General features: G+C 45.2%; 5 protein-coding genes across 9 annotated transcripts; 2 read left to right on the top strand and 3 right to left on the bottom strand.

Moving 5' to 3' along the window:
* The first annotated feature begins 25,622 nt into the window (after positions 1–25,622).
* On the top strand, positions 25,623–46,155 carry STX4 (syntaxin 4). The gene is made up of 11 exons (XM_039330419.1): positions 25,623–26,027; positions 28,981–29,088; positions 35,025–35,124; positions 36,666–36,740; positions 36,906–36,976; positions 37,071–37,179; positions 41,695–41,771; positions 41,857–41,994; positions 42,468–42,578; positions 43,296–43,427; positions 44,879–46,155. Exons 1-10 carry the CDS (start codon positions 25,998–26,000, stop codon positions 43,374–43,376), a joined length of 900 nt encoding a protein of 299 aa, XP_039186353.1. The 5' UTR covers positions 25,623–25,997; the 3' UTR covers positions 43,377–43,427; positions 44,879–46,155.
* Positions 46,156–54,193: 8,038 nt separating this feature from the next.
* Positions 54,194–86,380, bottom strand: LOC120302270 (perforin-1-like). 2 transcript variants are annotated; one of them, XM_039330403.1, is made up of 4 exons: positions 86,347–86,380; positions 62,831–62,879; positions 60,042–60,603; positions 54,194–56,164 (listed from the first exon to the last, which is right to left on the bottom strand). In XM_039330403.1, the coding sequence occupies exons 3-4, from the start codon at positions 60,593–60,595 to the stop codon at positions 55,042–55,044; spliced, it is 1,677 nt and encodes a 558-aa protein (XP_039186337.1). In that variant the 5' UTR covers positions 60,596–60,603; positions 62,831–62,879; positions 86,347–86,380; the 3' UTR covers positions 54,194–55,041. The 2 variants fall into 2 exon arrangements, with proteins under 2 accessions (XP_039186337.1, XP_039186336.1); XM_039330402.1 differs by lacking the exon at positions 86,347–86,380 and adding an exon at positions 63,584–63,604.
* Positions 74,630–86,475, bottom strand: ZNF668 (zinc finger protein 668). 4 transcript variants are annotated; one of them, XM_039330399.1, is made up of 3 exons: positions 86,347–86,400; positions 78,564–78,647; positions 74,630–77,317 (listed from the first exon to the last, which is right to left on the bottom strand). In XM_039330399.1, the coding sequence occupies exons 2-3, from the start codon at positions 78,642–78,644 to the stop codon at positions 75,506–75,508; spliced, it is 1,893 nt and encodes a 630-aa protein (XP_039186333.1). In that variant the 5' UTR covers positions 78,645–78,647; positions 86,347–86,400; the 3' UTR covers positions 74,630–75,505. The 4 variants fall into 4 exon arrangements, with proteins under 4 accessions (XP_039186333.1, XP_039186335.1, XP_039186334.1 ...); XM_039330401.1 differs by lacking the exon at positions 78,564–78,647 and having other exon boundaries at positions 86,347–86,475; XM_039330400.1 differs by lacking the exons at positions 78,564–78,647; positions 86,347–86,400 and adding an exon at positions 86,181–86,318.
* A 2,176-nt stretch (positions 86,476–88,651) lies between these two features.
* On the top strand, positions 88,652–103,687 carry ZNF646 (zinc finger protein 646). Its single transcript, XM_039330352.1, has 2 exons — positions 88,652–89,232; positions 95,693–103,687. Exon 2 carries the CDS (start codon positions 95,819–95,821, stop codon positions 100,670–100,672), a length of 4,854 nt encoding a protein of 1,617 aa, XP_039186286.1. The 5' UTR covers positions 88,652–89,232; positions 95,693–95,818; the 3' UTR covers positions 100,673–103,687.
* Positions 103,688–105,568: 1,881 nt separating this feature from the next.
* Positions 105,569–134,445, bottom strand: PRSS53 (serine protease 53). Its single transcript, XM_039330353.1, has 10 exons — positions 134,378–134,445; positions 124,956–124,982; positions 124,109–124,277; positions 121,426–121,706; positions 119,210–119,376; positions 116,000–116,216; positions 114,184–114,316; positions 111,113–111,372; positions 109,574–109,737; positions 105,569–107,209 (listed from the first exon to the last, which is right to left on the bottom strand). Exons 1-10 carry the CDS (start codon positions 134,433–134,435, stop codon positions 106,985–106,987), a joined length of 1,701 nt encoding a protein of 566 aa, XP_039186287.1. The 5' UTR covers positions 134,436–134,445; the 3' UTR covers positions 105,569–106,984.
* Positions 134,446–142,832: the final 8,387 nt, after the last annotated feature.

Genomic DNA, 142,832 nt, shown 5'->3' with positions numbered 1-142,832 from the left:
ATTCAGAGAGTGGAAGAGGTTCAAAGAATAACGATGAGGTGGATCCGAAGATTAGACACGGGACAGATTGAAGGAAGTGGGTGTTTTTAGTCTTAAGATGAGTAAATTGAGAGTGGATGGCAGCAATCTTCCAAAATATTTCACAAAGGAAAAAACAAACATTTATTCTTCATCATTCCAGACTGCAGGCCATAGAATATTTTTTTTATCTTTAAAAGAAGTATATAGTCTGACTGAAAGCTAGGAAAAAAATTTAAAAAATCATAAGCCGAGGTGGCGCAGCAGTTAGAGTGCAGTACTGCAGGCCACTTTAGCTGACTGTGTTCAACAGGTCAGCGGTTCAAATCTCACCGGCTCAAGGTTGACTCAGCCTTCCATCCTTCCGAGGTAGGTAAAATGAGGACCCAGATTGTTGGGGGCAATGTAAATATATATATATACATTGCTTACTGGTGTACACCGCTTAGAGAGTGCTTGCACTTAAAGCGGTATATAAGTCTCATAAAATAAAATAAATAAATAAATAAATAATAACTAAAATCAATCTGAGAACAAGAAGCGGTTAGGCAAAAAGATGGATCCCTTCGCTTGATGCGTTTACATGAAAAGGCTTACCTCCTGCCTCTATGATATTATATGTGAAACTGAGCCAGCAAGACAATTAAAAAAAAAAAACAAAAGTTGATCAAAAAGAGCCCTGATCCCAAATCTGTTTAGAAGCAAACCTCACCACCAACAAACAGCCTTCATCAACTTGGTGCCTTCCTGATGTTTTGGAATTCAGTTCATAGGAACCTCAACTGGTAATCTTGGAAAATGAAATCCAGATTAGCCTGAGAGCGTCAGGTTAAGAAGGATGGGACCACAATCCGAAATGCTACAGTCCCATCATCCCCGACTCCCACCTCGCTCTCCTGCAGAGAGTCATAAGATGAAGGGTAAAGGCAGCGCTACACAGGTAGTCCTCGACTTACAACCGTTCATTTAGTGACCGTTTGAAGTTACAACGGCACTGAAAACAGTGACTTAATGACCACTTTTCACACTTACGACCGTTGCAGCATCCCCATGGACACGTGGATCAAAATTCAGATGCTTGGCAACCGACTCAACGTTTATGACATTTGCTGGATCCCGGAGTCACGTGATCCCCTTTTGTGACTTTCTGACAAGCCAAGTCCAATGGGGAAGCCAGATTCACTTAACAACCGTGTTACGAACTAATCAACTGCAGTGATTCACTTAACAGCTGTGGCAAGAAAGGTCGTAAAATGAGGCAAAGCTCACTTAACAAACATCTTGCTTACCAATAGAAATTTCGGATTCAATTGTAGTCGTAAGTTGAGGACTACCTGTACTTGGTAAGGAAGGGTAATGTGTGCTAATAAAAAAAAACTGGGAAAAAAAATCTCTTCCACAACCTGCTTGAAATCTAATTATTGGAAGGCTAGAAATATCCCCGCTGCTCTGTCTTAGAATAAACGGGAACAAACAGAGACATATTAACGTACATTCAGGTGGAGGTTTTATGTAGATTGTTATTTTACAAAACGTTTCCGGGAGTGCCAAATAATGATGTTTATTTATGCGGAGCATAAAGTTATATTGAGGCATCGTTTAAAAATGTTTTAATTTGTATTCAGCTTTGATTATTGCTTAATAAATCAGTTGGCAAATTCATTCACCATCATTCGCTTTTAGTGGACTGTCAAGAATTTGTGATCATCTGTTCATGATCAGGCTGACATAGGAAGAATGACTTGCTTGTAATATTCCCTGGCTCCTGATAGTCTGTGGGGTCCTTGGTGCTCTCTGAACTTGGTTGTTTTCTCGCGGACATTTCAGTACCCAACTGGGTAATATCATCAGTGCTAGTGAGAATATAAACAGGGAGCAAACTCCACACTGATTAGCACTGATGATATTACATAGTCAGGTAATGAAATGTCTGCAAGAAAACAACCAAGCTGAGACAGCAGCAGAAACCCCACAGTTCAACCCTGAGCTGCAAATATTCTATCAATCCTAAAAAATAAGTTAATTGAATAAACGTGGTCATAAAAAAAATCACTACATTGCTCAAACACATTTCCTTGCTTGTCTTGAGCTTTATGGACAGTGAAAGCATGTTCTCCATTTTCTCTACAGCTGGATCTCTACTGTGCATAGTTAAGAGGGCAGACCACAAGGGGGAAAGCATCAGAATGTTACTGGCATGCTTCCTTATGTTGCAAATATAAGTAGCCCTTGATTTACCACCACAGTTGGGACCAGGAATTCCATTGCTAAGCAAGGCAGCTGTTAAGTGAGTTTTGTGCCCCATGTTATAATCTTTTGTTTTGCCACACTTGTTCGTAAAATGTTCTATTTCAGTGAATTGTGCTGTTGTTAAGCAAATTCTGCTTTCACCACCAACTTTGCTTGTCAGAAGCTGGCTGGAAAGTCACAAATGGCCATCGTAGGATCATAGGATCCTGGGATGTTGCAACCATCCTAAATGTATGCTGGTTGCCAAATGTCCGAATTTTGAAGACATGGCCATGAAGATGCTGCAACAGTCATAAATGCAAAACTGGCCATAAGCCATTTTTTTCAGTGCCATTGTAACTCTGAACATCACTAAATGAATGGTTGTAACTTGAGGATCACCTGTAGTAAAATTCGCCCTGTTTTAAAACTAAAAAAAATCTTAAGATAACCTTTATTGTCATTTTTTTACTGTGGGCACAACGGCACACATCAAAAATGAGATTTAATTGCCCGCTCTCAAAGTGAAACACATACATGACACACACCTAAACATACTATGAACAACATACGTACAGACCCACATCCCTACATATACGTAGCAAATAAAAACAGACTGTGAAGAGGATGTGTAATGTCACAGATAATCTTACGGACCCTGCTCAAGCAACGCTTCTGTGCTATGTCCTGGATGGGAGGGAGGGAGCTGCCAATGATCTTTTCGGCCATTCTCACCACTCTCTGCACCGCCTTCCTGTCTGAAGCAGTGAGGCCTCCAAACCAGACTGTGATGCTGTATGACAGGATGCTCTCGATCGTCCCCCTGTAGAAAGTGGTCAGGACAGGGGAAGGAAGATGTGTGCGGAAGGATGTATTATGTCCAACTTTGTTTCTAGTATTAAAGAGGTTGTTTTCCTTTTGGATAAGAGATTGGATGTTGAGGGCTTTTTGACCCCCATCGTAGCAGTAGTACAAAATAAGGAGGCAGGATGCAGAACTAAAATAACTGCACCACACAATAGTAAAAAAAAAAAATACCATTTGTGTGGTGGGGAAATGTTCAAACGTCTTTGGTGGGAAAAGAACTTGGCATGTTTCCAGACTTCTGGCACAAATTCACTAAGTTAGCTCAGATCCTGTTATGGTGACCTTTTTTTCCTGCATATAAGAAAGTGAATTCTTAGCCAAAAGTGATCCAACGCATAAGAGCAAATTTGCATAAAGGAGATTTGCATAAATCAAGGGAAACCTGTAACTGATACTCATGTTCATTCTGCTTTTTAGTTCTTTATTAAAATTGGGTTGCTGGTTTCAGCTCCAGGGCTGTATCTTTTAAAGATTCTAAGACCGCAGCACGTCTGAGGCATGTCCAGGCCAAACGGTTTACTTAATGTGTTTCAGAATCCAGTTTGAGAATCACGTCAGAATTACAGGTAGTCCTCAACTTACAACAGTTCATTTAGTGACCATTCAAAGATACAACGGCACCCAAAAAAGTGACATGATCATTTTTCACACTTACAACCATTTCTGCACCCTGAGGGTCACGTCGTCAAAACTCGAATGTTTGGCAACTGACTCATACTTATGACGATTCCAGTGTCCCGGAGTCATATGATCCTCTTTTGCGACCTTCTTATAAGCCAAATCAATAAGGAAACCCGATTCACTGAACAACTGTGTTATTAACTTAACAACTGCAGTGATTCACTTAACAACTGTAGCAAGAAAGGTCGTAAAATGGGATAAAATTCACTTAACATATGTTTCCCTTAGCAACAGAAAGTTTGGGCTCAGTTGTGGTTGTAAGTTGAGGACTGCCTGTATTCTAAAAATCTGAAATTGCCCTCCTCCCTCCCAAATCCAGCTGTCCGCTCATAATGACCAACATCACTGAGCAGTCCAGTAATGTGCTTTGGGGACCCCTACTGAGCTTCCAACTTTTTGGCCCACTAGGAAAATTGGCCATAATTCTTTTCTTACTATTTCACATCATTAAAAACATCAGCACCTGCCTTTTTACCAAGTCCGTCCTTTGGTCCATGAAGCTTATTCTTCTCCAACACTGATTGGAAACAGATCTTCAGAATCTGGGGCTGAACTTATAACCATCTGCATGGGCGATGGGAGTAGAACAAAGGGATCTCTCTGGGTAATATTTTCAGTAACAAGGAGCGTCTTTGGTTAATGTTTCTAGTTTCTTTGCATAAGAATCAGATTCTTCATGTGGAAGGTGAAGTCATGATTTAGGCTGGCTGAGAGTGAGAATTGTACAGAAAGTTGAACTCGAGTAACTGCAAAACTCATTACAATGTGGGAAACCACACCCCTTGAATATTCAGTTAGTCTTTAAAAATATCGTGCTAAGAATATTATGGAATTATGTGAACTGTTACACGGAACATATAGAATTATTGGGCATGCTCGCTAGATGCTGGATGACTTGAGTTATGGTAACCAATGAAGAACACATTCAAAACTCAACATGTTAGAACTGTATATAAAGTGATTCCATCCTAAGGTTCTTTTCACCTTGTCCCTGTGAGAGACTTATCTTCCCACTTATGCATAAATAAAAAGACATTTATCTACATTTTAGGTTCCGGTGCTATTTTGGGCAAGGGACACATCAAGCTAAGAGCTTTATCTTAATTTATGGCTTACCTGTAAAACCTCATGGAATGATGGTCCTTTTTCTTCCTTATACAGGTGAACATCCTTCTTTTGACCTTGCCTTCTTTCTGATCCTGATTACTTGGATTTCTTCTCCTTTCTGCAGATTTCCAGTTCCGGATTCTTTCTAATAAGGGCCTGATATGGTTGCATGCAGAGCTGTAGTTTAAAAAAATTGGAATCTATAAATAAAGTAACATCCACAACAAAAACAAAGTTTTGCATATCCTCCAAGCTGGGAGGGCGAGCAGGGGTAACCACCTTGGGACACCTTTGCAAACAAATGCACAGAAGTCCTTCGCTCAGGATATTAGAGGCTCGTTCTCTATATGTGTTTCACTTAGAGATTTACGGTATAAACCAGTGGTTCTCAACCTGTGGGTCGGGACCCCATTTGGGGTCGAACGACCATTTCATGGGGGTCGCCAAACAACGCAGTCCGCCATTTTTTCCCCTTTTCCTTAGCTGTGCTACTCCCTTTTATTCTATTGGCTTTTGAAAGCCAATAGAATAGACTCTCTTGAATAGAGTCTAATTCTATTGGCTTTCAAAAGCCAATAGGAATTGTCCAGGCTGTCTCTGCCCTGCTGAGCCCGCCAAAAGTCCCATTCTGCAAACGGTGCTGCACCAGTTGAGTAGTCCTCGACTTACGACCGGTTGAGTAGTCCTCGACTTACGACCGGTTGAGTAGTCCTCGACTTACAACCAGTTGGGGGTCGCGGCATTAAAAAGGTTGAGAACCACTGGTATAAACAAACAGGCAAATATTTGGCACTTCGTCCATGGCTGGAGACAAAGGAAGGGGGGGAAACCTGTCTTTCTAAACTGTCCTACAAGGTAAGGCTAGAGCAAGGGTCTTCAAACTTGGCCTTTTTATGACTTGTGGACTTCAACTCCCAGAATTCCTCAGTCAGGCACACTGGCTGAGGAATTTTGGGAGTTGAAGTCCACAAGTCATAAAACGGCCAAGTTTGAAAACCCCTGGACTAGAGAATGAACTCCCTTAGGCTTAAGTGGGGAAAGGGCAGTTGAGCTCCTGGTACCTTCACCGACATGTTCTTTCTTGGCACCAATATGGAAGTAAATGGTTTATTGTGTTTTTACTATATATATGATTTAATATTTAGTATACATTGTCCCAAAGCCTTTGATTGTGTGGATCACAACAAATTGTTCTTAAAGAGATGGGAGTACCAGACCATCTCATTTGTCTCTTGAGAAACCTATATGCGGGTCAAGAAGCAACAATGAGAACTGGACACGGAATCACTGATTGGTTCAAAATTGGAAAAGGAGTCCGGCAAGGCTGTATACTGTCACCCTGCCTATTTAACTTATATGCAGAGCACATCATGAGAAAGGCAGGGCTAGATGAATCAAAAGTTGGAATTAAGATTGCTGGGAGAAATATCAACAACCTAAGATATGCAGATGATACCACTCTAATGGCCGAAAATGAAGAGGAACTAAAGAGCCTCTTGATGCGGGTGAAGAAGGAAAGTGCAAAAGTTGGCTTGAAACTCAACGTTAAGGAAACCAAAATCATGGCATCCGGCCCTCTCAATTCCTGGCAAATAGATGGGGAAGAAATGGAGGTAGTGACAGATTTTATTTTTCTCGGCTCAAAGATCACCTCAGATGGGGACTGCAGCCAAGAAATTAAAAGACGCTTGCTCCTGGGCAGGAAAGCTATGGCAAATCTAGACAGCATACTAAAAAGCAGAGACATCACCCTGCCAACACAAGTGCGTATAGTCCAGGCCATGGTTTTCCCAGTTGCAATGTATGGCTGTGAAAGTTGGACCATAAGAAAGGCTGAGCGCAAAAGAATTGAGGCCTTTGAACTATGGTGCTGGAGAAGACTCCTGCGAGTCCCTTGGACTGCAAGGCGTTCAAACCGGTCAGTCCTATAAGAGATCAACCCCGACTGCTCTTTAGAAGGCCAGATCCTGAAGTTGAAACTCAAATACTTTGGCCACCTAATGAGAAGGAAGGACTCACTGGAAAAGGGCCTAATGCTGTGAAAGATTGAGGGCAATAGAAGAAGGGGACGACAGAGAATGAGATGGCTGGATGGAGTCACTGAAGCAGTAGGTGTGAACTTAAATGGACTCCAGAAGATGGTAGAGGACAGGAAGACCTGGAGGAACGTTGTCCATAGGGTCGCGATGGGTCGGACACGACTTCGCAATTAACAACAACAACAAATACATTGTCCCATCAATGTTGTATTGATTTTGTCTGTTAAATTCACTGATTAAAACAATGCTTTCTAGTGGCATATTGTATTAATTCCGAATCTAGCCAATCCAGCCCTGGAATTTCTGAGTGGTCTCCTGTCCAGATTTGACTCTGCTTAACAAAAGAAAAATTACAGGTAGTCCTCCACTTATAACAATTTGTTTAGTGTCTGTTTGAAGTTACAATGGCACAGAAAAGAGTGACTTATGACTGTTTCTCACACTTAACCACCATTGCAGCATCCCCATGGTCATGTGATCAAAGTTCAAATGCTTGGCAACTGACTCATATTTATGATGGTTGTAGTGTCCCAGGGTCACATGATCGCTTTTTGCAAACTTCTGACAAGCTGTTGTGATTTGAGAGAAGTTTAAATATAACCAAATTTTCCAGCATGAGGCATAGCTTAACCTATATATTGTTGCTGTTGTTAGTTGTGAAGTCGTGTCCGACCCATCGCGACCCCATGGACAACATTCCTCCAGGTCTTCCTGTCCTCTACCATCTTCTGGAGTTCATTTAAGCTCATGCCTACTGCTTCAGTGACTCCATCCAGCCACCTCATTCTCTGTCGTCCCCTTCTTCTATTGCCCTCAATCTTTCCCAGCATTAGGCCCTTCTCCAGTGAGTCCTTCCTTCTCATTAGGTGGCCAAAGTATTTCAGTTTCAATTCAGGATCTGGCCTTCTAAAGAGCAGTCGGGGTTGATTTCTTCTAGGACTGACCGGTTTGAACGCCTTGCAGTCCAAGGGACTCGCAGGAGTCTTCTCCAGCACCATAGTTCAAAGGCCTCAATTCTTTTGCGCTCGGCCTTTCTTATGGTCCAACTTTCACAGCCGTACATTGCAACTGGGAAAACCATGGCCTGGACTATACGCACTTTTGTTGGCAGGGTGATGTCTCTGCTTTTTAGTATGCTGTCTAGATTTGCCATAGCTTTCCTCCCCAGGAGCAAGCGTCTTTTAATTTCTTGGTTGCAGTCCCCATCTGAGGTGATCTTGGAGCCCAGGAAGATAAAATCTGTCACTACCTCCATTTCTTCCCCATTTATTTGCCAGGAATTGAGAGAGCTGGATGCCATGATCTTGGTTTTCTTAATGTTGAGTTTCAAACCTATATATATGAGGGGTATAATGAGGCTCAGGTGGGTGACCTTCTCTATAGGCATACCAGTTTTCATGAATTGTTCCAAAGTTTCAGGATTTCCATTTCCTTGCTGGGATCATTGCAGGAAATAACAAAGAAAGAAAGAAAGAAAGAAAGAAAGAAAGAAAGAAAGAAAGAAAGAAAGAAAGAAAGAAAGAAAGAAAGAAAATCAATTATGCAGGTTAATTTATTAGAGCTTTTTTTCTGCTTTGCTGGGCTCCACTGGGTTCCACCCCAAGACAGAAATGTTGTGAAGATGGTTCTCTAGTCTAGCAGGAAAATTCAAGCCACCCTCTCTGTTTCTATAGGTGACCCTTCCCAGCTCTACTGACTCCTTAGCTGCCAGGTTCCAGGTGCTAATTCTCAAAATCTGAGCCTCAGGATTGCTGAAAACCTTCCAGCTGAGAGCCAAGATTTGCTGAAGGAGTTCTGAGAAATAAATGGGCTTTTGGAAGGGGAGGAATGAAGCTCATTGGACATCATAATAGTAACAACGCAATCCGAACACCAGCTCTTTATTGTTTTAACGGTATAGTCCTTGACGTACAATCACAATTAAACCCAATTTTTTTACTGTTAAGCAAAACAGCTGTTAAGTGAGTTTTGTCCCATTTTATGACCTTTGTCACCACAACTGAGTAAATCACTGCAGCTGTTAAGCGAATTATGCAACCCTTAAGTGAATCAATCGAGCTTCCCCAATTACGTTTGCTTGTCAGAAGCCAGTTGAGGTTACAGAGGGAGGTCACATGACCCCAAGATACTGCAACCTTCATAAATACATGCCAGTTGTCAAGAATCCAAATTTCGATCAAAAGACCCTCCGGGTGAGTTGCAATGAGTGTGAAAAACAGTCATAAATCACTTTTTTTCAATGCCATTGTAACTTCAAATGGTCACTAAACAAATTTATTTATTTATTTATTTAGTTGTGAGACTTATATACCGCTTTAAGTGCAAGCACTCTCTAAGCGGTGTACACCAGTAAGCAATGTATATATATATATATATTACATTGCCCCCAACAATCTGGATCCTCATTTTACCTACCCCAGAAGGATGGAAGGCTGAGTCAACCTTGAGCCGGTGAGATTTGAACCGCTGACCTGCTGAACACAGTCAGCTAAAGTGGCCTGCAGTACTGCACTCTAACTGCTGCACCACCTCGGCTGTAAGGCAGTGATGGCGAACCTTTTAGAGACCGAGTGCCCAAATTGCAACCCAAACCCCACTTTTGCATCATTGGGTGCCAGGTGGGTGTGGCCCATTGGGTGGGTGTGGCTGCGGTGGTAATGGTAGACTGGGTGGGACTAAAAAGTTCAATCAATCAATTCCAACTTTGCAAGATCTTCCCCTCCCCGCGAGAAGTTGAAATTGACTGATTGACTGAACCTTTTTTTTTTTTTGCACACAGCGGCAGAGGCCTAAAGGAAACGGCACGTGTGCCCACAGAGAGGGCTCTGAGTGCTGCCTCTGGCACCCGTGCCACAGGTTCGCCACCGCTGCTGTAAGGCAAGGACTACCTGTACACTAAGTAGTAGTAGTAGTAGTAGTAGTAGTAATAGTAGTAGTAATAATAATAATAATAAAGTTGGAAGGGACCTTGGAGGTCATCTAGTCCAACCCCCTGCTCAGGCAGGAAACCCTATACCATTTCAGACAAATGGCTGTCCAGTCTCTTCTTTAAAACTTCCAGTGTTGGAGCATTCACCGCTTCTGGGGGCAGGTTGTTCCACTGGTTAATTGTTCTAACTGTCAGGAAGTTTCTCCTTAGTTCTAGGTTGCTTCTCTCCTTGATTAGTTTCCATCCGTTGCTTCTTGTCCTGCCTTCAGGCACTTTGGAAAATAGCTTGATTCCCTCTTCTTTGTGGCAGCCCCTGAGATATTGGAAGACTGCTATCATGTCCCCCCTTGTCCTTCTCTTCGTTAAACTAGACATACCCAATTCCAGCAGCCTTTCCGTATATGCTTTAGCCTCCAGTCCCCCAATCATCTTTGTTCCTCTTCTCTGTACTCTTTCTAGAACCTCAACGTCTTTTTTACATCGTGGTGACCAAGTGGTGTTGAATTAGACTTTGCAGGCAGCAGGTGGTAGGCACAGCATTTTCAGTGACTTACACATTCAGTCATAAGAAGCCCCTACTCTAGAGAACATGGGGTTTCCATCTGGGGTTTTCTAGACCAGGGCTTTTCAACCAGTGGTACGGGTACCACCTGTGGTACATTGGCATTTGGCAGGTAGTACGCGACCATCCTAGAAAAGTGGTAGCGGGGGAGGGGAATAAGCTGAACCTGTTGCAGCACCACACAAGCCAGAGCGAGAGATGGCTGGAGCTGCAGGGCTGTCAGAGCTCAGCGGAAGCGACAGGATCAGTGCTGCTTTCCAGCTGATCGGCGCTTCCTCGGGATTGTCAGGGCTCAGTGGAAGCACCAGGATGAGCGCCACTCATATATACCACCAAGCTGGAGCTCTGCACTGATCCTGGTGCTTCTGCTGAGCCCTGAAGAAGCACCAATCAACTGGAATGTTGCAGCCTCTCCAGGGTCTTGTGATTTACACTCAGATGCTTGGCAATTGATTCATATTTATGACTGTCACAGTGTCCCAGGGTCATGTGAAGTGACCAAAACCTGCTGCAACCACCCAGCAGACGGGGGGAATAAAAACCAAACACCCCCCACCCCACCCCCACTGCCAATCCTCAACAGAAATGCTCACAACAATGAAAACCTCGGACAGGAGGAAGAGCGCCACTGGGTGGGCAGGCAGGTGTCTTGCTCAGCTGTGCCTTGGGGGGCATTTTTTTCAGTGCCATTGTAACTTCGAACAGTCACTAAGCGAACTGTTGCAAGTCGAGGACTACCTGTATTTTATCACTTTTTTCCTTTTTGGGGGTTGGTCATCAAGTTTTTGACACCTTGCTAGGCGACTGGTGGTACTTGGATGTTGCCATATCCTAAAACTGGTACAATGGGTGAAAAGGTTGAAAAGCCCTGGTCTAGACCAGGGAGAAGGGTGCCGAGAAGATGGGTCATGATTTATGCTTGTTTGTTTGCCAGGAGTCCCCCTATTGAGATATCTCAGTATCTCAGCCACACTGCTGCAAGAAATGTTTTAACACGTCTGGAATTGCCAGGAATCGTTTCCTGAAAATGAAGCAGCAGCAGCAGTTCTCAGGCCAGATGCCAAAAAATGCCTAGCTCATGCAGGGGGACTGCAGTCAAACACCCAGAAGAGGCTTCCTGTGTTTATATAACAGCAATTAGTTTTCAGCAGCAGGTTAGGAGATTCGCGGGAGAGTAAAGGTGAAGCGACAGACGTATCAATATGTCCACGAGCGAAATTAGGCGGAGGGATTATCACCAGGATAGGATTGGAAGGCCGGTGTCCTCAGCTGTACTCTGCACGATGCGGGATCTCCAAACGCGACGCCTGCTAGCTAGCTTACCACCTTTCGAATTAAGAAACATCAAGGTCCACCTGAAGTTCAAGCCTAAAATAATGTAACTACACGGTAGAGATGAGGAAAGGCTACCGTGCTCTCTTAAAGTCCCTCTGGGCAGCTTGACGCTCTCTCACACCGAGGAATGTGAATGCCAGTCACTTACAAGGGCCGCCTGGGGTTTCTGAATGAAGTGCCATCGAATTGGCTGGGATCACACATCGCGCTAAGTAACAATAGTGTGTTACTTTAATGTTTTGCAGGAACCCAGAACCCCGTGATTTATAAATTGTGGCTTAGAACTTAGCAGACAGCGGAAAGTCAGATAATTGTGACTTATTGTTAAAGAACATGGTTAAACAGCTGTGGTTTATCCCAGACATCTGGGATGTAACTGGAACGTTAAGACAAGGTTATCGGCCTTCTTACAAAATAGTTGCCTTGACAGGTGTTAACCCTTGCCCGGTGGATAAAATGGTAATGATATCCCCGCCCATAGCTCAGGATGTTCTCTAGGCTTACCTCTTTTCTGTGCAAATGGGACCACATTTTGGACTGCGTTCTGGAAAATAAAAACCAGGATTGTTCTCCCTTTTGTGCCTTCCCTTTATTATTATTTAATTAAAACGCTCTTGAACACAGGGAAGGCAGAGAAGGAGGAGGAGTGGGTGGCAGGGGAGGTGGGGACCACGGTTGATGTGTTCAACCGCTAGATTTCATTTCCCCACAAACCGCAGGTTGGAATACAACAGCACACACCACACTCAACAGTGTGGGAAACAGACAAGTTCAGTGTTATTAAATTCGATCTGAGAATGAGCGCAGTGACTTGGTTTTCGTAGACAGTGGAGAAGATTCAGGATGCATTTTGAATGTCTCAGCCCTAAGCATTAAGAGATGCAGGCTGATCCTTATTCTCACACACAGTGTTGCTGTCGAGAGTTCGCTAGCATACCTGCAATTTTACTTAGATGCCAGCTTCCCTGTATTGTAAGGGTCTGAGTTTCTAAGACAACAACCTTAGTCCACCACCACAAGGAAGTTATTCCTGTTGTGCTATAATCTCCGCTCACCTGCCTGGTGAGGCACAGTGCTGCTGCTTCCCTTCCAGCCCCCTCCCTCTCCCATCTTGGCTGTAGGTCTCCATTCATCCCTGCTCCCATCAGCAGCTTCCCAGCCTCCTGAGTCACTGGCTGCGCTGTTGACACAGACAGCAGGCAAGCCGCCAAGCAGCCAGCGAAGGGACTGGCCTGACGCAGCCAAACTTCCTCCAGCCCTCCTAGCAACCGAGCTTGAAAACCTTCACCTGTGAAGCAGCCAGATAAATAAATTAGTAACAGGGATCCAAACCTGGATGTTAATTCTTCCCCCCCCCTCTCTCTCCCCCCCTCCCCCAGCCCTTCATTTTAATAAAAGGATCTCGGCTCCAGTGCTTAAGAGGTAGTACTTTCCAAATTTCTGCATGTATTTGCTTGTGATATGAGGGAGGTGGGAGGGAGGGAGGGAGAAAGAGAGAAAAAGAAAGTAAATCCCTATTTACTATATATAAACAGAATATAAAGAGGCAGGACAGCACCTAAATTGCTTCAGATTGCCAAGAGGAATGCTTATAAACTGACCACAGACATATGCAGCCAGCCTCCAGATCTTGCCAATCCCACCTGGAGCTCTCAGTTGCAGCCAACTGTTTTGAGCCTTTGCCTAGATAGAATCAGACTGCTTGGTATTGGCATGTATTATATCTATATCTATATCTATATCTATATCTATATCTATATCTATCTATCTATCTATCTATCTATCTATCTATCTATCTATCTATCTATCTATCTATCTATCTATCTAGAATGCTGTATGTTACACCTTGTTGCCCAAATATGGGAGAGAGAAATCTTTTGCCTTGTATCAGCTCAAACTAGAGCCATCCACAGGCAGCAGTCACAACTGTGACATCATATACATTTCTAAAATTTGGATTGCTAGCAAAGAATTAAGGGAGAACTGGAATAGCTATTTCGAACTCTTTAGCTCTTTTCAACCAGATATACCCTTCTGAGATTCGAACCTGGACTGTCTGCATGTTAGGCAGCCCAGGTTCGAATCTCAGAAGGGTATGTCTGGTTGAAAAGAGCTAAAGAGTTCGAAATAGCTATTCCAGTTCTCCCTTAATTCTTTGCTAGCAATCCAAATTTTATACACACACACACACACACACACACACACACACACACACACACACACATATATATATATATATATATATATATATATATATACCACCAAGCAAACCTGCCTTTGGATCTCACTCTGCAGGGAGATAATTAATTAATGGGATGTTATATTTGGGGTGCCAGGCTGATAAAGAGTTGCCTAGCTGTTAAAAATAGGTTTAAAAGGCTCTGAATTATTACTGTGGCTCGCCATGCAGTTTGGTTGCTTTGAAATTTTAAAAAAATGAATAAGACTCCGATCTGAGATTCGGCTATACTGCCCAGAAAGGCATTTTTTTCCCCCAGAGGAGCACGATCAAAATCTACTAATCAAATAAATAAAAATAGTCTTTGTGAGAATGTTAGAAGATACCTGCCGAAATCGAATCTAGTTCACAACCCTGCTTCCCAAAAGCCTGAATATAAATTGTCACTGCCTTCCAGCAACTAGTCATCAATGGCGTGCTAGGTCTGAAGACAGCATTACAGCGATAATAGCATGTCATCTAGCATGCTTCCATTTGTTTTCTCAAGGCCTTCTTGTTGTTGTTAGTTGCGAAGTTGTGTCCGACCCATCGCGTCCCCATGGACAACGTTCCTCCAGGCCTTCCTGTCCTCTACCATCTTCTGGAGTCCCTTTAAGCTCACGCCTACTGTTCAGTGACTCCATCCAGTCATCTCATTCTCTGTCGTCCCCTTCTTCTATTGCCCTCAATCTTTCCCAGCATCAGGCTCTTCTCCAGTGAGTCCTTCCTTCTCATTAGGTGGCCAAAGTATTTGAGTTTCAACTTCAGGATCTGGCCTTCTAAAGAGCAGTCAAGGTTGATCTCCTCTAGACTGACCGGTTTGATCGCCTTGCAGTCCAGGGGACTCACAGGAGTCTTCTCCAGCACCATAGTTCAAAGGCCTCAGTTCTTTGGTGCTCAGCCTTTCTTATGGTCCAGCTTTCACAGCCATACATTGCAACTGGGAAAACCACGGCCTTGACTATATGTACTTTTGTTGGCAGGGTGACGTCTCTGCTTTTTAGTATGCTGTCTAGATTCTCAAGGCCTTAATTATTAGTCTAGGTTAATGACATAACTTTGCTAACAAACCAAGATGGTTGGTTACACACTATAAATTAGAATGCCATCATCATCTTGACCAATCAAGAGAGTTAACCCCAGGGGTCTTCAAACCTGGCCCTTTTATGACTTGTGGACTTCAACTCCCAGAATTCCTCAGCCAGGTATGCATGCCTGGCTGAGGAATTCTGGGAGTTGAAGTCCACAAATCATAAAAGGGCCAAGTTTGAAGACCCCTGGCTAACCCAGTGACCCGTTATGATAGTGCTGGCAGAACTCAGTTGCAAAACTAGAAACATTTACTAATACAATCCAGCTTATTATGAGCAAGCTTCTCCCAATACATCTTGTTTTCTGTTTTATCAGTATACCGGTAGTCCTTGACTTACGACCACAACTGAGCCCAAGATTTCTCTTGCTAAGTGAGACAGTTACGTGAGTTTTGCCACATTTTATGACTTTTCTTGCCACAGTTATTAAGGGAATCACTGCACCTGTTAAGTTAGTGACGTGGTTGTTAAGTGAATCTGGCTTCCCCATTGATTTTTGCTCGTCAGAAGTTCCCAAAAGGGGATCACATGACTCCAGGACACTGCAACCGTCATAAATATGAATCAGTGGCCAAGCATCTGAATTTTGATCACATGACCATGGGAATGCTGCAACTGTTGTAAGTGTGAAAATGGTCATAAGTCCCTTTTTTCAGTGATGTTGTAATTTCAACTGGCCACTAAATAAATCATTGTAAGCCCAGAATTACCTGTTTTCTGGACAAACAACAGCAACCTGCAATTGTCCTCTGTCTCCTAAAGTTACCCCTCAATGCCATTCACCAAATATCTACAAATGTTAGTATTTGCAACAAGAAAGAAGAAAAGCTTTCTAACTATATCCTACAAGTGTTATACATCTCCTATTATAAGGTGACCAACTTTTTTACAATGAAAAGGAGGACACAAATAAATTGAAGAAAAAAATATTGTAAATAAAAGAAACATTTTATTCATTGCAACAATAATACAGAATACACTATAATATGATAAATGCATAATAACAAACATTTGTAACAATAACATTTTATATTGTAATTATGCTTACATGCCGCGCCCCCGCCTGCAGCCGCCCCGTCAGCACTGCTGCCCCACCGTGTAGAGCGGGCCCCGCAGCTCCCAAAGCACCAGCTGCGCTGGCTCTGCCCCGCCAGCATCACCGCCCACCCTGCGCAGTCCCGTGTAGAGCAGGCCCCATGGCTCCTACAGCATGGGGGGCAGCCGGTCACCGTCGCCCCTCACACCACAGCCTGCAGCAGTCCTGCCGCCCCTGCCTCTTGCGCCTGCAGCCATTATTGCTTTAGCAGGGCGGAAGATCAAGAGAAAGTTACCGTGGTGTTGCCGCTCCAGTCTCCTCCAGGTATCTTCGGGACTAACTAGGACAGGGGTCAGCAACCTGCAACAGTAAAAGAGCCACTTGGATCCATTTCCCTCACAAAAAAAAAATCCTGGGAGCCGCAAAATGTGTGCGCGCGCACGCATGCGCACAGAACACAGGGCTTGATTGAAGAGAGGAGCTTAAGGCTAAACGTGTGCCTGCTCTGCCCCCCATCCAGCTCTGGTATGAATTGCTCTGCAGTCCTGGCTTCTCTTCCCTTCAGAAAAGACTGCTCTCCCCTCACCCCGCGCTCTCCCTCTCTGGGACTTTCTTCTTGCTGCCTTTTGGCACGAAGGTTCCCAGGGAGCGGAGGAGGAGGAAGCCGACGGTCGCTCGGGCTCGCCTATCTCAGCCTGCTGCAGGAGGCTGGAGTTGAGGCTTCTGGTTTGCTCTGGGAGGGGTGCTTGGAAAAGGGAGGATGGGAAGCGGAAAGTGGGAGAAAGGACGCCTTCCAGCTCTCTGGGGTTCTTTCGCTGGGAGGCGAGGAAGCAGCAGTTCTGCTCCGTGGGAGGTGGGAGCAGGCAGCCTCTCCTTCAAACTTTGCCAAGTGACTCCAGGAGCGAAGCGAGCTACGAGTCCTGGGAATGTCAACTTTGCGAAAGAGGGAGGCGATGGTGGGATTAAAATAAAATGGGGGGGGGAGGTTGAGGAAACCCAGCAGATGCTTACATCAGAGGGCCAGCAAGAAAGGCAGGGAGAGGAAGAAAGCTTTCGGGGCTTGTGCACAGACATAGCGGACTCTTTCTCGTCTCCTGCCCTTGCTGCATCTCCTGTGGAGATCATTTGCAGCTCTCTGTGTCTCTGCCACTCAAAGCCATCCTGCAGCTTGCTTCTTGAAGCGATTTCAATCAGCCCCATTCATTGCCAAGAATCCCCATGGAAGTCAATGGAGGTCTGCGGCGAATCAAAAAGCCAGCTGCAGCACCTCCACGTCCGTTGATTTGACCGGCTCAGCGGCCCGGGGACGGGCAGGAACCGATGCCCCCACTGCCCGCCGGGCTTGCCGCTGGCCCGGGGAAACACAAGGCCGGCTCAGCGGCCCGGGGACGGCCAAAACCCAATGCCCCTGCCGGCCGCCACTGCCGCCCAGCCCGGGGAGACGCGAGGCAGGCTCAGCGCCCCGGGGACGGCCAAAACCCAAGGCCCCTGCCGGCCGCCACTGCCGCCCAGCCCGGGGAGACGCGAGGCAGGCTCAGCGCCCCGGGGACGGCCAAAACCCAATGCCCCTGCCGGCTGCCACTGCCGCCCAGCCCGGGGAGACGCGAGGCAGGCTCAGTGCCCCGGGGATGGCTACAAACAAATGTCCCCGCCACTTGCTGCCTGGCCCGGGAAAACACAAGGCTGGCTCAGCAGCCCGGGGACGGCTACAAACCAATGCCCCCGCCGCCTGCCGCACGGCCCGGGAAGATGCAAGGCTGGCTCAGTGGCCCAGGGACGGCCAAAACCCAATGCCCCTGCCGGCCGCCACTGCCGCCCAGCCCGGGAAGATGCGAGGCTTGCTCAGCGGCCTGGGGACGGCTACAAACCAATGCCCCCGCCGCCTGCCGCACGGCTCGGGAAGATGCGAGACTGGCTCAGCGCCCCGGGGACGGCCAAAACCCAATGCCCCTGCCGGCCGCCACTGCCGCCCAGCCCGGGGAGACGCGAGGCCGGCTCAGCGGCCCGGGGACGGCTACAAACCAATGCCCCTGCCAGCCGCTGGCCCCGCCAGGCCTGCTGCCCAGCCCGGGGAGACACGAGGCCGGCTCGGCTGCCCCTCCGCCTGGTGCAGGTAAGCCCCCTCCCTCCTCCCCACTCACCCTCCATCTCCGGGTCTGCTCCTGCTTGGCCCACTAGGGCCGCAGCTTTCAGGAGGGCTGGCCCTTTCAACGGAGGCTCTGCTGGGCCGCTCCCAGCATCGATCCTGGGGCTTCCCCGCGCGGCTCTCTGGCCACATGCACCTCGGACTGGGCCAGCCCCAGAAAGGCCCTTCCTGGCCACCAGGGGGCAGGGCATCCGGCTGCAGGGCCAATCGGGAGCAAGGGGCAAATCTGCATGTGTGTGTGAGAAAGAGAGATAGAGAGAAGGGAAGCACAAGTGCCTCTCTGTCTCTGTCTCTCTCTCTCTCTATGAAAATGGCGGAGAAGGCTCCGGAGCCGCAGGAGGTGGCTCAAAGAGCCGCATGCGGCTCCGGAGCCGCGGGTTGCCGACCTGTGAACTAGGAGATGGTGCAGTTGGGTAGCAGGGAGGGGTGCAAAGTTCCTGCCAATTTGCCTTCGCTGCAGACAACTTACATATGCAAAGTTTGCCGGCCGGGTGTTTTGGTGTGCTCAGTAGCAATTCCTATTGGCTTTCGAAAGTGAATAGGGGGAGTAGCATAGGTCATGCAAAAGTTGAAAAAAAACCATCAAAAAAAGGTGCCGGAATGCCGTTCTGAGCGTTCTATGAGAAAAAAAAAAGCTTTGCAGATTAGTCTTCAAATATCGAAAAGGAGGACATGTAGGAGGACACTTTTCGAGGGAGGACAGAACTCACAAAAGAAGGACTGTCCTCCCTAAAGGAGAACGGCTGGTCACCTTACCTATTACATCCTTCTACCCTTACAACACTACTCTAAAAAATATCTGTTCAAACGTCCTATGATTTTCAAATAGGCCAACTTCCATGTATGTATGTGGAAACGGATTAGAGGTTGTTGAAAGAAAATCCAATTCAGAACTAATTTTATTCATGCCCTCCCTGTGAACTTTAATCATCAACAAGACCTGCAAAGCAGCTTCACTTAAACTTTTATCCAATAATTAACAGCCAGGCAGAAACTGATAAAACTGCACCACTCTCAAAAGAATAAGCAAACAGGAAAAATCCTTTAAGATACAGAACTTTCCTGAACACACAGATGTGGTATCCTAAAGTTAGCACATAGGCACACACAAAAGGGAGGAAGTTCCACACACTCAGCAAAATAAAATGAGGACATGTCTACCAGAGCTGCATGTCCACCAGAATAAAGACATTGCAAAGGGCACATTCAAACACTTCCCAAATAACTACTTTTTCTATAAATATTACCTAACTCAGAACCCCTAATGGTAGCTATGGTATCCCGAGTGCTGTTTTTATGCTCTCAAACAAAATGCCTCCTTTTCAAGTTACGTGTCCAGTGTCATTGTTATGCCACTCCGGTTCAGAACCAAACCTCATATTCTTCTGAGTTCAACTATTCTTTTTTCTTACAAATCCAGAATTATTTAGTTTTTTCCCTCAGAGGCAAAGTAGTCCAACTGCCTATTTTCTAACCTACAGGTCCTATGACATAGAGTAATCAGAATAAGTAGTGATAATCAATCTTTATCCATATATCACACTAAAACATTACACGGTTTGTTTGATTTTGGCTTAGGATGGTACACAATGTCAGCTCTTGTGATTTCTAAGGCAAAATGAACAGCTTAGTATATTAGACCAGGGCTTTTCAACCAGTGGTACGGGTACCACCTGTGGTACATTGGCACCTGGCAGGTGGTACACGACCATCCTAGAAAAGTAGTGGGGGAGGGGAATGAGCTGAACCGGTGGCAACACTGCACAAACCTGACAGATGGCTGGAGCTGCAAGGCTGTCAGGGCTCAGTGGAAGTGCCAGGATCAGCGCCAGATTCCAGCTGGAGCTCGGCGCTGATCCTGGCGCTTCTGCTGAGCCCAGAAGAAGCACTGATTAGCTGGAAAGCAGCACTAATCCTGGCACTTCTGCTGAGCCCAGAAGCGCCGATCAGCTGGAATGTTGCAGCATCTCCAGGGTCTTGTGATTTACATTCTGAGGCTTGGCAAATGATTCATATTTATGACGGTCACAATGTGCCAGGGTCATGTGAAGTGACCAAAACCTGCTGCAACCACCCAGCAGACGGGGGGAATAAAAACCAAACACCCCCCACCCCACCCCACTGCCAATCCTCAATAGAAATACTCACAACAATGAAAACCTCGGATAGGAGGAAGAGCACCGCCAGGTGGGCAGACAGGTGTCTTGCTTGGCTGTGGCTTGGGGGGCACTTTTCTCAATGCCATTGTAACTAAGCAAACTGTTGTAAGTCAAGGACTACCTGTACTTTATCACTTTTTTCCTTTTTTGGGGGGGGGTCATCAAGTTTTTGACACCTTGCTAGGCGACTGGTGGTACTCGGATATTGACATATCCTAAAAGTGGTACAATGGGTGAAAAGGTTGAAAAGCCCTGTATTAGACAAACCCAGCAAATAGTAACTTATTTAACATAGTCCAGTTAAGCAAACTAATAGATGAAGTCAGCTCTTGTGGTTTTTAACCATAGTTTATCATTGCACTGGCTCAATAAATTACAATTTATTCCATAAATTATGAGTGAGCAAACTGGCTTAACCCTATGTGTGATTTCAGCAGTGCTTCAAATATGCCATATACTACCTAGGCTTTGTTAGCATGTTGAGAAGATATTGAAGGTTAGATAATTTCTGCATTTTAGGATCAACCATCAATAGTAAAGGAATTAGCAACCAAGAAATATATCACATAATAGCATTTGGTAGAACATCCGTGAAGGCCTTGGGAAAAATTTCCAAATGCTATAATATTGAAAAACTATGAAAAAAAATATTCAAATGCTACAAACATAATATCACAGATAGTGGTATTTCTTTGTAAAACTCTATGGAAGTGAAAGTTGGGAATTAAAGAAGCAGGCTAGGAAGAATATTGATGTTTTTGAACACTGGTGATGGAGAAGACTCCTGAGAACACCATAGGAAACCAAGAAAACAATGAAATTTATTATCAAATGAATCCGTCCAAAGTTCTCATTCAAGAAACAAATGATTATGCTCAAATAGCCGGCTTTGGAGACATTACGGAAAGATCTAGCTCTCTGAAGAAGGCTCTGATGGTTAGGAAAAGTTGTAGAAAAGAGGACAACCAGCAGTCAGAGTGCTTTGGATAGTACCATTAGAAGACCTGAAACATCAGGTTAGGGACAGATCAACATGGAGAAAATCTATCATACCTATGTGGTTGCTACGAGGTGACATCAACCAGACAGCACATAACTAGCACATTGAGAGCCAGTATACCTGTTAGAGAAGTTATGGAATTGTGCTGTTAGAACAGGGGTGTCAAACTGCTGGCCCGCAGGCTGGTTTCATCATACTGAAGCCACGCCCACCCCATTGCTGGCAATGCAAAAAGAGTCACGATATGTTGTGACACGTCACGTGACATGGCGAGTTTGACATCTGTGTGTTAGAAGGTAAAAGCCTCCATGGCACCTTCTAGCCAGATCACTAATCTTGGGCATGTCTGATGCCAGGAAACCTCAGGTCACAAAATAAAGAATCACTTGAGCCTTTCAGCTGTGGGAAGTCAGCCCCCCCAGAGAAGGAAATATTAAAAGGGCAGAATATTATATTTCCTCAAAGGATCTTAAAGAGGCAGAAAAGCATGCCCAGTTTTTCTTAATAGCCCCAAGTCTCCCTCTCCCCAGCAGAAATCAGCTCTGTAGAAATGCAGATGTGATAATCCATTCAGGAAGGTAGGAGCCCTCCAGCTAGAAGCTTAGGAAGACAAAGACACTGAAAATCTACATACCCCACCCAAACTATAAGACAGGACATAATAGGATTAACCCACAGATGCCAAAGGGGCACACTCAGACTCAGGTTAAGGTACATGACACAAGAAATACAAAGCCTCAAACAGGAACAACCTCAAGAGCCCCGAGGGTATAAAAACACACTCCCTACATGTGCTCTGCCTCTTTTCTTCCAGAGCCATCTTTCTGTCTGGCTCTCCTCTTCAGTATACTGCAACCTTCTTTCTAAAGCAGTTGCCATGTTATTTATTCCTGGCTTGGACTGGACCCTGATGAAGACTTTTCCTTCTACACAGCCAAGTTTGGCACTTTGGATGAAGCCGGTAGGAAGTTGGCAGACATCTCAATCAAAGCCATTAGAAATCCCCTCAGGATATGGAAATTCTTTACACACACAAAAAGAATAAAACTGACCAAAGGTGACAGCCATTCAGGAAAACATTCCTTTCAGGATACCAGAGGTTACACATTAATAAATGAAAGATCCTTTCCTGACTGCCCATGGTCTTTTTCTGCTTTCAGTTTTCTGTTGCATGTTTCTGTGTAATATTTACAGGAAAAGTGGTCTTTGGGGAGGTGTATGAACATGCCCTTTGAAATGTTTAATTTGGCGGATGTGCAGCTCTGATGGGTTGATGTTCTTATTTAACTTTGCTGAGTGTGTAAGATCTTCCTTTTGTGTGCGCCTTTGTGTTGACTTTAGGGTGGTGGGAAGTTAGCCACTCAGAGAAGGAAATATTAAAAGGGCTGAAAAATATATTTCCTCCAAGGATCTTAAAGAAACAGAAAAGCATGCCCAGTTTTTCTTAATAGCCTCAAGTCTGCCTCCCCCAAGCAGAAACCAGCTCTGTACAAAGGCAGATGAAAACCACCAGGAAAGTTGGAGCTAGGACAGTGGTTCTCAACCTTCCTAATGCTACAACCCCCACAAAATCACTTCATAAATGTCTCACTTAACAATGGAAATTCGGGGCTTCCTTGTGGTCGTAAGTTGAGGACTACCTGTATTTCCCTGCGGTCAGGGGCAGGAGGAGGGCGGGGTTTGCTCGTTCTCATTCTCTCTCACACACACTCACTTTTTCTTTTTCTCTCTCTGGCATGTGCGCTCCGTCTCCTCTCCTGCGGCTGGAGAGTGCGCCGGGCAGGCTGAGGACGCATGCGGGCTGTCACCCAGCAACCACCTTGGGCCAGGACTGCCGCACATGTGTGGCACCACCCCGTGCCAGCCAAGGCAGAGCTAGCGAGGCGGCGCTGCCTGCAATTTCATCATGTGGAGGGCCGCGCCTCCCCCACAGCCTGCCAGCCCGCCCACCCTCAGCTGCGCCGCTCCATGCTGTGGCGCTTCTGCGTTGTGATCGGCCACCTCATCGCCCTCCTGCCCCATGCCTCGCTCCATGTGGCTCACCCCTCCTTCTCCACCAGTACCTGGCCCCACTGTCCGACCCTGCCAGACCCCGGGCTCGGCGCCAGCATGGATGGACCCACCGCCTGCAGACGGATAGAGGAGCAGTGTCTCGGTTCCTAAGACCATCGGAAATATGTGTTTTCCGATGGTCTTAGGCGACCCCTATGAAAGGGTCGTTCAACCCCCAAAGGGGTCGCGACCCACATGTTGAGAACCGCTGAGCTAGGAGATTAGGAAGACAAAGACCTAAAATCTGCATACCCCACCTGAGGCAGGACATGGTAGGATTAACTCACAAAGGCCAAAGGGCACACCCAAACTCAGATCAGAATATATGACATAGGAAATAGCCTCAAAACAGGAACAGGAAATAACCAAACAAAGGGCTCCAGAGGGTAAAAGAAACCTACTTCTTACATGTATTCGGTCCTTTTTTCACTTCTCTTGCACCAGAACCATCTTCCTGTTTGGCTCTCCTCTCCAATAGACTACAACCTTCTTCCCAAAGCAGTTGCCATATTTATTCCCAGCTTGGATGAACCAGGATGAAGACTTTTCTTCCAACAGGGTGTCACATTTGTACGTTTGGGAGAGATCTATATCTTGAATGGATTTTGCCTGTTTGCTAATTGAGAGAGATGTGGCTTTATCAGTTTTAGCCTGGCTGTTAATTATCAACTGAAAGAAGTTTAAGCTGCAACATCGTATTGAGATTATTATTATTTTTTTGCAACACAGTTTCTTTCGGCTACTGACAAGTCATGTTGATGATTAAAGACATTCACAGGAGCGCATGAATAAAATTATTTTTGAATTGAATGTTCTTCCCACGGTTGACTCAACGGACCATAATAATCTAACAGGATTAGTATTACTACTGTACTCTTGTGGAAAAATAAAGCCTTAAAAAATAAAGGACTTTAACGAAATTCCAAGGGTGAAAGAGAGATTTTTATTTTTGCGCAAAAGGTTCAGAAGTGATTTAACAATCAACAAATTTCTGAACAAGGGGGAGGGTCTAAACTAAAGCTTTATAGGTTTCTTTTTCTCAGGAACTAAGGAGGCATAGATGGAATCTTACATTGTATATGGAATCTACTTTGTGTAACATTCAGATAGTTTCTCACACTTAGCTCCACTTCTCATGGGAATACAATGAAGGCAGTTTTTACTTTTATACAATGTTTCTAAATATGCATTAGGTCAGTGGTTCTCAACCTGTGGGTCAGGACCCCATTTAGGGTCAAATGACCATTTCACGGGGGTCGCCAAACCATGCTGTCCGCCATCTTTTTCCCTAGCTGTCCTACTCCCTCTTATTGGTGGCCACACCCACTTGGGGGTCACCACAACATGGGGAACTGTATTATGGGGTCACGGCATTAGAAAGGTTGAGAATCACTGCATTAGGTCATTCAGGTACTGTTAATATAGCTTTTGGCTAACACAGCTTTCTTTCAGAGATTATGCAGACACATGATTTTTGCTTTTAGTGATTTTTCATTATTATTATTATTATTATACTTTATTCTTCTTTATTCTATTTCTTTCCCACTTTAGTACAATTATGGGAGGAGGACAATTATAGGAAGGGGTGGGTGGGTGGGGGTATTGCTTGTTTCATTCACAGATGAAGTCAGCTACTTTGTTTTTTCCTCTTCAGAGGCTGACTAACATCCTGATAAAAAAAAAAAATCAGCCCCTAAATGATTTCTCATCATGGTACCTGTAGACTGAATTTCTGCTCATCTCTAAAACAGTCAAAAGGAAGCGCGGGAGAAAGGCGGCTATTTGCTTTTTGTGAGAAAGGAGAGCTTAGTGTTGTTTTTTTACTTGTGGTAAGACAATACTTTATCTTTAAAAGTAGAGGCTGGCAGTGCGGTAACCTAATGACTTCGGACAAGAAAATATATTTGAGTAGTTCATTTTTCAGATAAACCGACATTATTTGGCGTATAAACCGGGAATATTAATTAGGAAAAAAAAACCTTAAAGGAAAGAGACACTCTTTGCGTAGCTCTATGGCGCTTTTTAGCAGACGGTTGAAAAGACCTCCGGTTGAGAAAAATGGATTTCCGGCGACGGCCATATTAAATCCGTGAAGTAACGTTTTAGCCCGGTAGTCTGAAAATGCTTCCTGTTTTAAGAACCAACTTCCGGTCGAGAAAGGATGGCGGTCTCTTAAGCTTGCCATTCTCACATAGTTCTACATTCATTATGGGGTTTGATATATTTCCGGTTTGATTGTTTCGGTTTCTCTATTGGCTGGGGGGGGGGGCGAAGGAAGACTGAAAACCGGACCCTCGGAAGGTGGAAGTACGTGCGCATGCGCAGACCGGGACGGTGTGTTACTTAGTCATTGTCCGACCGAGGGGGATTCCTGCCCTCAAGAGCCATCGAGCTGCCAGGAAGGAGGAGTCGGCTAAGAGTCTGCGAGCGTTTCGTGCGCCTGCGCCTTGGGTCCCCTCCGTTCTCTTTTCCCCGCCCTTTCGCCAGTTCAATCTCCGAGGTGTGAAAAAAAAAATAGAAACAAAGCTATGAGAGACCGAACGCAGGAGCTGAGAGAGGTGAGAACGCCGCCCGCGCGCCCCTTTTCACGACGCACGGCTTAGCCCCGCCCACAACGGTCGCGGTTGCGCCTCCCTTCGCGCCACCGGCCGCTCTGGCTTCGCGTTGCCCTCCGCCGCTTCCTCCAGGCTATTCTGTCTTCCTTCCCCCGCCCCCTCCGCAAATTGGGTGGCTTTTCTCACCAACCCCCTCGAGTCAAACCTGCGGCTCATACCCCTTTCCCTCCTGACTCGTAACTTCCTTTCTCCACTGGACCCCATTCACACATCCTCTTTCACCCCCCCCGATTTAGTGGCTCCGTCGTCAGTGCCTGAGGCTGCTTCCTCTTCCTGCCCGGGCAGATAGAAGGTCCTCCCGGGCTGGGATGGAGAAAAACCTGGCTTGGTCCTGCCTCTTCTCTTTCCAGCACAGGAGTGGGAAGAGTGATAATAATCTTATTTAAAATGGCGGCCGCCCCCTTTCTTTCCACCTGGCCTCCCAATGATCTCTGCCCCTTAGCTGCAGTTTTCCCCTCCCTCCTATGCACTGCCTTCTTTCCTTCTCCCGTCCTCTACAGACCCATAGCCTCTCTCTCTCTCTCTCTCTCTCTCTCTCTCTCTCTCTCTCTCTCACACACACACACACACACACACACACACACACACACAAAACCTTCCTCCCTGGTTACTTTTCTTGGCATGGTTGTAGCCCTCCCCCCCAACTCTCCCTTGGCAGTGTCACCCCAGAGAAAGTTTAAGGCCGTGTTTTCTGGACCTTGGCAACTTCAAACTCTGTGGACTTCAATTCCCAGAATTCCCTATCCAGCCACAACTGGCTGGGGAATTCTGGGAATTGAAGTCCACACATCTTCAAAGTTGCCAGGTTTGGAAACGCTAGGTTAAGGGAATGGCTGTCAGCCTAAAGTGACAGAAGCTTGAAAGAGGAAAGATTTGGGAGCCATCCTCAATCTTTGGCACTACAACTCCCCGTACCCGATGCCGGCCGGGCCCTGATAGGAATAGTAAAAGTACCAGGTGAAGCAGGAACTCCCAGGTGGCCAAGGGTCAGCTGCCACTGCCCAATCTAATCTAAAGGCAAGGTGATTGATTAACATCAGTAGGGAGAGCTGACCTGGATTTCCAGGATAAGAATGTGAGCGTGACCTGGTCTTTTGGCATGGAATTGCAGTGGAAGGGCAAGTTTTTATTTTGTCTCAGAGGGGTTTGTAAATGTGTTGGTATAAAATTATTTACGCATTTATTTATGCATGCTTTTTGTTGTCTCAGCAGTTGGCACTAAATCTGTATATTCATTAGACCTGTATTGTGGACTTCCCTTTTGTGTGTGTGTGTGTCCCTTTGACTCAGTCTTGTCTCTTGGCAACTGTTTGGAGAAGTCATTGCAGTTTTTTTGGGCAAGACTTTGGAAGTGGTTTGCAATTGCCTCCTTCATAGCCCGAGAGAAAATAACTGGCTGAAAGTCACTCAAGTAAACATGTACAGGAGATGGACTAAAAATCATGGGCTCCCATTTTCTGGGGTGATGCCTTAAGCCAGGGGTAGGCAACCTTGGCTCTTTTATGCCTCGTGACTTCAACTCCCAGAATTCCTGAGCCAGCCTGGCTGGCTCAGGAATTCTGGGAGTTGAAGTCACGAGTCATAAAAGAGCCAAGGTTGCCTACCCCTGCCTTAAACATACCATAAACTGGCTCTCTGGATTTTCCTTAGTCTTCCAAAATTCTTAAATCCCTGTGTAGCAGAATAAATATTTTACTAAGTACTGATTCAGCATGGCTGCCCTACTGTACCTATAATTATTTTAAAGCATTTTTAAATGTAATTTCTTTTAACCCCAGAAGAGAGCTGATTCCAGCTGCCTGTGGTTTTTGTTGGAAAGGGTATTTGTTTCACAATAAGATGAAAAATAGTTTTATTTCCAGTTAATAGATAGCCTACTAAAATTTTATAAAGGAAGGGAGAGGATTGATTCAACTATTCTCAGAACATAATTGTGGTTCTTAGAGCAAAACCCTACTAATTAATCAGGGCTAGATAATTGTACTACATGGTTAAAATTTTAATTGGCCAAAGCATTTAGCTTAATTAAATAGTAGCAATAGTTCTACTAACTTTCTCTTACATTTTGAGAAAGGAGACTTGTTAGCTTTTGGAAACTCATGATTCTTTAAGAGAATGTGCTGTGCTTGGTGTCTTCTAAAAAACATGTATTTGATGCAACCACAGTTTGAGGACCACTGAGTTATAGCAATGACACAGAATTTCCATGGGAGGAAATTCTTATTGTTTAGCTGAGCAGTTTCCAAACTTGGCAACTCTTAAGACTTGTAGACTTCACTTCCCAGAATTCCTGAGCCCAACCATGCCAAGTTGCCAAAGTCAGCTACATATTTTTTTCCCTCCAAATTCTATAAAATAAATTTATTCTATAATAAAATAATAAAATTCTACATTAAAAGCACTGGTTAACAAGGTGGACTTTTTTTTGGTTAAGCAGTAGCATTAACCTCTGAATTCACACACAAAAGTCTGCACAAACCTTGCAGATTATAGCCTATACGACCAGAAAGAGGAATACAATAAACCCAGTTTCATTTCAGTCATTACAAGTGAACTCTAGATTAATGATTAAGTAAGTAGTTCCTGGGGCTGGGCTACATTAACTGGACTGCAGAAATCTGGATGGGCACTACATGATTGGAAAGACTTTGCATTTTCTGCATCCATTGACGATCCAGATGATGTAGCATTCAACTCAAGGTGGACCTTGACTTAACAACCATTTGTTTAGTGACCAGTCAACATTTCAACAGCACTGAAAAAAATGTCTTACAATCTGTCCTTGCACTTGTGTTGCAGCATCCCTGTGGTCACATGTACCTGCCATGCATGAGGTATGTGTGCTTTCTCAGACATGTTGTACCTGACTTTCTTTCGTTTATTTTCCTTTCTACAGAAAGATGATGAATCCGACAATGAAGATGTTGAACGTGTGGCTCTTGTCATACAGCGTGGATCAGCAAAACACAACTCCCCTGATCCTACTGATGAATTTTTCCAAATGGTATTATGATCTTCTTTCTTGAGCACTTCTTTGTTTTCGCTGTGTGCATGTATAAATAACAGTGAAAGAATTTTTTTTCTCTTTTCTGTAAAAACTCCATTTCTTCCTGTAGCGATTAAAAGTACCCATTTAAACATAGTGACTGCATTCCCTACTAACGCTATAAGACAGAGATGGCGAACCTTTTAGAGACCGAGTGCCCAAACTGCAACCCAAAACCCACTTATTTATCACAAAATGCCAGGGCTGCATCAGCATTGTGGTGCCCTCAGGGGCTGGGGGGGGGCATGGCCCACTGGGTGGGCGTGGTTGCAGTGGTCACAGCAGACTGGGTGAATGTGGCCAGGGCCAGTCCCTCGCCATCTCTGGGGCATCCCCAGGGAGGCCAATGCCGCTTGCTCGCTCACTTCCTGCCCTGTCGCTTCCAAACGCCACATGCTCGCTACTCTGGCGAACTCTGCTGGGGCAACGGCGCGCGTGCCCACAGAGAGGGCTCTGAGTGCCGCCTCTGGCACGCCTGCCGTAGGTTCGCCACCACTGCTATAAGATACCTCCCTCCCCCCTATTGTGAACGGTTTATAGTCCCCTTGCAGGAAAACATTCGCAGCTAGCTGAATTGATCCTGAGTGGCAACAAGGGGAGAATCGGACAGGAATCAGAGGCCCAAATAGCTCAGATTATTTATATTCACTGACTGTGTATCTCAAAGATAGTACAGCTAGTATGCTGACCTAGTAGGAAAGGATCAGTAATGAGAAGAATGGGTTTATCCAAAAACATTCCAATGTTATGCTGTAATTCACACTGTGTCTGCCTCTTTCTTTGTCTGGTCTTTAAAATGCAACAGGCCAAAGATGTATAAGTTGTGGTTCTGCTTTTGCTCAGGGCTGCTCAGCAAGCAACCAGTGCTTTGCTGGAAGTGCAATGTACACTGTGATTGTTTCTATGCTTAATCTGTTTATGTTGTAACTTCAAAGCAATTTGGTTGCTCTGGTGAGCCAGGTTTTGGCCACAACACCCTACTGTTTGATTGCTTGATATGTCCAGTGTTGCAGAAAACATTGTTTTGCTGCTCTAATGCATTGGGAGGACAGGAAAGAAAAAGATAACTTTCAAAGTCCTACGTGATTTGGGTGTCGTGTTGATGATTAGATTATTTTTATAGGATTCTAAAGATATGAATTATAAGAGGCCTTTTCAACCTTTTCACCCATTGTACCACTTTTAGGATATGGCAATATCCAAATACCACCAGTCGCCTAGCAAGGTGTCAAAAACTTGATGACCCCCCCCCCAAAAAGTGATAAAGTACAGGTAGTTCTCGACTTACAACAGTTCACTTAGTGACTGTTCGAAGTTACAATGGCACTGAAAAAAGTGCCCCGCAAGCCACAGCCAAGCAAGACACCTGCTGGCCTGCCCGACGGCCTTCTTCCTCCTGTCCGAGGTTTTCATTGTGAGCATTTCTGTTGGGGATTGGCAGTGGGGAGTGGGGTGGGGGTGTTTGTTTTTTATTCCCCCCGTCTGCTGGGTGGTTGCAGCAGGTTTTGGTCACTTCACATGATTCTGGGACACTGTGACCGTCATAAATATAAATCAGTTGCCAAGCATCTGAATGTAAATCACAAGACCCCTGGAGATGCTGCAACATTCCAGCTGATCGGCGCTTCTTCTGGGCTCAGCAGAAGCGCCAGGATCAGTGCTGCTTTCCAGCTGATTGGTGCTTCTTCAGGGCTCAGCAGAAGCACCAGGATCAGCGCCAAGCTCCAGCTGGAGCCTGGTGCTGATCCTGGCGCTTCCGCTGAGCCCTGATACCCCGATCAGCTGGAAAGCGGCACTGATCCTGGCGCTTCCGCTGAGCCCTGACAGCCCTGCAGCTCCAGCCATCTCTCACTCAGGCTTGTGCGGTGCTGCCACCGGTTCAGCTCATTCCCTTCCCCGCTACCACTTTTTTAGGAGGGTCGCGTACCACCTGCCAGGTGCCAATGTACCACAGGTGGTACCCGTACCACTGGTTGAAAAGCCCTGAATTATAGTAATAGACACATTTTCTTTACATAATTCCTTTTCAATACCAATTACTTGAAAAATTTCTAAGACTCTTTTGACCAGTGTTCATTAGTACCTTGAATTTATTGGTGTGCTGCATTGCTCTCTTAACTGGTGAGAGGAAGGCAACAGTTTGTTGGCTTGTAAAATCTCCAGGATAGATACCAAAACTTATATAGAATAGTGACTTTAGTTGCCACTGATAGCCTATCTGCCCAAATGTCCCAAAACTTGAAAGAAAAAAAAAAGTAGTTATGCTGTTCATGAAATCAAGAAAAGGAGGAAGAGTGCAGTGGATCTGAATGAAGCTTGGGTGTGTTCTGAAAGAGCATGGTGATGAATACATGCATGAAAGCAAAGGTGTGGGTTTAGTTATGAATGACAGAATTAAAATGTATGTTAGCAATTATGTATTGGTATTACTGGTTTGCCATGAGTATGTATGAAAATAGGTTGGTATTAGGCTACAGTCCACAGAATGGGGTTAACAAAAAGAATCTGGAATGAATTTTGGGGAACAGTGGACAACAGTTGAAACAAGGTACAACAATACTCCTGTCAAAAAAATATATATGAGCCATTCAAAGACCCAGGAATATCTTGGGGAATATCTGCTTAGGAAACGATCTGTATTTTGAATATGTTAAGAATAGATTTATTTTTGCATATGCATGAAAAAGAAATAAAATCATGGGGAATGCAGACAAAATAAGAAAATGCTTGAAGGAAGATTTTATAGATTTGTATGGAAATTACAATAATATGTTGAAGGGTGAAGTTAAATGCTTTTAAAGTTAGTGCCCCCCCCCCAAAAAAAGAAGGGTGAAAAGAAAGTTGTAAATCTTTTGATAATGTAGAAAAATAGTGAAGCTGCCAATTAAGATGGTGTGCCTGGGAAAAATTAAAATACGGAGTGGCCATTCAACGTATTTGTGAATATTGCGTTCATATCTGACTTGAGAAAGAAAATGCTGTTATTTTCCTACACCTAGAGAAAAATGCAATTATGTAAATGCAGCACACACACCCCAAGCAGGATTAGTTTAAGTGCTTGGGAAGATGTTTAGCAGAACTTTGACAGAAAAAATATGACGGTGAGCAAAAGTGCATTGATTGTTGAGGGTATGTAGATCAGGCTTATTATTTTCAGCAGGACGTTGACTATGTGAATAGGATATATATATATATATATATATATATATATATATATATATATATATATATATATATATATATATATATATATATATATATATATATATATGTTGGTTTAGAGAAAAATCTATCATAAAGTAAATAACTTGCATAATGAAACGTTTTGCCTGAATGGACAACTGGCCACAGCTGACTCGCCATGGCTGTCTCACAATGGCTGACTTACCACAGGATAATTCAACATGGGACAGCTCAAGAGAGGGACAAGTGGATAGTAGTGAACCTTGTCTCACTTTATATTTGTATCTTCTCAGCTCAGACATCCTTGAACCAAAGGATTGAGTTACTCTTGTCTCTCTCTCTTGAGTTATCCCACATGTTGAATTGTCCCACAGCGAGTCAACCAGGGCGAGTTGTCCCATTCCACTCTCGAATGTGGAGTTGCAATTTGTGGTGATATACGTTTGCCAAATACAGTTAGAGTGGTATACAATAGAAACGTGTGAGAAAAACTGAATGCTTTAGTACATAGTTGATGTGATATTGCGGCGGGACAAGGCTATATAAGAAATCCCTCTGCTTGTTTAATCTGTTTATGGGTAATTGTATAAGAAGTGTAGCGCCTGTAGTGTCGGTAAAAATACGCCGGATGGGAATGAGAACGTGCGTGTACTTTTGCCTGCAGATGAGCCTGCGGGGTTAAATGAGAACTCAAGATGATTTGCAGCTCACGCTGGACCGTATGAGGAAAAAGAATGGATCTGAAAAGTAATGCATTAAAGATGGAGGTTTTATGTAACGTGAAAATGGAGTGAACATTTGTGGGTTTATTTATAAGAAGGGAAAACTAAAGTAGATTAATGTGTACAGTGCGTCTTAATAAAGTGCTTGCCGAAAATGGACAGAGGAAATTTAAGAAATGCAAAAAGTGGTCAGAAATTGAAAGTGGTACAGGTAGTCCTCAACTTAACGGCCACAATTAAGCCCAACATTTCTGTTGCTAAGTAAGACCCTGGTTAAGTGAGTTTTGCCCCATGGTACGGCCTTTCTTGCCACAGCTCTTCAGTGAATTACTGCAGTTGTTAAATTAGTCACACGGTTGTTGAGTGAGTCCAGCTTCTTCCCCGTGGACTTTGCTGGTCAGAAGGTCACAAAAGGTGATCCTGTGATCCAAGAACACCATCAGTACACGCCAATTGCCCGGCGTCTGGATTTGGATCACGTGACCGTGGAGGATGCTGCAGTGGTCATAAGCGTGAAAAATGCTCGTGTCCCTTCTTCCAGTGCTGTTGTATTTTTGAACGGTAACCAAATGAATAGTTGTAAGTCGAGGACTATCTGTATGGTGCACTATTGGTTGTTGAAAGAAATAAAAACTGGCATATAAAAACATGCCGCTGCCCACTTTGCTGCCTGGTAGACCTCACTTAACTCCCACAACTGGGACCGGCAATTCTGTCACTAAGTGACATAGTCATTAAGCAAGACGTGCGATTGTGACTTGAAATCTTCCAGTTTCTCCGTTAACTCAGCTTGGCTATGAAGTGGGCAAATGGTTGCAGGGACGCTGCAGTGGCCATAAGACAGAGGACAGGTTGTAAAGTTAATTTTCCAGTGCTACAGTAACTTTGAATGGTTATTAAAAAGGGCGGTTATTAAGTGAAGACTACCTGTAATTATTTTCTTCTGAAATACTTAAAAAATATTTATAGAACAGTGGTGGTGAACCTATGGCACACGTGCCAGAGGCGGCACTCAGAGCCCTCTCTGTGAGCACAGGCACCATGCCCTGGAGATGACAACCGTTCCTCTTCAACCAGCCACCCGCTAACTCACGGAGGTCCCACATGGCCGGGTGTATCCCAGCATGGCTGGTTTCCCTCCCCCTCGTCCCATCCCTCCTGGCCTCACATGCTCTCCTTTTCCTGGGCACAACCCACTGCATCGCCTCCTCAGCTGTCGGCCGGCTGTCCAGCTCAGAGGCGGCTTCTCTGAACTGCTGGCGGCAGGCTGCGGAGCCCCAGAGTGTGCCGGTTGAGGGGCCAGCAGGCTTTGGCTGCTGATGTCGGCCCCCTTGCGCTTACTGGCCTCTGTGTGCAGGGGCCGATGGTGTCAGACACCAGACGCCCCGGCCCCTGCCTCGCCTTGCCCTGCGAAAATGGCACCCCCGCCCTGCCTCGCCTTGCCTCGCCTTTCCCCGCAGGACAAGCCTCCTGCCCACTGCCCCACCTGCCAGAGACCTCCTGGATCTCCCCCAATCCTGCCCAGCCCCCACAGGCATCCCTTCCTATGAGCAACATCGAGGTGACCGCGCCCACCTTGGCCACACCCACCCAGTCTGCCATGACCACCACACCCATGCCCACCCAGTGGACCACACCCACCTGGCATCAAATAAGTGGGTTTTGGGTTGCAGTTTGGGCACTCGTCTCTAAAAGGTTGGCCATCAACCTAGAACAGTGATTCTCAGCCTTTTTTTCACCATGGACGTCCTTTAAATACCTTTTTTGGCCACGGACCACGGCCACGGATCCTCAATACTTAAATCATAACATTTCTTCAAGATTTCACAGACCCCCCCCCTCCCCGTGATGACATCATGGACCACAGGATGAGAACCACCGACCTAGAAGAACCAGTTGTATCATCAGTGTTTCTGAGCTCTCTGAGATAAGGCCAAGATTTAGTAATTGATATTGACCTTTTCATTATGTCATTTAACCCCTTTATAGACACGTGGCATCCGTGAAGCCTTGAAGAAACTGGAAAGCAAAGTGAAGGACCTAGAGAAAAACCAGACTACAATCATGGCTTCACCCATCCCCGATGACAGTAGGTTTCCAATGATTATGTTTCAATCTGCCAGCGTATAACCTGTGGGCTTAAATATATACGGCATGTTGCAGGCCGTTGCTTATGAGGTGACGCGTTCCAAAATTACAAACAGAAAACTAACTGTAAATGCTGCAGTCCCTCTTTAAAGCTTGGTTAAACTAGAACCGAGGCTTAAGATGACGTGGCAAAGGAAATACCATCTTTGAGAAGAAATTAGCGGAAAAAGGAAACATGCTTCAAACAGGAGACTTACACAAATGAGGCAGCAAGGAAGATTAGTCAGTGTTGATCAAGAAAGCAAGAGACCTTTGGTTAGTTGAGAGTAAGAATCAGGAATAGAAACCAGTGTGGTTGACTGTAACAAGAACTGAAAGAAAGTGAGTTGGGTTTAAGATAGATTTAAAAACAAGGGGAAGGAATTTGTGCTGTGAATAGAGTCAGAAGAATTATTTTGGCAGTAGGATTCTTAGTAGAAATAGAAGAACTGAGGTTTGGAGAGAGAAAGAGAAAGAGAGAGACTACTGAAGAGAAATAACTATAAAGTACAGGGAGTCTTCACTTCCTGGCTGCCTTGCTAAATGACCATTGAGAATTATGTCAGCATAAAAAAAAAAGGTTTTGAAATCAACCCTTGCATTTATGGCCATCGTAATCATGTGATCACCATTCGGGCCATTTCAGAACTGGCTTGCAACAACAAACCGTGTTAATAGAGAAGACAGAAATAAAATTATAAACTGTGGTCATGTGATATTTCGCTTAGGCAGTTGAGGCACTTAGCAACAGAACTGCCACTACCAATTGTGGTTACTAAGCTAGAGCTACCTATACAGAAGAAAATAAGCAGTTATGAATCAGACTTTTCAGCAAAGGAATAAAAGAGACAAGATTTTTGCAGGATTGTTCAGGAAGAAGTTGGTGTGACGTACAATGGATTGCAGCTGGCAATAGCACTTAGACTTATATACTGCTTCACGCTGCTTTACAGCCCTCTCTAAGCGGTTTACAGAGTCAGCCTGTTGCCCCCAACAATCTGGATCCTTGTTTTTACCGACTCCAGAAGGATGGAAGGCTGAGTCAACCTTGAGCTGGTCTGAATTGAACTCCTGGCACAATTAGCCCGCAATACTGCATTCTAACCACTGCGTCAACAACAGCAGTTCTTGCTTAGCGACTGCCTCAGACAACAACTATTCCTAGTTACAGTGAAAAGTAACTTTCTGACTAATTGCCCACATTTACACCTCTCTCCCAGTCAGAGGCTTACCATTATAGTTGGTTGATAGGGGTCTCCTGTGTAAAATCACAAACAGTCATGATCACATCATTTTTCGCTTTGTGGCTGCTTAATTGGGTTGAGGGTCCCTATTGCTGTCGCTAAACAAGGACTAAATTTGTTCCCCTCGTTTACAGATAGTCCTGATTAGTTTTCTGGAGGAAAAGTGGGGGGGGGGCAGTGTAGCTCAGTTACAAAGCTTGCAAGAATTGGATACGATGAAAAATAGCACCTTCTTGAATTTTCACTTGTGTTTTCTTAGACATGAAGCAAGGCCTACAAAAGCTGCGCGAAGAGATTGAGCAGTTGGCGAAAGACACCAGAGTCCGTCTGAAGAGTGAGTGCGCACAACTTATGAGGAAAACAAAGAGGGTTGTATCTTGACTCTTCGGCTGGGGAATTAGTATCTAGTGCTCTGAAAAATTAAATATTTTAATCCTCAGATCTCTCTTTCTTGAAATAAGCATTACAATCTCATTGTAGCCACTTTTTAATTATGTAGAAATTGAGCCTACGAAGGAGGAACAAGATGAGAACAGAAATTCATTCAACAACCGAATGAAGAGAAATCAGGTGAGAAGCAAAGCAATTGGTGGCCTTGATGGGGGAAGCAAGGTGAGGAGGCGGAAATGGTCTGCATAACTCATTATGTACATTTCTGCTTCAGCATGGGATCCTTTCCCAACAATTCTTGGATCTCATCAATAAATGCAACACCATACAGTCTGACTACCGAGACCGAAATCTGGAGCGCATCAAACGGCATCTACAGATTAGTGAGTATTTGTGGTTGCCTTTGCTAGGCACAGAAAATACTGCATTTTAATGTCAAATCATCTTGTAGGATTGCCCCAAATCATGGGCCTGCTGCAGAAAGAATGTGACAGCCAAAAATACTTGGATATTTTATGGCTAAGGCAAGTCCCAGAGGGTGGCCAGATAGCTACTGGGCCAGATTCAAAATTTTAGTTATTTGGGACAAAGATACCTAAACTCCCCTAAATTCAGCTGAAGATGGTAGCCTGGTAACGAAACGTTTGGAAACAAACCCACAAGCTCAGAGAACGAACCTTCACCCTCATCCTACACCTGAGCTACAGATATTTGCCACTATTGCAAATAAAGATACCTGTTAGAGAATCTCGGTTATAGATCTGGTCAGTTACTGAGATTATCATGCATTTATTCAGAAATCTGGCAACTGCTCACAGATGGGCCTTAACGATGGTGCCTCCATTCTAGAATGTTCTTTCTCTGGACATTTGAGAGACACCAACTTTTAGGGTTTTATAAAGAATACATTACATCCCTTTAATATATTAGTTATCATTATATACTTTTATTGCTGCTTTTGTTGTATTTTTTAAAGTAATTTCATTAAAGATTATAATTGCAACAATAAAAACCAACACAAACTGGAAGAAAGTAAAAAAATTAGGAAAAAATAAAAGTGCTAAGGAAAAGAAAAAAATGTAAAAGAAAAGAGTAAAGAAAAAGAAATATATAAAGAAGTGACTTCCAGCCTTCATCATAACAAGTATAAACAATTTTAATACTTTTTCACCTCTTACTTTACAACCAATGATCTCTTCATCCCATGTTCCATTTCTTATCTATAAATAAATCCATAAAGCATCATCATTTCAGTCCTGGTATCAGCAAAAGGCCTTTAAAAGTTGTCAGAAATAACATATCTGTTTTAACCTTGATCAAATAAATCAACTTCATATTCCTTTCTTTTACTTCTAACAGTCTTAATTTTAGTCCACTCAAGTACTCTTGTAGAACTAATTCTTATTTTTTAATCCTTCCCACAAGTTTCATTCAAGCTTTAACTAACCTCTTTTGTAAATTTAATATGACAGAATTATCCAGATCACTTTCTTTATTTATTATTGGTAATTCTCTTTTAACTTTTAAAATATCAATGGATTACATTTTTATGTCTGATGAAACAACTTTTTCCATGTCATTCTTGTATCCTGTCAATTGTAGATCCCTTTCAGTGTCTCTATCTTGTCAGATAAAACTTGTTTCTCTTCTGTCATTTCTTCCAAAATATTTTTTTGGACATGGCTTATCTATAGAAGCAAATATCGCTATTAACATTGTTGATAATTAATTTCTGATTCCATTTTTCAAAAGCACCCTTCAATGTTTCCAGTGTTAAAATATTTTGCATTGTTCTGTAGTTGTTCAATCGGGCTGATGTATTTTCTCCTTTAATTAAATCTTTAGCTGCCTTTTTAGTCCCAATTTTTAAAATCTTTTTATCTCTTTATGTTCAAAACAAGTCTGCTTCCCTATGGGAAAAATTTCTTATAACTAATTTGCAAAATATTATTTCCAATTTGTCTGGATCCTTTCTAAAATCAGCTTTTTGCTATTTATTTCAAATTCCTTAAGCTTTCAGTTAAATTTTTCTTTCATTAACGATTGAAAGCAAACCCTACCCGGTGTTTCCAGATTTGTCAGTCCAAAGGTTCTAATAGCTGAAAAGTAGTTAATACACAGTTTTCTGATTAGAAAAAAAAGTATGTGAACTTAGTATTTTTTTAAAGGAGCCAACCACAGCTTGAGCAAAATGTTTTACCTCATCTCCCAGTACTCAAAACCCATCCGAGACACTTATTTTGAGGTTTCCTCACAAGGAGCAACTGTCTGGAGCACTTTGTGGCAATTACCTCACTTTGTCTGGAGAGGTTAATAAAGCCAATCGACTCACCAGAGCTTCATTGCTTGTCACGATTGTCTGTTTTACTTTTCAAAAGCCATCTTCAGCCCACCATTTCATCCTCCAGAAGTCAGTATTTTTTATTGTAAATTGCTTCCAGATGCTTCAGTGTAGGAAGCAATATAAAAAAAAATATATTCAATAAATAAGGGAGAATGTCCAAATGTGATATTCTATTTTCTATACTCTTTCTCTTTAAAGAGATAGCGGTTAAAAAAGCAGGAATGTTGTGTTCTGTTCCATGAATGGAATGACCATTAATTTAACTGAAAGAAGGGTTTTTTTTTAAACTCTTAGCTCTGTCAGTGAATATAGAAATAGAAAAATTATGCAGAACAAACTAATATGCAAATTTAATGTTCATTATGCATTTTAAACGCAATTTGTTTTCTTGGAAAAGAGTTAGAGAGGCTTTTTAAAAAATGCATGGCCCTGTAGCCTAAGACTCAGGAGCATACTGTAATGTAACTCTGAGACCTGCCCATCTGAGAAATTAAGGGAACATTCTGGAAGGAAAATGAAGCATTCCATTGCCAACCTGTTCCATTTTGTGATTTGCTGTCAAATCCCCACCAACATAATTGTTTGGATGTCCATGTGTGAAAAGAAGTGTGAACTCCACCGTTGAAGAATATCACATGATTTTCCAGCATCCTAAAGCTGGCCTAAGTAGTCTGTTTAAATTCAATTTATACATCCGATACATTCTTTGTAGGCCTGAGTGTAGTCGGGGACAAGATAGGCCATAGCATGCTAAGAACAGCAACAACAACTAGGCACCTTGCTCCTGTAAAGCTCAAAACTAGCATTGACAGGTTTCCAGTTGTGAGAGGAATGAAGTTTGGTTTTTATTCTCCCCTGTCTGCTGGGTGGTTGCAACAGGCTTTGGTCACTTCACGTGACCCTGGGACACTGTGACCATCATAAATATGAATCAGTTGCCAAGCATCTGAATGTAAATCACAAGACCCTGGAGAGGCTGCAACATTCCAGCTGATCGGCGCTTCTTCTGGGCTCAGCAGAAGTGCCAGGATCAGTGCCGCTTTCCAGCTGATCGGCGCTTCTTCTGGGCTCAGCAGAAGCGCCAGGATCAGCGCCGAGCTCCAGCTGGAGCCTGGCGCTGATCCTGGTGCTTCCGAGCCCTGATAGCCCTGCAGCTCCAGCTGACTCTCGCTCAGGCTTTTACGTCTTTGTGGCTGATTTCAGGCATCAGCCTACTAAAAGTGAGAGAACATACCACCTAGTCCAGGGATAGGCAACCTTGGCTCTTTTATGACTCGTGGACTTCAACTCCCAGAATTCCTGAGCTGGCATGGTTCAGCTTGGGAACTCCCTTTCCCCTCAGCATGGCTGGCTCAGGAATTCTGGGAGTTGAAGTCCACAAGTCATAAAAGAGCCAAGGTTGCCTACCCATGACCTATTGTGTTCTTCAGCAAGGTGGAAAGGCATCAGACCCACAAGAAAGGGGTAAATGCCTATTTTATAGTCCAGTACCTGGGATCCTCATTCTCAATATCTGTTTTTTAAAAAAAAAAAAAAAAAAAAAACAGGAAGGACAACCTAGAATCATAAGACTGGAAGGGATCTTGGAGATCTTCTAATCCAGCCCTCTGCCCAAGACAGAAATCCTTATACCATCCCAGACAAAATCTTTTCTTGAAAAACCTCCAGCCCCAAAATTGCATGTGCCATTAGTCTCCCTACCTGTAGCCCTTTGAAGCCCATTTGACCACGATTTCTTAAAAATCATTGGAAGCTTATCCAATGTAAGCCATAAAAGAGTTAAAAGCCTGTCCCTTCTCAAAAACGTTTGATACATTCTTCCTGGGAGAAATTTACTAAAGTTTCTAGGGTTATTTTTTTATCTTCCACCTCTAAAGGTTCAGTTTTATAAAGCCCTTCAGCAATGTGTGCTATTTATATATTAGCCAAGTCATTATCCCTCAGATAGGTAGTATTTGAGGGATAATGCCATCCTTTAAAGCAGCGCCCCTCCCCAACCTTTTGGGCACTAGGGACTGGTTCCATGGAGAGAGGTTTTTCTGTGGCCTGGAGGGTGTGTGATTTCGTGTGCTGCCTACATCCCAGGGATGGGGCTTTGCTTGTTTGTGCGGCCCGGTTTCTGGCATTCCATGGATCGGTGGTGGGCCACGGACTGAGGGTTGGGGACCCCTGCTTTAAAGCACTATTTCTTAACCGTGGAAACTTCAAGATGTGTGAACCAACTCCTCGGTGTTGAGCAACAAAGCCGATGTCAGCCAGTTGTGAAATACAGAGGGTTTTTAGCCCTAACCTTATCGGGTTCTCTGCCTTCCAACTATGCAGTTTGCCACAAGAGAGCGTTTGGGGTGCAGATAACCTCAAAATTCCAGTGCACCCCTTGGCTTTTGGGTCTTTACGCTTCAGATAGATCCCCTACTTTTTTGGATTCTGTTCGCAGGGCAAAACAAGGGTCAAACTGCTGGAGAAAAGATACTTTGAACTTCATTTCCCTTTTCTGATGGGAGATTGAAAAGCTTCTTGACATTGACACTGTATTTTTTTTTATTCCCTCCAGCTGGTAGCACGGTGGTATCTGATGAACAGCTGGATCAGATGCTGGAGAGCGGTCAGACAGAAGTATTTATTTCAAATGTGAGTATCAGAATGTTGGGTCCTTTGAAAGAAGGAAAAGGGCTCTAAACAAGGGGATTAATCTACGTCACCCTTTTTCATGCAGCTCATGAAGGACACCCAAGTGACAAAGCAGGCTCTGAACGAGATCGAAACCAGACACAGTGAAATTCTGAAATTGGAGCGCAGTATCCAGGAGCTGCATGACCTGTTTATGTTCCTGGCTACAGAAGTGGAGCTGCAAGTATGAAGTGGGGGGGGAGGGGCAGGAGAAAATTAAGGGGATTGGGGGTGGGGAAATGATCTGGTCAGACTTTGTTGAATCAGACCTTTAGCCCGATCACCTTAGTCAGGTTGACGCTGATCACCTGTAGCTTGTTGTGGCGTCAGGGATCTCTCCCAGGCTTCTTCTCCCAAGCATCCAGTCTCCCTCCTATCAGTTGTCAAGTAGACTTCCTGCGTGTGCTTTCTAGGAGGTTTTACTCACTATTAATGATGCAAAGGTTGAGCTGCTAACCTTTGGACATTTTTAAACCGCCATTTGTTTGCTTTGTTTTTTCTCTGCCACTAGTTGTCCCCCAATTTCACGGTCGGGCTGCGGAGGCACCTCTTATAGTCTTTCTCTTCTTTTTCTGTCCATCAGTTCTGCCCCCAGAACTGGTTATGTTTGCCCGAAAGCTTCTTATATCTAAATGTCCCCTTTTTGATTCCATCTAGGGAGAAACGATTGACAGGATAGAGAAGAACATTCTAGACTCCGGGGACTACGTCAAGAAAGGGCAGCAGCACCTTCACACAGCTCAGGAGAATCAGAAGAAAGCACTCAAGGTAAACCGCCCGCCCCCCCCCCATCTTCAGCCCCCACAGGTAGCCCTCAGATTACGACCACAGCTGAGCCCGAAATTTCTGTTGCTAAGTCAGACGTTTGTTAAGGGAGTTTTGTCCCATCTTTCTTGCCACCGTTGTTCAGTTAAGTAACATGGTTATTAAGCGATTTGATTTGTCAGAAGCTTGCAAAAAGTGATCACATGAGCCTGGGACATTGCAGCCGTCATAAATATGAGTCATTTTGCCACGGGTTTGAATTTTGATCCCTTCACCATGGCGATGCTGCAGTGGTTGTAAGTGTGAAAAACTGTCATAAGTCACTTTTTTCCAGTGGAGTTGTAACTTCGAATGGTGACTAAAAGAATTGTTATAAGTCAATTACCTGTATTAAAGTGTGCACATTCTATAAAATGAAATACCTTTCAACTTGCATCTTAACAAGGGTTAACTCTCCTGGGAGTTTTTTCTTTCAATTTTGGGTGGGGTGGGAAACATTTGGAATCGCCGCAGTCCAAAATAGCTAGTAGCACACGGTGACATCTCGGAGATATGAAAGGTGCGTTGAGCCAGTACGCTGTGGGTAAGGAAATTTTCATAGTTCCTCTGCAATTCCCTGAAGCCAGCAGAGAGAGGATCCAGCACAGCAGGAGCTGAGATGCTTCCCCATCTGTATCTCTTCACCTCTTTTTGCCTTCTCTCTGTTTTGGGGCTCTGCAGAAGAAGTTCATGATTGGCATCTGCTTGACCATCACAGCACTCATCATTATTATCATCATCATCCTGGCCGTTACACTTTAGAAGGACTCCCCACTGGTGTCTTCCTTCATGCTGCATGATCAAAGCCTGGCGGTACGTAGAAAGAGATGAAACCCCCCCAAAATGCGGCGGGGTTAAACTTGGTTGGCCCACTGAGCAGGCTTGAACAGAGACCTGGTGACGAGATGCATCCCTAAAAGTGCTTTATATTATAATTTATGAAATGATATTCAAATTATAAATTACATAAATGTGAGCAAAAGAAAAGGGCCGTAGCCATTTAATGAGAGGAGGAAAGAGGGGTGTGTGTGTGTGTGTATAGGTCTTTGGTTATTCGGGTTTTCTCCCGCGTAAAATTGGAAGTGTCTTGCCGACGTTTCGACAAAGTCCCATTCGTCATCTTCAGGCTAGTGTTTTCAGCTTCGTGCGTTGCTTCTCGAAGCACGAAGCTGAAAACACCAGCCTGAAGATGACAAATGGGACTTTGTCGAAATGTCACCAAGACACTTCCAATTTTACGTGGGAGAAAACCCGAATAACCAAAGACCTACATACAAACACCCGCGAAAAACTCAGAAAACATATATATATAATAAAGTTGGAAGGGACCTTGGAGGTCATCTAGTCCAACCCCCCCCATGATAGCAGTATTCCAGTATCTCAGGGGCTGCCACAAAGAAGAGGGAGACAAGCTATTCTGCAAGGCGCCTGAAGGCAGGATAAGAAGCAACGGATGGAAACTAATCAAGGAGAGAAGCAACCTAGAACTAAGGAGAAACTTCCTGACAGAACAATTAACCAGTGGAACAACCTGCCTCCAGAAGCGGTGAATGCTCCAACACTGGAAGTTTTAAGAAGAAACTGGACAGCCATTTTGTCAGAAATGGTATAGGGTTTCCTGCCTAAGCAGGGGGTGGACTAGAACTCCAAGGTCCCTTCCAACTTTATATCTATATATATATATATAATATATATATATATATATATATATATATATCTATATATATATGTTTTCTGAGGTTTTCGCGGTGTTTTGTATGTAGGTTCTTTGGTTATTCGGGTTTTTCTTCCCACGTAAAATTGGAAGTGTCTTGGCGACGTTTCGACGAAGTCTCATTCGTCATCTTCAGGCTGGTGCTTTCGGCTTCGTGCTCCTAGAAGCACGAAGCCGAAAGCACCAGCCTGAAGATGACGAATGAGACTTCGTCGAAACGTCGCCAAGACACTTCCAAAGACCTACATATATATATGTGTGTTTGTGTGTGTGTGTGTGTATGTGTCCCATGTCTCCTGGAAGGAATTGAAAACCTTGGAAAGGTTTATTGTACAAGTTAGGCACCTGAGTAGGCTAGGGGTGGGCGGCTGTGGCTCCTTTGCAACCTGTGGACCAACTCCCAGAATTCCACGCTGGCTCAGGAATTCTGGGAGTTGAAGTCCATAGGTTATAAAAGGGCTATAGATGCCCACCCCTATATTAAGAGCTTTTCTGTTGGGGTCAGAATAGAAAGAGTCACTCTTTGGAATTGTTTTTCTCTTCTTTTTAGGATTTCTGCTGAGCCTCATCTCTATCCTGGAATTGTTCCCCCATCACTGGGGAGGCCTTTGCACTACAGATGACCGGTAGGGCCCCTCCAGTCTTGAAAGCACATGCTGCCTACGCCTAGAAACCTCCCTTACGTTCAAAACCACGTCCAGGTGCCTATAACAGTCATAACGGTCTCTGCTCCTTTGGTTTTGACCTTTCTGGTTTATTTTTGAAAGGTTTTCCTCAATGTATATTGTAGTCTTGACTCATCCTTGTGGAAACTGTAATCAGTCGCTTCCGTGAAAGTATCCTCAAAGAAAGAATCCTTTTTTTGTTGTTGTTGTTTATTCTTGTAAAGACGCAACAAAGCAACTCCACAAGCAAGCCTAGTTTTCCTTTTACTGATCATGGCACTTCCCCCCCACCCCCAGTTCTCTCCCAGGGCCGGCTTCAGCACCTTCCTCAACCTGTCACAGTTCATGCCGTGTCACTTTTAAAAAAATGGCTCCTCCCCACACAAAACTTTCTATGTTCACCAGAGAGCAAAGGAAGATAAAAGATTATTCTGCAGAGGTTGGAGCAGATCCTTGATCCTTCCCACCCTATGCTCAGCCATGCGGGGTGGAAAATCTACTCTTCATCCTGAGCTGGTTTGTTGGATTTTTCTCCTTGTCTTAGAGAACACAACCTATTTTGATAAGAGTATGGCAGACGAACGCATCCTGGTTCATTCTTGGCTGAAATATTCGGGTTGCCAAGCTATTTTCCAATTATCTTTAGAGTTTTTGCTGTGTCTTTTCTCCACCTACGTGCCTTGGGAAATCGTGTGCGTGCAACTGTTGGTCGTGACCACAAATTACTTCATTCTCCTTCTTGGATCTTTTAGTCCTGATAAATAACCCAGTGCCAACTTTTAAAAGGATTGAGAGTGAACTCTACAAACTTTGGCCCTTATGGGGCTTGCAGAGATCTGGAATCCAGATGGCCTAAATATCATGTTCAGAGGTCTCTCGAACATTCTAGCAAGGAGTAACGGTCAAGTCACCTGTTGTCTTTCCCCACACAAGTCTAGCTAAATTATGTTGGGAAATCATGATACAAGTGGAAATTAGTATCTCCTGGTCCTGTCTCTAAAAATCTAGTACTTTTGTATTTTGGAAAAAAATATATATATCAGAGAATTAAGCTTCCCCCCCCCCCAATTCCCTTGAAGTCTCAATGTATTCGAAAGTAGACTGACACAGATTATTTTGTAATATAAAAATAAAAGCACTTTTAAAAACAGTTACAAAGTAGTTTGTCTCTTTAAATCCTAAAGAGAGACACTTCTTCTCGATCAGATCTTCAGAGGCCCTGGCTTCTGGCTACTGCTACTAAACGCTGGGTTGGTCTATAACAGTGGTGGTGAGCCTATGGCATGGGTACCAGAGGCAGCACTCAGAGCCCTCTCTGTGGGCATGCACGCCATCACCCCAGTCCTAGCCCTTCAGCTGGGTTTTATAAAACCTTTTCGCTTTAGCCCTCTGCCACCATGTGCAAAAAAAAAAAGGTTCAATCAGTCAATCAATTTCAACCTGTGGCGAGAAAAAAAAAAGATCTCGCAAAGTTAGAATGGATTGATTGAACTTTTTAGTCCCACCCAGTCTGCCGTTACCATTGAAGCCATGCCCACCCAATGGGCCACACCCACCCAATGGGCCACGGCCACCCGGCACCCGATGATACATAGGTGGGTTTTGGGTTGCAGTTTGGGCACTCAGTCTCTAAAACGTTTGCTATCACTGGTCTATAATGAGGTCTCCCTCATGTGCGATTTGGAAATGGAGATGATTTAATCCTAGATGAGAGGATCAATCTGGCATGTATTACCAAGACCTGGCTGGGGCCAGAAGTGGGAAAGGACATTTCAGAAATGTGTATCGAGTGTGGCATCAGCCAAGATGTCGGGGCACGAGTAACGATGTGATGGTCACCTGGACGTTTCTTAAGTCTCTCGGGAGCTTTGTTCCAGATTGCTGGATGTGAGACCCCGTTCATTTAAGTCAGGGTCTATGGATCATTTGGGATTTGCTAGTGTATCAAAAGCCTTCCTTTTCCAGAGCAACCTCCGTACCTGAGCTGCTGGACTCCATTGCTAGATGAAGCTTGCAAGAAGCCATAGCTGGGTCTACAAATAGACTATCTCCTTGTCTTCTTTGTAGAGGTTCAGCAAGATAAACTAGAAAACGTGATACAATTGATGCATAAAAGGGACCCCCTCAAATTTAACAAAACATTTATCACCTGAACTAGATACCAGCAGATTGATTTCAAGGATATGTACTGGGATCTGAGAGTTACCAGATGTACAGCATCAGTCAAGGATCAAAAGACACTTATTGAAGATGAGTGATTACTTGAATTTAGCGGATGGGAAAACAGAACTTCCTGCTTGCAACCAGCACCAAGTTTTAAGATTTGGGGAATAGCTCATTATAGAACAGGGGCTCTCCAAACTTGGCAACTGTAAGACTTGTGGGCTTCAACTTCCATGCTGGCTGAGGAATTCTGGAAGTTGAAGTCCACAAGTCTTAAAAGTTGCTAAATTTGGAGATCTCCCATTATAGAACAAAACACTTTGCTTCCGCAGCCAGTAGGTAGGTGGGTGCAAGGATGCTGCTAGCACAGTGGTTCTCAACCTTTTTAATGCTGCGATCCCCAACTGGTTGTAAGTCGAGGACTACTCAACTGGTGCAACACCGTTTGCAGAATGGGACTTTTGGCGGGCTCACCAGGGCAGAGACAGCCTGGACAATTCCTACTGGCTTTTAAAAGCCAATAGAATTAGACTCTATTCAAGAGAGTCTATTCTATTGGTTTTCAAAAGCCAATAGAATAAAAGGGAGTAGCACAGCTAAGGAAAAGGGGGGAAAAAATGGCGGACTGCATTGTTTGGCGACCCCCGTGAAATGGTCGTTCGACCCCAAATGGGGTCCTGACCCACAGGTTGAGAACCACTGTGCTAGCATACTTCATCTGAATGCAGTGTTTTATATTGGATGGGCAATCTTGAGGGCTGAGGCCTAAATTTACATGAACCCACCACTTTCATGGTGCAGTGATGATACAAATGTAGGTGAGAACAGAAATTGTTATGCTGAGTGAGTAAGTTATGGATTTTTTTTTTTTAGATTACATTAGACCTATTCTAGGATATTTCCGGACCTCAAAATGCATGTTGTTAGTTGTGAAGTCGTGTCCGACCCATTGCAATCCCATGGACAACGTTCCTCCAGGCCTTCCTGTCCTCTGCCATCTTCTGGAGTCCATTTAAGCTCAGGCCTACTGCTTCAGTGACTCCATCCAGCCACCTTATTCTCTGTTGTCCCCTTCTTCTATTTCCCTCAATCTTTCCCAGCATTAGGCTCAACTAAGATAACCTGTACTGTCATTTTTTACTGTGGACACACTTGCACACATTAAAAATGAAATTCTGTTGCCTGTTTTCAAAAATACACATACATAACACATAAACATGATACACACACACACACACACACACATTCACATGTACATACCCATATCCTTTCATATAAATATTAGTCATTGTCCATCTTGAATACATAGCGGAAAGAGGAAACTTGAGAGTTTACAAGGTTGATACTGTATGGAACAAAACTGACTGAATTTGGATGTTCTGCTTCAGATACCATGAAGCCCCCTCCTGTCAGACAAGGAACAAGGAAAACAGGTTATGAAGAGGATGTGTAGTGTCCCAGATCTTATGGACCCTGCTTAAACAACGCTTCTGTGCCACGTCCTGGATGGATCGGAGGGAACTGCCAATAATCTTTTCTGCCATCCTCACCCACTCCCTGCACCACCTTCCTGTCTGAATCAGTGATGCTTTCAAACCAGACTAATGCAATATGACAGGATTGTGTGGCCAAAGATGCAAAAGTAGTTTTGCGATTGTGCAGCACTGCACCCACAAATTGTCTTCTTACTCTTTTATTCCTCCTTTTGTGGAATTCATGGAATTCAACCTTGTGAGAATCAGTGTGCGTATTTTTTTTATCCCAGCTTTCCCCTGCTGGATAGTGATGAGTAGAATTCCATTCTCAAATATCCACCAAAATGCCTAGTGGGGGGAAAAAAAGATTGCCTCTTAAAATTACTGACTAGCTTTTTCCTGTGCAGGATCGGTAGCGGAAGAGTAGCAGTTGGGTTAGGTTGGTGAAGAGAAACAAACGTTTTGTTTTAATACCTGTTTCCTTCAACACTTTTAGGTGGAAAAAAAAAAAAAACACAATTCTGCCACCAATAGCTCTGATGTGTCATATTTCTTTCCATTTCCTGACTAGGTCTCCTACAGAATACAAAGGGAGGTAAACAAACTGTGATGTGGCTTTTGGGTTTCCGTTTGATGCTTGCAAAAGAGGCTCTGATAACAGTAATGTCAAATAAATTGTACTTTTACCTCGCTCTTAATTTAATGTCCCCTCCCCCCCATGCTTTAGTGTTCAAAAATACCTGGATGTGTGTGATCATCCTGCATCTGGGAGATTGTTTTGATTGTTGTCCTCCAAGCAGTGGTGTGAAATGGTTAGTATGATTTATTAATGGAGACTTACGTCAAACAAAGACGCCCATCTCTAGGAGAGTCACCATCTTGTCATTTGTCTTGACTCCCACCTCCCAAGCTAATTTTGCCGGAAATGTTGAGTAAGCGCTGATAAATGTTAAAGAGGTTTCATTTCTCCCCCACTCTCAGTCTGGCTGAATTAATGTTAAATTATCATATGTGAAAATATATGTATCATATTGCTACCACTTTTCCTTCCCCATTTGCAAAACCGAATGATCCGATACCCATCTTTTCATGTTCTTATTTTGCATAATCACTTCCATCCTCTCTCTCTCTCTCTCTCTCTCTCTCTCTCTCTCTCTCTCTCTCTCTCTCTCTCTCTGTGTGTGTGTGTGTGTGTGTAGCCATGAATTTTAAAAGTAATGGGTGAAGCTGGAAAAATAAATTTGATTATTGCAATTAACGTTTGTTAAAATTAAGTCAATACAATATAAAATTAAATGAAGTTTCTGGTTATTTAGCAATCCTCATATTCCTGTCACATTAAAAATGGCAATTGGGTAACAGCTTTTGCAAGTATTATTGGGACCACACCTAAATGTGTGTAAAAAGACAAGAAATGGATGTTTAAGACCACTAGTGACCTAGATTAAACCTAGCCTATACTTCTGTATTGAGTGCGCTGCATAAGCACTCTGCTGAAGCAAAACTGAGGAATCAAAAAAGGCCCAAGGATTTTTTTAAAACTTTATTAAAATTCTACACATAAAAATAAACATTAAAAAACAATACAGAACATAATACAGAAACTTAAACCTGCAAATACAAAACTAAATATGCAACTTAAAAATATACATTCTAACTCCACACTTCACTGTCCTCATGGATCCATTAACCATTTCTTATTCTTTCATATTTTTTAAATCACCATTTATATTTTCTGTATTCTCCCCTTATTTATCTATAAACCCATTATCATCAAGCTATTTTTCTCTAATTTTGTAATACAACCCTTAAACATCCTCCGGTCTTTAATAAAATCTTCTGTAAATTTCTCTCTTATTGGATGCACCAGTTTTGCCATCTCTGCTAAGGCCATAACTTTAAATATCCAATATTCAATATTTAGGACTTTATTTTTTCCATTTCTACACAAATAATAATCTTGTCACGGTGATCTTATACAACAATAAGGCACTGTGCTTTTTACTCAGTTCTTCCATTGACTAATAAGTACAGTTCTGGTTTCATCTGAAAAGGGATTCCTATAATTTCCATCAATATTCTGTGAATCACCAACCAAATTCTTGTGGTGTCTTCACAAGTCCACCATATACGATCATAGGTTCCATCCTTTTTTCTGCATTTCCAACATTTACTTAAAATGTTCTTACATATTTTGGTATTAACTTACATATTTTGGTATTAACTTTCACAGGTGTCAAATGCCATCTGTGCATCATTTTGCAACATTTTCCTCTTAAATTATTGCAAAGTAAATATATTTTACCCACATTTCCCCCCCAAATACCATGCCAATACCATGCCAAGAATTTAGCATCTATGTAGTATTACATTCTTTAACTTGTTCCGTGTTGTAATTTAACAGCAATTTATATCTATTCTCGCAATCACATGATGTAAAAAAGATGTTGAGACTCTAGAAAGAGTACAGAGAAGAGCAACAAAGATGATCAGGGGACTGGAGGCTAAAACATATAAGGAACGGTTGCTAGAATTGGGTATGTCTAGTTTAACGAAGAGAAGGACAAGGGGGACATGATAGCAGTATTCCAATATCTCAGGGGCTGCCATAAAGAAGAGGGAATCAAGCTATTTTCCAAAGCACCTGAAGGCAGGACAAGAAGCAATGGGTGGAAACTAATCAAGGAGAGAAGCAACCTAGAACTAAGGAGAAACTTCCTGACAGTGAGAAAAATTAATCAGTGGAACAGCCTGCCTCCAGAAGCAGTAAATGCTCCAACACTGGAAGTTTTTAAGAAGAGACTGGACAGCCATTTGTCCAAAATGGTGTAGGGTTTCCTGCCTGAGCAGGGGGTTGGACTAGATGACCTCCAAGGTCCCTTCCAATTTTACTACTATTACTATTACTCATCTTTGCATAATTCTATTTCAAATTCATTCATACTCCCATCTATACCTCCTTGTTTCCCGTCTTTTTCAAATTTGATTCAAGATGATTTAGACTTTCTTTTTTCCTCTTGGCTGTATTTAAAGTTCTAAAAATACATATTGCGCAATGTATTCTTGGTACAGTATTTTTGAAGATTCTTAAAATTTATTTGCAGGGATTTAATGAGTTTTCCTTGGGAAAATGATTTCCCTTGCTCTTTTTTTTTTTAATTTCAAAAGCTACAAATGTTTTGGGGGGTTATTTTAATTTTCCACATTTAAGTTTCTGACTTAAAGCGCACTTTTAAAATCAATCTAGAACAGTGGTTCTCAACCTGTGGGTCGGGATCCCATTTGGGGTCGAACGACCATTTCACGGGGGTCGCCAAACAACGCAGTCCGCCATTTTTCCCCCCCTTTTCCTTAGCTGTGCTACTCCCTTTTATTCTATTGGCTTTTGAAAGCCCATAGAATAGACTCTCTTGAATAGAGTCTAATTCTATTGGCTTTCAAAAGCCAATAGGAATTGTCCAGGCTGTCTCTGCCCTGCTGAGCCCGCCAAAAGTCCCATTCTGCAAACGGTGCTGCACCAGTTGAGTAGTCCTCGATTTACGACCGGTTGAGTAGTCCTCGACTTACGACCGGTTGGGTGTCACGGTATTAAAAAGTTGAGAACCACTGATCTAGGACAAGTTTTGCCTGTTGAAATTTACTTTTCATGGATTCAGTGCGTTTTCCATTCTTTAAAAAGTGTAGAGCGCAAGGGTGCAAGTTACCTTAGAAAGTTCAAATATTCCCCTTCTGTGATGTGAGCTTTAGAATACAACTACAAACTCATCTTTATGAACATGCAGCTAAATTAACATCAGGGGAGGATTTAAAACATGAAATGAGCAAGGCAATATTTTGGCTGCAAATCTGGGGAGAGTATATTTTCTAGATCAGTTAATTGGATCAAGTTACAGATTACTGTTGTTTGAGAACTGTCAATCCCAAGCAGTATTTCATTTGGGCCAAAGCGCAAGAAAGCAGTAAAAATAACTCTTAACATTAAGTGAAGCCTATGCATATTCTCCGCATTAATAAGATATCAAATATGCCTCTAAAAGCTAGTTACAAAATTAGATGTCTGGGATTATAGGGAGACAATAGATGTGAAATTTGAATGCCTGGTACCCAAAGAACAGTGGAATGCCATTGTTAAAGAGGTAAATTAGTTGTTAACTGTTGTTGACGTGGTGCTCAAAATACAATGTTGGTTTGTATGATGTATTTGTGTGGTACATGGCTTATTTGGGGAGTGACAGTTTATTTCATATGGTTTTTCCAAATATGATTTTTTTAAAAAAAAATACAGCTAGGAAAACAAACAGGAGGACAATGAAAAGGAATATTGGGAAAGGCTAGGCAATGATCAAGGTAAAATTTGAAAAGGCATTCCTAGCAATCATGTACCTTTCGTCACAGGCTGCAGGTAAGTGTTGTGCTTCCTTAGAAGCACCTTTTCCAAACATTGCATAATTCTAATGTTGCAGGCTGATTTGACTGACACCACAATAAAAAATGATTTCCATTTCTTTATGCGAAAAAGCATTCTACATTGCATCTAGGATTCGTTTTGCTTGGTACATAAGCAACCTGTCCCATTTTGTGTTCCCTGTTTTAGCTTTTCTATTGTAGACCTACAGTAGTTGTACCTCCACCTTGGCAACTTCAAGATGTGTGGACTTCAATTCCCAGAATTCCTCAGCCAGCATAGGGAATTGAAGTCCCACATGTCTTAAAGTTGGTAAGATTGAGAAGTACTGATCTTCAGTACATTAAACAAGAACTTGTAAGAAGAAACCCAGGGCACGCTTTAAAAATAAGCTGTAGCATGAATTAAGGTAGTCCTTGACTTATAACTGTTTAGTGACCGAAATTACAATGGCACTGAAAAAATGACTTATGAACATTTTTCACACATATGACCATTGCAGCATCCACATAGTCACATGTATTTACGACAGTTGCAGCATCCCGGGGTCATTTGTAACTTTCCCAGCTGGCTTCTGACAAGCAATGTCTGGGGGGGGGGGGAAGCCAGATTCACTTAATGACCCCATGATTCATTGAACAATTGCAGTGATTCCCTTAACAATTGTGACCACCCTATGTTATGGGATCACAAATATAAGACACACAAATATTTTCGAAGGCATTATATCAGACAAGCTCTAATTGATGTATGGGTTAAAGTCTGGCAACCAAATTATACTCAAGTCCCTAGTTGGATCTCACCGTTATAAATGCATGTACATCCAAAGTTTATCCAACTAGGAAAGATTATAACATATAAAAATGTTCTAGACGAGAGAGGGGAATTGGAACCCAGGAAAATTCTTCAAGACAAAGGGATAGAATTAGAATGGTGGGCATACCTTCAATTACAGGCGAGATATTGGAAAGATAAAAAAGAGTTAGGCATAAAATTAGAACCGATAGAGCTGGATAAAATATTATTAGGTATGGAGGATAAAATGATTAAAAAACTATATCATTATTTGTTAGACCAGACAATGTATGAGGAACAGGTAAAAGAGACCATGTTAAAGTGGAGTAGGGATTTTGATCTCAACTTTGATCTGCAGATCTGGCAAGAACTATGGGCAAGAAACAGGCCACCTCCTGCAAAGAAAATCTCTACAAAATGTTCTATAGATGGCATTTCCCACCCATAAGGTTAGCTAGAATGGGTTCAAATGCTTCTTCCAAATGTTGGAAATGTAAATTGGCAACTGGGACATACTATCATATATGGTGGGAGTGCCCATGAGCCTGTGATTTTTGGAAGAAGGTTAAAAAAATGGTTGGAAGAAATTTTAATGCTAGCGGTAGAGTTAAAACCAGAACTCCTTTTATTAGGCATAACCACGCAGAAATATGCAAAGGGGTATTCTATTTGATGTTACACATTCTCACGGCTGCTAGATTGGTATACGCTCAAAACTGGAGGAATAAAGGAATTCCAACAGAAGAAGAGATTTTATATAAAATTTTATTGTGTGCTGAAATGGATAGGCTCACAATGGAAATGAAGGATAAGACAGAATCAGACTACTTTGAAATCTGGGATAAATTTTATTACTGGTATGAATTAAGGAGAACTGCTCGGACGTCAAGCTAGTGTTAAGACAGAAATACATATAACTGTATATATAATTGTATAGAAGAATAAGTTTATTTAGTGATTAAGAATGATGTATTAATTATATGTATTAAGAGGAACAAATTGTTAGGAATATTTATTCTGGAATGTCATGTTATGTCCATTTTTGTTTTAACTGTATTATAAATAAAAAACTTTAAAAAAACAAACAAACAATTGTGACCAAAAAAAGGGTCACAACTGGAGCAAAACTCACTTAACAACCGGGCTCAATTGTGGTCAAAAGTGGAGGACTATGTGTAGTCTTTTATCCCGCCTGTTTCTATCATGGGTTTCACTTTGCTCCACGTTGCAACATAGCAGCCCTGTGTGGCTGCTGAGGGGCATAATCCAAGCAATAGGGCCCCCCTAAGAAGGGGCCACATTCCAAATGATACTGAAATTCAAGGCGTCCATAGTCAAAGTAACACACCTGGGTCTGAGATTTCCCAGACCTGGGAATTCGGTCACACGTGCCCAGAAGATCATCATTGTAACGATTGTCTTCATCCCAGACTTGTATTCGGAGCTTGCTGGTTTCTCCCAAGCCCTGGACTCTCCCCAGATCCAAGTGGGTCATCCAGACCGGGTTGTCATTATTCCACACAGTGGATGTCCGGCTCTGAATGCCCTGGAAGAATACCTTGACGTAAGCATCCGTTCTTGTGGTATGATCTCCCCAGAGACCATAGGCACGTCGAATCGTCACCGTTAGTTTGCTCTGGCCTCGCTCCCGGGAGCAGCACATGGTGTTAGTGATGCCGTCACTGGGGCACGTGCAGGAGCAGGGATCCCGGAGGCTGCGTTGGGAGCCAGGAGGGCAAGGCTGGGTGCAGTTCCTCCAAAGGGTCCTTTCTCTGATGTACTCGCTCACCGCCCGCTGCAAACTGTCCCGCTTTGGGTCACCCTTAGGCAGCAAATTATGGAGGGGCTTCAGGGAGTAAGAAAGGAGCTCGGGCATAGATTTGAGGCTTTCCGACCACTGCTTATAGCCTTCAGGGTTTTGTTCATTCGAAAAAAGCAAGTCAGTGTTTTGTTCCCCTCCCACCACCTCTGTGTGTCTCTCGTTGTAGGTGTTGTGGAAGCTTCCTTTGAAACTCTTCTTCTTCTTCAGCTCTTCACATGCTTTGTAGGCTGCGCTGAGGCTCCCTTTGCCACCCCCAATGTTGGCTGAGGCCTCGAGGCTTAAACAGTCTTTAACTTCGTCAACAGACACACCATCCAACGCTGTCTCGCAGACCCGCACGGCTGTCACATCCCTCACACGGCCCCCCAAATGCAGGTGACTGATGAAGTGGGTCCCATAGATGCCAATGAGCTGACGATATTCCAGATGGGAGCCAGGTTGATACTTGGCAGGGAGACTGCGAAGAGCGTGCCTGAAATGGCTGGTGGGAATGTATTGGCTGATATGGAAGCTACAAAAGGAAGCAGAAGACAGATAGGGTGACAGAACTAGCAGACCTTCTGATCAAATCATAAAGGAGTAATTTGGGATCAAAGAGTGGCAATCTCACAGAATTGGCAAGTAATTAGATTAGTGTGTCTCAACTAGGCAACTTTAAGATGTCTGGACTTCAACTCCCAGACTTCCCCAGCCAGACATCTTAAAGTTGCTTAGATTGAGAACCACTGAGTTAGATGTTCCCCATAGCTGTTATCAAGAGTTAAATTGCCTAGAAACTAGGCAGATCTATTCCTAGTGATTTTTTTTCTAACAATCAGAGAAGGATATGTACTCCATGAATTTGTAAGTCCTTAAAACATGAGACCTCCGCATCTTGTCCCTTTCATATCTGTATATTGGTTTTGTACAGATAAATATCTTGTGTTTATACATCATCATATATTATTCAGCTATTGATTACTTAGAACAGTGGTGGCGAACCTATGGCACGGGTACCAGAGGCGGCACTCAGAGCCCTGTCTATGGGCACGCACGCCGTCGCCCCAGTCCTAAGCCTTCAGCTGGGTTTTATAACACTTTTTCGCTTTAGGCTTCCGCTGCCATGTGCAAAAAAAAAAAAAAAGGGTTCAACTTTCAACTTCTCGTGAGAAAAAAAAAGATCTTGCAAAGTTGGAATTGATTGATTGAACTTTTTAGTTCCACCCAGTCTGCCATTACCACCGCAGCCACACCCACCCAATGGGCCACACCCACCCAATGGGCCATGCCCAGCCAATGGGCCACACCCACCCGGCACTGGATGATGCATAAGTGGGTTTTGGATTGCAGTTTGGGCATTCAGTCTCTAAAAGGTTCACCATCACTGACTTAGAATGATGCCAGCTATATTATCTGGGGTAGATACCTTCACATGATCAATCTCTTCTGGGGTTTTATTCCAGTTTGGTAGAATTACGACTAGTTGGCAACTTGGCCCAGAATGGAGAGTATGGTGGAGAAGGTGTTGAACAAGGAGCAGGAGGACCCATATTCTGATCCACCTTCAACAATGGAAATTCAGTGAGTGACTTTGAGCTAGTCTCTCTCTCTCAGCTAGCCCAGCCTCACAAAAATAGGGCTTGTACACCCTTAAATATAAGCACATATCATATACAAATACCAGGGCCACGTGCTACCAGGAGATAGTGAGGGATTTGAATTCCAATGAATCTCAAGCAAGAGCCATCAAAAAGCCTATTTGAGCGAAGTTCGATGGTCATCCAGGTAAAGTTGTCTGAAGGTTGAGTTATGGCAACTGGATTTATTTTCTTGTTAGTTTGAGACATTTCGTTGAGCATCCAAGCAGCTTCATCAACCAGAACAGTGGTAGGCCACCTTGGCTCTTTTATGACTTGTGGACTTCAACTCCCAGAATTCCTGAAGGGGAACGGGAGAGGTTTCCAAGCTGAGCCATGCTGGATCAGAAATTCTGGGAATTGAAGTCCACCAGTCATAAAAGAGCCAAGGTGGCCTACCCCTGAGCTAGAACAAGTTGGTTAGGCAGACTAACAAGAAAATAAGTCCAGGTGCCATGACTTCAGACAACTTTACCTGGATGATTAACAATCTTCATTGACATATTGCAGTGCACTTTGGAGATGAAACCCCTAAGGTGGATGGAGGAGGATTTGGGTACATTCCAACAATTCTGTGTCTAACTAACTTGTTCTGACTGATGAAGCTGCTTAGATGAGCAGCAAAATGTCTCAGACTAACAAGAAAATAAGTCCAGGGGCCATGACTCAACCTTTAAACGTATTTGAACCAATGCTTACTTTTCCCTTCCCCCTGCTTTCTCTTTTAGTTTTTATACCTTTTGTACAGAAAGCGTATAGGTTGTCCTTCACTTACAGCAATTTGTTTAGTGATGGTTCAAAGTTAATAATAATAATAATAATAATAATAATAATAATAATAATAATAATAATAATAATGTTGGAAGGGACCTTGGAGATCATCTAGTCCAATCCCCTGCTCAGGCAGGAAACCCTATACCATTTCAGACAAATGGCGGTCCAGTCTCTTCTTAAAAACTTCCAGTGTTGGCGCATTCACCGCTTCTGGAGGCAGGGTGTTCCACTGATTAATTGTTCTAACTGTCAGGAAATTTCTCCTTAGTTCTAGGTTGCTTCTCTCCTTGATTAGTTTTCATCCGTTGCTTCTTGTCCTGCCTTCAGGTGCTTTGGAGAATAGCTTGACTCCCTTGTCTTCGTGGCAGCCCCCGAGATATTGGAACACTGCTATCATGTCCCCCCTCGTCCTTCTCTTCATTAAACTAGACATACCTAATTCTAGCAACCGTTCCTTGTATTTTTTAGCCTCCAGTCCCCTGATCATCTTTGTTGCTCTTCTCTGTACTCTTTCTAGAGTCTCAACATCTTTTTTACATTGTGGTGACCAAAACTGGATGCAGTATTCCAAGTGTGGCCTTACCAAGGCATTGTAAAGTGGCATTAACACTTCACGTGATCTTGATTCTATCCCTCTGTTAATGCAGCCTAGCACTGTGTTGGCCTTTTTGGCAGCTGCAGCACACTAAGCTACAATGGTACTTATGACCACTGCAGCATCCCCATGGTTATGTGATTTACATTTGGATGCTTGACAACTGACTCACGTTTATGACGGTCACAGTGTCCCGGGATCATGTGATCCCTTTTTGCGAACTTCTGACGATGGGGAAGCCAGATTCACTTAACAATCGTGTTACTAGTTTAACAATTGCAACGATTCACTTAACAACTGCTGCAAGACAGATCATAAAAGGTGGCAAAATTCACTTAACAAATTTCTCACTTGGCAACATAAATTTTGGGCTCAGCTGTGGTCGTAGGAAAAGCAGCATAATTATTTTTTTCAATAAATAAATGGAAACCAGTACTACAATGGAACGCTGCAGTTGGGAGACAGAGAAATACTGTTGACTCAGTTTTCCACTTCTGATGGAAATAATGACTCATTTCCATCTGGTGCCAGGAATACTGGTAAGGCTAATTATGTTATTAATACTAATTACCATCCAGGCCTTAGCAGGTAGAAACATATAGCAGGTTAGGGATAGGCAACCTTGGCTCTTTTATGACTCGTGGACTTCAACTCCCAGAATTCTTGAGCCAACCATGCTGAGGAGAAAGGGAGAGGTTTCCAAGCTGAGCCATGCTGGCTCAGGAATTCTGGGAGTTGAAGTCCACGAGTCATAAAACAGCCAAGGTTGCCTACCCCTGCTCTAGCTGAATCAAGCCTGGTTAATAGTTGGATAGGAACTTCAGAGCTGCTGGTTGGATTAAGGCAGTGTTTCTCACGTTTGGCAACTTCAAGATGGGTGGACTTCAACTTCCAGAATTCCTCAGCCAACCTGGCCTGTTGGGGAATTCTGGGAGTTGAAGTCCACACAAGTGACTTACGACTATTTTTCACACTTACAACTGTTGCAGCATTCCCGTGGTCACGGGGTCAAAATTTGGTCACTTGGCAACTGGTTCATGTTTATGACGGTGGCGGTGTCCTGGGTTCATGTGTTCATCTTTTGCGACCTTCTGACAAGCAAAATCAATGGGGAAAGCCAGATTCACTTAACAACCGTGTTGCTCATTTAACAACTGCAGGGATTCACTTACCAACTGTGGCAGGAAAGGTCATAAAAGGGGGCAAAACTCACTTAGCAACTGTCTCGCTTAGCAATAGAAATTTTAGTCATAAGTTGAGGACTACCTGTTACCTGTCAGGCAAGAAACCTGGGCTTGCCCATTTCCTCGTAAGATGCCCTCAAAACATCCACACAAATGGATGATTACAGTAAAGCCCTGTAGGACTTCCCAGCTATTATACCTCACCCGGGCCTTCTTCACCTGTAATAAGAGCAGGAGACCTCGTGGCTTGCAAAACTGTACTTGTCTTGGTTACTCTTCTGCATGGTGAAGTCCGCCATCTTGGAGTGAGTTCCAGCCATAGTCATCTGGACTTGAACCCCGGGTTTTGGCTGCACATCAAGCCCCACCTTCCAGTCGTTGTTCACATCAGATGCTGCTGCGTGAAGCACATCAATGCCAGAGCTTTGTAGAGAAGTGTGAACCTTCCTCTGACACTTCACTTTGGCTGTCCAGTCAACAGCCACCAAGGGAAGTCTCTGAAGAGGCCTATTCTGCAGAAGAGGGTTACGGCACAGGGTGCAGGTGCCATCAGCTTTCTGCCACTCATTCAGATCCAATACCTTGGCCTTCTTCTCCAGCGTGGTGATGTCCAGGCCTTCTCCAGCCAAGCTGTAGCCAGGCACAAAGTCTTTTTGCTCATCACATTCATCGGCTGTGCTGACATGGCAATAGGGGGAGACGCCGGTCAAGAAAAGGAGGAGGAAGAGAAGCTGTAGGGTGAAGGCAGCAAAGATGGGCTTGGCGCTCGGCATGGTTGATCCTACACAGGAAAAAAAAAAACAGACTATGAATTCCAGAAGCTGCATGAAAAATGAGATTTCAAAGTGGAGCGGCATTCATCAGTTATAACACTGCATGAAAAAAAGATATAATTAGTTTAAGTCCCCCCCCCCCAATGCACGATATAGATATGCCTACTGTTTTCAAAAGAGACATAGAAATTTTTAATAATTATTAAGCATCTAAAAGGGATTCCCAGCCACTTTAAGATCTGGCTGGCTTGGGAAGTCTGGGAGTTGAAGTCCATACATCTTAAAGTGGCCAAGATTGGGAACCCCTAGTTTAAGTTCAACCAAATGCAACAAGAACAAAGCATCTAAGTTCAGTCTATATTAGTGAACTTCTCAATCTCACCAGCTTTAAGAGATGTGGACTTCAACTCCCAGAATTCCCCAGCCAGCATGCAGTTGCTTCCTTGCTACCACATCAACTAGTTTTAAATCTGAATTTTACAGAAGGAACTAGAGATCAAATTGCCAACATACGCTGGATCTTGGAGAAAGCTAGGGAGTTCCAGAAAAATATCTACTTCTGCTTCATTAGCTATGCTAAAGCCTTTGATTGTGTGGACACAACAAATTGAGGCAAGTTCTTAAAGAGATGGGAGTACCAGACCATCTTATTTGTCTCTTGAGAAACCTATATGCAGTTCAAGAAGCAACAGTGAGAACTGGACACGGAACCACTGATTGGTTCAAAATTGGGGGAAAAAATCTGTTGCCCTACCTATTTAACTTACATGCAGAGCACATCATGAGAAAGGCAGGGCTAGATGAATCAAAAGTTGGAATTAAGATTGCCAGGAGAAATATCAACAACCTAAGATATGCAGATGATATCACTCTAATGGCAGAAAGTGAAGAGGAACTAAAGAGCCTCTTGATACGGGTGAAGTAGGAGAGTGCAAAAGTTGGCTTGAAACTCAACATTAAGAAAACCAAGATTATGGCATCCGGCCCTCTCAATTCCTGGCAAATAGATGGGGAAGAAATGGAGACAGTGACAGATTTTATCTTCCTGGGCTCCACGATCACCACAGATGGGGACTGTAGCCAAGAAATTAAAAGACACTTGCTCCTGGGGAGGAAAGCTATGCAAATCTAGACAGCATACTAAAAAGCAGAGACATCACCCTGCCAACAAAAGTACGTATAGGCAAGGCCATGGTTTTCCCAGTTGCAACATATGGATGTGAAAGTTGGACCATAAGAAAGGCTGAGCACCAAAGAATTGAGGCTTTGAACTATGGTGCAGGAGAAGACTCCTGCGAGTCCCCTGGATTGCAAGGTGATCAAACCAGTCAGTCCTAGAGGAGATCAACCCTGACTGCTCTTTAGAAGGCCAGATCCTAAAGTTGAAACTCAAATACTTTGGCCACCTAATGAGAAGGAAGGACTCACTGGAGAAGGGCCTGATGCTGGGAAAGATCGAGGGCAATAGAAGAAGGGGACGACAGAGAATGAGGTGGCTGGATGGAGTCACTGAAGCAGTAGGTGTGAGCTTAAATGGACTCTAGAAGATGGTACAGGAAGGCCTGGAGGAACGTTGTCCATGGGGTTGCGATGGGTCGGACACGACTTCACAACTAACAACAATATTTGAGAAAGATGAATGATGGAGGCTTTGGAGTACCAATCAATCTTGACATACTTATTAATTTAAGATACACTCTGGCTTTTATGCAGGAGCTCATTGTGGGATGTCTAGAATTTCCTCCTCCTATTTTTCTCCACAACAGTCCTGCGAGGTAAGTTGGGCTAAGACAGAATGCTTAAGACAAATAGCTTAAGTCTCCATGGTTGAAATTGGACTAGAACCCACTTCCTAATACAACATAGTAACCAGTTTGGCAGGTCTCAACCTGACAGGGAAAGCAGACCTATTTTATATGCAGAAATTGGCAGATGAAAAAGGGTTTTTCACATCTGAGGTGCCAAGAAATCACCCCCAAATTGTCCCAGATCAGCCTACTGCTCAAGACACAGCTTACAAAGCCTGTAGAAGAATTCAGCCCGACAGCCAAGAATGGATGCTTGTTAAAACTGTTTAGGATTCTTAAACTGCTTCCTGCCCATCTCAATAAGAGCCAAAAAATTAGAATAATCGAAGCATTCTGCTCATTGCAATGTTACTTCCATACTTCTTCCTCCCCACACATACCCTGGACTTAAGCATGGACCCATGAATATCTCTCCATAAATACATACCTTAGCAGGAGAAGGAGGAACACATGTACGCGCACCCTCCGAAGTCTATCTGAAAAAGAAAGTCAGCTCATCTGTGATGCAGCCCTTGTTTTAAAGATGTAAAGCACGGTGTGTGTGTGTGTGTGTGTGTGTGTGTGTGTTATGACTCTGAGGTTTACACACAACCTCACATAGGCGAGATCTCAATTCACACTTCAGCTTGCCTTTTGCCCACCAATGAACTTGTTTATTCATTTCTGACGCTAAAGAAATGAGCATACACATTGTCCCCTCACAAGTTTGTATTTTCACCTCAACAAAAGCTGAAAAAAGAGGTTTTTCGGGGTGGGTGGGTGTTGAAGCCTGGTTTAAGAACACTTTAATTTTGTTTCCTGCTGTTCCACAGACTGGCCTGAATCACCTTACACAAACCTCTTTCAAAAAGATAACTTAAACCACACACTGAGTGTATTAGCAGGATATCCTAGAAATAAAACTTAAATGTACATTTAAAAATAACAAATAACATGTATAATGCTGACAGAATAAGTAATCGGGATCACTTTTATTAATATAAGTGATGAAGTCATTTGCAGTATCAGAAAACTGATATTTTGAAATTTTGTGAGGCCCTGCAGATTGTGAAACCTTAAGCTGTAGTTTATATAGTTTATAGCTAAATCCAGCATCTGGTCACAGCATCTGTAAGGAATGATACCTATTACTCCTTTTAATTGGATTTGCTCTGGATTAAACTTTGGTAATCATATTTACCACTTTACAATGCCTTGGTAAGGCCACACTTGGAATACTGCATCCAGTTTGGGTCACCACGATGTAAAAAAACGTTGAGTCTCTAGAAAGAGTGCAGAGAAGAGCAATAAAGATGATTAGGGGACTGGAGGCTAAAACATATAAGGAACAGTTGCTGGAATTGGGTATGTTTAATATAATAAAGAGAAGGACGAGGGGGGACATGACAACAGTGTTCCAATATCTCGGGGGTTGCCACAAAGAAGAGGGAGTCAAGCTATTCTCCAAAGCGCCAGAAGGCAGGACAAGAAGCAACGGATGGAAACTAGTCAAGGAGAGAAGCAACCTAGAACTAAGGAGAAACTTCCTGACAGTTAGAACAATTAACCAGTGGAACACCCTGCCTCCAGAAGCTGTGAATGCTCCACCACTGGAAGTTTTTAAGAAGAGACTGGACAGCCATTTGTCTGAAATGGTATAGGGTTTCCTGCCTGAGCAGGGGGTTGGACTAGATGACCTCCAAGGTCCCTTCCAACTTTATTATTATTATTATTATTATTATTATTATTATTATTATTATTATTATTATTATCGATCATCGCACAGTCAACCAGATGTTCAGACTGGATTTGGCATTTTGTCTACCTATCGAGTCCTTACCCAGGACCTGGGATAGGCAGATGTGGATGTTTGATGGTATTACAGGTATCGTCGCAGGATGGAAGCAGTTCCTAATAAGTCTGCCTTTTGCAATTGACTAATAGCGAATTTGTCAATGCCAATGGTGTTCAAGTGGTGCTCCAGTTGTTTTGGGATTGCACCCAAGGCGCCTATGACTATTGGTACTATCCTTGCTTGCTTTTGCCACAGTCTTTCTATTTCTATTTGTAGGTCTTTGTATTTTGTTATCTTCTCCAGTTCTTTCTCGTCTATTCTGCTGTCTCCAGGCACTGCCATGTCCACTATCCAGACTTTTTTGTCTTTCTTATCTACAATTGTTAATCTGGGGTGTTATGTTGCAGGTGCTTGTCTGTTTGAATTCTGAAGTCCCAGAGCAGTTTAATTTTATCATTTTCTATGACTTTCTCTATTTTATGATCCCACCAGTTTTTGCTTACAGGCAAATGATTTTTTTGCAGATCTTCCAATGCACCATTGTTGCTACTTTGTCATGCCGCTGCTTGTAATCAGTCTGTGCAATCTTCTTGCAACAGCTTACCAAGTGGTCCACTGTTTCTTCAGCTTCTTTGCATAGGCTGCACTTACTGTCTGTTGCTGTCTTCTCAATTTTGACTTTGTATGCATTTGTCCTTAAGGCTTGGTCTTGTGCAGCCAGAATTAGTCCCTCGGTCTCTTTCTTCAATTTTCCTGCTCTTAGCCATTGCCAGGTTTTATTATTATCTGCTTTCCCAGCTATTTTTTTCATGTATTGGCCATGTAAGTGCTTTGTCTTCCCATGCCTCTATTCTGTTCTTCATTTGGTTCTTTCTTGTAGGCCAGTTTGGTCTCTCCAGTAGTCAGTAAGCCTTCCTGATATACTAATTTCAGTGCATCTTCATCATTGTTCTTCAGATATTCTTCCAAAGCCATTTTTTTCTTCTTCAACCATCTGATGTACTTGTAGCATTCCACGCCCACCTATTTGCCTTGGTAGATAAAGTCTGTCAATGTCACTGCGTGGATGAAGGGCATGATTCATTGTCATTATTTTTCTGGTCTTCCTATCCATTGCTTTTAGTTCTGCTTGAGTCCAGTCCACTATTCCAGCTGTGTACCTAATGACTGGATTGCCCAGGTGTTGATTGCCTTTATGGTATTTCCTCCATTGAGTTTGGATTTTAAGATCTTCTTCACTCTCTTGATGTATTCACCTCTAATCTTTTTCTTGACTTCAGTGTGCTTGATGTTGTCAGCTTGAAGGATACCCAAGTATTTGTAGTATTCTTCCTCATCCAGACTCTTAATGTTATTTTCGTGGGGCATCTTGATTCCTTCAGTTTTCACTATTTTTCCTTGTTTGATAGTAAGTGTGGCACATTTGTCCAAGCCAAACTCCATTACAATATCTTGGCTATATATACGGACAGTGTTGAGCAGCGATTCTATTTCAGATGATGTTTTTCCATACAGCTTCAGATCATCCATGTAAAGGAGGTGGGATAGTCTGGCAGATGTTTTTGATGTTTGATAGCCATGTCCTGAGTTATTCAATATTATTATTATTATTATTAATCTGTGCTGCAAAATTTACAATGACCACCAAATGGCATTAGAGAGAGAAAAAGTCTCTTTGCTGACATCTCCAGTTCGTCTCTGGAATATTAGAGCCCAATACAGAAGCTTTACATTTGGATAGTTCTAAAGCAGGGGTGTCAACCTGCCGGCCCGCAGGCCGGTTTTATCATACTGGAACCGCGCCCACCCCATTGCCGGCAATGGTGAAAAAATTTCGATACGTCGTGCGATGTCACGTGACGTCGCGAGTTTGACATGCCTGTTCTAAAGCCTTTTTGCCCCACTGTGCTGATCGGGCATTGGGGAGAAACCCCAGTCAGAAAAAGGAGAAGGAAGAGAAGCTATAGGGAGAGAACCACAAAGATGGAAAGAAAAAGTGTCTGTGAACTTCAGTGGAGAAAATGCATTGCAAATTACATGAAGCTATGTGAAGAAGACATCGTATTCATATAAGTTGATTAGGGGATTTTTCCAATGCAAGTTATAGGAATGGGCAAAGGTTTTTTTAGGAATGGGCACACAGGTGTGTGTGGCCAGAGGAATATCTGCAGTGCCTTACTTTTCAAGTATCTACAGCAGGGGTCTTCAAACTTGGCCCTTTTATGACTTGCGGACTTCAACTCCAGAATTCCTCAACCAGGCATGCGTTTTAGCCTGTTAGCATGAGAAAGTGCCTTAGCTATAAAATGGAAATTTTTTATTAGTGTGTGTGTGTGTGTGTGTGTGTGTGTGCGTGTGTGTGTCTTTTCTGCTCGATCTCTCTGCATTAGAGACAAGAGATTAGGAAGCACCCAGCTTTTCTTGTTGATCAAAAATGAAGCTGTGTTGTTTTCAGTAGCCTCGTGTTGGGATTTATTTAGATTTTGAGCTGAAAAACCTTACAGACACAACAGGAGAACATTCATATTCCTTAAAGATGTACACCTTGAACCAAGATACCCTCCGGACAATCTGCTAGCGACAAGCGCTTGCTGTGTTTTTGGTAACTGAACAGAGTATAGTGTAGTCTGTAGTACTTTCCAGCATACTCTTAAGCACAGTGTTACTCAAACTCAGCATCTTTAAGGTGTGTGGACTTAATTCCCAGAATTCCCCAGTCATCTGAGAAAGGTGATGACCTCTTGTGACCTTCTGACAAGAAAGTCAGTGGGGAAGCCAGATTCACTTAACAACCACGTTACTAACTGAACAACTGCAACAACAACTGTGGCAAGAAAAGTTGTAAAATGAGGCAAAATTCACTTTTGGGCTGAACTGTGCTTGTCAGACAAAGACTCCCTAATACAACAGACTGACTCTCCTATGTGTTCTCTAGAGCAGAGGCCTCCAACCTTTTGGTCACCAGGGACCAGTTATGTGGAGAGAGGTTATTCCGCGGATCGGAGGGGGCAAGGTTTTGTGTGCTGCCTGCATCCCGCAGATGAAGCTTTGCTTGTTTGTGTGGACCGGTTGCTGGCATGGCACGGTCCGGTACTGGTCCACAGACTGTGGGTTGGGGACCCCTTCTTTAGAGTCACTCGTAATCATACTTCGGTTGTTTGCATATCTTACAATAAAAACTCCATTAAGGGTCATTCCTGTGACTTCCTTTTATCCAGCCCCACCTCCACATGGCTTCCTTAATCTAATTTAGAGGCTTTCTGGGTTAACCAATCCTGGAATAACCACCATTTGTGTTTTCAGAAGCAGACTTTGGGTCCAAGGCTCGTGCGGATGTTGTCTGGATTTGGAAACTACGAGATAGTGGCCAATTTTAAGTGTGGGCCATGGTCATGGTTAGAGGGCCGTGTGTCATGGCATGAAATGGTGGTCTGCATGTTTATTGATCAAGCTTTTCTGCAAAATCATGTGAGCAGTTTTTCAGTGGTTTATTGTTTTGACAGCACTGGCCACTAAGTTTCAGGAAGGGTAACTGTGGGATTTATTCTCACGTTCTTATTTAGATTTCCTCTGAGATAGCGGTAACTGGTGGAAACCATTGAGGAAGAAACTGCCAAGGTTTATATAGGGGTGTCTAATCTTGGTGATGTTAAGACTTGGAAGGGACCTTGGAGGTCTTCTAGCCCAACCCACTGCTCAAGCATGAGACCCTATACCACAGGGGTCAAACTCGCCACATCATGTGACGTGTCATGACATATCACGACTTTTTTCGCACTGCCAGAGCTGGGGTGGGCATGGTCTCCGCATAATGCAACCAGCCCTCAGGCAGGCAGTTTGACACCCCTCCCCTATACAATGCCAGACAAGTGGCTATCCGTTTTCTGCTAAAAAGCCTCCAATGATGAAGCACCCACAACATCTGAAGGCAAGCTATTGTTTGTTCTCACTGTTAGGAAATTTCTCCTTAATTCTAGATTGCTTCTCCCCTTGATTAGTTTCCATCCATTGTTTCTGGTCTTGTGGTACTTTGGAGAATAGTTTGATACCCTCTTCTTTGTGGCAGCCCCTCAAATATTGGAACACTGCTATCATATCAACGTAGTCCTTCTTTTCACTAGACTAGTCATACCCCCAATCCTTGCAACCATTCTTCATGTTTTAGCCTCCAGGCCTGTAATCAAGCTGGCTGGGCAATTCTGGGAGCTGAAGTCCACAAGTCATAAAAGGGCCAAGTTTGAAGACCCCTGCTCTTGCCTCTAACAGCTAAATCAAGGCTTCCTATTTGGAGCTAAGAGCAGGGAACCCCACAATTGGCCACTTTTAAGACTTGTGGACTTCAACTCCCAGAATTCCTGAGTTAGCCATACTGACTGGGGAATTCTGGGAGTTGAAGTCCACTACTCTTAAACTTGCCAACTTTGGAGACCCCTGACTAAGAGGATTCTCTCAATATGCTCACAAGTTTTCCACCCTGTTTAGTAAAGTGTTTCCTAACTGATCCTGCCTGGGGATACAGAAGGGATACTTTTGAAGTCCCCTCAAAAAGGTCCCAGCTTGGGGAATTCCACTATTGGTAGTTCTTGATGTACAGCTATTTGCTTAATGTCTGTTCAAAGTTACAACAGGACTGAAAGAAAGTGACTTATAACCAGTTATTACACTTATGACCGTTGCAGCATCCCCTCAGGCACATGCTCAAACATGTATTTCTGATGGCTGCAGAGTCCCAGGGTCCTGGGTTTGTTAATTGGAGACTTTCTAGTCCAGTGGTTCTCAACCTTTTTAATGCCACGACTCCCAACCGGTTGTAAGTCGAGGACTACTCAACCAGTCGTAAGTCGAGGACTACTCAACTGGTGCAGCACCGTTTGCAGAATGGGACTTTTGGCGGGCTCAGCAGGCAGAGACAGCCTGGACAATTCCTATTGGCTTTTGAAAGCCAATAGAATTAGACTCTATTCAAGAGAGTCTATTCTACTGGCTTTCAAAAGCCAATAGAATAAAAGGGAGTAGCACAGCTAAGGAAAAGGGGGAAAAAATGGGGGACTGCGTTGTTTGGCGACCCCCGTGAAATGGTCATTCGACCCCAAATGGGGTCCCGACCCACAGGTTGAGAACCACTGTTCTAGGGAGCTTCTGATATTCACAGTCAATGGGGGAAGCCAGCTTTGCTAAATGATCACGTGGTTCCCTTAACAACCATGAGAAAAAGGTCATAAAATGGAGCACAACTCACTTCCTTAGCAATGGAAATTTGGGGTTCAGCTGTGTTTGTAAGTCAAGGATTACCTGTACATTGCTCAACTAACAAAACTCAGTCTGGGGTGCAGTTACTAGATAAGTTCGATATTTACAGACATATCGCACCCCCACCCCCCAAATCAAACTTTACATCTGAATTTACTGCTGCTTCATGAAATGGTCCTGTGTGTGGGATTCTCCCGTTAAAAATGTGAGGTTTTCCCAGCAGAGCATGGGAGACAGCTTGAAAACTGTCCACTCTGCTCCCTTCATTTCCTCCTTTGAAATTGTCACTGCATTCCTCAAAATGCTTTCTAAGAATATGTGATGATCAAAGATGCTCAAAAGTTTTGATGTGTGTCGTGCCCACAGTAGAAAATGACAATAAAAATTATTATATCTTGTCTTACCTTACCTTACCTTGTCTTATCTTATCATGCCTTACCTTACCTTGCCTTGCTTTGCCTTGTCTCGTTTTGTCTTGTCTTATAAATTTCAACCGCTTAAAAAAAAGTAGGAACACTAAGACTGATTTTGTCATTCTGAGAATCCTAACTGTTAATTCAAAACAAATTCAGCTCACAGGCCGTGTTAAGAGAGTTTGAAAGCACAAAGGGGATATTTTAGCAGGAAAGCTGAAGGCTGCAGAAGGGTCTCAGAAGTTGGGATCTGCTTCGTTTATAGTTCGTTCCCCCTTCATTCTTAAAGAGTTGAGAAGCAGAAAAAAAAAATATTTTAGGCATATTATTAGACCCAGTTCCTGCATTTTATTTCTCGATCTCTCTGCTCACAGAAGTGCTAGAGATAGCTAGGTGGTTAAATTGAGATAGATAGATAGATAGATAGATAGATAGATAGATAGATAGATAGATAGATAGATAGATAGATAGATAGATAGATAGATAGATAGATACTGTAGACCAGTGGTAGTGAACCTATGGCACGGGTGCCAGAGGCGGCACTCGGAGCCCTCTCTGTGGGCACACATGCTGTTGCCCAACATCGCCTCCCCCCATGACCCCCTCCTCTCCAGTAGCCCCCCTGAAGGAGAGTCACCCCTGAGGGTAGCCCATGCTGAGCAGCGCAGCCAAGGACATGGCAGTCAGGCAGCGTAGACAAGACTCTGCCCTCACACCCCATAGGGCAGAGTTGATACTGCAGGGCAGGGGCAGAGGGTGTGACCGCCATAGCGCTGCTGGGCTGCCTGGGCGATCTGTGGCGGGCCCTGGAGGCGGTGAGTGGCCCTGCGGGCAGGTGGGGTGGGGGATGGGGAGGTGGAGTGGAGCGGAGCAGTGGGTGGAATGGGGGCGGGGCCAGTTTTTGGGCACTCGGTCTCTAAAAGGTTCGCCATCACTGCTGTAGATAGATAGATAGATAGAGAGAGAGAGAGAGAGAGAGAGAGAGAGAGAGAGAGAGACAGACAGACAGACAGACAGACAGACAGACTTTCAATTGTACCTGGAGTAAGGTGAGTGTGTTCTTTTTGCCCCTTTAGATGTGTAGGATATGTATGTGTACATAAACATATCCTACCATATTTTTAAATCAACCCTCATGAGTGTTCATCCATTCTTTTTGTTTACTCACCTTTTGCCCATCTAACTTGCTCCGTGGTTCCTCCTCATGTTGACCAGCTGTTGATTCTCACATTTTCTACTGGACTAGTCAGTCCTAGCCCATCTTCTACCATTAATTTTCCCCACAGTTGGATAAATATGGACACCTCCCAACCAGAAATCCTCCAGCAACTCTTCTGATCAAGAGTTGAAATTAAAGCTATCTCTATAGAATCCCTTTTTGAGAAGACTCCCTTTTAGCGCAGGGGTGTACAAACTTGGACCTTCTACGACTTGTGGACTTCAGCTCCCAGAATTCCCCAGCCATCTAAGAAAAGTGATGACCTCTTGTGACCTTCTGACAAGCAAAGTCAGTGGGGAAGCCAGATTCACTTAACAACCGTGTTACTAACTGAACAACCGCAGCGACTCACTTAACAACTGTGGCAAGAAAAGTTGTAAAATGAGGCAAAACTCACTTAACTTACTGTCTCACTTAGCAATGGAGATTTGGGGCTGAACTGTGCTTGTCAGACAAAGACTCCCTAATACAACAGACTGACTCTCATATGTGTTCTCTAGAGCAGAGGCCTCCAACCTTTTGGGCACCAGGGACCAGTTATGTGGAGAGTTTTTCTGTGGACCAGAGGGGGCGTGGTTTTGTGTGCTGCCTGCATCCCGCGGATGGGGCTTTGCTTGTTTGTGTGGACCGGTTGCTGGCATGCCACGGCCCAGTACTGGTCCACAGACTGTGGGTTGGGGACCCCTGCTTTAGAATCACTCGTAATCATACTTTGGTTGTTTGCATATCTTACGATAAAAACTCCATTAAGGGTCATTCCTGTGACTTCCTTTTATCCAGCCCTTCACATGGCTTCCTTAATCTAATTTAGAGGCTTTCTGGGTTAACCAATCCTGGAATAACCACCATTTGTGTTTTCAGAAGCAGACTTTGGATCCAAGGCTCGTGCGGCTGTCGTCTGGATTTGGAAACTACGAGATAGTGGACAATTTTAAGTGTGGGCCATGGTCATGGTTAGAGGGCTGTGCATCATAGAATGAAAGGGTGGTCTGCAAGTTTATTGACCAAGCTTTTCTGCAAAATCACGTGAGCAGTTTTTCAGTGGTTTATTGTTTTGACAGCACTGGCCACTAAGTTTCAGGAAGGGTAACTGTGGGATTTATTCTCACGTTCTTATTTAGATTTCCTGAGATAGCGGTGACTGGTGGAAACCATTGAGGAAGAAACTGCCAAGGTTTATATAGGGGTGTCTAATCTTGGTGATGTTAAGACTTGGAAGGGACCTTGGAGGTCTTCTAACCCAACCCACTGCTCAAGCATGAGACCCTATACCAGAGGGGTCAAACTCGCCACATCATGTGACGTGTCACGACGTATCACGACTTTTTTCGCACTGCCAGAGCTGGGGTGGGCATGGTCTCCGCATACTGCAACCAGCCCGCAGGCAGGCAGTTTGACACCCCTCCCCTATACAATGCCAGACAAGTGGCTGTCCAGTTTCTGCTAAAAAGCCTCCAATGATGAAGCACCCACAACATCTGAAGGCAAGCTGTTGTTTGTTCTGTTAGGAAATTTCTCCTTAATTCTAGATTGCTTCTCCCCTTGATTAGTTTCCATCCATTATTTCTGGTCTTGTGGTACTTTGGAAAACAGGTTAACCCCCTCTTCTTTGTGGCAGCCGCTCAAATATTAGAACACTGCTATCATATCAACGTAGTCCTTCTTTTCACTAGACTAGACATACCCAATTCCTGCAACTGTTCTTCATGTTTTAGCCTCCAGACCTCTAATCAAGCTGGCTGGGCAATTCTGGGAGCTGAAGTCCACAAGTCATAAAAGGGCCAAGTTTGAAGACCTCTGCTCTTGCCTCTAACAGCTAAATCAAGGCTTCCTATTTGGAGCTAAGAGCAGGAAACCTCACAATTGGCCACTTTTAAGACTTGTGGACTTCAACTCCCAGAATTCCTGAGTTAGCCATACTGACTGGGGAATTCTGGGAGTTGAAGTCCACAAGTCTTAAAGTTGCCAGAGTTGGACACTCCTCGTTTATACAGCCTGAGCACAGGGGAATAAAAACCTAATAATCTGGAACAACTCTTAAGGCTGACCTCCACCAAAAGACAGCTTCCTATCATTCCTTATGTGGCAACCCTAGAAGTGTGATATTTTGCCTCTGGGGCTTTTGAAAAAAAGTGGACGCAGATAAAGTAGCTTTCCCCAATAGGTTGACCTGCTCTCTGGATTTGTGAAGTTGAACGCCCAGAAACCTCTAGCCACAAAGACCATTGCTGAGAATTCTGGGAGTTGAAGTCCATTCAACTAAAAACCACCCCTTTGAAGATGTCTATACAATCTGGTGGCCTTCAAAATGGCAAGACAGTAGATGAGATGGTTATTCCAAGTTGCTGAAGATTGGGCCAGGAGTAAGGGATCCTCTCCGCCATAGAAATGTCTCAGAGTGTACCCCATCCTCCTTCAGCCATTCCCTGGAGGACTGCCAGATCATAGTTTTGCCCTGACAAGATGACACCAAAACAGGATGTCCCAGTCAAGAGTTACTGAAACTCCATCTAAGATACCCACTCATTCCTTCCTGCCTGTCAATAAGACAATATCTGTAGCTCAAGGCTGAACTGTGGAGACCTTGGTGGTGAGCTTGGTTGTAGACACTTCTTTTACTTGCCTAAGTACCCTCATGAGTGTTCATCCATTCTTTTTGTTTCCTTATCTTTTGCCCTTGGCTCCTCCTCATGTCGATCAGCTGTTGATTCTCACATTTTATACTGGACTACCTAGCCCATCTTCTATCATTACTCCTCATAACTTGCTCCTTGGTTCTCCTCATGTCAACCAGCTGTTGATTTTCACATTTTGTACTGGACTACCTAGCCCATCTTCTACCATTACTTTCCCCCAGTTGAACAAATATGGACACCTCCCAACCAGAAATCCTCCAGCAACTCTTCTGATCAAGAGTTGAAATTAAAGCTATCTCTATAAAATCCCTTTTTGAGAAGACTCCCTTTAGCGCAGGGGTCTGCAAACTTGGCCCTTTTATGATTTGTGGACTTCAGCTCCCAGAATTCCTCAGCAAGAAGCTGAAATCCACAAGTCACAAAAGGGCCAAGTTTGAAGACCCCTGCTTTAGAGGATGATTGTCTTCTGGGCCAACAAGGAAATTTGTTTTAATTTCATTTCTCCCTTTTTCCTTTCTTCTGGCTTTTCTTAGCCACAGTTAGCATGGCTGCTGGTGATGGAAGGTTCAACAAGGCCTATGGCTGCTGGTGATGGTTCAACAACACCTGGAAAGTCACCCATTCCTAACATCTGGCCTACACATTGCCTTCTTCTTCTGGTCTCTTCGTTCTACTATTCTGTTTCTCTGCCTCTCAGAATCTCTTCCCGAGAATCCTATGGATGGTTTAAACCCTGTTCACCGTAATAAATATATCTTCACTCAGAAAAGACGCTGGTGGGCTGCTTTGCACTCTGACATCGCTGCAGGCCAGCCAATCAGATTTCAGAGACTTTGTGGACATCAGTGGATGGTTGGAGGACCAAGACTGCAAGGGTTTTTTTTTTTTTTGGAAGTGTAGTGGGAGAAGAAAACAGGAAGATTTTCAAACCCTCTCCTCAGCAGTCAAAGAGCCTTTATTGCTGAGAGGCTTCTGATTGCAATCGTGAAGAAATATAATAAATACAGGAATAAAATAAAAACTTGAAATAAAATTCAATAAGCAAGATAAATTTCAATAGGTGAGATAAGGATAATATAAGGATTCTGTTCCCCACGCCCAAAACTTTGCACCTCCCACATGCAGTCTAAGTCAATTTCCCCCCCCCTTTTTTTTAAAAAAAAGCAAGCCATTTATTTTAATCAAGCAAGGAAACCCTTGGATAATTTATAAAAACTCTCCAGGAAGAAAAAAATCATTGTTTTTTGCTTCCTTCCTTAATTTTCTCAATTTAATTCTTCGTGCCCTTAAAAAGACCTGGAGGGTTTTCTTTTTCTTTTTTCTTTTCATTTAAAAACCACCAGCAGTTCCTAGCAGTGGCAGAAACGCCTCATAAGATGAATGCATATCACCTTACAAACAGTAAAAACACACCTCTTCACATGCACACGTGTGTGATCTCATAAGATGCAGGCCCCTTTTGCTGAGCAAAATTTCAAAAGCATGAGTCTGGTTTAACACACACACACACACACACACACACACACACACACCAGGCACATTTAATTCCCCACCGGGCAAGCAAGTGAACATCTAGTGTGGGCAACAATGGAGGGTGGGAGAAAAGGCAACCGCACACAGCCAGTGACAAAGTACGCCAAGCCCTGCTTGGAAAGAAATGCTGGAGAGCCATGCTGGACGGGAGGCCTAGGAAGAGCGTGGTCCACACATCACATCGACGAGGCAATCATCAAAGTACGCCAAGGGCTTTTAAGCAGCTGAGCTGGCTTCTTTCCGCCCAATCACAGGCAGGGCGGGAGGGAGGCGGAGCTTACGAGGGTTCTGTGAGGGGGTCAGGCAGACAATCCGAGGGAGAGTCCTTGTCAATCTCCGTCCCGTCGTCATGGGGATGGAGATGAGCAGGGAGGAGGGATTCGTAGGTCATGATAGTGGCAGTCACCATGGTGTCCTCGGTGCTCCTGTTCTCTAGGGCTGCATGGGTCTTGAGGTGCTTGCGTAGGTCCGAGGCTCCCAGGAAGGCTTTAGAGCAGTGGGGACAGGCGTGGGGACGGACCCCCGAGTGGATCCGCTCGTGCTTGCGCAGGCCGGCCCGGTCCGAGAAGCCTTTGCCACATTCTGGGCATGGAAACGGGCGCAGGCCAGGGTGCAGCAGGCGTTCGTGGCGACGTAGTTCCTGGGTGGAGGCAAAGACCTCCCCACACTCCCCACAGGCAGGCACCACGGTGGCGACCACAATGGCCGATGGGTCACTGAGGAATGGGTCCTGGTTGCCCACAGGGGTGGTCTTGTCATCACTATTCTCGTTGCCGTGGGTGCGTTCGTGCTTCCGGAGGCTGGACGACACCACAAAGGCCTTGCCGCAGCGGCCACACTTGAACGGCCGCTCTCCCGAGTGTACACGGTAGTGTTTGGTAAGGCTGGCCCGCTCAGCAAAGCTCTTGCCGCACTCCCCGCACTGGTGAGGGCGCTGGCCGGAGTGCACCAGCAGGTGGCGCTTGAGGTCCCATGAAGCCACAAAGCTCTTGTCGCACTGCGAACACTTGTGGGGCCTCTCGCCTGTGTGGATGCGCTGGTGCATGGCCAGGTCAGCCGGTTGGCGGAAGGCCTTCCCACACTTGTCGCAGGCGTAGGGCTTGAGGCCCTGGTGGGCTCGCTGATGCCTGCGAAAGCTGGAGGGGTCGCTGAACATCCGTCCGCACTGTGGGCAGAGAAAAGGCTTCTCGCCAGAGTGGGTCCGCTGGTGGCTCTGGAAGGAGGACAGCTGGGTGAAGCCTTTCCCGCAAAGGTTGCAGCGATAGGGCTTGTGGGCCGCATGGATGCGCTGGTGGCAGGCCAGCGATGAGGACCGGGAAAAGGCCTTTCCACAATCCTGGCACAAGAAGGGGCGTTCACCAGTGTGGGAGCGCTCATGATTCTTGAGATCCTTCAGCTCAGCGTATGTCTTGTGGCACACCTCACACTGGTAGGGGCGGAGGCCAGCGTGGGTCCGGCGGTGCTTCCGGAACACCGAGGGGTCGGCGAAGCGCTTGCTGCATTCACCGCAGGAGTATGGCTTCTCGCCCGTATGAGAACGCTGGTGGATCTTCAGCTTGGAAAGAGTGCCGTACCCCTTGTGGCACTGCTGGCAGCGGAAGGGCAGGTCTCCAGTGTGCCGGGCCATGTGGACTCGCAGGCAAACAGGCTGCATGAACGCTTTGCCGCACTCGTGGCAAACAAAGGGCTTCTCGCCACTGTGGCTACGCCCGTGGTTCCGCAGCTCGGGGGCAGTTTTGTAAGCCTTGGCACAAAGCTGGCATTGGTACGGGCGCTCCGTTTGGTGGCTGAGCTGGTGCTTGCGAAGTTGAGCCCGGTCAGGAAACTCTTTCCTGCAATTAGGACATGCGAATTTGACAGCTACGCCATCCACAATACCAGCCGCGTGGGACTTTAAATGACGCAACACCCGTGGCACGCTAGGGAAAGTCTTGCTACAGGTCAGGCACCTGTACCGTCGCCCAGATTGGATGTAGCCAGGTTCTTCTTCCTCCTCCTCCTCCTCCTCTTCTTCCTCCTCCTCCTCTAGCTTCACTTCCACGCTAACGTCTCCTTCTTCTGCTTCGGCCATCTTTCCAGAGGATGCTGCCTGAAATACACATGGGCATCGCCTTTACAAATTGTCTCTTTACAGGGTTTATAGATAAAGGTGAGACAGGGACAGGTGGGGTGGCATGTAGCCTCCCAGTTAATTTGTGTGGTTTGTGACCGAACTCTGTTGACACTTTCCTTCAGTGACAAAATGTCCAGATAATACACCAAAATGGGGGCAGTCCTCATCTTACGACCACAATTGAGCCCTAACATTTCTGTTATTGTTGAATTTTGCCCCATCTTTACAACTTTTCTTGCCACAGTTGTTAAGTGAACCACTGCAGTTGTGAAGTTAGTAATATGGTTGTTAAGCGAATCTGGCTTCCCCATTGACTTTGCTTGTCAGCAGGTCGCAAAAGGGAATCACACGACCCCCGGGACACAGCGACCGTCATAAATGTGAATCAATGGCCAAGGGTCTGAATTTTGATCACATGACCCTGGCGATGCTGCAACGGTCGTAAATGTGAAAAACGGTCACATGTCTCTTTTTTTCAGTGCCATCACTTTAAACAGTCACTAAACTGTTGTGCAGGTAATCCTCAATTTATGACCGGTTGCTTAGCAATCAAAAGTTATGACTAACCTAAAAAAAAAAAGGTATTTGTGACCCAGATATGAAGTTCCAACAGGCGCACCCTTGCAGTCACGTGACCATATTTGGGAGTGCTCAGCAAAACTGGTCACATGACTGCGATTTATGTTTTTGTCAGAAACCAGCATTTACTTTTCGTTTCCAGTAAAAACATCCATAATGAATAGGTTCGCTTTACGACCGCTCCCTTCGTTTAATGACTGCTGTTTAACAATCACCGCAAAAAAGGTTGTAAAATTGTGGGTCACTAGACAACCCACTTAACCACCAGAATGATTTAATTGCAGGCTTAATTCTGTTTATAAGTCAAGGACTACCTGTAGTGCGGAAACGGAAACTACAGTAACCAGTGTCCATGGGATATTTTCATTTCCCTCTTAATTATGCCTACCACTATTGCTATATGGACTTCAGCCAGAAAAATATGGCCAAAGCTTGCTCATCTTCTGCACCAGGGGTCTTGAAGCCTGGCCCTTTTATGACTGGTGGACTTCAACTCCCAGAATTCCTCAGCCAGGCATGCATGCCTGGCTGAGGAATTCTGGGAGTTGAAGTCCAAAAGTCATAAAATGGCCAAGTTTTCAAGACCCCTGTTCTGGACCAAGCATTGATCTCACTTCAAACCCTCCTGAACTGCGAGATTTACCTTTGGACTGTTCATGAGCTCTTCATGCAAGCTTCTCTTTAGATTGCAACAAGGGGAAAAGGTGAGAAAACCTAGTGCCATTTCCTGGAGGACAGATATGATCAAAAGCAAGATATTTTTTAAAAAACAATAACAAATTTGCAACCAATTACACCCAGTGGTGAGATTTTGAACAAGTGGCACAGTGATCCAGTAAGGGTAAGAAAGAAAACCCCCGTAGGCCTGCAAGCCCAAAGAGAAGAGAAGCACCAAATATCCAAAATTATGAATATTTTCAACTATAGAGAATTTTCAGAAAGTCAGACTTGTTTTTTTTAAAAAAAAACCTGAGTTTTTGCTCAGCTAAATTTCAGTTTCCTGATTCAGGGACTGAGTATGTAAGCCAAAAATTGGATGTAAAGAGGTGGCGCAGCAGTTAAGTGCAGTACTGCAGGTCACTTTAGCTGACTGTGTTCAGCAGGTCAGCGGTTCAAATCTCACCGGCTCAAGGTTGACTCAGCCTTCCATCCTTTCGAGGAAGGTAAAATGAGGACCCAGATTGTTGGGGGCAATGTAAATATATATATACATTGCTTACTGGTGTACACCGCTTAGAGAGTGCTTGCACTTAAAGTTATATAAGTTAAATAAATAAATAAATAAACTGTTTACCACTTAGAAATCTGTCAACAGATACTGGGTACTATCTGGGTCACCATGATGTAAAAAAGATGTTGAGACTCTAGAACAGGGGTGTCAAATTTAATTTCATTGAGTGCCGCATCAGCATTGTGGTTGCCCTCGGAGGGGGGCAGGTGGGTGCGGCCTACTGGGTGGGTGTGGATAGAGTAGGTGTGGCCTACTGGATAGGCATGGCCAACTCTACATCATTCGCGTCAAGGGTGCTGATGGGGGCCTGGGCAGGAGTGGGACAGATCTGAGGGTCTCTGGCAGAAAGGAGTGGGACCAGGGCAGAGCCCATCAAGCCGGATATGTGAAGTAGGCGAGCCCATTTGCTGGCCACTTCCAGGCGATGGTGCATTTCTTCATTCTTCACAATGGGTGACACCTCCCCAGCATGCACCCAGGGGTGGTGCCGACGCGGCAGGGGCTGGTTCCTCACTGTTTCCAGACAGCCTTCTGGAGCTCAGACTGAATATATTTCAGCATAGATGGGCACCACAAAATTGTACATAGGCTACCGGCCGGCCTGGGCCAGGGCCAAGGCAGAGGGGGCCGTTCCCTGATTCCAGGGCCTTGTGTTTGACATGTCTGCTCTAGAAAGAGTACAGAGAAGACCAACAAAGACGATTAGGGGACTTGAGGCTAAAACATATAAGGAATGGTTGCTGGAATTGGGTATGTCTAATTTAATGAAGAGAAGGACAAGGGGGGACATGATAGCAGTGTTCCAATATCTCAGGGGCTGTGTAGTTAGAACAAGCTATTCTCCAAAGCGCCTGAAGGCAGGAAAAGAAGCAACAGATGGAAACTAGTCAAGGAGAGAAGCAACCTAGAACTAAGGAAAAACTTCCTGAAAGTTAGAACAATTAACCAGTGGAATAACCTGCCTCCAGAAGCGGTGAATGCTCCAACACTGGAAGTTTTTAAGAAGAGACTGGACAGCCATTTGTCCAAAATGGTATAGGGTTACCTGCCTGAGCAAGGGGTTGGACTAGATGACCTCCAAGGTCCCTTCCAACTTTATTATTATTATATTATTATTATTATCTTCAGGTACCATCTGGGTGGCAAACTGACCCATTTAGGCGCTTCCTTTTTCTCCTGTCTGAAAAAGCCTATCCATTTATTGGAATTGGCTTTTGTTTTTACTAACCGCTGAGTACGTTCAGTTCAAACTCAGCCAGCCCGATGGGGCTGAGCTAAAAAATTCTAGATCCAGCCCCAAAGACATTCTGGAAGACAGCAGGAAAAAAAATCCTTTCACTTTCAATCAATCTCAGAGAGACAGCATCTGCTTTTTAAACCTGAACACACGAGCGAAGCTGAGCCATATGTGATGGGAAACTTTGAGTGGGAATAGAGAGAAGCAGATACGTAGGAGAGCTTCATTAAATCATTCCTGGAAGAGCAAAGACAGCCCTGACCAGTTTTGGGTGAGGGTGGTGAGTAAATCTATAGTTCTAACGGGGTTAGCAACTTCCTCAAAATTGGGGAGCATAACTCCCACCCTAAACAACCTGGAGGATGAACAGGAAGAAAGGCGGTGATGTCACTGGAAGACTGCAACCATTTTCTTGGTTTGGTTTGTACTCTGTTCTTTATTATTTTTACAAATAACTCTAAGTGGCAAACACACACACTACTCTTTCCTCCTCCTCCTCCTCCTTCTCTTTCTCCCACAACAATAATCCTGTGAGGTGGGCTGGGCTGAGAGAGACTGACTGGCCCAAAGTCACCCAGCTGGCTTTCCTGGCTAAGGTGGGACGTAACTACTAATTTCTGGCTTTGAGGCCTGGTGCCTTAACCATTAGACTAAATTGGCTCCTTTTTTTTTGCCCTGTTTTGCCTAATTCTGGGCTATTTGGGAGGCTGGAGATTGTATGGCTAGGGATGAGTTGGTAAGCTTCTAGGAAGCGAACTGTTCCCATTTTCATTCTTTAAAATCCCTGGAATTTGGTGGCGAAGTGATTACATTTTATCAGTAGAATATTGGAGGATTGTGGGGCCTGCAGGGAAAATATTTAGGAGTGGAAACTGGAACGAATGAGAGGTCCCATGTTTCTATTTTCACCTCCGCTTTTGAGAAACCTTGTGCCACCAAAACTGGGGTGTGTGTGTGTGTTATTGATGTAGTTAGGATCTGCGTCTTTCGAAGGGACAGAGCTTTGAAAGAGAAACAAATTAAGACACAGAAACAGACATAACCAGGAAGGGGATGGCTCTTTTGTATGACCCAACATACCTGGCGATCCATAGCTATTTTTTTTCTCTTTTTCCTCCCCTCCCCTGCTTCCCTCACTCCCTCCTGCTGGCTTTTACAGGCTGTGCAGAATGAGCACAATGGGGGATTATAATCCAACATAACGGCCAGGTGCAAGATTGGAAAAGCTGGAATCCCTTCGGCAGGGCTTTAGTGGGAGTGACATCTATTCTGTAGCTTATATGCCGATTACGTAGGGCAGTGATGGCGAACCTTTTAGAGACTGAGTGCCCAAACTGCAACCCAAAACCCACTTATTTATTCCCGGGTGTGGCCCACTGGGTGGGCGTGGCTGTGGTGGTCATGGCAGACTGGGTGGGTGTGGCCGAGGTGGGGATGGTCACCTCGATGTTGCTCGTGGGGAGGGATGCCTGTGGGGGCGGGGCAGGGTTGGGGGAGATCCAGGGGGTCTCTGGCAGGTGGGGCGGTGGGCAGGAGGCTCGTCCTGCAGGGTGAGGGGAGGCGAGGCAGGGTGGAGGTGCCATTGTCGCAAGACAAGGCGAGGCAGAGGTCGGGGCGGCTGCTCCCTGACACCATCGGCTCCCCCACATAGAGGCCAGTGAGCGCATGGGGGCCGACAGTGTCTGTCAGTAACCACAGCCTGCTGACCCCTCGACCGGCGCACTTTGGGGGTCCGCAGCCCGCCCGCAGCAGTTCAGAGAAGCTGCCTCTGAGCTGGATGGCCGGCCGACAGCTGAGGAGGTGATCCAGTGGGTTGTGCCCGGGAAAAGGAGAGCATGCGAGGCCAGGAGGGATGGGAACGGGGGGGGGGGAGGGAAACCAGCCATGCTGGGATACACCTGGCCACTTGGGACCTCGGCAAGTTAGCAGGCGCCTGGTTGAAGAGGGACAGTTGCCATCTCCACGGCATGGTGTGTGTGTCCACAGAGAGGGCTCTGAGTGCCACTTCTGGCACGCGTGCCATAGGTTCGCCACCACTGACATAGGGTGTGCATATGGCATCACAATTTTTACGAGCTGCAAGAAGCTATACGAAATTTTGTGTGTAAGGAGTGTGTAACTGACCAAAATAAAGCAGGAGGGAAAGGTACACAAGTCTACTTTGTATTCCAGAATCAGATATATTTTTTTTTTTTAAAGAAAGAGTCTGTAATGTAAGAAGTCAGCATCTGCACCTCAGGGATGAAGGGAACGGGCAGAAAAGATTGCTTGTTTCCTTCACTCTGCCAGAACAGATGGTGGGGGAATTAATTGCCTGCTCTTTGCAAAATGGCTGGATTCAGGATCTGGAGAGAGAAGGGAAGGGCGAGGAAAAGGAAGGCCATCAGAGGCAGATACAGAGCTAGAATTACAGGAGACAGAGGATTTTGGAGGAAGATAAAATAAAATTGCAAATCTCTTGAAAATGGAGTGCCCGGAATTTGCCAAGCAAAATTGCAATTATTCACAAGCTCCCTTTCATTTAGCACCGAAGAACTCAAAACCTGGAGCTTTAGAGGCTCTCAGAAAAAGATGGCAGGTGCAAAAACAACGCAGAACTGTTGGCTACTGGGACAAAAGACTAAAATAAATAACAGCCTGCAAAAGAAAGGTTTGCCCAGGGTTTAAAGGTACCCCCAGATGCATGTGTAGGAATAGCAATAGCACTGCTTCACAGTGCTTTACAGAGTCACCATATTGCTCCCCAACAATCTGGGTCCTCATTTTACCGACCTCAGAAGGATGGAAGGCTGAATCAACCTTGAGCCAGTGAGAATCGAACTATCAAACTGCAGTCAGCTGGCAGTACTGCATTCTAACCACCACGCCACCACGCAGAATACTAGGCAAAAGACCATGCAAGAGTGCCTCTGAGGCCAAGCACACCTTGACTGGTGACCAACAGAAGAGAAAGAGAAAGAGAGAGAGAGAGAGAGAGAGAGAGAGAGAGAGAGAGAGACAGACAGACAGACAGACAGACCGACCACCCCTGCTCTAGCAGGGAGCTTGGCAATGATGTCATGGCATTAGAAGGATGGGTGTTTCTTCTTTCTTTTAGAAAGGTAAAATAGGAGACAAACCTACTGAAGATTTAGCACACTTATTTCTGTTTCTTTTTTTAAATTCTGGAAAAATTAACAGCTCAACAGTTATTCCAGTCTTCTGCTGCCAATTGTTATCTTTGTGGTCGACAATGAGGGAGTGATCTGGGGGCTGAAAAAACAAGGCTAGGCAGGAGAAGTCCAGGGCTGCCCACCCTTGCTGTGGGGTGCCTAGACAGTGAGCACACGCCAGCACAATTTGAGCAGCAAAATCAGCAGACATTCTCGCAGGGCAGTTCAGGATGTTCCCCTCTCAGACAAATTCATCTGTGCTTGCCCTGAAATCATGGTCCAATCCCAGAGGGAGGGAGGGAAGGAAGGGAGGAAGAAAGGAAGGAGGGAGGGAGGTGTGAATGAGAAGGAGGGAGGGAGGGACGGAGGGGAGGAAACAAAAGATAAGAAACAGTTGTGGAAGATGGAATATCTACAGCTACACTATCAGATCTAGAATAACAATCAGATCATTTCAAGGAACGGATGAAGGAAAGAAAAAGAGAAGCAGGTTGAAACTGTAGGAATCCTTGATAATCACATCTGCGGATTTCCAAGCTCAGGGTTTATTGCATTAAGAAGTTCCAAGCCAGCTTTCTTCACTGGTCCAGAACATGGAGTACAACTCCCAACAACCCAAAACTGCATACCATCATTGCTTTTCAGTCTGCAACACTTTAACACTCTGGTGCCCCTCAGTTCGGTTGGACTATGACTTCCATCATGTCCAGACTGCTTGGGCCTTGTAAGATCTAAATGGATCTAAGATAATAAGATCTAAATCTCAACTGTCTATTTATCAGGCACCATTCCTGTTTCACTTGTCCAGCCCATTTGAGGGAGAAGCACTCTTCCTGATTTAAGAGGGAAAAAACTGAGTTTCCCTAAACTAAGATGTATATATAGAGAGTTCCATTTGATTACACTTTCCGTGGTTATTCAATGCAGATTAATGTATTGGAGTGGCGTCTATTTTATACAATGTGAGATTAGACAGGTTTTTTAAAAAGTAGATTGTAGCATTATTCTTCAGCAGATGGAAAGCAGAGAGTGGACAAAAGGTCAGTCCTAGAATAATCAGCAATTTAGAATCAAGGTCAGTCTTTTTTTGGGGGGGGGGGAATAGAGCAAACCCTTTCTCTTTATCAGCAAAGAGGTCTGAAGAGCTTTTCTGTAATTTCCTGTCTCCTCTATTTATTTACCTTTTCTATACCTTCCTTTCTCTCAGAAAAGCCCGAAGCACTTTGCACAGGAGTCATAAAAGCACAAATAAATAAAAACACTCCATGGACCAGGGTAGGCAACCTTGGCTTTCATGACTCGTGGACTTCAACTCCCAGAATTCCTGAGTCAGCCATGAATTATAAAAGAGTCAAGGTTGCCTACCCCTGCCATAGACCAACAATTCTTAAAACCATTTTTTAAAAGAGCCACTAGAAAGACAATCCACTCTTGGGGCAGCCTTTTTCGATTGTCTAAAACAGTGTTTCTCGATCTTGAGAACTTTTGAAGATGTGTGAACTTCAGCTCCCAGAATTCCCTGGTCAGCATGGCTAGATGGATGTCTATGGAGATTCTCAGTCATCCAGGTCATAGTTGTCCCAAAAGTGCTTTTTCCCAAAAGCACTTTATTTTTTCTTTGAAGACATTTCGCTTCTCATCCAAGAAGCTTCTTCAGATCTGACCAAACAGGGGAGGAATATAAATCCTTCCACCATTTGGTCAGAGCTGAAGAAGCTTCTTGGATGAGAAGTGAAATGCCTCCAAGGAAAAAACAAAGTCCCGTTGCCTTTTGGAAAAAAGCACCTTTGGGACATGGGTGGCTGGGGAATTCTGGGAGTTGATGTCCACATAACTTAAAATGCTCAAGGCTGAGACACACTGATTTAAAGACAAAGCAGGTGCAGGTACCTCTCTTGGGAGACTATTCCATGCCAGGGGTGCCACTATCATAAAGGTCCTGCTCCTGCCCATTCCCTGGCAAAGGGGGGGTGGGGATGAGCTGAGCATCCTACTGCAGCTACTTTTTCCTGAAACAACCCGAAGGGACAAAGGGCATGCGTCTGGATCGCTTGCACGCTTTTGTGTCCGCGTGTTTAGGAATCGCCTCCCCCCTCCCCCTCTCGCTCCCATCCCCGCAGGGAGAAAGTCTGCAATCCAACCGGGGAAGCAAGGCTGCGGCAACATCGTTTCCAAAAGGGCAACTAATTAACTAGCTCGGCCAGCCAGCAGCAGCAGCAGCAGAACTCCGAGCGCTGGAAGGCCGACGCGGGTACCGATCTGGCCGGCTTTTCTCGGCCAGGATCGAATGGCCCTCCAGAACCGATGCCCGCCATCCGCGCCCGCAACTGCGGCGTGGCAGAGAGAGAGAGACAAACACAAACACACACACACGGAGAGATGCTCGGTGGGGCCGGCCGCCGCCAGCCGGAGACCCTTTTGCAAAATGGCTGTCTCTAGGACCGAGGGACCCCCCCGACGGGAGACGGAAGGCCAGCCGCTCGCACCCGCTGGGCTTTCTGCCGCCGCCTCCTCCTCCCAGCAGGCGGTGGGCCAAGGCGGCGATGCCAACAGCGGCGGCTCTTTGCATCCACAGCAAAGCGGCCGCTCTTGGCCGTCCGAGCGGCAAAATGGCTGGCTTTAGGACCAAGGGACAGCGACCTGCCAGGCGGGGAGAGGGACCGGCATCAGGGCTCCGCATCGGGAGCAGCCTCGGGGTCCTCGTCCTTCCAGCGAGAGGGAGGGAGAGAAGCCGAGCCGGAGCCCCCGCGGCGAAGCAAAGCCCAGCCCCCGCGGCGGGTCCCCTTCGCCCCGGCCCCCGCCTTACCTGCTGGCTCCCTTTGTCTAGAGGGGCTCTCCCCTTTCTCTGCGGCTCGACGTAGCCGAGCGCTAGGACCGCGGAGGAAGGAGAGGAAATGGAGGCGCGGGGCGGAGCGCGTGCGGGGGAAGGGGGAGGTTGTCCAGCAGCAATGAACTGGAACTACAGGCATCTACTCTTCCTCCTCCTCTTCCTCTGCCCCCCCCCCCCGTCGGCTGCAAAGGCAGCGGCTGCCTTTGAGACGAAGGGAGGAGACCTCGACGCTCTTCTCGTTGGATTAGAAGGGGGGGGAGGCGAGGGGCAGGCAGGAAGTGTGGTATTTCCCTGGAGGGAAGCGGGCAGGCGTTGCACCAGGCGGAAGTGCGGCCAAGCCACTCCGGGGAACGGTTTGGAGCATGCACCAGAGGGGAGGTAATGGGGTATGGCATGTTCAGGAGGCTAGCCCTGATGGTGTTACCTAGTTTTGGATAAGGAAACGTCTGCAAGAAAACAACCAAGCCCAGAAAGCACCAAGGAGCCCCTTATTTTCCAAGAGGGGTTTGCCTTTTGCTTTCTGGCAGCCCAAAGTGCTCTTTCTCCTCTTGGCTTCATGGACGAGGCCCGGCCGCTTCCGGCAATAGGGAAGCGGCTCGCCGCTGTCTTCTTCCCAGGGTGTCTCAAAGATGCCTTTTCAAAAGGCAACCGGACTGGGTTTTTTTTTTTTTAATCTTTGAGGAAGAAGATCAAAACGTTTTGCTTCTCCTCCAAGAAACTTCATCGGTTGATGAACTGATTCTTGGATGAGAAACGAAATGTTTTGTTCTTCTTCCTCAAAGAGGGGGGCAAAAAAACCCAGTCCGGTTGCCTTTTGAAAAAGCACCTTTGAGACAACTATGACCTGGATGACTAAGAATCTCCAAAGACATCTTCCCAGGGTGATTTTTGTCTTTCCGATTTCCCCATCGTTCCAAGATTTCCGCGTGGTCTCCCATCCCAAATGTGCTAACTTGCTAACATCTGCAGTGATCAACGTGTGGAACGGGAAGAAGTCCCAGAGACATGAGTGAGGAGCGGAGCCAGTTCTGACAAGCTAGAGCACAATGCAACACAGGACTTCTTCGCCTGCAGTAAACCAGCTACTTTCACGAGCTTTGCTTTTGTTGCTGCTGTTCTTTTCCACCGCAAGAAGTAGGGAATGACGCCCGGAGGGCTTCCTGCGATTCGTTTCTGCTCGGGAGCCGCTGAGAGGCGAACAGTTCTGAAGTCAAGGCTCTCCTTTCGCTAAGGAGAGAACGAAAATGTGAATCGCGGCACTATGATGCTATACGGTCCAGTTGAGATATAGTCCAGCCAAGTCAGGGACATAGAGCACGGCCCTATATATTTGCAACACTTCAGAAGAGGCGATTCTTTAATTTTAAAAACAAAAAAAACAAAAACACGGGTCTTCTAAGAACGTTGACACGTTTCTATTGTTCAGTATCCTGTGTAGGTGCAGATTTTCAACCCCGCTCTACCCTTTGAATCTCTATGGCGAAATCGCTACACACCTTTGGGAGAACAGACAAGTCGTTCCACCTTAGACCGGAAACAAGACAATAAGGTGGTACACGTAGAGATAGAAAGCCTTAGAACGCTCCATGCTCGTTTCGGCACTTCCGTTCTAACCAAAACAGGTCTCCGCGCTAAGTCCTCCCTCCTCCGCGAAGGTTTTCCTCATAGGCTTCCCGAGACGAGAACGGGAGAGTTGAAGATGTTCACCCGAAACACGCGTTTAAATTAAAAAAAAAATTACGATTTTTTTAGGCGGCGGGGGAGGGGTGGGGTGGGAGAAGCTTTGGAAAGGACCCCTTGCCTGCCAAAGAGAAAAAGCGGCACCGGAAGTCTATTCCCGTCTAACCAGGCAGGGGGGACGCTTTAAGGGATGCACATTTCCTGTTTCCTAGCAACAAAAGGAAGTATTTGTTGTTGCCCTCTCCTCCGGGACGCTTACCAGTGAAGCCCGGGGTCTCGAGGCAAGAGTCGTTGCGGGGCCGCCCAGCCCGGCGTGCGGGACCCGTCAGGGAGCGACGGGACGTCCGAGCGGCCCGGAAGATTTGGGCTTGCCCGGCTTTGCCTCCCCCGTTTGGTTCCCCTCGGCCCGATCCGTCCGTTGCTCGGCGAACCGGCGGCGAAGAGCTCGGCGGGTCTCTTCCCGGGAGATGGTGGGTCGTCGTGGGGCCTCTTTTCTACCTCAGGCCGGGATCCCGCCTGGACCGTGAGCCCCGCCCGTCCACCTCGAGCCGCCCGGGAAGCGGGGCCGTGGACGGGGGCTGCCTCGCTTGCCCTCCTGGATCCGAAATCTCAGGGTTTGGGGCTCCGCTCGTCGCTGCTGATCGCGGCCTCCTTCGAGGCCCGAACGCCGCCTCTCCCGTGGATGCCTTAGAAAGCCTGGAATACCTGCGGGCTGCTGCTGTTGCCCTACTTGAACGGGATGCTTCCCGGGGGGATGTCCTGAAATGCACTGGAGTCTACGGTTGGCGGTCCAGCTCCCCGCCTCTCTCTCTCTCAGCACTCAGGGTCTCCTCGTGTCTTCTTCGGCCTCTGGGCCTGGGGCTTCTTCCTCGGTACCTCCTGCTCTGAAGATGGGGCTCTGAAGGCCTCCCTTGATCCTGAAGAATGTCGCCTTGAAGGCCTTCGCTCTTGGGAAAGCCAGCCCCCCCCCCCGCTCTGTAGCCTGAACTCTGCCCCAGAACAGAAACATCAACTTACACCCACTCATCGCCAGCCTCTTCTGTGATTTGTGCATGTTTTAATGTACATTAATATGTCTGCCTCTTGGCCGCGTTCCCTGTTTGGGGAGGAAGGACGTTTGTGTCGGAGGCTCCCGATGAATGAACGTTATGCTGGTCTGGAAAATTCAGAATGATCTGACAGGTAAGGTCAGGTATGTGTGTGCATGTCTGCGTGCATGCATGCATTCACTTGTATTCAGTGCATAGTTCTTCCAGTCTGGTTGCCATCCATTCCCATTAACTGCAGTTTGCATGGTGAGGTTCAGGGCTGTTGGGGGTTACAGGCCCGATTATCTGGAGAGTAAAGATTGGGGAAAGCCTGGCTCCGGAATAATGTAATATAAAATTTTTGTGCACTATAAGAATATTATAAATAGACTTTTGTTGTTGAGTGAGAAAAAAGTAGTTTAAAGCACTTCTTTCTCTTTCCTGGATCTCTCCTTGTACCTTGAGATTAGAATAAAGTACAATAATTGGGCATAAGAAGGCAGACACACAAGGAAATTTCTGTTATTGAGTAGAATGAAAATAAAAGAATGACATCTGGTGAAATCAAACTCTGTTATGGGCACTGAGATATCTGTTTATTAGACCTACCTAAGGACCTTGTTCCTTAGAAAGAGGTATAAAACTAGTGTTTTGTTCTGCTTCAAAAACGCCTACATTTCTGGCTTATAGTCTCAGACCTAAGTTAGTTTCCTGTCCCTTTCAAAACACAACTGTCAGTCTTTCTGTTCTTAGAGAACAGGAGAATTATAGTCCATTGTGTTGCAAGGCATCCAATTGGAAAAGGTTACATTGCTGCAACAAAAAAACAGTTCTAACACACCCTATCCATAAATTGAGGATGTCATAATTTGAGATCATTTGATTTATTGTTACTTAACTATGCCCCCTCTTTTTAACTGTGTTTTAGGGCTCAGAAGTTGAAACTTGCTAATTTAGGTTTTAAAAAGCCAGTGTGGTTTATTTAGTACATTTGTGCTCAGAGCGACTTTTATTATTGACACTACATGTGTTATAAAACTTCTCCCACCTTATCAAATTAATGCATAAAGGAAGCTAACAAGACACATGTTATAAGACAGTGGTGGCGAACCTATGGCACGGGTGCCAGAGGCGGCACTCAGAGCCCTCTCTGTGGGCATGCGCACCGTCACCCCATTCCTAGGCCTTCAGCTGGGTTTTATAAAACCTTTTCGCTTTAGGCCTCCGCTGCGGTGTGCAAAAAAAAAAAAAAGGTTCAATCAGTCAATTTCAACTTCTTGCAGGGAAAAAAAAATCTTGCAAAGTTGGAATTGATTGATTGTTTTAATTCCACGCAGTCTGCCGTTACCACCGCAGCCATGCCCACCCAATTGCCCACACCCACCCAATGGGCCACACCCACCCGGCACCCGATGATGCATAAATGGGTTTTGGGTTGCAGTTTGGGCACTTGGTCTCTACAAGGTTCTCCATCACTGTTAAAAGAGCTTCCCCCCCATCAAAATACCCTGAGGAATAGCCATTGCTATATTTTTGGGACACTACTTTCATAATACGATTATGTATTAAGAACCAAAGAGTGAGTAATCAGTATTCTAATACCTATTACAACCAGTCGGATATTTACAGGAAGTCTACAACCAGGGCATAACAACATTTCCTTTTGTGTCCTGACATGACCCTTTTCTAAGAAGCTGGCATTTAGAAGTTATTCATTCCATTTTTTTTTTTTTGGGTGACTTGCAAAAGAGGGAGGTGGAAAAATTAGAGCACATACATGTAACAATCTTCTTCACACAGGTACCCTCCAGATACGAGAGGGAAAAATGCAGGAAGTTCTCGACTTACAACGTCATTTAGTGACTGTCTGAAGTTACAATGGCACTAAAAAAAAGTGACTTAACGATTGTTTTTCACACATACGACCACTGCAGCATCCCCATGGTCACCTGATCAAAATTCGGGCATTTGGCAACTGGTTCATATTTATGACGGTTGCAGTGTCCCAGGGTCATGTGATCCCCTTTTGCAATCTTTGGACAAAATCAATGGGGAAGCCAGAGTCATTAACAGCTGTGTTACTAATTTAGCTGCAGTGATTCCCTTTACAACTGTGGCATAAAGGTCATAAAACGGGGAAAATTCACTTAACTTCTTAGCAAACAGGCATTTGGGGCTCAATGGTGGTCATAAGTCAAGGACTACCTGCGGTACCAAATTCATGACCAGAGTCCCGCAGTTCCAACATACTAAAGCACATTGCATGAATTGAACCACTATGGCTTGCAAACTGGATTGTGGTTTACTGGGTTGGGTAGACTATTCAGTCAGTCCTGATTAGCGTGGGCCAGCCAAAGAAAAGTGAGACAGCCACTCCATCAGTGCCAGGAGCCTGGGCTTTTCCCACTGACGGGGACCCCAAAAATTGGAGCCGCCAGATCAGAAAGCACCTTTGCGGACAAGCCAGCCTTTATTAAAAGGCACGAGCTTTCAGGAGCTACACTTGGAATAGCTACACTTAGGTTTTTAATTGGGATGCGGAAGAGAGAGAAAAACCGATTGGTTATGCGGATGCGACTTAGACATGAATGGATGTCAAGTACCTTATCACTTAATGATTGTAATTTATTTATTCATTCATTTATTTATTTATTTATGAGACTTATATACCGCTTTAAGTGCAAGCACTCTCTAATGGGTTAAAACCCCATTTTTGTGTGTGCAGAGATGGGCTGAAACTTTTGCTTTGTGCGAGTTCAGCAGCTCCTCAATAGGAGGAGCTGTTAGAATCCTGTTTTTCCAAAACAATCATTTGGAAGTCTGCTGTAAAGTGTCCAGGGAAATTAGGATGCAGTTCATAAAAGCCTGTGTCTTTTAGTATTATCCCATCGGGGACTGGTCCTGCTAGACCAGTGGTTCTCAACCTTTTTAATGCCGCGACCCCCAACCGGTCGTAAGTCGAGGACTACTCAACTGGTGCAGCACCGTTTGCAGAATGGGACTTTTGGTGGGCTCAGCAGGGCAGAGACAGCCTGGACAATTCCTATTGGCTTTTGAAAGCCAATAGAATTAGACTCTATTCAAGAGAGTCTATTCTATTGGCTTTCAAAAGCCAATAGAATAAAAGGGAGTAGCACAGCTAAGGAAAAGGGGAAAAAAATGGTGGACTGCGTTGTTTGGCGACCCCCGTGAAATGGTCGTTCGACCCCAAATGGGGTCCCGACCTACAGGTTGAGAACCACTGTGCTAGACACAAGCGATCACCGTGTTTTTCCTGCTATCTTACTGGGGTTTTTTTTCCCTTCTTTGGAGGGTGGGAGCCTTTTGGTGCTTACCTAATACAGTGATGGTGAACCTTTTAGAGACCGAGTGCCCCAACTGCAACCCAAAACCCACTTATTTATCTCCAGGTGCCAGGTGGGCATGGCTTACTGGGTGGGCGTGGCTGTGGTGGTCACGGCAGATTGGGTGGGTGTGGCCAAGGTGGGCATGGTCATCTCAATGTTGCTTGTGGGGAGGAACGCCTGTGGGGACGGGCAGGGTTGGGGGAGATCCAGGTGGTCTCTGGCAGGTGGGGCAGTGGGCAGGAGGCTCGTCCTACTGGGTGAGGCAAGGCAAAGCAGGGCGGGGGTGCCATTGTCACAGGGCAAGGTGAAACCAGGGCGGCTGCTGCCTGACACCATCGGCCCCTGCACACAGAGGCCAGCGAACGCATGGGAGCCGACAGTGTCCGTCAGCAGCCACAGCCTGCCGGCCCCTCGACCGGCACACTCTGGGGCTCCGCAGCTCACCACCAGCAGTTCAGAGAAGCCGCCTCTGAGCTGGACGGCCGGCCGACAGCTGAGGAGGCGATGCAGTGGGTTATTCCTGGGAAAAGGAGAGCATGCGAGGCCAGGAGGGATGAGACGAGGGGGAGGGAAACCAGCCATGCTAGGATGCATCCAGCGATGTGGGACCTCCGTGAGTTAGCGGGTGGCTGGTTGAAGAGGGATGGTTGCCATCTTCGGGGCATGGTGCACATGCCTACAGAGAGGGCTCTGAGTGCCGCCTCTGGCACGCGTGCCATAGGTTCGCCACCACTGCCCTAATAAAAGCTTTGTCCCTATTTTTTTAAAAAAACACTACAGGTAGTCCTCGACTTACCATCACAACTGAGCCCAAAATTTCTGTTGGTAAGTGAGGTGGTTGTTAAGTGAATTTTGCCCCCATTTTTACAACCTTTCTTACCCCGGTTCTTAAGCGAATCACTGCAGTTGTTAAGTTAGTAACCCGGGTGTTAAGTGAATCTGGCTTCCCCATTGATTTTGCTTATCAAAAGGTTGCAAAAGGTGATCACATGGCCCCGGGACACTGCAGCCGTCATAAACCTGAACCAGTTGCCAAGCATCTGGATTTTGATCACGTGACCATGGGGATGGTGGCAACGGTTTTAAGTGTGAAAACCGGTCATAGGTCACATTTTTCAGGGCCGTTGTAACTTTGAACAGTCACTAAACCCACTGTTGTAAGTCGAGGACTGCCTGTATAGCTCTTGAGGTGAGCTGATGTGGTGCTTTTAGGGACGAAGCTAGAAACTGGGAGACGGTGAGTTGGACATGAAGCAGTGGCTTTCTCTCAAATCTAGAAAGAAACTACTGAGAAAACTTTTCTGAAAAACATTACCAAGAAAACAGCAGGGACCGGTCCAAGCACTCATCAGAAGTAAAGACTCACTTGAAGGCACAGCTTCCTATTAATGGAGCAGGGAAAAAAAAAAAAAATCTTTATCTGTTGGCCCTTTTTAATGGTTCCTTTTGGTGAAGCTCCATTCTTGTTTTGAAAGGTGTCTTTGAAACTGCAAGAATGAGCACCGTGGTTCCATTTTTACACACAGTTAAGCCTGCAGGTGCTACTAATGTGGTTTAGGCTTTTCGAATTGTGAAAAAGAGAGGACTGAAGGAAAGGGATTTTTAAACAGTCGCGAAGTTGCAAAAATATATAAATGGAGGAAGAAATCAGAAAAAAATCCAGTTAAGAAACTGCCTCTGAAGGAGTCCTAAGCCAAATAAAAAGCTATCCATAATTAACATTTACTGCATTTGGCAGAGTTTTTCTTAATTAAAGGGATGTAACAGATGGGCAGTAGGCTGGCCAGCTCTGAATATTTGGGGGGATGGTATGACCCAGTGCAGACATGTCACACACAAGGCCCGGGGCCCGGATGTGGCCTGCGAAGTGGTTTCATGTGGCCCGTGAAGCCATCCTGGAAACAGTGAGGGAATGGCCCCCGCTGCCTTGGCCCTGGCCCAGGACGGCCGAGAGCCAATGTACAATTTTGTGGTGGCCATCTATGCTGAAATGCATTCAGTCTTAGCTCCACAAGGCCATCTAGAAACAGTGAGGACCAGCCCCTGCCATGTCGTCCCCGTCCCCTGGGTGCATGCTGGGGAGGTATCACCCTTTGTGAGGAATGAAGAAATGTACCATGCCTTGGCGCTTGCCCTGGTCCCACCCCCTTCTGCCAGAGACCCTCAGATCTGTCCATTCCTGCCCAGGCCCCATAGGCACCCTTGACGCAAACGATGTAGAGCTGGCCATGCCCACCCAGTAGGCCATATCCACTCCATCCACGCCCACCCACTAGACCACACCCACCCTGCCCCCCCACCCCCCCCGAGGGCAACTGCAATGCTGATGCGGCCCTCAGTGAAATTGAGTTTGACCCCCCTGACCCAGTGTAACAAAGACACTAGAGTTAAAAATGGGAAATATGAAAAAAATGGAACAGCAAAAGAATTGGGGGAAACTCCACAATTATCCCATCAAGCACTAGAGTGTTTCTCAACTATGGACATTTTTAAGATGCGTGGACTTCAACTCCCAGAATTCCCTAGCCAGCATGCTCACTCAGAAATTCTGGGAATTGAAGTCTACACATCTTAAGGTGGCCAAGGTTGAGAGACATTACTCTAGAAAGCCTCTCTCTATCAACGAGTAAAATTAAGAGTGACAGAATAAAGTGACATATAGTGACAGCAGCTTGATTCTTACCCAGCCCACCTGTTGCCAATTCTCCTCAGAAAATTAGGCAAACTTGGCGTGCCTGGCTGAGGAATTCTGGGAGTTGAAGTCCACAAGTCATAACAGGCCCAGGTTTGAAGACCCTTGCTTTATGGGAGAAAAGGTCTCCCATCTCTGTTAAATACTGTAAGATACTCATAAGACACCCAGGTTCTGTGATTACCACTTTTATGGCTTCCTATTATACCATAGCCCCCCTCCCTTTAAAAAAAACAATCAAAAGTTTGACATGAAACTTGAACTGGAATTCTATACAGAAAATAGAAAAACTCACTCAGTCTTGACTCTACACCGGTGTTTATCAACCTGGTGTAAATCCACTTTTAACGTTTGTGGATTTCAATTCCCAGCATTCCCTAGCCAGCAGGCTGACTGGGGAATTCTGGGAGTTGACGTCCACCTGCCTTAAAGCTGCCAAAGTTGAGAAACACTGCTCTACGCAAAGATGTGATTTGTAGCATTTGACTATTTCTTGCGCATTCTAGTTGCGGTAATGCTCACTCTGATCATGGTGATTCCTCCTTATTGCTGCCCCTCTTTCTCTCTCTCTGCAGGTCTTGGAATAGTTGGGCGAGAAGAGGGGACCCGAAGCCGTGACATGAGACCGAGGGGTGCTTCCAAATGCCAGTGGCTCCCTTTTTAAAGGGAGCCAGGATTAAGAAGGACGTTGGACGTGAGCTATGGCTGAGGGTGATGCTTGTCTGAGCAGTAAGCCAGCTGTGGATCAGGAGGAGCGGCCATACAAGTGCAAGCAGTGCCCGCGGAGCTACCGCCATGCTGGCAGCCTGGTGAATCACCGCCGCACCCACGAGGTTGGCCTTTTCCGTTGCCTGCTATGCCACAAGGACTTCTCCAACCCCATGTCTCTGAAGAGCCACCTGCGCACTCATACGGAAGAGAAACGTCACAAATGCCCAGACTGCGGCAGAAGCTTCCGAGTTTCATCCCAGCTTCCCAGCCACCACTGCCCAGCTCAGGCCAACCAGGAGCAGGAGGAAGAAGGCCGGAGCAATAAAAGCTCCCAAAGGGGCCAGGGCACATCTTCTCCAGATGTTGAACCCCTTTCTGGGATGGAAGGCAGCAGCGGGAGCCTTTTGTCCAATCTGGAGAAGTACATTGCTGAGTCGGTGGTGCCAGCTGACTTTTCTCAGCAGGACTTTCCAATCAAGATGGAACGGGAGAAGCAGGATCCGCTCCCAGGGCACGAGGAGGCTGGGGAAGAGCCTGGGCTACTGGCTGCCATGGAGGACGAGCGCCGCTACAAATGCAACCAGTGTGACAAGGCTTACAAACATGCCGGCAGCTTGACCAATCACAAGCAGAGCCACACGCTGGGGGTCTATCAGTGTGCCATGTGCTATAAGGAGTTCTCCAACCTCATGGCCCTCCGAAGCCATGCCCGTCTCCACTCGGAGTATCGGCCCTACAAGTGCCGGTTTTGCCACAAAGCCTTCCGGTTGCCCTCGGAGCTGCTGAGCCACCAGAAAGCCCACAGCCAGGAGGAGAGCAAGTCCTGGGAGGATTCAGAGCACGACGTTTGGGAGGAGGACTCCATAGAAACTTCAGCAAAGTTGGACATCTATCAGCCACCACCCGTGGGCACAGATTTTGGAGACAGGGCGCCCTGCAGCCTTAAAGATACCTCCAAGGTTGGTGGTGGAGAACGCTGTAATCCGGATGGAGAGCTCTGCGTCCGCTGCGGCGGGACCTTTGCCAACGAGGAGGAGCTGAAAGAACACAGCTGCCTTTACCCAGAGGAGGCAGATGAAGAAGAGGCTGAAGGCAGCAGCCCTTTACAAGCAGCACCCAGCTCCAACGAAGCTTGGGAAGCCCGTCTAAAGAGCGAGGAAGGCTTTCCCATGTTTGAAGAGCGCCCCTTCCGCTGCGGGGACTGTGGGAGGACATACCGCCATGCAGGGAGCCTCATTAACCACAAGAAGAGCCATCAGATCGGGGTGTACAGTTGTACCGTCTGTTCAAAACAGTTGTACAATTTGGCCGCCTTGAAGAATCATTTGCGGGTCCACCTCAGGTCCAAGCTCAACGCCTCGGCCCCAGAAGAAGCCTCCCAGCACCCGTCTGGGATCCTGGACCCACCGAAAGCACAGGCCTGCCCTGACGACTGCCCAGCCCAGCCCTTGGATGCCTGGAGAGGACCAGCTGCCTGTCCCAAGGAAGAGGAAGAAAGGACTCTCGGAGAGGAAGAGAGACCTTACCGGTGTGAAGATTGTGGGCGGAGTTACCGCCACCGGGGCAGCCTGGTGAACCATCGCCACACTCATCAGACCGGAATCTTCCAATGCTCGATCTGCCCCAAGCAGTACTCCAATCTCATGGCACTCCGCAACCACGTCCGCGTGCATTTGCGGGCTGCCCGCATGCGGGGCAAAGAATTAGGGGATGGTTTGACGTGCAGCAATTGTGGAGAGAGTTTTGAGGAAGAGGCTGAATTCCAGCTTCATCAGCTGCGCCATCTGCCCTGCACAGAGGAGGTTGAGACGGCGGAAGTGCCTCGGCTTGGCGCCCTTCACTCTCAGGAAGCAGATCTTCTTCAGACTATTAAACAGGATGTGGAAGCCCTGGAGAATGGGACAGCAGTAGCCGAGGACATCCTGGCCTCAGAAATGTCTCACGTTTGTCACCAATGTGGGTTGGCCTTTCCTACTGTGACTGGCCTGCAGACTCACGCCGTGCAACATAGCAGTGGAGAGGAGCACTTGGAGGGGATGGCAGAAGGAACCGACCCACCTGTCCCCCTCCAGCGTCTCTACGGGTGTGACCTGTGTGGTAAATCGTACCGGCATTCAGGAAGCCTCATCAATCACAAGCAGACACACCAGACGGGGGACTTCAGCTGTTCACTTTGCGGCAAACACTTCCAAAATGTGGCCTCCCTTAAAAGCCACTTGCGCGGCCATCAGAGGCCCAGGAGAGGACTGTCCGAGACGCTGGTGACCACGAACGAGGAGACTGAAACTGAAACTAGCACTGCCATGCCCATGGTGTTATCTTTGGCAGAAGAGCCGGGAGATAGTCGCAGCGCTCTGGAAAAAGATGCCTTAGCCAATGGCTGGCAGTCCCAGTCACAAGTGTCTTCCCCGTTGCCTGAGGATCCTGACGCTCTTCCCTACCTCTGTGAGCAGTGTGGGCTGGGCTTTGACCAGGCCAAGAACTTGATTGACCACAGACAGACCCACCAAGCTGGCATCTACCAATGCTCTCTTTGCCCTAAAGAGTATCCCACTCTCCTTGCTCTAAGACACCATTTCCACGGGCATGCCAAGGCCACGGCACCCGGCCAGGAGAACCCGGTGGGCGAAGGCCATTCTGAGGAGCAGCCGTTCCTCTGCAGCCTCTGCGGCATGATCTTCCCTAGCGAAGAGAGCCTTCAGCATCACCACAGCTTCCTGCACGAGGACGGCGATGGCCAGAGCAATAGTCCAGACGTGCTGAAAAGGCAAACCGAAGAGCAGCTGGACGGTGCAGGGGATTCAGAGGAGGACCAGCTCCTCTCCCACATCTGCGGTTATTGTGGACAGACATTTGACGATATGGCCAGCTTGGAAGAGCACAGCAACGGGCACCTGGAAGAGAGAGCGGCAGCCTTGGCCGATACTTCCATCCAGCTCCGGCGAGCTCCGCGCATGGAGGATGACCCGCCCCCTCCACCCCCACCTTTGGTGGAAGCACTTCCTCTTGCCGATGACCTGCTGGACAGCCGGCCTTACGCCTGTGGTCAGTGTGGCAAGACCTACCGGCATGGTGGCAGCTTGGTCAATCACAAAAAGATCCACCTGATTGGAGATTACCAGTGCAGCGTCTGTTGCCGGCAGTACTGTAACCTGTCTGCCTACCGGAATCACCTTCGAAACCATCCAAGATGCAAGATGAATGGCAGCGTCGCCCAACTCCGACAGCCGGTCACGGCTGCAGAAAGGGGGCTGCCTTGCCCTTACGAGAGGCTGAAGAAGGAGCCTTGTGACAGTTCCCAAAAAGGAGATGCTCCCCCAAGTGACTCTCTCCTTGCCTCTCCTATAGGAAAAGAAAGAGTGGAACAAGGAGAAGAGTTGAGTGCACGCCTGTCGGAGAGCAGAGAAGCTCGGGAATGTGGTGTTCCTGGAGAGGGGAACGAGCGGAAGGAGGCCCACCGAGCAATACAGGAAATGGAGACGGTAGAGGAAGAAGGAGCAGGAGAGGGGAAGGGTCCTCAGGCAGAGGAGGAGGACTCTCTCTCGGAACGCCCCTTCCAGTGCGATGTTTGCGGGCGTAGCTACAAGCACGCCGGCAGCCTGATCAATCACAAACAGACCCACAAGACAGGCCTCTTTCACTGCGGCATTTGCCAGAAGCAGTTCTACAACCTCATGGCCCTCAAAAACCACAACCGCACCCACTTTGAAACCAAACGCTACCGATGTGCCGAGTGCCCCAAGGCGTTCCGACTCCAGAAGCAACTGGCCAGCCACCAACGCGTGCATCGGGACAGGAGACCGGAGCCTGCTTTCCGCTCTGTCCAGAGGCCCCTTCGGACCAGGCGAGCTGGCAAGGCAGAGACTTTCTCGCTCCTTCCAGCCGCTGCTAAGCAGCGGCCAGATCCCGAAGAGCGCCCATACAGGTGCGGGCAGTGCGGGCGCTCGTACCGCCACGCAGGCAGCTTGCTCAACCACCAGAAGAGCCACAAGGTGGGGCACTTCGCCTGCGCCTTGTGCAGCAAGGCTTACCCCAACCTCATGTCCCTGAAGAACCACCAGCGCATCCACTACGAGGTGAAACGCCACCAGTGTCCCGAATGCGGCAAGGCCTTCAAGTGGCAACGGCAGCTGCAGAGACACCAGCGCCGGCCTCACCCTTGCAGCAAGGTCCCGCCAGGGCAAGATCCCGAAAGAACTAAAGTCGATGCCGAAAGGGAGCAGGGGAACAACCCCGGAGAGGCACCTGTTGGGACTTTGCAGAGCCAGTTGCGCCCCAAACGCTTTCGCAAGCGCGCTTGCCAAAAGAACCGTAGCCGTGCGCGTACAAAGAAACGTTTGGAGTGCTCGGATTGCGGCAAAGCTTACCGGGCCTCCAGGGATCTGATGCAGCACCTAAGAAGGCATCAAGCTGAGGAAAGAGGGGACAGTCCTAAGGGCAAGCTGCTGGAGGACCAGCCTTACAAGTGTCATAGCTGTGAGCGGACGTACCGTCATCCTGGTAGTCTGCTTAACCACAAGAAGGCCCATGCGACAGGCCTCTACCACTGCCCCACGTGCCAGAGGGACTTCTACAATCTTCTGGCCCTCAAGAACCACCTCCACATCCACACGGACAAGAGACGCCACCGATGCACCCATTGTGGCAAGGCCTTCCGGACGGCCAAGCGGTTGACCGCCCACACCAAGGTCCACGGCAGGTCTAAGGAAGAAGAGACTTTCTCCTGCTCCGTGTGCTCGAAGAAGTTCTTCCACCATCTCACTTTCCAGCAGCACCAGTTGTTGCACAGCAAGGTTGATGGGCACCACGCTCTCCAGGGCAGTATCACAGGGGAAGGGAACTGAGGGGTTTTTAGCCCACGTGCGGAAGGTGCACCAAGGATTGTATGGCAGGGAGATCCAATTACAGGGAAATGGTCAAGATTGGGTGGGAAGCTGGCTTCATGGGAACAATTGTCCACACGTTGGAAAAAAAGGGGGAAAGGTTAAACTTGGTCACAGATGGGGAGCCTTGGGCCACATCGATGGGAGAAAAGACAAGGAAGATTGGCTCCATGGTTCCCCAGCTTTTTTTTTTTTTTTTTTAGAACATAGATCAGAAAAAATCAAGCTGGGATGGCATGGAAGAGAGCAGGCGAGGTGGGACGGTGGTGGGTTTTCTCCTACGACCGAATGTTACGTTGAGCACATAACCTAACACACCTCTGTGGTGTCTCTTGGAAATACGTCCTGTCTTTTCTCTCTTGGATCCTCTTTGAGGAACTGACTTTTAGCACCCTCGGGACTTCGAGAGGATTGTGCATCGACGTTCTGCTCTTTGCATTTTTGAGCTGTTTTCTATCCTTTTGAATCCTTTTGGGAAGTCAGATGAGTAGCTAACTCCATGTTTAAGCTGCATATAGTATTTAAATTGCTGGGTTGTTTGTTTTTTTTTAAATGGCAAAAGTACTGTCTTATAGGGAAAGCAAGAATACTGGGGGTGGGTCTCAGTTTTGTTCCTGAACAAAGAGTTAAAGAAGAAGACAATAATCCTTGGTGTGGAGTAATCTTTTTTTTAAAAAAAAAAATTCTACCTCCTTCATTCAAAAAATGTACCCGTTTCCTTGGTATGCAAGGAAACATTAAAAAACCGTTCACGAGACGTAGGTTTTGATCGCTTTCAAAAACGGATTCTGAAACCAACGTTCGCTAAAAGGTACTAGGGTTTATGCGGAATGCGTGCTAGAGAAACTTGACTGAAAGTTTTAGGTTTATGTGGGTAAAACTGGCTCTTCTTGGCAGAACCTCTGCTGGCTGTGATTTATCAGAATAGATCCCGAGCAAAAATTATTTTGGGATTTTGTGAGTGAGTCATCAAGGAAAACCATTCTTCATCGCCTTCCGAACTTAATTGGACTTCTTATAGGCCTATCTCTCGGGAGGAAGATTCCATTTTCTTAGTCCCCCTCTTGATTCCCTCCCCCCCTTGGCATCCTCCAAATGGGTTAGCCCACCATCTCTATCACCATATTGACTGAGAATGGTGGGTGTTGCCATCCAAAGCATCTGGAAGAAGCCAAGTCTACCCTCACCATCCTATGGATCTCTGTGGTTGGGGCAGCCATCTTTTCCATCTTGTTAGAAGAAGACACGGGATGCCCAGCTGAAGGGGAAGGGGTCATTTTGTGACCCAAACTCTCCCTTAGGGTGATTTTGAAGGCCAGACTCAATCTCACATTCTTTTATTTCTCTTTAAGCCAAATTGGGTTAGGTTGGGAGAGAAGCATCTGGTCTACTTTTTTTTGGAAGGAAACTTTCAAAGGGCTCAACTTTCTGAGCTCTGTCACATCTAGATTGGTTTGATTCTGCCATCGTTTTGAGATAGCATGGAAGGCACTTATTTCTCTCCAGTTGCCACTTTGCCTTCAAAATGCAGGGCGTGTGTATGTGTGTGTGTCCCCCCAACGTAAATAATATCATTAGTATAAGCCTAATAATTGGGATCCTAGCTGAGGTGGAAAGCTAATTAATCTTGTTCTTCATGAGATCTGCACAGAGCTTGGCACAGATAGTGTTAGGCCTCCTTTCTCCACCTGATGCTTAGTTGTTGGGTTTGTTTTGTTTTTTTTTAATAAGAAGAAAACCCTTCTGTTAAAGGCATATTTATTCTCCCATCCAGTCTGGTTCTGAATTCCCCCGAGGAATAGTTACTAAGCCTAATCCTGCACCATATGAAACAGTGCCCTTTATTTCTCCCCATTTCAGTTCTCAACAGGCACGACTAAATGCTAGTCAGTAGCAAGGTGGCTCAGGATAATAGGCCTGGTGGTCCAACTCTGGGAAGACGACAGGGCAGGAAAGGAAGATTTCCTTGTTTCAGTTGTCCTGAGAAAAATCTCAGCTTGAGAGAACGATTGGAGTATTTGCGAGGGGTTGATCACTTAATTCTGTTTTGCCCAGAGTACTTGGACCCTTTTAGGCCTTAGTGTTGATCTGGATGCAGATCAGATGGCAGAGAAGGGATTCTAGCCCCTGAGGGGGGGGGGGACTTTCTCTACAGCTCAGAAAACAGAGAAGGGAATCAAGTTGGAAAGGCTTGTTTTCCAAAGAACCTGAGGTTGTTTTTAAAAGACCAGCCAGAATTGAGATGCCTTGAAATGAAGCATCCCAAACGTGCTTTCCCTGTTCTCTGGGGAGCAGCCAGAGGTTGCTGGAGATGCGTCAAAGAGATGTCACCCTCATAATCTCTAGAATTTGTAAATGGTTTATAGCGATCGGCTTTTAGAATTAACAAGGACGCAGCGGGTGGGATTATGAAAACATTTTTTAAAAATATTAAAACAAGAGGACTAGAAACTTGACCATCACCAGGCTATCTTCTTCTGTTTGGGGTTGGCCCGGGTACATGTTTCACGACTGCTCTTGAGGCCAGCCCCCAGTTTTGTTCTCATTCAGGTAGAGTTTGGTTCAGTGAAAGAATAAATGTTTTTAAGTAGGTAAGAACTCTTCATTTGTGATTAAAAGTTTTATAGAATTTCTAACATAGGCGGGTAATATTTTTAATAGGGCGCGGGAGGGACACGTGTTGGTTTATTTCGCCAGCTGAAAAATCTGTTTTTCTGCCTTCAATGTTTTATCCTTATGATGCCCAATAACTCCAGAATGTTGACGATCAAGTCCTGTTTTATGCTGCTGTTTTGGATAACTGACATTTTGGCTCTGGTTCAGCAAAAAAAAAAAAAAAAGAGAGAGAAAGAAACCTCACGAAAGAAAAAATAAATTTTGAGTTTCGTACGTTTTCAAATGCTTCCCTTCCTCCTTAAATGCTGGCACAAAATACGATTCGAGACATTATTTGATGTCCTTAGATTTGAAAGCTCCTGGCTGGGCGGGGTGGTGGTGGTGGTGGTGGTGGTGGTGGTGGTGGTGGTGGTGGTGGTGAAGAAAGGCAGAATTGAAGGGGAGGAAATTTTCCAACCGTTCATATTTTGCTGTTCTGACATGCTCTCAAACCATTAGCTGCCACTGCCCTCACGGAGAAGAGGAGACAACGGCTACTCTGCTCCCCAGCCTTCCCAAATTGATACTGTCAACGGGTGAGATGGATTACAGTCCCTATCATCCCCAGCAAGCACGCTGTCCGGCAGGAACTGGTGCTCTAGTTCAGGTTAGCAAACAAGAAAAGGCTATTTTCCCTGATTGGAGAAAGACTTTGCCCAACTTAAGTTTAAAGGCCTGGGAATTTCTTTCGAAAGGTCTTTGGTGCCCCCTGGCGCCCAGGCGTGAACTGTGAAAAACCTCAGTGGCAAATAAATTGTTTTTAATTTTTAAAATAAAAGTGCTTTCTCTGCTGTTTTGAACGGGGAGGGGAGGTGTCAAAATTATTTTTAGGCAAACCGGCCGAGGTCATCAGCAAAGCAGCAGACAGATCTGTTAGTTTGATCTCATGGAACGGTAAAGTCTACCGTTGGATGAATCCAAGGCCTACGCAAGCCGCTCAGGGCCTCTGTCCAGCATTAGATTTTCTTTTTGTCATCCCTGCTGGGTCAAGTCCACCGGAAGTCGCTTTCCGGTGGGATTTCCCATTTTTGGGGTGTTCCTTTTCCCACACTTGGGCCCCCATCTGAGTAAGGTGGTGTTTGCGAAGCCTTGTGAAATTAGCGGCATCCATCTCTAAGAGCTGCTTTGAAGCTTTGGCGCACTCATAGCATTCTGTAACAATGTGACGGGTCCAACCGTTTTCTAACATCTTGAATATCAATTGTTTTGCAATTATTTATTTAGGTAATTATTATTTATAATAATTATGTATTTATAGATTAGAGCAGGGGTAGGCAAGCTTGGCTCTTTTATGACTCGTGGACTTCAACTCCCAGAATTCCTGAGCCAGCATGGCTCAGCTTGGAAACCTCTCCCTTTCCCCTCAGCATGGCTGGCTCAGGAATTCTGGGAGTTGAAGTCCACGGGTCATAAAAGAGCCAAGGTTGCCTACCCCTGGATTAGAGAGATGATGATGAAAGATGAGAGAGTGAAAGGTGAACGATTAGATCAGACATATTAAACGCAAGGCCCGGGGGCCGGCTGCGGCCCGCGAAGTGGTTTCATGTGGCCCGCGAAGCCATCCTGGAAACAGTGAGGGAACGGCCCCCTCTCTGCCTTGGCCCTGGCCCTGGCCCTGGCCGGCTGGGAGCCAATGTACAATTTTGTGGTGGCCATCCATGCTGAAATGCATTCAGTTTTAGCTTCATAAGCTCCCCCCTGCATGGCCTGAGAGGAACAGTGAGGCTCCTCCAGTGGACCATGCCTTGGCACTTGCCCCGGTCCCAGCCCCTTCTGCCAGAGACCCTCAGATCTGTCCCACTCCTGCCCAGGCCCCCACAGGCACCCTTGACGCGAACGATGTAGAGCTGGCCACACCTACCCAGTAGGCCACACCCACCCTGGCCACACCCCACCTGGCCCCCTGAGGGCAACCACAATGCTGATGCGGCCCTCAATGAAATTGAGTTTGACACCCCTGGATTAGATGATAATAAGTAGAGGTGTGTGTGTGTGTGTGCTGGCTCCCATTAATACAAGGGTCCCCAATGCCTGGTGCAGTCCACTACTTAAGGACTGCCTGAAAACATGGCATAAAATCAGGCCCAGTCACATGGTGACCTACTTAATGACCACAACTTATAACTCTAATTCAATTATGGTCTTAAGGACTCTCTATATAATATTATCATTCTGGCAATATTGTGCTACAAACAACGGTAATGCTTGCCTTGCTTTTATTATTATTTATATCCCATTTTTTCAAACAAATGTTCACAGTAACTTAATAGAAAAACCAAATATAATAAATACATGTTATCAAATATAAATATATCTACACACAGAGGCAGAAAAGTACAGCATATTATAAATCAGTATGGGGGAGAAGACGTTTTAAAAAGACAAAAGATGAACAACCAAATGCTTTCTAGAGTACAAGATGCTGGTTCTCAACAATTAAAACCTATACAATCAGCAACATTACTATGTACAAATAATTAGATTTGTTTAGAAATGTTTAAATAACTTACTTCATTAAATAGAACATTGAAAGTAAATACACCAACAAATCCATGTCAGTTTTATCATCTTGGGAGAAAAAAACCCTCAAAATTAGCTTGGATGCCTTTAATTTAGAAGAAAAACCCAAGATTCTGCCCACATCCTGCTTTCAAAATGAAGATGATTTGTAGTGAAGTGCTGAGGCTCGAAGGAAGCAAGAGTAGGGTAAGAAACCTTGATTCCTGGCTTGGCTACAGATGCCAAGGAAGCTGTAGTCTGGGCTCATGGTACAAAAGTTTATATATAACCATGGTATACACAGTATAATAAACCACCCTTAGGGTTTCTTTAAAAAGCTAAGCCAAAAACCACAGCAGTTAAGTTTGTAGAATACTTAATGCTGAAGGAAACAAGCCATATCATGGTTTAATGCATTGAGGGAAGTATGTCAGTCTCAATCCTCTTGTCTATTAATTCTACTGAAATACTAGACTCATAGTCACTGAAACAAAATGTAAATAGTATAGGGCTGTCTGTAACTAATTGGCAAGACTCTACTTACACTAGAAAGCTCAGATTTAGTACACAGGTCACTTGGTATGTGTGGTCTGGTTTTTTTTAGAAAATGATAAAAGAAGAGCATGACATATTGACTATATAAGTTTCACAGCCTTTGAAAATGGATTTTTGGGAGTATAAAAACTGGGCAAGTCAGTTTGGGTCAGTTTAGTCCCGGGCATAGTTTGAGGTGGAAAAAAGGAAATAATTTTTTTTTTTATTTTAGAATCAGGCTTGGAGAACCACAGACTAAAAAAAATAATGAAATGAGAAATGTAACTGTATGAACAGGGTGTCTAAGACAGTGCTTCTCAACTGGTAGCTTTAAGATGCGTGACATGGAATTGTGGGAGTTGAAGTCCATACATCTTAAAAGTTGCCACAGTTGAGAAACATAAGTAAATTGAATGCAATGTTGACTAGAGAATTTCTCTGGCTTGTTGGATTATTATACCAAGATTCAAATTGCTTCAAGACAGAGGTATATACGGATCATAAGATGAAGCAAAAGTTTGCTTTTCAATCGTTCACCGTAAGAGAAATCCTGATTCATGAGTTTGCTAGATGTTAACAAGAAAGCTACACTTTGAAGCAAGTCTCTTCATCTGTGGCCTTTGGTAGAGGGGGCTTTTGCACATTGTAGTATGCGGACCAGGCAGCCTTCATGATCCACTCTTCGTAGTTCTGGACTGGTGTGAAAACCCCTGGACGAATTATAGTTCCACATCCATTTCCAAAGCTGGAAATTCCGGCCAAGAACCACACCCCATTGTGGCTGCAAACCAAGGGGTCTCCGGGGCTTACCTAGAGATTCAAGATTAGAAAGATTACCATCTCTAGCCAACAAGAACCAAAATGGGAAGCTGTGGGGCAACATTTCCAAATCATAAGGCAGAGATAATGCAAGCAGAAATAAGCAACGCTATTTGGGTTATCTGAATATTGATTCTAGAAAACACAATACCAGTAGTTGCAAATCATAATTCAGTTGTCCTTTATTATTAGTCTCAAATATAACCTCTACTTACAATGTTCAAAAAATCTAAGTCTGTGTAAAATAAGACTTGGGATCATTTATTCTGCTTTATTCTGTGGTATTTTTTTCAATTTTCCATAATAACTTACTGGTATTCCCTGGTGGTCTCCCACCAGTCACCTAGCTAGGTCCAACCCTGTTTACCTTACATGACTAGATAAGATCAGCTAGATCAATGGTTCTCAACCTGTGGGTCGGGACCCCATTTGGGGTCGAACGACCATTTCACGGGGGTCGCCAAACAACGCAGTCCGCCATTTTTTCCCCCCTTTTCCTTAGCTGTGCTACTCCCTTTTATTCTATTAGCTTTTGAAAGCCAATAGAATAGACTCTCTTGAATAGAGTCTAATTCTATTGGCTTTCAAAAGCCAATAGGAATTGTCCAGGCTGTCTCTGCCCTGCTGAGCCCGCCAAAAGTCCCATTCTGCAAACGGTGCTGCACCAGTTGAGTAGTCCTTGACTTACGACCGGTTGAGTAGTCCTCGACTTACGACCGGTTGGGGGTCACGGCATTAAAAAGTTGAGAACCACTGAGCTAGATGCTATTTTGCTTAAGAGCTCCATTAACGTTACTATCTACAATAGTACCTCTGCAGTGTCTTTTATATATGGCAAAATGGATGAAAATTCCTAGGTTGCATTTTGAGTTTCATTGACTTAAATTAAGAAAAGATCTGAGACAGAACGTCTGGGTTTCATTCCAATCAACATAAAGAACTGTATATTGGACTAAAGCTGGGAAACGGCCAAAGAAACAACTTGTTTGTTGGCTTATGGCTTATGGCATTTTGGATTGTAGGATGTTGTTTCTGTTCCATCAAAAAGGTATGCATGAACAGACAACAACTGAAATTGTGAGTAGGGGAATGAGAGAGATTTTAGGCAGGGGTACTTGACAAACAAAAAAAATAAAAAGCACTTTGAAATGTAAAGCTAGTCACAGCCTTAGAACCAACCCTGCATTGAACATTTCAGCACCACAGATGGCGGACAGCTCCATTGTGAAAAAAATATTTTTGCTTTATCCCTTGGGGAATATCAGTGCTTCAGTTAATAATAGGTAAATAACAGTTATTTAACTAATCAATGTTTGGGGTGCCCTTTTACTGTGGCAAGGAATTCTAATTTCCCGGGAGTTAGGAAATAGTCTACCCCAAGCAGGGTCAATTTGCATAAAAAAGTTCCCACAAATGTTTAAGTGCACCATTTTCAACATAATTTACCTCTGAAACTTCTAACAAAACAGGCCACATTTAAATCAAGTGTTAAGTTTTAAAACATATGAGAATCCAAATCAAATATATTTGGTCCTCTCATTTTTTTTTTCAGGGAGAATCCAGAATTCTCAAGTCCCCCCCCCCCAACAAAAGAGGCCGGTGTTTGCATAAATTCCATCTTCTGGCATTGTGCTGCTTGTCACTAGTGTTTGTGGGGGTGGTCAGGGTGAAGATCCTCACTCTGATTCCGTTGATTCTAAGCCACAGCATCTGATGGAAACTTTATTTTGGTGGTGGTGTCTTTTCATAGTACACACAACAGCTGCTATATCACTGGCTAATCCCAGAGTACTCCTGAATTCACTTCAATAGTAGAAAAACAAATTTCACTCTGAGGAGAAATTTAGAATTTGGGATTCAAGGGAAATTCAAAATTCTGTAAAGGCTGCACTGAAACGAGCATTTCTGCTCCTTATTCAATGGAAATCCATGCAGGAGAATGAGGAAAAACCACTGGTGTCTAGCAAAAAAAAAAAAAAAAAAGTTCATTTTTCCACAATGGGGTGCAGAAAAAAATCCATGAGGGCCCCAGACAAGCTGTTTCTTACTTTAAGAAGGGACTGAAAATAAGAAACAGCTTGGCTGGGGCCCCCATTCACTTCCTTTTTGCAGAAAATGAGTTCAGCACTCAGGTAGATGTGGGGATGTTACCAAATCTGTCAAAAGGTGCCACTGTTGGGAAATGTGAAAAGACCTAAAGTAGAATTTTTTTATTGCATTAAAACTCTTAATGAATGGAATCATACAAGAAAAAAAAAACCTGGACAATTCAGTTTTAGAGAAATAACCCAGCTCCCTTTTTTTCACCTATATCATTTATGATCATCTCTAAGTTGAGACATGGTCATTTCTTACCTCACAAAGCAGGGTTCTATTATGTGGTGCTGCACAGATCATCTCGGATACGATGGGAATTTCATTCCCAGGCTGGCTGCTCACATTGTAGCGGCAGTTGCAATTCTTTGGGCCAAGGATCTTCACCTCCACACTTTCCAGAGGACCTGGCTTCCCATGATCATCTGGATAAAGAGGGAACAATATTGTTGAATAGCGGGAGTAATTCTACACGAGCAGCGTGATGGCCTAGAGCAGTGGTGGCGAACCTGTGGCACGGGTGCCAGAGGTGGCACTCAGAGCCCTCTCTGTGGGCACGCGTGCCATCGCCTCAGTCCTAGGCCTTCAGCTGGGTTTTTTTTTGTAAAAAAATTTTATTTTCAATTTTAAAATACAATACAATCTTAAAAATACTTCAGATAAAAAATAAAACAAATTAATACACACCATTTTCGGTATTGCTCACCCATTTCCCCCCAAACCGCATCCACCCTCTAACCAACCTGCCTCTTTCCCTCTTCTTTCTCTTTCTCTTTCTCCCTCATCCCCTCTCCTCCACCTTCCTACTTACTTCTCACCTTCTTCTATCCTCTCATTCCGGATGCGGTCCGGGGGAAATGCCCGAGCAATTCTCTCCAAATTGAAACCTCAATATTATATACAATAAAAACTATTTCTACTTATCTGAATTACTAAAATTTCAACCCATCCTTCCCCCCACCCCCCTCCCCCACCCCCCTCCCCCACCCCCCTGACTTCCCAGAGCTAAGTACAGGGTTATACAAATATACTAAACATAATCTATTTAAGTTTAATAATTATACAAAAACCAAAATCATACTAACCCTTAACTCTCTTCAAACTTTAACATCATAAGTTTATAAACAAATTCATTACTCATAAAATAAATGAAAATTTGTAGCAGCTGGGTTTTATAAAACCTTTAGGGCTCCACCGCCATGTGCAAAAAAAAAAAAAAAGGTCCAATCAGTCAATTTCAACTTCTCGTGGGGAAAAAAAAAGATCTTGCAAAGTTGGAATGGATTGATTGAACTTTTTAGTCCCACCCAGTCTGCCATTACCACTGCAGTCACGCCCAGCCAATGGGCCATACCCACCCGGCACCTGGCGATGCATAAGTGGGTTTTGGGTTGCAGTTTGGGCACTCCGTCTCTAAAAGGTTCGCCATCACTGGCCTAGAGGTGGAGCTCCTGCCTCACAATCAGGAGGCAGTGAGTTCAATCCTAGGTAGCGGCTGATATTTCTCTCTCTCTCTGGGTGCAAAGAGAAAATATCTGCATAGGTATCAGGAAGGGCATCCAGCTAGTAAACGCTCAGCTCCATTCAGTTACCCCAACTCCACCCTTTTCTCCTTCCCTCTTTCCCCTGCAAAGCGCCACAGATCTCGTCAACATCAGGCAGCATCCTGAGTTGTGAGCAACCTCTCTTTTTCTCCTTATCTTGTATCTGAGTCAGTTGGCAGATTACAAGTTCTATTAAAAGCCTATCCTGGATGAAAAATCCATCCCGCTCTCCCCGTCGTGCTGATCTACAACATACCAACTCTCCGCCCGCGGGTCCAGCAAGTAGAGCCAAAGGGGAACTGGTGGGCAGCATAGGGAGCACAAATGGCCCGGATGCTGTCGTTGAACACCACAGGTTGTTCCAGGGTGACTATCGCAATGTCATAACCTTCCATCATGTTGATGTAGAGACCGTGTAGCTCAATGTTTTGGACAGTTCTCTTCTCTTGCCACATTTGATTCCCTCCGTCCAGCTGCTCTCCCAGAAACACCTCCCACTCTTCGGGTTCCTGGCGGCTGGAAAACATGAGGCAAAAGGGGAAAAAAATGATGCCCAAGAAAAACAAGAAAGGAAGTCTGTGCAATTAGGTTGGATTGAGTACAGGTGGTCCTCAATTTATGACAATTGGGACTGGAGCTTCTATCGCTAAACAATGCAGACGTTAAGTGAGTCACATCCACATTTAAAACCTTTATTGCCACAGTCCTTAAGTGAATATAAAATAGAATAAAATGACAGAGTTGGAAGAGACCATGAAGGTCTTCTGGTCCAACCCCCTGCTCAGGCAGGAAGCCCTAGGCCTATCCCATTTCAGACAAATGGCTGTCCAGTCTCTTCTTAAAAACTTCCAATGTTGGAGCATTCACCGCTTCTGGAGACAAGTTGTTCCACTGATTAATTGTTCTAACTCAGTGGTTCTCAACCTTTTTAACGCCGCAACCCCCAACCGGTCGTAAGTCGAGGACTACTCAACCGGTCGTAAGTCGAGGACTACTCAACTGGTGCAGCACCGTTTGCAGAATGGGACTTTTGGCGGGCTCAGCAGGGCAGAGACAGCCTGGACAATTCCTATTGGCTTTTGAAAGCCAATAGAATTAGACTCTATTCAAGAGAGTCTATTCTATTGGCTTTCAAAACCAATAGAATAAAAGGGAGTAGCACAGCTAAGGAAAAGGGGAAAAAATGGCGGACTGCGTTGTTTGGCGACCCCCATGAAATGGTCGTTCGACCCCAAATGGGGTCCCGACCCACAGGTTGAGAACCACTGTTCTAACTGATTAGTTTACATCCGTTGTTTCTTGATCTGCCTGTTGGATGCTTGGGAGAATAGCTTGACTCCCTCTTCTTTGTGGCAGCCCCTGAGATATTGGAACACTGCTATCATGTCCCCCCTCGTCCTTCTGTTCATTAAACTAGACATACCCAATTCCAGCAACGGTTCCTTATATGTTTTAGCCTCCAGTCGCCTGATCATCTTTGCTGCTCTTCTCTGCACTCTTTCTAGAGACTCAACATCTTTTTACATCGTGATGACCAAAACTGGATGCAGTATTCCAAGTGTGGCCTTACCAAGGCATTGTAAAGTGGTATTAACACTTCAGGGGATCTTGATTCTATCCCTCTGTTAATGTAGCCTAGCGCTGAGTTGGCTTTTTTGGCAGCTGCAGCACATTGCTGGGTCATATTTAAGTAATTGTCCACTAGGATTCCGAAATCCCTCTCACAGTTGCTACTGTTGAGCATACGGTATGGTACTACCTATATGTGGTTGTTAAGTGAATCATGCAGTTGTTGACAAATTTGGCTTCCCCCATTGAGTTTGTTTGCTGGAAGCACATGGAAAGGTCACAAATGGTGATCACATGATTCTAGGATTATGCAACCACTGTAACTACGTGCTGGTTGCCAAATTTTGATCATGTAATCATGGGGACATTGCAATGATCATGAATAGGAGGCCTGGTCATGTCACATTTTCCAGCACCGTTGTAACTTGGACGGTCATTAAACAAATGGTCGTAAGTCAAGAATTATCTGTAAGAACTTTTGGGGTTTGACTTAATATAAAGAGGAGGTTTCCAGATGTCCTGATTTTTGTAAAGTCAGGCCAAAAATTCTGGGAGTTGAGATTTTATCACAGTCAGTTTAGTCTAGTGATTAAGGCACCAGGCTAGCAATTGGGAGACGGTGAATTCTAGTTCTGCCTTAGCCATGAAAGCCAGCTGGGTCACTTTGAGCCTGTCATTCTCTCTTAGCCCAACCTACTTCGCAGGATTGTTGCTGGGGGAAAATAGGAGAGTGAAGACATGCTGAATATATTTGCCACCTTGAGTTATTTATAAAAATAATAAAGGCAGGATACAAATAAATAAATAGTCACCATCCATGGCTGAGGCTTGGTGCCAGATTCATTCATCTTTATGATACAGAGAAATGAATGGGTCAGCTTAGCTAAGCTTGAGAACATTCAAAGGACACCATTAGCTGAAAAGAAGTTCTCAGATCTAATCCAAAGTCAGTGAGATGAATGTGGATATTGACCAATATGGGCTCTTCCCTACTCAGAGGCTACCTGACATTTAGGCAAGAAAAACCAAATGCACAAGTACAGCATAGGTGGCACCATGCTTAATAGCAGTAACTGTGAGAGGGACCTCGGAGTCCTAGTAGACAATCACCTAAATATGAGCCAGCAGTGTGCTGCAGCTGCCAAAAAGGCCAACACAGTGCTAGGCTGCATTAACAGAGGGATAGAATCAAAATCACGTGAAGTATTAATACCACTCTACAATGCCTTGGTAAGGCCACACTTGGAATACTGCATCCAGTTTTGCTCACCACGATGTAAAAAAGATGTTGAGACTCTAGAAAGGGTACAGAGAAGAGCAACAAAGATGATTAGGGGACTGAAGACTAAAACATAAGGAACAGTTGCTAGAATTGGGTATGTCTAGTTTAACGAAGAGAAGGACAAGGGGGGACATGATAGCAGTATTCCAATATCTCAGGGGCTGCCATAAAGAAGAGGGAATTAAGCTATTTTCCAAAGCACCTGAAGGCAGGACAAGAAGCAACGGGTGGAAACTAATCAAGGAGAGAAGCAACCTAGAACTAAGGAGAAACTTCCTGACAGTGAGAACAATTAATCAGTGGAACAGACTGCCTCCAGAAGCAGTAAATGCTCCAACACTGGAAGTTTTTAAGAAGAGACTGGACAGCCATTTATCCGAAATGGTGTAGGGTTTCCTGCCTGAGCAGGGGGTTGGATTAGATGACCTCCAAGGTCCCTTCCAACTTTACTACTATTACTATTACTAAGTACTCACCCAATGAAGCACTGGGCAGCAGTCAGCACCTGGTCTTCACCAATTAAAGTGCCTCCACAGACATGCTTTCCTTGATACCGTAGGCTTGTATACCAAGGCCATTGTTTGTTCTCCTGTTTCAGGACCCCACAGCCTGGAGATCAATAAAGAACACAGGTAGTCCTCAACTTATGTCCACAAGTCAGCCCAGAATTTCTGTTGCTAAGCAAGAGAGATGTTAAGCGAGTTTTGCCTCGTTTTATGGCCTTTCTTGCTACAGTTAAGGGAATGACTGCAGTTCTTCAGTTAATAACATTATTCTGGCTTCCACATTGACTTTGCTTGTCAGTGTTTGCTTCGCATACAGTGACCCTGGGATCCTGCAACCATCTCAAGTTCTTGCCAGTAGCCAAGAGTCCAAAATTTGATCTTGTGGCTACGGGGATGTTGCAATGGTCATAAGTGTGAAAAATGGTCATAGGTCACTTTTTCAATGACATTGTAACTTCAAACGGTCACTAAACAAATGGGCGTAAAATGAGGACCACCTGTAGCATAAGGTATCACTTCATCTCATGCCTCCAAAGATAACTACTTCCATCAGCACCTCTTCCATGTTGCAGGGTGTGCCAGTCATATGAACCCCAAATACCTCCAAACAACGCAGCCTGGTAACACTAACGATTTTCACAGTGTAGGGAAGGGGACAATAAAATACGAAGCAGAAGAGGCCCATGGAGCCACTGTGAAAGGGAAAACATTTTTCTAGTTTTCAACCCACACACATCCAAAATGTTACTATTCCACATGGAAGAAACTATTACACATCCTCCAGGATGTGGCCTTTGGATGCTTAGATGAATAGATAAGCCATATAATTCCCATCATGTCCAAAGGTGCTGATAACCAGCTTTAAACCGTGATAGGCCAGATAAGAAGCAATGTTCCGATGAGAATCCTATGGCCTTCCGAATGTGATCCCAGGGAACACTGTCAGTAGGGGTAGAGATTGTAGTTCAACGTAAGAAGGGCTGTCGATCCTTCTTCCCTCTGGTGCGCTAAATGGGTCTTAAATTAAGATTAGAATGTAGATCAGTTTTCCTCAACCTTGGCAACCTCAAGATGTCTGGACTTCAATGCCCAGAATTCTCTGGAGTATTCTGGGAGTTGAAATCCAGATCTTAAATTTACTATGGTTGAGAAACGCTGCTTTACAAGATGACAGCCATTACACAGAACCGGTGACTAGTTTGGAGCAGTGTTTCTCAACCTCAGCCATTTTAAGAAGTCTGGACTTCAACACGGCTGGCTGGAGAATTCCGGGAGTTGGAGTTCACACCTCTTCAGGTTGCCAAGGTAAGCACCATTGCTTCTGTTTTGGGCTGATAGCTGATATTTATTGCAAAAGCAAACTTGCAGATCTTTGGTTTAAGCCAGACATGTCAAACTCCCGATGTCACGTGACATTGCGCAACGTATCGGAGCTTTTTCACCATTGCCGGCAATGGGGTGGGCGCGGCTCCAGTATGATGAAACCGGGGTAGGCACAGCTCCAGTATGATGAAACCAGCCCACGGGCCGGCAGTTTAACACCCCTGGTTTAAGCCTTGGCAATGCAAACAGGCTTAGAAGGTTATCTGGCATCCACAGCTGACTTGAATTAAGACCTTTCCTATTCTGAAAAAAGAGAGAGAGAGAGAGAGAGAGGCTGAACTGAAACTGGATCAGAAGGCGAAGATGGAGCAGTATGGAATGTCAGCAGAATCCTGAAGCAAGGCTTTGGACAGATGGGTTGTCAATGAAGGTATTCACAGAAGTGAGCTGCGAAGACGCCTACCTGTGCACATGTAACTGTCAGTGGTGTTGGGTATGGGCTCAATCTGATTGGCGAAAGAGGCCCCTTCAACATGATGCTGGATCCAATTGGCGTAGGCTCTCGTGTCCGTCAGGAGGGTGGGACCGTAGAATTGGGTACAACTCAGCGAGGAGCTCATAACCCCAGCCTGGAACCATCTGCCATTCTCCAGGCAAACCAGCGGGCCACCTGAGTCGCCCTAAGGGAGAAAGAGAGATTATCTGCATTTTCTCTGCATGGATGGTGGTGTCTGTCCCCATCTCTTCTTTTGCTTACTGCATGATCCACCAGTGGGAGCTAGAGGCAAGGAGATGCCTCCGGCTGCTAAATTAGAAACCTCTCCAGCCTCGGGATGGGCAACAAAATTAAGCTAAGGGCATGGAGCAGATGAAGGAAAGGAACTAGAGATAGAAGCCAGGGAAAAGACTGGGAATTATGAATTCATTGGTGTAAAAACCAACCAGCAGAACTGAAAAATCTGTTAAGTCTTTTAGTCTTAATCATAGAAATACACAGCTGGAAGGGACCGTGGAGGTCTTCTAGTCCAAACTTTTCTTGACAACCTCCAGCAATGGAGCATCCACAACTCCGGAAGGCAAGCTGTTCTATTGATTAATTATTCTCACTCTTAGGAAATCCCTTCTTGTTTTCAGGTTTGATCTCCTCCGATGAGCTTCCACCCATTGCTTTCTTGTCCTGCCCTCAGGTGCTTTGGAGAATAAATTGACATCCTCTTTCCTGTGTCAGCCCTTCAAGGATTGTAAGATGCCTGTCATGTCTTCCTAGCCTTCTCTTTGTTCATGAGGCTAAACATACCTAGCTCCCTTCGCCCTTCATCTTACGACTTAGCCTCCAGAGCTCTTACCATCTTCTGTTGCTCTTCTCTACTCTTTCTAAGGCAGGGGTGTCAAACTCAGTTTCACTGAGGGCCGCATCAGCATTGCAGTTGTCTTTGGGGGGCCAGGTAGGTGTGGCCAGGGTGGATGTGGCCTACTGGGTGGGCATGGCTGGAGTGGGTGTGGCCTACTGGGTGGGCATGGCCAACTCTACATCGTTCGCGTCAAGGGTGCCTGTGGGGGCCTGGACAGGAGTGGGACAGATCTGAGGGTCTCTGGCAGAAGCGGGTGGGACCGGGGCAAGCGCCAAGGCATGGTCCACTGGAAGAGTCTGCTGAAACCCCTCCCCCGGAGCCCATCAAGCTAGATATGTGAAGTAAGCAAGGGCCATTTGCTGGCCATTTCCAGGCGATGGTGCAGTTCTTCATTCCTCACAAAGGGTGACACCTCCCCAGCATGCACCCAGGAGGCGGGGCAGATGCGGTAGGGGCTGCTCCCTCGCTGTTTCCAGACAGCCTTGTTGGAGCTAAGACTGAATGTGTTTCAGCATAAATGGCCACCACAAAATTGTACATTGGCTCCTGGCCGGCCTGGGCCAGGGCCAAGGCAGCGGGGGCCATTCCCTCACTGTTTCTAGGATGGCTTCACGGGCCACATGAAACCACATCGGGGCTGCATCCGGCTCCCGGGCCTTGTGTTTGACATGTTTGTTCTAAGGCTTCAGCATCTTTTTTTGTGGGTTTTTTTTTTTAGTCTTAGGTTTAGGTTTAGGGCTTAGAGCTTTTGGATAGATTAAATTAAACTAAAATTTCAAAAGTTGAGGTGCATCTCCCTTGTTTTGTGTTCTCAAAGAATTTCCAGTTTGGAGAAATAGCAAAAGTCAAACAAATGATGTCCTGGAAGCCACATCAACCAACTCAGAGGTTGCAGGTCTCTTTAAGGTTCACACACGAAGCATGTGGAAAAAGGAGTGGGGCTTTGATGGCCAGTGGTAGCCACCTTCTTGACTTTCTTAAGGGGGCCAAGCTATTCTCCAAAGCACGTGAAGGTAGGACAAGAAGCAGTGGATGGAAATTAATCAGGGAGAGAAGCAACCTAAAACTAAGGAGAAATTTCCTGATAAAGAGAACAATTTATCCGTGGAATGACTTGCCTTCAGAAGTTGTGTGGTGCTCCGTCACTTGAAGGTCTCAAGAAGAGACTGGACAACCATTGTCCGGAATAGTATAGGGTCTCTTGCCTTGAGCAGGGGGTTGGACTAGAAGATCTCCAAGGTCCCTTCCAACCTTGTTATTCTGTTATATTGGGCTAGACCAGGGATAGGCAACCTTGGCTGTTTTATGACTCATGGACTTCAACTCCAAGAATTCCTGAGACAGCCATGCTGAGGGGAAAGGGAGAGGTTTCCAAGCTGAGCCATGCTGGCTCAGGAATTCTGGGAGCTGAAGTCCATGAGTCATAAAAGAGCCAAGGTTGCCAACCCCTGAGCTAGACTGAATGATCTCAAGTTATACATAAGACTGTCTGCTGGATTCTGTGCCAGCCAGAAAAAAAAAATGGAGGGAAAAGAGGGAATTGTACAACTTCCTGAAATGTTTCCTAGCCTCTGGATTTGAAGATTCCCTCAAGTATTGCTGCCGACTCCCAAGCTTAGAACTAGAGGTCTAGAAACATTCTTGCTTTAAAATTAACAATTTTAAATTATGTACAATTCTTCTCCATCAAGGTAAATTTAAAGTTATTTAAATTTAGTAGCTGGAACATTGGGCTCGCACAGAGAACTAGAACACACAACTGTAGTTGATTGGTTGGAGATGCTGGCTCCTGCCTGAGGTAATCTGCACTGTGATTGGTAGCGGTGGGTGTGGAGGGGAAGTTTCTCTTTTTTCCCACCTTTTTCTTCTGTGTGCCCTACATGCTCTGTGATTTACCTCATGATGCTCTTGTTTGTCTAACTATCTTGTCTGCTGTAAATATAGATGTAAAATATATTTGTATAAGCTGCAAGCTTGCGTCAGTGTCTCTGAATTCGTTTGGACACTTGCTATGCAATTCCCTGTCAAGTCGGCAGGGTTTGTGTTAGAAATTCTGTTTATATAAAGCACCACACAGAGCAAAGTACAGTCACCATGTGCTTTACTGCTCAACTATATTACTGTAACAGGAAACAGGAAGCTACTTAGGACAAAAGAGCATAGAGTATATACCGCAAGTCCAAACTTGTAAATACTGCCACCTACTGGCTGAATGCTTCTGTAGTTGTTGCAATACAAAATGTATTCCAACATGCATTCCAACAGTAAGGAAGTGGCCAGACAAACGCATGCTTCTTTGGAGATTGTAATGTTTGACTAACCTTACAAGGTCCTCTCTTGCGGTCAGGGGTCAGGGCACAGACCATGCCAGGCAAGGCAGGGTTGATGATCCGCCTGTTGCGCAGATTGCTGTAAATGCAGTTGCAGGTGTCGACGGTCAAGAGGTCCATGGTTATTTCTTGGAGGGGCATGGGGTCTGGCAGATGGACTGGAAGACAAGAAGGAATGAGGTTAAACCTGCAGCCCTAAACACAACACTTTGCATTGAAATACATGCATGCACACATTCCAGATACACTCAAGCATGCACATACAAACACTACTATGCTTGCACAAACATATTCATTCTCTTGTCTCTAGCACAGGTAGTCTTTAACTTATGACCACAACTGAGCCCAAAATTTCTGTCACTGAGCAAGACATGTTGTGACCTTTCTTGCCACAATTGTAAAGTGAATCACCTGCAGTTGTTAAATTAGTAACATGGTTGTTCAGTAAATCTGGCTTCCCCATTAACTTTGCTGGTCAGAAAGTCACAAAAGGTGATCAAATGACCCCAGGACGGTGCAACCATCATAAATATGAGTCAGTTGCCAAGCACCTGAATTTTGATCAGGTGACCATGGGGATATCGCAACGGTCATGTAAAAAACAGTCATAAGTCACTTTTTTTGTGCTGTTGTAACTTCAAACGGTCACTAAATGAACTCCTATAAGTTGAGGACTACCTGTAGAGTCTCAGGCAAGATACTGTCCTGTTCCACCTCCACTTCACTTCAGCTTGGCTTCAGCCCCAGTTTCTTCCTGGTTCTCTATGGGGCTGTATCCATTGCCACTAATCCCATCACTTCTATGGATCCTGGCTTCTAATCACCTAGGGACCACCTCTTTCTCAGTATGCTGGTTTCTCCCCACAGAGGGGGAAAAGAATGTAACCAGCATGATGATGGCCAGTGATAGTTTTATCCGTACGTAACATGTCCAGGACCCACCTAAAGCAAGGTTCCCCAACCTTTGGGCCATGGCCCATACTACCAGGCCTTGAGTCATTTGGAACCGGGCTGCAGAAGTGGAGGGCAAGCGCGCGCACACATCCCCACTTGCGCAAGCAGTGGCTGAGCGTGTCCACGGGTGTTCCATTTGTGTGAGCGGAAGCTGCACGTGCCCGCTGTTCATGCAAATGGAGCTGCGCATGCATGCATTTGCCCTTTGCTCACATGGAACCACCACCCCCCCCCGCTGATCCACAAAGCTGGAAAGGTTGGGGAACTCTGCCCTAAAGCCTCTCCTTATAAATAAGAAACTTCAAACCAGACATGTTAAACACAAGGTCCGGGGGCCGGATGTGGCCCTTGACGTGGTTTCATGTGGCCCACGAAGCCATCCTAGAAACAGTGAGGGAATAGTCCCCACTGCCTTGGCCCCGGCCCAGGCAAGCCAGGAGCCAATGTACAATTTTGTGGTGGCCATCTATGCTGAAATGCATTCAGTCTTAGCTCCACAAAGCTGTCTGGAAACAGCGAGGAACCAGCCACTGCCACGTCTGCCCCGCTTCCTGGGTGCATGCTGGGGAGGTGTCACCCTTTGTGAGGAATGAAGAAATGCACCATCGCCTGGAAGTGGCCAGCAAATGGCCCTTGCCTACTTCACATATCCGGCTTGATGGGCTCTGGGGGAGAAGTTTCAGCAGACTCTTCCAGTGGACCATGCCTTGGCGCTTGCCCTGGTCCCACCCCCTTCTGCCAGAGACCCTCAGATCTGTCCCACTCCTGCCCAGGCCCCCACAGGCACTTTGACGCGAACAATGTACAGCTGGCCATGCCCACCCAGTAGGCCACACCCACTCCAGCCATACCCACCCAGTAGGCCATGCCCACCCTGGCCACACCTACCCGGCCCCTCGAGGACAACTGCAATGCTGATGCGGCCCTCAATGAAATTGAGTTTGACACCCCTGCTCCAGACCCTTCATTTAAAAAAAGACACAACTGTATTTTACCGATTCCTAGACCTAGATATAAAGACCCACCAGGCCTCTCCACTCTAACCCAGAGGTCCCCAACCTTTTGGGCACCAGGGACTGGTTATGTGGAGAGAGGTTTTTCCATGGACCAGACGGGGCGTGGTTTTGTGTGCTGCCTGCATCCTGCGGATGGGGCTTTGCTTGTTTGCGCAGACCGGTTGTTGGCATGCCGCAGCCCAGTACTGGTCCACAGACCGGGGGTTGGGGACCCCTGCTCTAACCCCTTATGTTTACCATTGGCATCGACGTCTCCCCAGCCAGTCAACCAGCACTGGGTCCCAAAGGCGAAACGGTGATCAGCATAGGGCAGGCAGATGGGTGCAATGTCTCTGTTGAAGTGCACCGGCTTGGCCAGGTGCACCAGAGCGATGTCATGACCCATCTCATAGCTGGTGTAGTTTTCGTAAGGGATAATCATGGAGACGTTCCGTTTTGACCCTCTGCCCCTCCGGCCTGTCAGCTTCAGACTTCCCAAGAGCACGCTCCAGCGCTCCACGTGGATTTCTTTTTCAATCCTGGAATAAAACAGTATCCATATAAGAGAGCTCTAAGCCCCTCCAAACATCAGCTATCTTGTGCCACTTTGATGTGCCAGACCACAATTCCCATCATTTACAGCCAGTATAAATGGCTGAGGTTGATTAAACCAAGGGCTTCAGTGAGAGGCACCAGGTTGAAGAAAGAGTGCCTTGAGGTAAATGTCGGGGGTTTGCAATGAATTGATAGAAAAAAGCTGATCACTTTTAGTAAAGACAGAGGGAACAGTCCTGAAATGTCTGTTAATTACAGCTTGTCCTCGATTTACAACCATTTGTTTAGTGACTGTTTGAGATTACAGTGGCACTGAAAAAAGTCACTTCTGACCCTTTTTTCACACTTAACGATCGTTGGAGCATCCCCATCATCACATGATCAAAATCCAGATACTCGGTACCTGACTCATATTTATGACGGTTGCAGTGTCCTGGAGTCATGTGATTGTCTGTTCTGACCACCTGACAAGCTATCAATGGGGAAGCCAGATTCACTTAACAACCACATTATTAACTTAAGAACTACAGTGATTCACTTAACAGTTGTGGCAAGAAAGGTCATAAAACGGGGCAAAACTCACATAGCTGTCTTGCTTAGCAGCAGAACATTTGAGCTCAATTGTGGTCGTTAAGTTGAGGACTACCTGTATTGATTTCATTCAGACACACCTAAACTACCAGTACCTTGTATCTCCGGGTAGAACTATGCAGCTCTCTGTCTTTCTGGAGAATTGGTTCCAGAATAGCCAACCCAATGATTTGTTCTGGTGTTCAGCAGCTACTGGTTCAATTTGATTTGGTTCCGTTTGAGTCAGTTATTGCAATTGTAGACTAGTACAAGCTACTAGCTAGATCAGGGGTGTCAAACTCAATTTCATTGAGGGCCACATTAGCATTGCAGTTGTCCTCGGGGGGGGGGGGGCTGGATAGATATGGCCAAGGTGGGCGCAGCCTACTGGGTGGGCATGGCTGGAGTGGGTATGGCCTACTGGGTGGGCATGGCCAGCTCTCCATCATTCATGTCAAGGGTGCCTGTGGGGGCCTGGGCAGGAGTGGGACAGATCTGAGGGTCTCTGGCAGAAGGGGGTAGGACCAGGGCAAGTGCCAAGGCATGGTCCACTGGAAGAGTCTGCCAAAACCCCTCCCCCGGAGCCCATCAAGCCAGATATGTGAAGTAGACAAGGGCCATTTGTTGGCCACTTCCAGGCGATGGTGCATTTCTTCATTCCTCACAAAGGGTGACACCTCCCCAGCATGCACCCAGGGGGCGGGGCCAACGTGGCAGGGGCTGGTTCCTCGCTGTTTCCAGATGGCCTTGTAGAGCTAAGACTGAATGTGTTTCAGCATAGATGGCCACCACAAAATTGTACATTGGCTCCCGGCTGGCCTGGACTGGGGCCAAGGCAGCGGGGGCCATTCCCTCACTGTTTCCAGGATGGCTTCGCAGGCCACATGAAATCACGTTGCGGGCTGCACCTGGCCCCCAGGCCTTGTGTTTGATATGTCTGAGCTAGATAGGTAGCTAGACAGACAGGCAGATTGGGATATGGATGCATATCCATATATATGTATGTCTGTGTGTGTGTGTGCGATGATGAACAGAATCAATTCTAAGACAAAATTAACATACATTTAGTAAACAATCTAACTAGCAACTCTAAGTGAGGTCCAGATGTGTAAAATTATAATGGCCTTGTATTGTATATGTAATGTGTAAAATTACAACAAAGTGATAATATCAACATTTAAACAAAGTATAGTTATAGAGAGTGCATTGCAGAAAAGGAAGGCCTTTTGGGGTCTGACAGATCCTTCATGCTGCTGCACCAAAGCCAACTACATACATCATAACAAAAGCAGCTTTCTGTAGCCCAGTGGTTCTCAACCTTTTTAATGCCGCGATCCCCAACCGGTCGTAAGTCGAGGACTACTCAACCGGTCGTAAGTCGAGGACTACTCAACTGGTGCAGCACCGTTTGCAGAATGGAACTTTTGGCGGGCTCAGCAGGGCAGAGACAGCCTGGACAATTCCTATTGGCTTTTGAAAGCCAATAGAATTAGACTCTATTCAAGAGAGTCTATTCTATTGGCTTTCAAAAGCCAATAGAATAAAAGAGAGTAGCACAGCTAAGGAAAGGGGGGAAAAAATGGTGGACTGCATTGTTTGGCGACCCCCGTGAAATGGTCGTTCGGCCCCAAATGGAGTCCCGACCCACAGGTTGAGAACCACTGCTGTAGCCAATTAAAATCAAAACGGTCTTCAATGGGGAATGGTGACAGAAGGAGGTTGAGCCACCAAAGAGTCAACAGGAGGTACAAAGAACCTTGTCAGGCTAAGAAGCATATTTAGGGGCATGAAGAAAAGGGTACCTAGGTTCACTTACTCGAAAAAGCAATGGGCAGCAGTGACAATCCATTGATCATTAATGAGGCTTCCTCCGCATACATGTTGGTTGCGAAATTGGATACTGACTTGCCACCGCCACTCGCCAGGCTGGGCATTCACGCCACCCGCGATCCGTAGAACAGGCCGTTGAATTCCACACGTTAACGCTGGATGGGGAACAGGAAGATTAAAAGGCATCTTGTACAGAGGTTATCCAATCTTGCTTTGGTGCCTTGGAGCCAGTATTGACTCCTGGCAACGGCCTAGATGAGACTCTGCAATTCTGTTGGGCAAAGTGGTTTGCCCTTGCCTGCTTCCCAGGGCTGATCGAAAGTGGCCGGCCTGAGTCATCTAGCTGGTTTCATGCCTATGGTGGGACTAGAAGTCAACTCTCTTGATTTGTAGCCTGGTGTTTTAACCAGCATACCAAATTAGCCCTGACCTGATAGTAAGGTGACCAACTTTTTTACAATGAAAAGGAGGACACAAATAAATTGAAGAAAAAAAATATCGTAAATAAAAGAAACATTTTATTCATTGCAACAATAAATACAGACAACTTGCATGTGCAAAGTTTGCCAGCCGGGGAAATCATGCTTCGTTTATGAAATAGCCCTAATCACATCAACATGATGCAAGACCGATTTTGAAACATTTTCCAATTGAAACACAGAAGCCAACATTTTAAGCCCACCCAAATATTGTTTGCAGCTACCTTTCAAGCCTAGGATGGAAGGGTCACGTACTAATTCATTTTCAGCCCAGCCTTAATGCTTTATTACTCTACTTTAATGAGAAAGAATTGTGAAATAAATAAAAAAAGTATGGCCCATTAATAATCATACCTGGAGCTGATGATCCTCTGTGAAGAACTGGTAAAAACAAAACAAAAAAAAACAGGGTTGTGAGTGCTAAAATCCTTTCAAAAATAAATTCAGTTTGTTAAATGCTTATATAAATCCCCTTTGCTACCAAACAGACATTTAAAGTTACATATAACTAAGATAAAGTATCAACAATTAGAAATGAATCCACAAATACTGTGGATAACTGTGAGAGGGATCTCAGAGTCCTAGTGCAGGGCTTTTCAACCAGTGGTACAGGTACCACCTGTGGTACATTGGCACCTGGCAGGTGGTACGCGACCATCCTAGAAAAGTGGTAGCGGGGGAGGGGAATGAGCTGAACCGGTGGCAGCACTGCACAAGACTGATCGAGAGATGGCTGGAGCTGCAGGGCTGTCAGGGCTCAGCGGAAGTGCCATGATCAGTGCCGCTTTTCAGCTGGAGCTCAGCACTGATCCTGGCGCTTCCGCTGAGCCCTGAAGAAGCGCCAATCAGCTGGAATGTTGCAGCCTCTCCAGGGTCTTGTGATTTACATTCAGATGCTTGGCCACTGATTCATATTTATGACGGTCACAGTGTCCCAGGGTCATGTGAAGTGACCAAAACCTGCTGCAACCACCCAGCAAATGGGGGAAATAAAAACCAAACATCCCCCACCCCATCCCCACTGCCAATCCTCAACAGAAATGCTCACAACAATGAAAACCTCAGACAGGAGGAAGAATGCCACTGGGTGGGCAGGCAGGTGTCTTGCTCGGCTGTGGCTTGGGGGACACTTTTTTCAGTGCTATCGTAACTTCGAACAGTCACTAAGCGAACTGTTGTAAGTCAAGGACTACCTGTACTTTATCACTTTTTTTCTTTTTTTTTGTTTTTTTTTTTGGTCATCAAGCTTTTGACACCTTGCTAGGCGACTGGTGGTACTCGGATGTTGCCATATCCTAAAAGTGGTACAATGGGTGAAAAGGTTGAAAAACCCTGTCCTAGTGGACAATCATTTAAATATGAGCCAGCAGTGTGCTGCAGCTGCCAAAAAAGCCAACACAGTGCTAGGCTGCATTAACAGAGGGATAGAATCAAGATCACGCGAAGTGTTAATACCACTCTTCAATGCCTTGGTAAGGCCACGCTTGGAATACTGCATCCAGTTTTGGTCACCACGATGTAAAAAAGATGTTGAGACTCTAGAAAGAGTGCAGAGAAGAGCAACAAAGATGATTAGGGGACTGGAGGCTAAAGCATATAAGGAACGGCTGCTGGAATTGGGTATGTCTAGTTTAACGAAGAGAAGGACAAGGGGGGACATGATAGCAGTATTCCAATATCTCAGGGGCTGCCATAAAGAAGAGGGAATTAAGCTATTTTCCAAAGCACCTGAAGGCAGGACAAGAAGCAACAGGTGGAAACTAATCAAGGAGAGAAGAAACCTACAACTAAGGAGAAACTTCCTGACAGTTAGAACAATTAACCAGTGGAACAACCTGCCTCCAGAAGCTGTGAATGCTCCAACACTGGAAGTTTTTAAGAAGAGACTGGACAGCCATTCGTCCGAAACAGTATAGGGTTTCCTGCCTGAGCAGGAGGTTGGACTAGATGACCTCCAAGGTCCCTTCCAACTTTATTATTATTATTATTATTATTATTATTATTATTATTATTATTATTATTATCGATCATCGCACAGTCAGCCAGATGTTCAGACTGGATTTGGCATTTTGTCTACCTATCGAGTCCTTACCCAGGACCTGGGATAGGCAGATGTGGATGTTTGATGGTATTACAGATATCGTCGCAGGATGGAAGCAGTTCCTAGTAAGGCCGCCTTTTGCAATTGACTAATAGCGAATTTGTCAATGCCAATGGTGTTCAAGTGGTGCTCCAGTTGTTTTGGGATTGCGCCCAAGGAGCCTATGACTATTGGTACTACCCTTGCTTGCTTTTGCCACAGTCTTTCTATTTCTATTTGTAGGTCTTTGTATTTTGTTATCTTCTCCAGTTCTTTCTCTTCTATTCTGCTATCTCCAGGCACTGCCACGTCCACTATCCAGACTTTTTTGTCTTTCTTATCGACAATTGTTAAGTCTGGGGTGTTATGTTGCAGGTGCTTGTCTGTTTGAATTCTGAAGTCCCAGAGCAGTTTAATTTTTCATTTTCTATGACTTTCTCTATTTTATGATCCCACCAGTTTTTGCTTACAGGCAAATGATATTTTTTGCAGATCTTCCAATGCACCATTGTTGCTACTTTGTCATGCCGCTGCTTGTAATCAGTCTGTGCAATCTTCTTGCAACAGCTTACCAAGTGGTCCACTGTTTCTTCAGCTTATTATTATTATTATTATTATTATTATTATTATTATTATTATTATTATTATTATCATGGATCATCGCACAGTCAGACTGGATTTGGATAGGCAGATGTGGATGTTTGATGGTTTTATAGATATCGTCGCAAGATGGAAGCAGTTCCTAGTAAGGCCGCCTTTTGCAATTGACTAATGGCAAATTTGTCAATGCCAATGGTGTTCAAGTGGTTCTCCAGTTGTTTTGGGATTGCACCCAAGGTGCCTATTACTATTGGTACTACTCTTGCTTGCTTTTGCCACAGTCTTTCTATTTCTATTTGTAGGTTTTTGTATTTTGTTATCTTCTCCAGTTCTTTCTCGTCTATTCTGCTGTCTCCAGGCACTGCCATGTCCACTATCCAGACTTTTTTGTCTTTCTTATCGACATTATTATTATTATTATTATTATTATTATTAAATACCCTCAGCTTTTCTGGAGAATTTCTAATTGGCTATAAATCTTTATTTGATAGTGAAGAATTGCCTTTGAGATAAATGTTCCGGGAGGTATTAGTCATGCGTGATTCAGTTTGAAGGGGCTACTGCAAGAGGCAATTTCCAGGCACTTAGAACAATTAACCAATACAAGGGGCTTCCGAGTTGCTCCTTTAAGGATTTTCCCCTGATTTCCACACAATGAAGCGATGAGAAATTTTGGCCGCAAATATTTGAACTGGCTTCTTTTTCGCACCCGTGTCACGAACATTGTCATGTGATTAGCAGTAGTTGGTAAATACAGGAAATCCTCGGCCTATGACCATAACTGAGCTCAACATTTCCATTGCTTTTGCTCCATTTTATGACCATTCTTGCCACAGCTGTTAAGTGAATCATTGCAATTGTTAAATTAGTAACATGGTTGTTAAGTGACTCTGACTCACGGACTCCACTTGTCAGAAGGTCGCCAAAAGTGATCAGCTGACCCCAGGACACTGCAACCGTCGCGACTACCTGCCAGTTGCTAAGCATCCGAATTTTGATCACGTGACCATGAGGATGCTGCAATGGTCAGAAGGGTGAAAAGTGATTTTTTTCCAGTGCCATTGTAACTTTGAATGGTCACTAAATGAATGGCTGTAAGTCGAGGACTACCTGCAGCAAGACCGATCGTTTCTGTTGGGAAGATGTAAACTGCTAATTCCTGCAAATTGCCATTAAGAGCCTCAGTAATGGTTGAAAGTTAACTAGGATGAACTCTGGTTACTATGTAGAAGGGAAGCCAGGACAGGTCTATACTAATCTGCTCCATCATTTTATGCATCCTAGAGACCAACCAGATGCCCTCTAAACTAAAGCACAACTTCTGGGTAATGCTTTGCTCTCCAGATCGGCAAACTTAAATTCGACCCTTCTCTACTGCTGACCTAGGCTCAACTCTGCCTCAATAATAATAATAACAATAATAATAGTAGTAGTAGTAGTAGTAGTAGTAGTTGTAGTAGTAGTAGTAGTAAAGTTGGAAGGGACCTTGGAGGTCATCTAGTCCAATCCCCTGCTCAGGCAGGAAACCCTACACCATTTCGGACAAATGGCTGTCCAGTCTCTTCTTAAAAACTTCCAGTGTTGGAGCATTTACTGCTTCTGGAGGCAGGCTGTTCCACTGATTAATTGTTCTCACTGTCAGGAAGTTTCTCCTTAGTTCTAGGTTGCTTCTCTCCTTGATTAGTTTCCACCCGTTGCTTCTTGTCCTGCCTTCAGGTGCTTTGGAAAATAGCTTAATTCCCTCTTCTTTATGGCAGCCCTGAGATATTGGAATACTGCTATCATGTCCCCCCTTGTCCTTCTCTTCGTTAAACTAGACATACCCAATTCTAGCAACCGTTCCTTATATGTTTTAGCCTTCAGTCCCCTAATCATCTTTGTTGCTCTTCTCTGTACTCTTTCTAGAGTCTCAACATCTTTTTTACATCGTGGTGACCAAAACTGGATGCAGTATTCCAAGTGTGGCCTTACCAAGGCATTGTAGAGTGGCATTAATACTTCACGTGATCTTGATTCTATCCCTCGGTTAATGCAGCCCAGCACTGTGTTGGCCTTTTTGGCAGCTGCAGCACACTGCTGGCTCATGTTTAAGTGATTGTCCACTAGGACTTCGAGGTCCCTCTCACAGTTACTACTATTGAGCATGGTGCCACCTATGCTGTACTTGTGCATTTGGTTTTTCTTGCCTAAATGTAGAACCTTGCTTTTAAATAAAATCCATTTGCTTTCTAACTTTCTAATACATCAAGTCTATTCAGCTGAAGTTGGATGAATATTTTGTTCGTTGACCAGGAGCCATCAAGGCAGGCTGAGATCCAGATGAAACACTAAAAATACAGGCTGGTGTGGCTTTGTTTGTCAAAGCAGAATTCTCCCCCCTCTCTCAACAGGGGACACGCCAGCCACCTTGACTAAGAGCTTTAGCACGAGCTAAGATAAACTCTTGGTAGGTGTAATGCTTGCAAACCGTGACTTAATCCTTTTTATCCGGAAGCCTGCTGCCTGAAGCAAGATTTTACGGAGGCAAGATTATGCCTGAAAGAAGAAATGGGGATCACTCTTCAGGGCCCTTTCAGCATTCATGACCTCATTCTTTGAATCCAGTTCAGTTTATACACTGAGTAAAATCAGCATTATAGGTAGTCCTCGGCTTACAACCATTTGTAAGTCCTCGACTTACAATCTTGATTTACCATTTGTTTCGTGACTCTTTGAAGTTACAACGGCACTGGAAAAAGTGGACCATGTGATCAAAATTTAGTTGCTTTACCCCTGGTGTGTATTTATGATGGTTGTACTGTCCCAGGGTCACCTTTTTTCAACTTTTAAAGTCAACGGGAGAAGCCAGATTTGCTTAACGACCACATGATTCGCTTAATAACTGCAGTGATTCGCTTAACCACTGTGGCCATAAAAGTTGTAAAATGGAGCGAAACACACATAACTGCCTCGCTTAGCAACGGAACTGTTGGGCTCAATTGTGGTCATAAATTGAGGACTACCTGCATGCAGTTCTGAGCTGTTTATATAGATTTCAGTTTTTAAATATATGTATGTGTGGCTGTGTGAGTAAATGTGTCTGTATGTGTGCTTATGGAATCCTCTTGAATATTGTCTGTAAAAAGAAAAAGGCAAGGAAAGCACCCTGAGGGAAATAGCTTTCCTTTAAAGCCAGCCTGCATTTGGCTAAATTTCTTATTTTCCGGATGTTTGAAAAATAATTAAAAGTTCTTCCCACTGCTAAAAAAAAATCTGAAGTGGTACATATAATTCTCAGGATTTTTCTTTTTCTCTCATTTGTCTCATAGGCCAGGTCCTCCTTAGAATTAAATTGTGGTTCAAAATTGAGAAGAATGTGGGTCAAATGCTGTATTTTCTGATAGGCTTTCTAGACTATGCATAGGGAATGGGTCCAAAAACTCAAGATGGCGGCCACAACAAAAATCAAGATGGCGGTACTACCCTCTTTATGTATAGAAAGTTATGGCTGCCATTTTGACTTTTGAATTGTCTCGCTTATACCCCTGGAGTCTGTTCATCACCTCTCTTAGATTTGGCTGTCAGCAGCAGGGAAGGAAGGACCAGGGATTGCCACTTTAATTTCCTACAATGCCCCAAACCCCCTTCAATGACCACATTCACTAATTGTTGGCAGATTTAAATAACAAGCCAGATTATGAACCCAGGTTTGAACAATGGCAGTAGCTGGATATACAGCATGCACTAATACAGAATACAAATGAACAAAAGAGCCAGAAAATGTGGGAAAATCACAAAAGGTGGGATAAATCTCTTATTTCAATATTTTGTCTGCCCAATGTTTGTGACGGAAGTTTACAAGGGTTGAGAAAGAAAGGGAAACCCCAGAAAAAGGGCTATCCTGTTTCTTAGCAATCAAGTGAACCAAACAATAATGTGTCAGCATATCAAATCGGGCCTTGATACAGATCCCACCATTGGTGCCTTTTTCCTAATCACTCTCCAAGGGGAGGTCAAAAAAGTCAAAATGGCCACTACAGCCATGTGGATTGGACTCTAGATCAGCGGTTCTCAACCTATGGGTTGCGACCCCATTTGGGGTCGATCGACCATTTCACGGGGGTCGCCAAGCAAGGCTGTCCGCCATTTTTTTCCCCTTTTCCGGCGGGTGCCTTACCTCCCTTGGGCTGGGCCAGCTGGTGGGCCAGCTGGTGGGCCAGCCGGTGGTCGGCCTGCTCCATCTCTGCCGCTTGCCAGCTACGCCTCGGCCAGCGCAGGGGGAGGCACCACGCATGTGCGGTGCTCCCGGGCAGGGAAAGTCCTCGACTTACGACCGGTTTAGTCCTCGACTTATGACCGGTTGGGGGTCGCAGCATTAAAAAGGTTGAGAACCACTGCTCTAGATAGTAGCGTGGTGTACAGATTGGATGTCAACTTCAGCAACTTTAAGATGTGTGGACTCCAACTCCCAGAATTCCTCAGTCTTCATGTTGACTGGGAAATTCTGGGAGTTGGAGTCCAACCATTTTAAAGTTGCTAAGGTTGAGAAACACTGATCTAGATTCATCTAATCTCGGATGTCCCTAATCAGCCACGTTTTGGTTACTCATGACTATCTTTTTGCATGCATTTCTGTGAGTCTCAAACGTGGCTGGAAATGAATCCGGTCTGGCACTGGAGAACACATATGTATAAAATTCCCGGTGTTTTAGGGTAGCTCTCTTATTTTGTGAACAGGACCAACAGTTGCTATCTTGCTGTTTTGATCCCTTCTCCCCCACCCCACCCCCCATGGACGCTCTGGCCATCTGCACAGTCATTGCTCATGGCCAGCCCTTTCCTTGTAAAACGGCTTTGCAATCCTGAGAAAAATCAAATAAAATATTCGATTTTGAGATCTGAAATCTCAAAAGATTTCCTGCTTATGTCTGATGGAATGATGAATGATGGTGGCAAACAAAACTGCCCCTTTTTAACTAGCATTTCACAGGTTAAGGGGTTGGAGTTCTGACATTTAAAACAGATTGTGCTGCTGAGCTGGGAAAGAAGATTTATAACTCTACCTTTCCCAACTTTAACATTCTTAGCAAATAAAACCACAACTGTTTCACTTTCCCACTTCTTCAGATTCCTTCCATGAAGGAGCTTCAGGGGAAAAGTGGGGAACCTGCCCCCCCCCAGCGCTCCCAGGAAGCGAGGGAGGTCAAGATGGAGGATGTGAATGCACAACTGAGGGCCCTTTGGGAATCATTTTACATTAGCTGACAGCTCCCTTGGGGGGTGGTAGCTTGTTCTACTGACTGCTTTGGTGTCTCCAAGACACAGAATGTCAGCAAAGACAGCAGGCAAGAATTCAACACGGGGAGATTTCCCCAGCATAATGTCTTTGCACAAAGAGATTGGGCTTGCAGACTGGCTAGCTGTCTAGATAGATGATGGGTGGGTGGAGAGAGAGAGAGAGAGAGAGAGAGAGAGAGAGAGAGAGAGAGAGAGAGAGAGAGAGAGAGAGAGATCACAAAATAACCTCTGCAAACTTATCAAGAACCATAAATACAGAGAGAAGAATAATGTATCTTCTCCTATTTGCAACATCCCCAGTGAAAGAAACTTTACACTGGAAGTACATGCGTGCTCTCCAGTGCCAAAGTGGGTTAATCTTTAGCCATATTTTAAGACTCACATAAATGCATATGAAAAATTAGTCATAAGTAGCCTAAGCTTGGCCGATTATAGTGGGAAACTGAGAATAGACAAAACTAGATCAATGTTTCTCAACCTTAGAAACTTTAAGACGGGTGCTGGGGAATTCTGGGAGTTGAGAGTCCACCTGTCTTAAAGTTTTGCTGTGGTTGAGAAACACTGGTCTAGATCCAATATGTACACTGCACTATAATCTAGAAGAGTTAACTCATCTCCAAGGTTTTCTGGTGTCCTCAGGCCAGCTTTTTTTTTTTTGTTGTTGTTACTGAGCTTCCTGACTTGGAATAACTTTTATCTGCTTAATTCCTGCCTGTTGGGTAGATTCTGAAGGCACAAAAACCTTGATTATTCTTAAAGTCTGCCATATATTGCACAAGCATCAGCAACGGTGATCCTGCTTCTTGAAACTTTGGCTCAGGATCATGTGTGAATCACTTTCCTCCATCATTGCCCCTGCTCTCTTGTGAAACAGTGTTCGTTTCCTGTACAAATTGAAAATATATATTGAAATCGCCTGCTTCTAGGACTAATAAGAGCCCCTGGAAGGGATGCTCATCGTCGCTGCCACATTGGGGAAAAAACTTACTGATTTCTGCAGATCAGCCTGGAGCAGCCAGGATAGTAAATGCTGTCTACTTTGCTTAGACCCCTTGTTTCACCCTTTTTTCTTTCAAAATGAGCGATGAGGAGGCTTTGAACTAAATAGCTCCAAGGGCGCTACTTCCAGACATTATTAAATTGATTCTAAACAAAGATATCACACTGTAGAATCTGATTGATGCTAAATTGTTATTGGTTGTTCCAGTTTGTCCCAAAGAGGATACGTCATCTCCAGCTGGGTTTTTTTTTCTAATACTGAGCACCCCCATTTTTTCAGAAACATCCAGAATCAGATGAGATTATGCAACTTTCCAGCCCCTTACATTTTTTTTTGATAAAGTACCGATGGCTTGCATTCTCTCCCTGCTTGTTGTTAATCTATCTGCCTGTTCATTAGCTCTACTTCCCTCCCATGCACTTGTGCCATTTCTTAACCCCCATTAAAGAAACATCTTAAATACTATAAATACATTTAATTGGGGAGGTTATGGCCCTTAATGGCCCTTATTCCCACCCATTATGCAGCCATGCCTACCATATGGCACATGGTAGAACTCTATCAATGTATTTATGGCAGATAATATTTGTTTTAGCCAAAACTGCAAATTTGGCTTTGTTTTCTGTCGCCCCAAAACAGGGTCTGTTGAGGAGGGAGACGCTCCATTTAACCACCCCATTACCTTCTTAGTAAACAAACTGTAGATTATCCAACCGCCAGCTGAATCTGCTATGTAATAAGTTATAAATCAAACTAGCCCTGTATCGCCCAGTCCCACACCTAGTTTCACTAACCCTTTGTCCAAGTTTAGTAACTCACCCATAAGGACCAAGGCCAGAATCAGCCCAATGTTGGCAGATCTTATCTGTCTTGTCATTTTTGCCAGGTTATCTCTTTGCATCTGCTTGTTCTCTGCAGGACTCAAGGTTTATATATATTCCAGGCATGTTGCAGGAGGAGGATCCCTGGGTCGCTCCGCCCCGCCACACCTCTTCTTGCTTGCACAATCTGGCATTTTTCGGCATGTGTAAAGCTGTAGCCAAATTAGTCATCTTCCTCCCCCCCCCCCCCCCAAGGACTTAATATGCTTTGCCAGAATATTGACAACAGTGGTTCTGCTGAGTTAGCAGGAGTGTGTGGGGGGGGGGATAAAATTTTGATGGTTCTGTGGCTTCTCTCTTGCCCCTTGTAAGATGGATCCAGACAATCTTTTCTGCCACCTTTTGCTGCTTGCCTCTCTTTGGGTCTTACATATGCAGGAGTCCTTTTTCAGGGATACAGACAGAAGCAAGCCTTGCCTCTCCAAGCTTTCAAGGCCCATAATTCCCAAGCTTTCAAGGCCCCAACACAGCAGTTGACTCCAGCTCCCCTGGAAAGCAGATCTGTTGTATTTCCGGGCTTCCCATCTTTCCCGAGCAGGGAGGAGTTCTAGATCGATGCAAAGGAACATCTACAGCTGTTTTTGCAGTGTTCGCTCCGTGGCGTCCATGGGAAGAGGTCAAAATGAGCAAGATGGCGGACAAGGCATTGCAAGGCATTTGATCCTGCATCATGATGCTGCATCTGCTGTCTTGCTCATGTTGATCCCTATTTATTTATTTAGGAAAATTTATATAGCTGCCTACTTGCTCAGGGTGACTCTAGGCAGCTTACAGAACATAAAAACACAATTCAGAAGGAATAAAAAATAATAAAATAACCAGCCCCCCACCCCCCCTCACGAACAACGTACACTCATATCAGCCATTTACTGAACGCTACAATTGTTTTAAATATACAAATATAGTATACACATAGGCAACTTGCTACAGTAATTCCGCACTTACATTCTGCTCCTCAAAAGGCCTCAGCTTTCAGCTAATTTCCCTTCTTTCTTTCTTTCTTTCTTTCTTTCTTTCTTTCTTTCTTTCTTTCTTTCTTTCTTTCTTTCTTTCTTTTTTTCCTGTTTCCCTGCTCAAATTCCTTCAGACAACCCTAGAAAAATAGTGATTCGGCCATCCTGGGCACTCCTGCGGAGTTGGCTTGCTGCAGGTCCTGTCAATCAGTGTCATCTAGAAGAACCCAGGAGGTGGGCTTCCTCTAACACAGCACCTGCCCTGTGGACTAACATACATACACACACACACACACACACACACACACACAGAGAAAGATCTGTACAACTCTTACTTAGGAGCCCTAAAAATGTGGTGCATTCTCCAGGATTGCGGTTAAGGTGTTTGGTGGGCCTCTTTAGGTTGGGAATGATGTACGGAAGTGTTTTTCTTAATCTACTCCCTCAGGATGGATGACTACATTCTTGTTTCATGTGGTCTTCTCTCTTTTTTTTTTAATCTTGTGAAATTGAGTAATTTTGGAGATGGGTGGCTAAGACACTTGATAAATGAATCAGTAGGGAAGACAGGATCTACTCCAGTCAACTCCAGTTGCCTCACTGCAATGCTACCTTTTCTATCCAGTTGTCAGGCCTCAGGCCTCTGAGTCCATTTCTACCATGGCTGCCAGAGAGACTGGATGCTCCTTTTCTGAGCAATCTCCTTTTGGGGATTCTTTTTCCGGTTTGGTGAGGGATATTTTGGCCTCATGGGAAAACTCTACCAATGCTTAGGATTCCCATTTGTGCACAAAAGAATTAATAGGATGGATTTCAGCTTTGACTTGAGTCTCTAGATCAGTGTTTTTCCTCAACCTTGGAAACTTTAAGATGTGTGGACTTCAACTCCCAGAATTCCCCATCCAGCCATGTTGGCCTGGGAATTCTGGGAGTCGAAGTCTATATGCTGTATTTTAAAGTTGCTAAGGTTGAGAAACTCTGCTGTAGATGGCTAGAACTTAGTGGATGAGCCTCCCAGCAGATCCCTGCATTTTTCAGCCCTCCCCTCTCCACAAGATGTTAGACAAGCCTAGGTGCCAAGGAGGAGCTGAAAACTCTGGTGGGCTAGTGAAAAAGCAGAATTGTAAATTGGCTGCCTGTTCTTTGACCTCTTCTTAGTTTCTTCCTCTTCCTGCTGACTGAGAGCAAATGAGCTGATGTTCTGGAACTTCGCATGCCTTCTTTAGAGATTTATACAATTAAGTCTGGAATAATAATGCCACATTCCCAGTTTGGTGCGTCTTCTTCTTTCGGCTAACTAAATCCATTTGATCCTTGCATTCTTTCTCTTTTTGAGCTACAAGGGGTATTCAATCCCATCCAGTTCCAATGGGAGGGAATATTTCTGGCCCAGGGTTAAACTGTTTGGTCCTCAGTGCTCTTTGAGCTTAATGGTTTTCTTGCAAATATTTCATTATCAAACTGGGTAACATCATCAGAGTTGAAGACCACACATCTTAAACTTGACGATGTTGCCTAGTTTGGTAATGAAACGTCTGCAAGAAAACCACCAAGCTCAGAGAGCACCAGAGATTCCATCCAATTCTCTTTGGTTAGAGATCCTTGAGATAAATGAAGTGTCAACGCCGCAAATATTGTATATTCTTGCTTTTGACAATATGCAGAATTGTCTGGTAAATATGGGGTTAATAAAGAGCAGAAGGGGCGTTGGGGGTAAAGCCTGGGAAAGAAAGAGGAAGAAAACATTTGATCTTCACACTAATTGGATAGTGTGAGATATGTCGGCTAATTTAGGGAGGGAACATGCTGATAATTTAACTGCTCAGAGGAAGAGAACTTAGATCCTAGCATCCTTCGGTTGTGCCTGTGCCGACATTTTGTAACAATAAAAGACTTTTAGGAAAATAAATGCCTGGAAGTTCTTTGGAATGTTTCATTAGCCGGAACCACAACATCAAGCTGCTTCTTCCCAGCACTGGAGAACCAACGACCCCCTTGAAGGCAATCCAAGTTATTTTCTGGTCTTATCTCATGATAAAAAGTGAGCATGGGTTCTTCACTTTCTGAAGTAATACCTTCCCTCTATCTCAGGGACAGGAGGAAACAGCTCATGTGGATGTGTGGATGGACCTGCAGCCAAGCACATGGGCTCAGTCTCCCCTTAGCTGGAATGACATGTATCTTCCTGTTCTTCACAGTTCTCTCAGGGGTAAAGATAAGAAACTGTTTTTTAATGACTACCTTCATAAAGCAGCATCCATGAGTCATGCCGGGTCCCTTAGCCAGGAATGATAAAGTTAGGCTGGCATTTATTACAAGACGTTCTACAACCGATAGTCTGTTTTCCTTAGCAATACAAACAGCAGCAACAGCAATTAGGATTCATTAAATAAATGTCAAATGGCTATCTTTTCATGAGAACCATATTCTGCTTTCCAGGTCCCTTCTTCAAACTCATAGAGCCAGCATTTCCTCTCTCTCCCCCAACCCTTCTAGGTTGGATCACCAATGTTCAGTTCAATGCATATATTTTGCTTTTGGAAAAATTGTGCAGGGCACACCTCCAAAGAAAAATAAACTTCTAAGCCCTCATCTAATCACTGCCTCATTTCAAGAGCCTCATTCTTGGAGGCTCTTCCTTCCTCTTCCTCTACTTCTCCCCTTCCCCACCCCCCACTCTCCACATCCACTTCCTTCTTCTTCTCTCGGGTCAAGATTGATTGAAAAAGATAGAGATGGACAGATAAGCAATAAGTGCTCAGCTGCTATGTCAGCTGCTATGTTGGGTGCTCAGACCTTTGGCAAGGAAGACAAGAAGCAGGGAGAATCAGATTAGCTCCCTGAGATGGAACTGATCATCAGAATTAGGAGAGGAAAAGCAGATTAGAAGGAAGAGTCTAAGAATTGATTTAAAGCAGCAGCATTTCTCAAGCTTGGCAGTTGGATGTGTGGACTTCAGCTCCCAGACTTTCCCAGCCAGTTGTGCTATGCATAACTATGCTGACTGGGGAATTCTGGGAATTGAAGACCACACATCTTCAAAGTGCCAAGGTTGAGAAACTCTAATCTAAAGTGGATAAAAAGAAGGAATGAGCCAAGAGAACACCATTTAAGTGGTGACAAGAAAGGCCCACAATGTGTCTTCAAAAAGCTACCCATTTTTTTGGCACTACCTGACCTTGAATGATCTTAAATAGTGAGGAAGAACAATGAAGCAAGGACATGGGTGGGGAACCATTAGAAATAGCAGAGTTGTAGTAAGACAAAAGGTCAATTCAACAATGTATCATGAAATTACCAAAACATGTCCATGAGGCCACTAGGTGTTGGGTTGAGCTGAAGGAGAATCTTCTTCTTTCTTTTTTAATTCCACGAATATGGGGAAACCCAGTTTCCTTTTTCCTGAGAAAACAACAGTGGCTAGATTTACAACATATAGACCATGGTTATAAGGTTGGACTTCAAGCCACAGACTAAGTCATAAATGAACAAAAGCCATAAAGCCTTTGAAAGGCCATAAAAGTCTGACATCCTCAAGGAGTTTTTGATAAGTTAAGGCCAATCACCTGAGCTGACTGCAGTATTATTGTGCCCAACAGCATGGTCTGGCAAGGTATGATGGAAGCTGTACTCCAAGGTGTCAAGGGATGGGGGAGAACAGTTTACTAGGACTTGGCAGCCTGGCATTCCAGCACCAAGAAGGACACCCCAAAAGATGGATCTTGATGGACATCTTGACTTTGTGTACCTCGGCTCAACTATCTCTGACACTCTCTCTTTGGATACTGAGCTGAATAAACATATTGGTAAAGCCGCCACCACATTTTCCAGACTTACAAAGAGAGTATGGCTTAATAAGAAGTTGACAGAACATACAAAGATCCAGGTCTATAGAGCCTGCGTCTTGAGCACACTCCTGTACTGCAGTGAGTCTTGGACTCTTCACGTACAGCAGGAGAGAAAGATGAACACTTTTCATATGCGCTGTCTCCGATGTATTCTCAGCATCACCTGGCATAACAAAGTCCCAAATAGCGCAGTCCTGGAATGTGCTGGAATCTCTAGCATGTATACACTATTGAAACAGCGACGTCTACGCTGGCTTGGGCATGTCGTGAGAATGGCTGATGGTTGAATTCCGAAAGATCTCCTGTATGGAGAACTAGTGCAAGGAAAGAGCCCCAGAGGGATACCTGAGCTGCGATATAAGGATATCTGCAAGAGCAGTGGTTCTCCACCTATGGATCGGGACCCCATTTGGTCGAACGACCATTTCACGGGGGTCGCCAAACAACGCATTCCGGCATTTCCCCCCTTTTCCTTAGCTGTGCTACTTCCTTTTATTCTATTGGCTTTCAAAAGCCAATAGGAATTGTCCAGGCTGTCTCTGCCCTGCTGAGCCCGCCAAAAGTCCCATTCTGCAAACGGTGCTGCACCAGTTGAGTAGTCCTCGACTTACGACTGGTTAAGTAGTCCTCGACTTACAACCAGTTGGGGGTCGCGGCATTAAAAAGGTTGAGAATCACTGTGCAAGAGGGACCTAAAGGCCTTGGGAATGGACATTAACAGCTGGGAATCCTTGACCTCCGATCGTTCAGCCTGGAGGCTAAAGACACAGCATGGCCTTCTCCAATTTGAAGAGACACTTGTGCGGCAGTCTGAGGCAAAGAGGCAGTCCCGGAACCAGCGAAATCTGGGGGCTGAACAGGGGACAGATTGTATCTGCCCTCAGTGTGGAAGGGACTGTCATTCTCAAAGCCACACCAGATGCTGCCTTAGGACCTCTTTCCAGAGCACGATACCATAGTCTCTCAAGAATGAAGGATGCCAATGGATTGGATGGACATCTGCTTTCATCAACCGTGCCAAGGTTCAGTTCAGGCCTCAGATGATATTCATCAGCACTGAGCATGTAAGAGGTGTAGTCACCGATCCCAGGAGTGCAACCCTGACATCAAGGCTCACTCCCTTGTGAGAGATCATGGTTCTCTCTCTCTTGCTTTCTTTGTCATACATGCCAATTACATGCACATTCAGGCTCCCCCTTTCCCTCAGGGTTCATAGGGAGGCTTGGCTCCTGCTAAATGGGCTTCTCTGTTGCCAGCTCAGAGAGCATTGCCTGAGATTGCTGTTTGCCAGGTAGGCGAGGATGACTGAGATCTGGAAAGGAGAGGAGAGGCCATGTGTCAAGTGAGAAAAGAGGGGAGGAGTTGTGTGAATCCTTCCTTAGACACAGGTGATCCAGGAACAGGCTGACTGGCTGGGAATTCCTCAGCCCTTGATACGGCCTTGGTAAAGGGGCGCAGTCAAATTCTTAACACCAGAATCACAGAGCCAGAAATGCTGCATCGAGCATTTAGCACCTATGGAGTCACTCCGGATGGTTACCCATCTTGTCTATTGCTAATGATGCTAATGGGGAAATTCTGGCATCAAGAATATCATAGCCTGGGGTTCACATCTGGTACACAGCAAGGTATGGTTTAACATGAAACCAGAAATCATGATCCAGAACCCCCCACCCCGCCCTCAGTTGGGTTCATTGTGGGTTGCAATGTATCACAAATGACTGATTTATTATTGGAGCGCCCACAACACGCAAGCCTGTTCACACATTGACACAGAAGAAGTTTCACAGCATAATCTTTTAAACGGGGCATCCCAAAAGTGCAAGGAAGTGGCTGTGACACAGCCTCTTTTTAATGTGCATTGCACATCACATGGTTGTGGCCACCATTTTAACTTTTTGGACATCCCCTTCCATCCCTCTACAAGTGCCCCTGACTAATTAAAGGAGCCAATGGCCGATTCCTGAAGTGGGCAGAGGGTTGGACTATATGAGCTCCAATGTCTCTTTCCATTCTGCCATGTTATGCTTCTATGATTCTATTAATGCCTAGATCAGGGGAGTCCAACCTTGGCAGTTTTAAGACCATGGCTGCCTGTGGAATTCTGGGAGTTGAAGTCCACAGGTCTTAAAACTGCCAAGGCTGGATACCTCTGGTCTAGATGCTCTGGGTTGCTAAGGCTCAAGATCTATTCTGCTTTTTAAAAAAAGTTTAAATATGCTGTAGTGCCAATATACAACTATTCATGATTGCCCTGCATTAAGTACATTATAATAATTAATTTGATCCAAATATATTCCTAACTCTAGTGTTTTCTGGCCTGATAAAAGCTAACCAGAAGTACACTATAGGCTGCTCTTAGGTCCATGTCACCAACAAGATACTAGATGCTGAAAAATTATTGTTTAAACATATCAAAATTCAGTGGCTTAATATTAGCTGGGTCTCAGCCCTCAAATATCTCCAGGGGGAAAAAATCTTTAAATCAGCAGTTTGGGATAAGAAGGAAGTGTCAGCCTTTCCGGGTAGACCAGAAAGGAAACACAATCAGATGTGTTAATACTACTTTTTTGTAAGCTTATGTTAACCGAATCTTGCAAGTCTGAGAGTGCAGATCTTCTACCGTCTCCTCTACAGCCTAAGCAGTTAGGAAGGGTTCCTTCCCTGCTGAGTTTCTTTCTCCACCCGTTATGCCAAGGGTGTCAAACTCAATTTCATTGAGGGCCGCATCAGCATTGCGGTTGCCCTCGGGGGGGGGCAGGGGTGTGTGGCCAGGGTGGGTGCGGCCTACTGGGTGGGCATGGATGGAGTGAGTGTGGCCTACTGGGTGGGCATGGCCAGCTCCACATCATTCACATCAAGAGTGCCTGTGGGGGCCTGGGCAGGAGTGGGACAGATCTGTGGGTCTCTGGCAGAAGGGGGTGGGACCAGGGCAAGTGCCAAGGCATGGTCCATTTTTTCATTCCTTACAAAGGGTGACACCTCCCCAGCATGTACCCAGGGGGCGGGAACGACATGGTAGGGGCTGGTTCCTCGCTGTTTCTAGACAGCCTTGTGGAGCTAAGACTGAATGTGTTTCAGCATAGATGGCCACTACAAAATTGTACATTGGCTCTCGGCCGGCCTGGGCCAGGGCCAAGACAGCAGGAGCCGTTCCCTCACTGTTTCCAGGATGGCTTCGCAGGCCACATGAAACCATTTTGTGGGCCGTATCCGGCCCCCGGGCCTTGTGTTTGACATGTCTGCGTTATGCAGTTGCAGGCTAGACCTTCTCTTATCTGACCGTTTCCTAAGAAGCAATTTTTGTTGGTTTCTCAAGGTGTTTCTTAGGAAGAGAATGAGTGAATATTGCTAAATGCCAACCAGGAACTGTTGAGAGGACTCATAGGGAGGAACCTTGGATCAGGGTGTGAGCCCCAGGGTATGGCATCATTATGCTAACCTGTTGGCCAGAAACAAATTCTAATTGGTTAGACCAGTGGTCAGTCTATTTGTAAAATGGGAATAAGGGTAGAAAGAGCATTCACAGAGACTAAAATATATATAGAGATCCCGCCACAGATGCTCCTGAATTGTGAAGAGAGAGAAAGAG

Source organism: Crotalus tigris, unplaced genomic scaffold (genome assembly GCF_016545835.1).
Source record: "Crotalus tigris isolate CLP2741 ecotype Arizona unplaced genomic scaffold, ASM1654583v1 scf7180000024427.8105951120:4207309, whole genome shotgun sequence".
Lineage (NCBI taxonomy): Eukaryota > Metazoa > Chordata > Lepidosauria > Squamata > Viperidae > Crotalus > Crotalus tigris.
The sequence above is the reverse complement of the archived record's forward strand: the minus strand, read 5'-3'. Positions and strand labels throughout refer to the sequence as shown.

Excerpts from the sequence above, each read along its gene's own strand:
- STX4 (XM_039330419.1), top strand. The coding sequence starts at position 25,998 with ATGAGAGACCGAACGCAGGAGCTGAGAGAG. Across the intron at positions 26,028-28,980 it reads GAACGCAGGAGCTGAGAGAG|AAAGATGATGAATCCGACAA; the intron begins GTGAGAACGCCG and ends TCCTTTCTACAG. Across the intron at positions 41,772-41,856 it reads CAGAAGTATTTATTTCAAAT|CTCATGAAGGACACCCAAGT; the intron begins GTGAGTATCAGA and ends TTTTTCATGCAG.
- LOC120302270 (XM_039330403.1), bottom strand. The coding sequence starts at position 60,595 with ATGCCGAGCGCCAAGCCCATCTTTGCTGCCTTCACCCTACAGCTTCTC. Across the intron at positions 56,165-60,041 it reads GTCTCCTGCTCTTATTACAG|CTTCCATATCAGCCAATACA; the intron begins GTGAAGAAGGCC and ends TTCCTTTTGTAG.
- ZNF668 (XM_039330398.1), bottom strand. The coding sequence starts at position 86,109 with ATGCAAAGAGCCGCCGCTGTTGGCATCGCCGCCTTGGCCCACCGCCTG. Across the intron at positions 77,318-85,911 it reads CCCACCGAGCATCTCTCCGT|GCAGCATCCTCTGGAAAGAT; the intron begins GTGTGTGTGTTT and ends TGTGTATTTCAG.
- ZNF646 (XM_039330352.1), top strand. The coding sequence starts at position 95,819 with ATGGCTGAGGGTGATGCTTGTCTGAGCAGTAAGCCAGCTGTGGATCAG.
- PRSS53 (XM_039330353.1), bottom strand. The coding sequence starts at position 134,435 with ATGACAAGACAGATAAGATCTGCCAACATTGGGCTGATTCTGGCCTTG. Across the intron at positions 124,983-134,377 it reads TCTGGCCTTGGTCCTTATGG|TTCTTCACAGAGGATCATCA; the intron begins GTGAGTTACTAA and ends TGTTTTTACCAG. Across the intron at positions 111,373-114,183 it reads GCTGCCCAGTGCTTCATTGG|CCGCCAGGAACCCGAAGAGT; the intron begins GTGAGTACTTAG and ends CATGTTTTCCAG.